Source organism: Emys orbicularis, chromosome 25, assembly GCF_028017835.1.
Source record: "Emys orbicularis isolate rEmyOrb1 chromosome 25, rEmyOrb1.hap1, whole genome shotgun sequence".
NCBI classification, from domain to species: Eukaryota; Metazoa; Chordata; order Testudines; family Emydidae; genus Emys; species Emys orbicularis.
In genome coordinates this window covers 14,652,345-14,793,146 of record NC_088707.1, presented here as the reverse complement: position 1 = coordinate 14,793,146, position 140,802 = coordinate 14,652,345, and the positions used below count along the sequence as shown (strand labels likewise).

The window sequence follows — 140,802 nt, the reverse complement described above, 5'->3', positions numbered from 1 at the left end:
GCGACCCCAGCCTCACGCAGGGGTAGGGGGCAGGGTTTGGGTGAGCAGTGACCCCAGTCTTGTGCAGGGGGTGGGGGAGGAGCAGGCAGGGCTCGGTTGAGCTGGGGTACAAGACCCCTCCTTGCACAGGGGGCAGGTAGGGCTCAGGTGAGTGGCTCCAGCCAGCCCTGCGGGGAGTTGGAGGGGACTCCAGAGAGAAGCTCAGGCCAGCCCCATGCAGGGGGGAAGGGGAGGGCTTGGGCCAGCCCAGTGTGGTGTCCCATTTTCCCTTGGGAAATATGGTCACCCTACTTTGCTGGCAAAAGCACTGAGCAGGCAGCAACCTGGTGATGCCGGCGCCAAGCTTACAAGCCGGCCTGCTGCTCCCTTCAGCAATCAGGTGGGCCAGCCAATCAGGCAGTCCTACCACTACCCAGCTCAGCTCATGAATCTGCCAGGAAGGTGGGCTAGCTAGTCCTCAGGCTCAGCTGAAGGAGTTCACTCCTGACATCCAGAACCTCACCCTTCTAATGGATAGAAACCGTCTTCTAATTTCCAGCATGAATTGGTTCACGACTAGTTTATATCCACTTATTCTTGTGCCAACCGCATCTTTTAGCTTAAATAGCTCTTCATCCTCCCCGGTTGTATTTCTAGAGAGCAATCATATCCTCTTTTGCTAGACTAAGCCAAGCTCCTCCAGTTTTCTCTCATAAAATTCTCCATTCCCCTGATCATCCTAGTAGCTCTTCTCTTATTATAATAATAATAATAATCTACATCTTTTACAGTTAAAATTCATCTTTCTTGAAATCATAGAATATCAGGGTTGGAAGGGACCTCAGAAGGTCATTTAGTCCAACCCCCTGCTCAAAGCAGGACCAATTCCCAAATAAATCATCCCAGACACGGCTTTGTCAAGCCGGGCCTTAAAAACCTCTAAGGAAGGAGATTCCATCACCTCCCTAGGTAACGCATTCCAGTGCTTCACCACCCTCCTAGTGAAATAGTGTTTCCTAATATCCAACCTAGACCTCCCCCACTGCAACTTGAGACCATTGCTCCTTGTTCTGTCATCTGGTACCACTGAGAACAGTCTAGATCCATCCTCTTTGGAACCCCCTTTTAGGTAGTTGAAAGCAGCTATCAAATCCCCCCTCATTCTTCTCTTCTGGAGACTAAACAATCCCAGTTCCCTCAGCCTTTCCTCATAAGTCATGTGCTCCAGCCTCCTAATCATTTTTGTTGCCCTCCGCTGGACTCTTTCCAATTTTTCCACATCCTTCTTGTAGTGTGGGGCCCAAAACTGGTCACAGTACTCCAGATGAGGCCTCACCAATGTCGAATAGAGGGGAATGATCACGTCCCTCGATCTGCTGGCAATGCCCCTACTTATACAGCCCAAAATGCCATTAGCCTTCTTGGCAACAAGGGCACACTGTTGACTCATATCCTACTTCTCGTCCACTGTGACCTTTTCTGCAGAACTGCTGCCTAGCCATTCAGTCCCTAGTCTGTAACAGTGCATGGGATTCTTCCGTCCGAAGTGCAGGACTCTGCACTTGACCTTGTTGAACCTCATCAGGTTTCTTTTGGCCCAATCCTCTAATTTGTCTGGGTCCCTCTGTATCCTATCCCTACCCTCCTGCGGATCTACCACTCCTCCCAGTTTAGTGTCATCTGCAAACTTGCTGAGAGTGCAGTCCACGCCATCCTCCAGATCATTAATGAAGATATTGAAGTGGCCCCAGGACTGACCCTTGGGGCACTCCGCTTGAAACCAGCTGCCAACTAGACATGGAGCCATTGATCACTACCCGTTGACCCCGACCAGACAGCTTTCTATCCACCTTATAGTCCATTCATCCAGCCCATACTTCTTTAACTTGCCGGCAAGAATACTGTGGGAGACCATATCAAAAGCTTTGCTAAAGTCAAGGAATAACACATCCACTGCTTTCCCCTCATCCACAGAGACCGTTATCTCCTCATAGAAGGCAATTAGGTTAGTCAGGCATGACTTACCCTTGGTGAATCCATGCTGACTGTTCCTGATCACTTTCCTCTCCTCTAAGTGCTTCAGAATTGAATCCTTGAGGACCTGCTCCATGATTTTTCCAGGGACTGAGGTGAGACTGACTGGCCTGTAGTTCCCTGGATCCTCCTTCTTCCCTTTTTTAAAGATGGGCACTACATTAGCCTTTTTCCAGTCATCTGGGACCTCCCCCAATTGCCATGAGTTTTCAAAGATAATGGCCTATGGCTCTGCAATCACATCCACCAACTCCTTTAGCACCCTCAGATGCAGTGCATCTGGCCCCATGGACTTGTGCTTGTCCAGTTTTTCTAAATAGTCCCGAACCACTTCCTTCTCCACACAGGGCTGGTCACCTCCTCCCCATGCTGTGCTGCCCAGTGCAGCAGTCTGGGAGCTGACCTTGTTTGTGAAGACAGAGGCAAAAAAAGCATTGAGTACATTAGCTTTTTTCACATCCTCTGTCACTAGGTTGCCTCCCTCATTCAGTAAGGGGCCCACACTTACTTTGACTTTCTTCTTGTTGCTAACATACCTGAAGAAACCCTTCTTGTTACTCTTAACATCTCTTGCTAGCTGCAACTCCAAGTGTGATTTGGCCTTCCTGATTTCACTCCTGCATGCCTGAGCAATATTTTTATACTCCTCCCTGGTCATTTGTCCAATCTTCCACTTGTAAGCTTCTTTTTTGCGTTTAAGATCAGCAAGGATTTCACTGTTAAGCCAAGCTGGTCGCCTGCCATATTTACTATTCTTTCTACACATCGGGATGGTTTGTTCCTGCAACCTCAATAAGGATTCTTTAAAATACAGCCAGCTCTCCTGGACTCCTTTCCCCCTCATGTTATTCTCCCAGGGGATCCTGCCCATCAGTTCCCTGAGGGAGTCAAAGTCTGCTTTTCTGAAGTCAAGGGTCCGTATTCTGCTGCTCTCCTTTCTTCCTTGTGTCAGGATCCTGAACTCGACTATCTCATGGTCACTGCCTCCCAGGTTCCCATCCACTTTTGCTTCCCCTACTAATTCTTCCCTGTTTGTGAGCATCAAATCTTGAAGAGCTCTGCCCCTAGTTGGTTCCTCCAGCACTTGCACCAGGAAATTGTCCCCTACACTTTCCAAAAACTTCCTGGATTGTCTGTGCACCGCTGTATTGCTCTCCCAGCAGATATCAGGGTGATTAAAGTCTCCCATGAGAACCAGGGCCTGCGATCTAGTAACTTGTGCTAGTTGTCAGAAGAAAGCCTCATCCCCCTGGTCTGGTGGTCTATAGCAGACTCCCACCACGACATCACCCTTGTTTCTCATACTTCTAAACTTAATCCAGAGACTTTCAGGTTTTTCTGCGGTTTCATACCGGAGCTCTGAGCAGTCATACAGCTCTCTTACATACAATGCAACTCCCCCACCTTTTCTGCCCTGCCTGTCCTTCCTGAACAGTTTATATCCATCCATGACAGTACTCCAGTCATGTGAGTTATCCCACCAAGTCTCTGTTATTCCAATCACATCATAGTTCCTTGACTGTGCCAGGACTTCCAGTTCTCCCTGCTTATTTCCCAGGCTTCTTGCATTTGTGTATAGGCACTTAAGAGAACTCGCTGATCGTCCCGCTTTCTCAGTATGAGACAGGAGTCCTCCCCTCTTGCGCTCTCCTGCTCGTGCTTCCTCCCAGGATCCCATTTCCCCACTTACCTCAGGGCTTTGGTCTCCTTCCCCCGGTGAACCTGAAATATAGGTGACAAGAATTGTCCATAGTATTCCAAATGATGTTCTACCCGTGCTTTGTACAATGGCCTGAATGTTTCTCTATCTCTACTGTAAATGCCTCGCCTGATACATCCTAGACTGCATTTGCCTTTTTCATATTGCATCACATTTGTGGCTCATAGTCATCCTGTGATCAACCACCACGTTCAGGTCTCTCTCCTTCTCTGTCACTTCTGACTGATGCTTGTAATATACAGAAAGATAGACCCTAGGTGCATGACCTTGAACTTTGTACTACTGAATTTCACTCCATTTCTGTCATTCTAGTCTTCAAGGTCATCCAGATCGTCATGTATAATATTCTGGTCCTCTGTATTGACAATGCCTCCCAACTTTTAATTATCAGCAAATTTCATTAACACTCTCCTACTTTTTGTGCCAACATCATTAAAAAAATATTAAATAAGACTGGTCCCCAAACCAATCTTTGAGGAACTCCACTAATTACCTCCCTCTAGTCCAATAATTCACCTTTCAGCACAACTTGTTGCCTTCTCCTCTTTAGCCAGTTTCTTATCCACCTTACAATTCTTGTACTGATCTCCATCTCCCTAATTTAGCTAATAATTCCCCATATGATACCATGGCAAATGTTTTACTGAAGTCCAAGTATATCAAATCTACTGCACTTCCCTTACCTAAAATATCAGTTAGTCTGGCATGATCCATCTTTCAAAAATCTATATTGCATACATCCCCTTTACCACTTACCCTCCATTAATTTAATTATTCTTTCTTTCACAATTTTTCTAACATCTTGCATACTACGGAGGTCAGACTAACAGGTTTTTAATTGTCCAGATCACTTTTTTCCCTTTCTTAAATATAGGTACAACATTAGCTATTCTCTAGTCATATGGTACTATCCATGAATATATAAATGTATTAAAAATCCTTGCTACTGGACTAGTAATCTCAAATGCCAATTCTTTCAGTATTCTGTACTGGAAATTATCTGGTCCTCCTCCAATTTGAGCTCATTAGTATCTTTAAATTTTTCTTCCACCTGAGACATGGTAATTTCCATTTCTAGACACTCGTTTCCATTAGCCATACTGCCTCCATGCACATGTTCCATTTTATCATCCTTGCTGAAAATCAAGGCAAAGTATTCATTTAGTTTTGGGGCAACATTTTGGAAGGGTGCATGTTTATAGGAGGGTTGGGCATGAAGGATTGTGAATCATGATGAAACATTTAAGGAACTGTGGAGGACGAGAATGTGGCTTGAATAGCTCATTTCCAGATTCTGTTGTGTTTTGTTAAAGATTAGGCTTAGTGTCCTCTTTCCATAGTTCTAACCATGCTCAATCCCAGTGAGCCAGGGGCAGAAAAGAACCAGTAAGGTCTTTTCTGCATGGTGCGAACATCTCTACTACTCTAGCAAGATAATTTGGTGAAGAAACAATCAGAAGTTCCAAGACAGAACCTTATTCAAAGATTTTAACATTCAGAAACTTTTTTTATGGTTGTGGCATTTTTCAACCTTCCTCCCCTCTGTGCTAGTTATAGTTCCACATTCATCCTTGGAGAGTAAAATATCATAGACCTAAGAGGTGGAAGAGTCTTGACTGATCATTAGTCCAAAGAATTGCAACACTATCTCAGCTGAGCATTCCTAGGGCTGGTATAGCAGATCCTGTGGTTCTCAAGCTCTCAGACTGACCAACACAACTGGTGATGCCTGGTGTCACCATTCAGGATCGCCTTGTGTCCTGGCTTGGACTAAGTAGTCATGGAAAGGCCTGCTAACTGCAAAGTATAATATGCTCTGGTAATTATAACACATCACTGTGCAGCTTGCATGTTATGATGGGATTATTTTGTGGCTTTGTGCAGCTCCATTCCTTTATGAAGGAACCTTACTCCAGTTAAAGGCTGAGGAACTCTACCCTAAGGGGATAATGGCCCAGTGACAAGACTGCATGTAGAAGAGGGAAGTCTGGGCACAAGTGTGCGCTTGAGGTGGAGGGAACTGGCTGTGTACCTTTAACCAGAAAAACAGGATCCTGCTACAGCTGAAGTTTCAAGATTGCTCAGAGCATCCTCCGTGGTGGTTTCTGTTCGAAGCTGCTTGCTGCAGGCTGTTAGTCATCCTCCCGCAAGCCACAGCATATCACTTAAAGGCCAGAAGAAGTCTGCTGCCCACAGCCAATCCAAAGGGAGTGAGTGGGTGGCCAGATGCTGCACAAATGCATAGGGAACATCAGGCTACAATTGCTAAACAAACTCCTTTCCCTCAGAACTCCTTACAAGTTATGGTCTCTTGTTTGTGTTTAACTTTTATCTGTCCCAGGGAGAAGACCTGAAATCACATGGGGAAATCTTTATCCATGTAAATCAGAAGCTGAAAAGTAAATCAGCTGACAACAGTTAAGGGTGGGATGACCAGATGTCCTGATTTTATAGGGACAGTCCTGATATTTGGGGTTTTGTCTTATATAGGCTCCTATTACCTCCCTGCCCCCATCCTGATTTTTCACACTTGCTGTCTGGTCACTGGGGGAAATATACAATGTTTAAAGACTCTTGAGCAGCAGCAAAGTGCAGAAGGAGAGAGGAGGTCCTTCTCAGAAGAGAAGAGGCTAAAATAAAAAGGGGAAAGGCTGTCTATCTGATCTTCTGAAAACGTCATTGCTCACTATAGCAGAGTAGTCACACATACCACCTGGGGCCAGTTCTAATTCTTGAAAAGGTTTCATTTTGGTCTGCCTTCTTACAGAATACTTAAAAACTAGATGTGACTCAATGAGACATCACAGAAGCTTTCCTGTACCCCACCCAGTAAAAGACTAATTCAGAGAGAGCCTTTTAAACGTTACTATTTCATATTGCTCAGAGGCTCACTACTTATTCTTGATGAGTATATGACTATCCAACTGAGCACCCAGCCTAGCTGCAGTATCTAGGTGCTACCACACTTGTTGTCCTCTCCTTTTCTGCCTTATTTTATATCATTTTAGGTAAACACTGGCTGATACTTTAGGAAATGCACAAGTTGGTGGAATTTTTACATCAAGCATAGCTCTCCCTTCTCACCTTTTTTTCACGTTTTGCCCACATGCTGCTGCTGTATGAACAGCCAATTGCTGAGTGATGGGATTATGAGAGATAAATGGTCACAAAGGCTTTGCAATTTATGAAGGGAGAGAACTTGGTTCCTGCTGTTCCAATCACCCAAATCCTCATCACCTGAGTTAAAGGAGAATTTCCTTTTATCATCTATAATGGTATTAAGGTTTATGACATTCACACTTGAACAAGTGCTGAGCTGGAGGGGATAGCTCAGTGGTTTGAGCATTGGCCTGCTAAACCCAGGGTTGTGAGCTCAATCCCTGAGGGAGCCATTTAGGGAACTGGGGTAAAAATCTGTCTGGGGATTGGCCCTGCTTTGAGCAGGGGGTTAGACTACATGACCTCCTGAGGCCCCTTCCAATCCTGATATTCTATGATTAAGTGTGGCATTACTTCCAATAGCGGACAGTGGTGCACACAGAGCAAGCTTACACAAAAGGGAATACAGTTGTCTAATGGTATATTTGGCAATGAATTCTGAAACCAATTCTGAATTTCAAAAATCTTATGCAGCTACATCTTGCTATCTTTAAAATGAGACATCTATAGCAAAACTGGAGGAGGAACAGCAAAGCTGTAAAGCAGAAATCCCATGAAGTCAATGACAGTTTGCAGGACTAAGGACCTCACCTTTTGGGCCATAGAATAGTTGGATACTTAATTCAAAAAGCCTTAGGATGAATAATAGTTTATGTACACATTGTAACTTTAACAGCTCCCACAACCACTTTTCCTTTGCACTTATGGGCAAAATTCAGTGATTTAAGCATTGTAGAAAAACTTAATTTAAACACCTTAGATTTTAATTACAAGATTGAGCAATAGCAAGCTGGGAGGAACTGCAGGGAGTTATAAGAATCACAACGATATGTCTCACTGGCTATAAATAAGAGACTGGACCAAATGCTCAGGGCATGCATAGTAGTAAATGGTCAAAGCTTTGGTGTTCCCTGATCTGCAGTGTTCTGTACAAAATGCTAGCACTAAATACAGCCTTTTTTATGCTCCTTTTCACTGACGAAACTTGAGGAAGATACTTCTGCCAAACCCTCAGCGCTGGTAAGCAGCCAACAATCTAGCCTCACAGCCCTGGCCGTCAGCTGCAGCGTGGGAGGACAGCAGTGGAGTTCCTGTCATTCCGAAGTGCCTTGTAGGGGAAAAAGGCTGAGATGAGGGTGTTGTTTTTAAACAAGGCGAAGGGGAAAGGGACATGGATGCGGCTAAGTGGGGCTGGTTTGCAAGCCCCGACCAGCAGCCACAGGGGGCAGGAGCTGGTAGAGGTGTGGCTTAGTCCCTTGGCTGTGGAGTTCTTTAGTCCCTTCAGTGCTTCACTGAGGTGAAAAAGAAATATTCTAGGGAACTCCGCTCGGCTCGCTGAAGCCTCCAGGGACAAGCTGGAGCTCGCTGCCAGGGGAGGCTGTGAAGGCCAATGGATAACTGGGTTCGGGAAAGAGTTCGCCAAGTTCCTGCAGGGCAGGTCCGCTGTTAGCCAGGGCGGGCGGGGACCAAACCCCTGCGCCGGGCGCCCCTTGGCCCTGGAGCACAGGGGCTGGGTCACTGGAGACTTGTCCTGACCAGTGCCTGAGCCCGGCCCCCGCAGACAGCAGATACTAGGCTCGGCGGACCCTGGGGCTGACCCAGCCGGGCCGCTCTGGCGCGGGGAGCTGAGCAGGGCCAGAACGACCAGCGCGGCACACTACGGACCCTCCCTGAGGAAACAAATGGCGGGAAGACCGAGGCTTCCACTAGTCAAAAGCAGCTTAACGGCCTAATGCTCCCGCGCACGCGCAGCTCCACTTCCCTCCCGACTCAGTTCCGCAGCTGGTAAATAAACAGCCGGCGGCCCTCAACCTGCGCACGCGCTATCGGACGATTCCTGCCGCGCCCAGAGGGGGAAGGGAAATGGTTTGCAAGAAGCCCCGCCCACTTCTGGGAAACCACAGGCCCCCTTCCGCCCAATGAAAGCCAAGGAAATCTCTCGACGCGTCAGAGGGCGGGAGCGGTTATCGCTTCCGAACCGGCGGAGTGGGGCTGGAAGGAGTGTGCGCGCCGATTGGTTCGTGGGCTGGAGGGGGCGTGACGAGAAGGCGGGTCAGGGCGGTTGGGCGGGGCCGCATCAAAGAAGGGGCGTTGGCAGCAGGCTATAATCTGCGGCTATTGGGCGGCGGGCCTAGGGGCGTGGCCAGGCAGGTGCCGTGGCAGATACGGCCCCCAGCCCCGAACTTCTCAGGCGCCGTGGAGGGAGCCTGAGGGGCCGCGCCGCGCCGCGCTTGAGGCCCCCGCACGGACCGGAGCGGTAGGTGAGCGCGCTCTCGGGGGCCGCGGAGCGTGCCGGCCGCCTGGCCCGGCCGCCTGGCCCCTCCCCCTGCTACGCGGCCGAGGGGCGCGTCCCCGTTACTCCCCCGGCCGGCCGGCTGGGGGCCCTGTCGCGCCCCCCTCACCACCCAGCGCCGGCGGCCGTGCCCCGCCAGGCGGCCAGGTCCTGCCCAGCGCGGGGCGCTTCCCTCGGGCCGTGCGCCCCGCCCTGGCAGGGCCCCTTCTCGGGGCAGCCCAGCGCTCGCTGCCCACGGGGGCGGGTGCCACCCCCTGGCTGACGTGAGGGGCCCCGGGGCCGCGGAGTTCCCGAGCGGTTCCCCCCGGCCGGGCGGGCGGCACGCTGCCTTCAGGAAGTCCACCCGCTAGCTGTGTCGCGCCCAGGCTTGGCTGGCCGGCTCCTGCAGGGGCGCTGGTTCCCCACGCGGCTTGTGGGGCCGTCGCGGAAGGGGGCTGGGGACCATGCGGGTGGTCGGGCTGTGAAGTGGGGGGCTCGGGATCGGACAACGAGCAATATTCGCTTCTAGTCACTGTAGGGCAAGGGCAAGCGTCCTAGTTCCCACAAGCCAAGGAAACGTAGCTCCCGTCTGTCAGTTCTAGTAATCAGCCTTGCAGCATTATAATATTGAATTCCGTTTTTTAAAATATGTTAAGCAGTAAAACCCCTGTTAAAGTAACTAGCTCTTATAAAAAAAAGTTCCTATACCAGAAATCCGAGCTATTTCTTGTAATAAATTGACTTCCTCAGTTTGAACCTTCTGTCGGGAAGCATCAGCAAAGGCTGTTTGTTTGAACTTGTTAAATTAAACTCTCTTATTTTTTAGTCGGTTACAATTTGACATGATTGGCTTTGCCAGTAATCTCTGATATCCAGAATGTTTTGAGAGTAACAGTGACGTATGGTATTAGTAAAACATCAACTTCATTCATTCAGTGGAGTGCTGAAAGAGTGGCAGATTTCTAATAGCTCTGAAATTTGTGTGTATGTATTATAACGTTAAGTATTTAGTCAAGGTATATATAGCTGACTGTTGTTCTGTTCCTTTGGAATCCACCCAGGTGTTGTCCAACCCAAACATCTTCACATTTATTATCAACTTTATGTGAAATATCTTTAGCAAATTAACAATTGTTTCATGAAACATTCTTGAAAAAAGCATAGTATTGATAAGTGATCTCATTATTGACTAATATGTATTTTCATTCTACAAATACTGGAGCCTTGAATTCAATTGAACCTACTCTTTCTTTTCCATGTGTTCTGGTGAGAGCTTCAGAGTCTGAGACATTTTTAGCTTAGATGGTATTTTTCTACTAGTGAGCAGACTTTCCCTTTTGATTTTTGAAATACCTTGCTTGCTTCCTGCCTGCTCTCTGCTTTTCACAGCAAAGAAGCACTCCTAATAAATTAGGAGATTAAATTGCAGACTTTGCTGTTTTGATTGGGAGTTGCTAGGTGCAGATCTACAAAAGCTATCCTTTACAATGGGGAGGAGAGAATGAGGCAGAGACCTTGAGATCAGCCAATCAAAATAAACTGAACTTCAGATCTTATTCACTTGTATAACTGTCTGTTTACTCACCACTCATTATCTGACCATATCACTTCTCTTTAAAACAACATTTTTTGACAAAAAGTTAAAATACTACTTTGCTGATTAATAAGTCACTGCTGCGGTTGATTTCAGATGCTTCCTGTCTGCTTCATCTTAATATCAGTTAAGCTGGAAACATACATGCGCTACCATGCACGAATTGAAAGTGGCAGCATGAAATTGGTGTCCATAAACACCTTGCAAATTGCTTTTTTAAACCGGATTTCTGAGCCCTCATACAAGTGATATTTCCTCTTTGTCTATGCACAGTGTGAGTCTGCATATGGATGTCTTCAAATCCTAATTTCAAATTAATCTGAGCATCAAAAGTACTATAAGTTTTTATATTAACATTTAACTATCTTAAATCTAATGGTTGTGCAATTATCATAACTGACAGCTCATTCAAAAAAATTGAGCTACTAAGTGATAGCTGTCACAAGAAGCCGAGTCTCTCTGAATAGCATACTGTTACTTTAACCTTTTAGTAGCAACAGCTATGTGGAAGGAGAGGCCAGGTTTTTTTTGTACAAAATTGTTGGGATTCTTCATTTTTGTATTTGGCATCTTGATACCATGGTGATGAGTGCTCTAGAAATACCTAAATGGTTCTCGATCTAAAAGTTGAAATTGTAGATACTATAAATCTTTACAATATTACTGTTTGACTAATAGTATTTTTCTCAGATTGGACAGTGAAACTAAATGAGTCAGTTTGACTTTCTGGGTCTCATTCACCATTATGATGTTGTGTTTGGGTTCACAAGATTAAAGGGGAATATTTAAATGAAGCTTATATGGAAATGCTTCCATTGCTACTAAGTTTAGTAAAACCATTTAAGTGAAAGCTGATTTCCTGTTGATATTACAAAATGTGTCATGTAAGGGTCTGGGGGAGAAGTAGCATGGTTGGTGTAGATGGAACCAAACCATTTTAGTGTGTCTTCTGGCATTGGATTTTACAATATTTATAATATTTGGTGACCGTTTCATCCTGTCTACACAGAAAACATTGAATTATTGTAACATTGCAGTTTTTCGTAGTGTAGATAGGACCTAGATGGGAATGTCCCTTTTAAATACCATCTTATTTTAAGCTGGGGATATAATATTAGCAAATAAGCTTGCTTAAGAAATGGCTTTTTAAAAAATGAGGTCAGGATGTTGTGTTGGACTACTGGATCATGAAGGTTGATGGAGATGTACAAACAACTAAACTTCATTGAAAATAAAACCTTGTCTAGATTGCTTACTAACTTAATACTTGCAGCTTCTATGAGTTATTTACAAAATGCTTTGCAAACATTAACTTCGCTAACTTGAATGGAATGGGTAAACGTGAAGGTATGTCACATTTGGGCAAATAGCTTTTGTGAATCTCATCCCATTTCAATAATATGAAAAGAACGTCATTAGGAGGTAGTTTGGGCCCTAGACATAAGTGTGTGTGTGTGGCGGGGGGGGGGGGGGGGAATTAAAGATAGACATGTTTAAGCTTTTTTTTTTTTTTTTAATTCACTAAAGTTTTAAATCCAAACAAATATTTCCCCGCAGCATGGTATTACATTGCAGCATTGTAGTGGTGCATGACCCTACTATTTCTTATTACTATTCTAGTTCATTAGTCACTCAAGTGTAAAAAGTAAGCAGTATAAATTATACAAACTTACCTTCAATTAAGCCCCCAAAGTTTTCAAAATGTATTAACATGAGGAAAACTGTTTTTATTATGACTTTTTTAGCCTGATGATAATTCATTAAAATACACTGTTTTGCATAGGAGCACTTGCCAATCCATTATGGACCAATTAACCTTCTCTGGTCCTTATAGATATTCTTGTCTGTGGAAGGAAAAGTGTAGTGCAAGAGGTGGGGAACCCTTCTCTAGAAGGATAGCAAGTCACTTAACCCACGCTGCTTTCAGTTATCAAACACCAAGTCTCTGCACAAAGCCTACATTTAACTCCATCAGGTACCCAAGATTTCCAGAAATTATCTTTTTGCTGATACCTTAAAATTGCAGTAAATTGTTGGGGGAATGTTCTCTGTATTCTAAATATTTCTTTAATCCATTCTGGGACAAACTGAAACTTCCCCATGCCGACTCTGCTAGTTAACAAACAACCCCAGAGCTATGTTGCCATAATATGGCTCGAACTGACAAGGAAAAAACCAGAACTATCTTAATTTCAATTCCATTGAAACATGGGCGGTGGAGGAGGTCTATGTATACCATCCAAATTGAGGAAGGAAAAGATGGCAGAAAAACATAATTTATAAGCTTTAAAGAAGGCATAATAAACTTTTAAGAACTGTCAGAGTTGATAATGGACTTTTTATATGATGGAATTGGCATCTTGTAGTTCTATACAAAATTCGCAGCTTCAGAGAGCATTCTATATTCTAAGGTTTTTCTGTTGGGCCTATAACTGCCCACAAGTGCTGTTCTCCTTGTGGCAGCTATGATGTGGGTAAGAGATCATACAGGCTCTTTTTTTTTTTTTTTTTTTTTTTTTTTTACCATCATGTTGTCTAACTTCTCAGACATCTGAGCCTTGGACTACTCTTTGCTTCCTCAGTTCCTGCCTGTGGTGGGAGTGCACTTGTTGGGAATTAGAGGTCCCAAAAAAATCTCAGTCTAGGGGATGGGAACGTAGCATTCCCTGTTGGTGTGATGTGTAAATTCCTGGCTCCATCCTGCAGTTGTGAAGCTTCATTTTTGGTGGCCAGGTATAGGTATATGTTGCTAAGACTTTAATTGCATGTTCTAATAAACCAGAAGCAGCTTATGGGTAACCTGAGTTAAATGCATTGCTCATTAAACTCATGTCCCAGAGGCAGCTATTTATTTCAAACAATGTCAGTCTGAAACAGTTGTTGGACATTATAGCTATACATTTCTTCTAATAGCCTTAGATTTTTTTAAAGTAGCCCTCTTAAATGTATAAATTGACTTAAGGCAGAACTCCCAAATGGCAAAATATAAGTTGCCTGACTGCCCTGACAAAATGCTGACTAGAACCCTTCCAAAATAGCAATTGGCAGGGGAGATTTGATCTTCACAGCAACTGATTAGGAGCAGGTATAATGTGCTATAGACTTTCAGACTTTGAAATGCTCTGATCTGCTTCACCCTTGTCCAGCTATAAATCTAAGCTCTTGTATAACGTTTATTTAAAATCCCAGTAAAAGTGTGTTTGTCTGAAGAGACAAAGTCCCTGCCCCAAAGAGCTTCCAATCGAAGTAGACAATGCTCAGACGAAGAACTGGAGTGGATGAGTGGTGCATCAAAAAAGCAAAGTGATCAAGGCTGGGGTTTTAATGGAGCTGAAGGGATTTGAGCACTCTGTTCCCTTTGAACTTCAGTGGCATTTGGGTGCCTATTTGGGAAAAGAGTCCCTGAAGCCATCAGACCAATGGCTGTACATTTTCAGTAGTGCTGTACGATAATTTTCAATTTGCTGCTCATATGAGGGAAGGTAGGCTATGGCTATGTCTTTGCTGCCAAAAAAAGGTGTGGTTTTTTTTACAGTGAGATAGCTAACATGCATCAGTTATCTCACTGTAAAATCTTAGTGGAGACAAGGTGCAGTTAGTTTTTAACTATGATGGAGCTAAGTGAGGTCAACTGCAGGTAGGTGGTATAGTGTTTGCCTCTCCTAGCTCTGTTGCTACGTGGCTGCCCCCCTCTGGTTGTTTCTTTTTCATGGGCCTGTTTTTTCAGAGCAAGTCTTCATGGTCAGGCAGGGAAGAAATCTGGAAGTGTTTAAATTTAGCTTAATCCTTGAGTTTGTCTTTTTTTTTTTTTTTTTGGCAAGATGAGGTTTGAAACTAAAGAAGCAATTTCATTAATGAAACTGGGAACACCTGGCTTAACTGCAGAATATAGTCCTAATAAATGTTGCATTTCTGTATCATTTTTCTTTCTCACCAGCTAGAGTATGTATTGACAGCCTCATGGGAATGTGATTGCTGCTGCAGTGGTAGGGTGTCAGCCTGATGGACAACCAGCAACACAGCCCCATTATGGGGAGCCCTGGAGCAAACTTCTCTTATGAATAGTGCTATGAAATCTTTAATGTCTGTTCAGAGCCCACAGGACCTTGGCCCAGATCCTCAAAGGTATTTAGGCACCTAACTCCCATTGATTTCAATTAGTTAGGTGCCAAAATACCTTTTCTCTAAAATCTAACTGAAAAAAGCTGTATGCCAAGAGGTGGTAAATGCCTGCAACCAAATCAGTAAGAGTTGTGGATACTTGGCACCTTTCGGGATTAACACCTCCAACTGTGCGTGGAACAGAGTTTACATATGTGGGAAGGGCTGAATCTCCTCTGCTGGGATTGGAACCTGTGGTTCCAGGGAATGTGGTGGTTATAAACATGATGGCCAGTCCTTTTTATTCAGTCTCCCATTTCCAACTCCATATCTGTGAGAATTCCCACAACTTAGTTGTCCTTAGTTGGAAACTGAAATTAGCATTACAGTATAATTTGAGGTAACAGGTAAACTCATCCAAATTTTTGATTTTTACTCCTTCACAGCCCCATTGACGTGAATCACTTAAGTTGACTCTACAGTATGTTTAATAAAGAGCCTTGTTTATACTAGCTACATGGGATTCCTATTGTTAAGACTGGTATTCCTCCTTTTTAATTTACACACAAAATAAGTCTTCCTTGCACTGACTTAAATGTCAGTATATCTGTGTGATTCCCTTCCATTTCAAGGGAACCAGGAGTTGATGTGATGGTTCAGTCTCCCTAAATGTATTTAACAAAACTGAGGTGCAGTTTTTGGGAAAGATACTGATGTTTTAGCATGTGGTTTTTGGGGGGTAGGGTTCAGATATATCCCTGGGTCTTGGGAGGGTGAGGGGAAGGTAAGGAGAGAGTCCAAAGGAAGTTTATTGCAAATTAGGAGAATGTGAATTTGAGCATAGCTCTGAACTTGTCTATTAGGTCACTGGTGGCTTGAGTCAGTCGTTTGGCAGGCTGACTCTCTGCTGCCCCGGGAGATTAGTTCACAGCACTTTGCCTCTTCCCTACAGAAATAATGTCAAGTCTGAGGGGAGTTAGTGTAGTGAGAAGGATTCTGTCACCAGCACATCTTTCTCATAGCAGCTGTTCTGTGTTCAATTAGGCCTGGTCCACACTACCCCCCCACTTCGGACTAAGGTACGCAAATTCAGCTACGTTAATAACGTAGCTGAATTCGAAGTACCTTAGTCCGAACTTACCGCGGGTCCAGACGCTGCAGGCAGGCTCCCCTGTCGATGCCGCGTACTCCTCTCGCCGAGCTGGAGTACCGGTGTCGACGGCGAGCACTTCCGGGATCGATCCGGGATCGATTTATCGCGTCTAGACAAGACGCGATAAATCGATCCCAGAACATCGATTGCCTGCTGTCGGACCGGAGGTAAGTGTAGACGTACCCTTAGCCTCTGAATGAGGTCCCTGTTGACTTATCTTGTATACTTGCCAGGCTGTTAGGGGGCTTATTTGCTAACCACACAAAAGTATGTGCACTTGGGTCCAAACAATTCATTTCTTTCCTAAGGTGGCCCTTTAGGCACTGATCCTGACAGGTGCTAAGCACCCTCAGTGCTCCTTTGAGGATCATACCTGCAGTCACCAGGGGCAAGTTTGGATTAAGTTCTGTTACTCCAGGCAGTGACCAGCAAAAGCAGAGTCTGTTGAGCTCTGTGTGATACTCAGTAAGCTGATGAGCATGCGCTTGGAATAGTCCTGTGTTTCTGCTTTTACTGGGTTTTATTTAAACATCACTTTTCCCTGTCTTACATTTATGGAGGAGGGGTGGGGAGCATGTGACTTATAATATTCATCTGTCTACACTTACTATAGGAATCTGAATTTTCACAAGCTGTTTAATAAAAGAAGCATTTGCTTTAAGATCTGGCTCTTACTGGTGGATGGATTGGAATGAGGAAATGACTCATGACAGGCAAGGAATAGCTAGAACATACTTTCCTCTTTTTAATATACAAAACCCAACAAACTCAAACTCCCTCCCCCTCCAAAACAAACAACCACCCTTAACACAAAAACTGTAAGAAAAAAATTCAAAGATGGTAGGGAGTGCAGGGGAGAGAACAGCCAGGAATATTGACCATTTCAAAGGTACAGGTTGTAAGGGGATGTGCAGAGAATATGGAAGCTGCAGATCCGCCAGATAAATCATTCAGGAAACCGAATGGAGATAAGTGACCATTCCCTCTTTAAAAGGATGGGGCTTTTAAATGGTTATGCTCGATTACGGTTTGTAGTTAGGCCACATGAATATGAGATGAAGGAAAAATCTTCAGTCTTAACCTAGATTAGTCTCCTCTCTTTCTTTTTAGTACCTGAAATAATGTTTATTTAGGTCTGATCTAGTGGTAAGAGCAGGGAACTGGGACCCAGGATGCCAGAGTTCTATTCACAGCTCCCAGGTTCTTCTGTGAGACCTGGGGGAACATATGGTGCCACCAAAATTTAAGCTATCCCTTGCTTCATGTAGATGTTCAAACTTAATTGTTTGAGACTCTTGAGTGAACGAATCTACAGAAGGATAAAATATTATAACAAGGTTTTGTTTTTTTATGCAGTGTCTTTGTGAACCTATGAAATGGCTGTGATGGAAATTGCATGCCAAGGAGCTCCTGACCCCACCATCGGGCACCAAAAGGAGCTTTCTGCTTCTAAAGGGCTGAGTGAAACAGTGAGTGAGAAGCAGAGCAGTGTTTGCAAAGTAGAAGATTCAGAGAAAGTTGCCTTCCACAGTCAATGGAAGATCCTGAAAGATGTGATCACCAAAGGAACAGCAAAAGAAGAGACAGAAGGGGGTTCTGCATCCATTTCCATCATCGCCCAGGCTGAATGTAAGTTGCCCAGTGTGATGCTTTTTGTTGAGGGGAGTAGGTAGTGCAGTGGGGCATTTCACCAGCTTTGCAGCTCTGGAGAGCTGGGTTCGAATCTGTCTTTGTGATTGCAGGCAGGGTGAATTTGGTGATCATTTTCCAGTTCCCATTTAGCCAGATCACCAAACCTTTGACTATTATGGCAGTCTCTGCTGAATAAAGACCAAGTAATGGAATAGCAGGGTTGTTACAGGCCATGACTAGGGGGTATTCTCAGAGCTGCATAAGGTTGCTCCTACAGCAGCACCTACTCACGCTATAGTCCCAAGCCAGGGCCATTGGTCCCTGATTTTATGACCACCAATGAACATTCTATGGCAGTAAATCCTGAATTTCTTGAGAAAATTCCAGAAGATGCAAGGGGAGGGAAGATTCCTAGTGTTTGGGGAGTGTTTGATGTTAGAAAAAATACTGTAGTTCTTCATGATCTGTCATAACCAGGGATCCTAGTGTTCCATGATGAATCCCTCCCTCCCCCCCCCCCCAAGATAAAAAAATCTCCAATTAAAAAACACACACAAATCTGTGTTTGGGTATGTTTGTGTGTGTGTGGTTCAAACGAAATCTGTCCGCAGGAACCCTGATGCCCAGGGCTGTCAGTGTTAATTCCCCATATTCCTGTGTGCATGCTGGTGGCGCAGGGTTCTACTATAGATGGTTTTTTGTTTTTTGTTTTTCCCCACAAAATGTAAAAACTAAAGATTTTCTGTAAAAATGCAAATTCTGTATTTTTCTGTGGTAACCTGATTTCTAAGATCCCTGGTCATGACCAATATGGTGACTTATTTTCCTGGATTACTGTTTGGTTCAGCAAGATGTTACCACCATCTCCTTGTTCAGACACTTTCTGCCATCAGTGGAGACCATTGTCTAGTATTTAAGCTTTATGGTAATCTTGTTTTCTCTCCTACAGGTGAGAACAGCCAGGAGTTCAGCCCCACCTTTTCAGAGAGGCCTTTCATAGCTGATAGTAAACGTTACAGGTGAGAGGCCTTTAAAATAACTCTGGTTTCTCTTGAAATCGTATAAATATTTACTGGTCTCACATCACTCTACTTCAGTGGTGCTCCTTTATATACTGCTACAGTTTATTTAAAGAAACTCTGTTTAGAATTGATTAACTCTTTTTTTCTAAGGAGTGTGGGGAACTTGCAACACTTTTTTTACCCAGGTAACTTTCCCAACCTCTTTACATTTGCATCACATCCTGTCCTGTGACATGCTGCCCCACAAAGCATGTTGAGGGCTATGTATTTAGCTATCTTGCAGTCATCCTTGTTCGTCCCTAGAATCTTGATTCTTTCCCAGTGAACAGTTACACCAAAATCACCCTGAGGTGGGAGCTGAAAGACCCTTTCAGTTTAGGTCCATGGGTTGGAGGAAGAAAGTTCATGGTAAAGGACATTTTTCAGTCTTCTCTGACTGAAGAATGTATCTTCAGCCAGGTTCATGCATCCTTTCTCTGGAAAGCTGTGGTAGGCTGGTGGGGGCAATGATGGTGCAGGTCAGCGTCCTGTTCCCTGGAAACAGCAGCAGGAAGAGCAAGGTGGGAGGAGAAGGACCCACACCTATAAGTCTGGTGTTGCAGGACTCACTAGCAGTGCCAGGAATCCAGAGAGAGGGAAAGAAAAGAGGAAGGGTGGCAGAGAAAGGCAGGAGAGGGAAATTGAAGGGCAGGGAGCAGCAGCCACAGGAAGGGGAAGTGGAACTTTGGGGCCCTTCTGCCTTGGCTGGGATGAGGAGCAGCAGCGGCTTGATGGGGAGCTTGGAAGCAGAGCTCAGTGCTGATGGTGTCAGCGAAAGGAGTTGTTGCTCTGGAGTAAGAGATGGTGGGGCTTGGTTACCTGTGGCCAATCAGGCATAAGCTTCCTCATTTTCAGCAAGTGCCCAGCTTCCTCCTAGCCCCGCAGAACAAGTTCCAGTCTGGATTGCTTTGATATGGGTTTAAGGGCACCACAGACCAGATGAAAGCTTCCAGGGGAGTGGATCAGATTCGCAGGGCTGTATGCTTGACACTTCTGTTTTATACCCACTTCCACTGGTGCAGTAGATGTTTTCCTCTATGCCAGCAACCTTTGGAAAAGTGCAAATTGTGCTGTCACATCATTTAATCCCTTAAGTGTGTAAGAAGTACAAAGAAACATGCACAATGCTTAGTGCTACCATCTCGTCATGAGCTTAGCACTGACAACTCAGCTGCTAAATCAGCTAAATGTGTAGTGATAGAAGAGATTTCTGGGAATGATTGAAAAAGCTGTGAAAAACTCTACGGGTACTGCGTAAAGAGTAATAAGGGCAGATGGCTACACTGCTTGGACCAATATATGATACTTGCCTAAAATTAGAAATTCTTCATGTGAGGAGCAGTCTTACCTCTTCTTCTCCTGCCACTGCTGTTAGATGAAAACAAACAACTTATGATGGCCGGTGACTAATGAATGACTAATAAAGTAAATATTTGTCTTCTGAAAGAGAAATCTCTGGGTGGTGCTGGTTTGCATAGCTATGCTTTCCTAGTAAAACTAGCTTCGTTTTACTGTAGCAGTCATCACAGACTAGAGGTTTTTGGCTTAAATTTTGACTACTCTGTTGTAAAACAATTGGTCCAGATCCTTTCTTTAACTCTACTTACTTTTAAAAAGCAAATTTAAAGGTCTTTGTTCTAAGCACACTTACAGATTTCTTTTAATTGATTAAGCTAGATTGTGAACTTAATAATTAAACATACATGCAATATGCAGCTAGTCTGTGCCAATAAAGCAACTTGGCAATGATTTTTACTGCCAGTGGCTCCAATAGTCTCCCCTCCACGGCCTTGCTAATCTATACCTTCCAAAATACGTTGACAATGTCTTCTAGTGGACCCAGTGCTGTCTACCTTCTTTCCTGACATCTTTTTCCTGTGTAATGCCAAATATGCTGCTGCATTTGTAACTTTCCCTACTGAGAAAGCAGTATTGGTAATGTCCATTCCTGTCTGGTTTGGTTTCATTGGCAGTGATCGGCCAGGGAAGATGTGCTCCTGTTGTTTGTCATATTAAAATGTGTCCTTTGCTTTTCTTGTTGGTAGCCGGTCAGACAGTCTTGATCAAATCCCAAACAATGTGGCCCATGCTACCGAAGGGAAAATGGCACCAGCCTGCTGGAGGGCAAGGCATCGCGGGAAAGGCAGGAAGAAACGTCGCAAGAAAAGATCCAGGGTCAGAATACCAACACTGGCCTCTGCTAAGCAAGGGCCCAGAACTCCAGAACAGGAAAGTTGTACACCAATCCCAGTCCAGGTGAGAGAGACCAGCTCAGCCCCATGGGTTGGGAGGGGAAATCATAGGATTAATATAATTCTTTGAAGGTGAATTTGAATTTTGAGACTGGATTTATTGTTAGAGTTCCTGCCTAACTCTCTTCCTCTTGTGTTCCAGGAGGATGAAACTCACCAAAACACTCTCTTCAGTAACAGCTCCTGTTTTTCAGAACCTTGCAAGGACTCAATTTGTGATCAGATACCATTTGAGAAACCTAGAAAAGTTCTGCTCGTAGGCAAACTCCATTCGCTAAGGAACCTGCACAGACCAGAACTGCACAAGTTGATAAGCCCAGTACAGTGCCTGAACCATGTTTGGAAGCTACACTGTCAGGGTGATTTTGTGCCCCAGCCAGAGACCCTCCATCCCTTCCCTTACAGTCCTCTTTGTGCCATGAAACATAATCCTCGGGAGATTAATCTCCTTGATGATCGGGCCTGTGTGAATGGTGAGCGTCACTTTTCTGGCCTAAGCTTAGAATGCAGCTTACCAAAATGTGTCAGCCAGTCCCTGGAAACTAACTTGGACAAACTTTCTGTGGAAGAATATTTGGTGGATGCTCTTAAGGGGAGCGTGAGTCTCGGTGAGCCGCAGAACTTAGCCAGCCTGGCCAAGACGTGGAGAGGAGGCGGTCTGGATTTGAAGGAGCAGTTTCAAGAGACAGATGACAATGAGGGGGTGCTGCTTACTGAGGTGATACTTTCAGCCTAGTACTTGGGCCGACATGGTGGCAGGCAGTGTGTCCGTCTCTGTTTAATAGGACTGTGAATTTACACATCTAAATGCCTCTTAGTGATGCAGGGAAAAGACTTCAGTAGAGTTAACTCAGAGATGGAGTCATATCTGTAGTGGTGTAAATTCTCCCATAGAGTGTGTGCATGAATTTAAGCAATACTCTAACTCTTGCAATCTGCAATGTCCTTCATAGTTCCATGTGGCTTATAATGCCTCAGTGAGAGCCATCAAGAGCTCAGTATAGTGGGTGTTTATAGTAGGAAGAAGTTTGGCACATAGCCAGTCTTCAAAGATTTCTTTTGATTATTTTTTCAATGGTAAAAGGGCCACATGGGTGAATGGGTCATAAGCTTTTATTTGCCATAGGCAATTTGCAGTTTATTTTGAATCCAGTAGTCAGAGGGTTGATAAGCTGCACCTGCAAGATTTTTCCCTTGCACCTGCACCTGTTTGTTCCACATACCAACAAGCTGGGTGATTACACAGCTAAATACCCATTGCATAGGCAGGGCTTCCTGGGACAATGGAAGCACATGTAAATCGTGCAGCACAAAATATCCACCTGCTTCAACTTCTGGATCTTGTTGCACTAGCTGTTACAGCAGTGTCCAGTGGGTGTATTGCATTGCTCAGCCTGTGGAAAGGACAGCCTTTAAAAGATAGACTAGTTATTTAGAAATCTTTAGGTCTCCAGGGGATGGCTCATTTTCTCGTTGGGACAGAGGGATAGTCATTTTGATCCTAGAGACCCAACCAGTGACCCAAGAAATCTAGAGGGAGGGGAGGGGAGGGGAGGGCTTGTTGAAGGCAATAATTGAAAATCCCATCCCAGAGGTGGTACTGAGTGATTCTGGTGCCCTTAACTCTTCTAGTTTATTTTGAACATCCCAACTCTTTGCTCTCTTTCTTAGACTTGACACAGCAGATTGGCAGCCATGTTCCTGCATGCTTGCTTCATCTTGTCTTTACTTCTAATCCTTAGAAACTAAAGCCGGTGGACTATGAATACCGAGAAGAGGTTCACTGGGCCAAGTGCCAGGACTCTCTGGGTGTTGGCTCTTTTGGGGAAGTGTACAAAATAGAGGACAAACAGACGGGATTTCAGTGTGCTGCCAAAAAGGTAACTTAAGAAAACAGAAAGGAAAGCTTGATATGTCCAATAAAAGAAGGCACCAAGAAAGTAAAAGCTGGGTCTGTTTTCATTCCAACTCCCAAGAACTATAGGTATGAGAGTCAGTGCTATTGAGGCTGTGCATCCAAGGGCAAACTGCAAAGCATTGGTATGGAAACACCAAACAGAACTTTTGTCTGATAAGGTGTGGGAGCCTGTATTTCAGTGATCAGATATAGTCTTCTATCGACCTTCACAGCATTCTGTGAGGTGCACTTGTTACTGTTAGCTGAGAGAAGCTATGTGGACTCTGGGTAATCTTAAAGATCAGAAGTATGTTTTTAGCTGCTGCATGAATCTAACTGTATTCTTAAAATGTGTCCAGAAGCAAAGAGCAAAAGGTTAGGTGCTCCTTCCTATACTGGATGTGTATCCTGGAAAAATGTGTGGCTGCCTATACCCTAAAAGGGGGTTAATTTTAAGGCATTTTCTCGGCATTATCATTTGCATATTCTGTTTAAACAATGCCTGTAAAGTGTAGTGAATTTGTATTCTAGGCTCTGCAAAGGAACTACACTTTTCCAGGATCCTGCGTGGTCCAGCATGTTTTAGATATTGTATAGTAAACAAAGTCAGATGTTTTCATGAAATGTTGCTTGATGCATATAGAACTTGGGAATTTCTTTGAAGATTTGTCTTAGCTATGCCCCCACTTTTGTAGGTAGGTATATTAATACAAGTTGCATTCTCTCATAATCTCACTACATAGTCCTCTAGATATCAGAGTGCATGTACTTTCTGTTGGCTGTTAAAAAATACTTTTACCCCCTATATTACTCTAGTCAAGAGTGTGGGAGGTAATTGACTTTTAGAAAGTTTGGGTTCAGAATCCTTTTGAGTATGTATTTTCACTTTTTAAAAACTGTTTTTCTATACTATAAATAAATAAATCTCAACTTGACTGATTACCTGGTGGAAACAAACAAGCAAAAATATAATTAACCAAGTTGAAAAAATAATACATCTGATCTCTTCTCACGTGTTTCACTTGTGAGCTGTGCAGGAGAGAGAGTTAATACAAACCAGAAAATGTTGCAATACTAAAATTTGCCATGATATCTAGTACATTTAAAAAATAGACACACACAATGACTTCTGGCCACTACACGAGCAAGTTATGCCGATGTCATAACATACAAAATCTCTTCATTTGGGTTAATTATCTACCTGGCAAACACATGCACTCAGATAATTTTGCTACAGGATTATTGTCCTAGTTCAGGGGTGGGCAAACTACAGCCCGCAGGCCAGATCTGGCACCTCAGGGCTTTGGATCCGGCCCACGGCACCGCCACCACCACGTCCCTGCGAGGGGCACAGGGCTCCATGCATTGCCCTTGCCTCCAGGCACTGCCTGGGGAACTGTGGCCAATGGGAGCTTCGGGGGAGGTACCTGGAGGCACGGCAAGGGCAGCACACTCTGAGCCCTCCGCGCCCCCTCCCCAGGGACCACAGCGCTTCCTGGAGCAGCACGGGGCCGGGGACAGGGCAAGCAGGCAGGGAGCCTGCCCTGGCCCCAGTGTGTGCTGCTGCCACCCCGGAGCTGCTTGAGGTAAGCGGGGCCAGAGCCTGAACCCCTCCTGTACCCCGCCCCCCAACTCCCTGCCCTAAGCCCCCTGCCTGCACCTCACACCCCAACTCCCTACCCTGTTCCCCTTTGAACACCCCTCACCCCTCCTGCACACCAACCCCCTGCCCTGAGCCCCCTCGTACACCCCGCACCCCTCTGGCACCTCTGCCCTGAGCCCCTCTCGTACACCCCGCACCCCTCCTCTGCCTCAATCCCTTGCCCGGAGACCCTTCCTGCACACCGTACCCCAATCCCCTGCCCCACATACTATTTCCCCACCCAGGTGTGGCCCTCAGCCCAAAAAGTTTGCCCACCCCTGTCCTAGTTGCTGCAGGGTAAAATTTTCAAAAATGCCTGTCACCTTTGAAAATGGGACTTAAGTGTTTGAAAATGTTACCCACAGGTTTCAGAAGGCAGCTGTATAGATGAAGGAATAGATTTCTGACTGAACGCATTTCTTCATAGTCAAAAATAGGTGAATTTTAACCAGCAATTAAGAAATATGAAGATCCAAGTTATGATACTTTAAAGTCACTAATGTGGAAACAGGGCCGGCTCCAGGCACCAGCAAAGGAAGCAGGTGCTTGGGGCGGCCAATGGAAAGGGCGGCATGTCCGGGTCTTCGGTGGCAATTCGGCGGCGAGTCCCTCTCAGAGTGAAGGACCTGCCGCCAAAGAATGAAGCGGCGCAGTAGAGCTGCCGCTGATCGTGGCTTCCCCCCCTCGCTCCCCCGCTTGGGGCGGCAACAAAGCTGGAGCAGGCCGTGTGTGGAAATGAGGTGCAATGCCTGGCTTGCCTGAAATTAATACCACCTCTGTTTTTACGGGACTTGAGCTACCTACCCATGTCTTATCAAACTTGATTTCGGCATCTGGCTTTTAAATTCTTGAGATTGAACCAAACTAGCTATGGCTGGACCACTGACAACAATGAAACATGATGCATCCTTTTCCCACCAGTGTCCAAATGAGTCATGGTTTCCTTCTTGTCTTCAGCAGTGTCTAGTTTTGTTTTGTTTGGCCTACTGATGTGAATCAACTTTCTACTTAGTTTTTCTTGTGTAGCATAGCTACTGCCTAAAGAGGTGGTGATAAATAGAGCAGATTACTGTACATGGGCATATAAAGAGAACTTGAAATCGAGTCTATTTCAAAAAATTACTTACAAGTTATTCTGGGTGCTACACCTCCCGTGGTTTTTCTTCTCCTTTGTGGCTTTTAAAATCACATTTTCCTAGCATTTATAAAAATGTTTTTTTCCTGTTGTATGAAAGACACACACAAACAGGGACACTGACTACAGTGTGTGCTATCAAATGTACAGAGAAAACTGAAAAGTGAGATTGACAGGAAATTTTCCTCTAGTTTGAGCAATGTGTTGGGCTAGATAAATGTTCAGACTGAAGTGTGTGTGAAGTTACCAGTTTCCCTTTTAAACAAGACACAACTAGAGCTGATTTTATCTTCCTTCCAAAATGTTATTCTCAGCCATAATCTGGAGGCCAAGGGGAGGAGGCATTCTGGGGAGAGGGCACTGAAGCCTGAGCTGTGTCTTCTGGCCATTTTTAAAATGCTATGTAGCTTTGAGTGCTAGGGATTCTTGTAGTGCATTTCTTTCTTTCTTCAAAAGTGTCTGGCTCAAAACACCTAGTACTGTCTCTCTTGTACTCTGTTGCTAAAGTCCAGTTGGCTCTGGCTGTGGAACAGAAAGGTAATCTGTTCTAGTGCACAGAGAGAGTGCGTTTGGCCAGAATTTTGAGTGGTGCTGTTCCACGTGTGGAGGGAAGAGCTGCATTTCCAAAGGAATCCTTTAAGGGGAGGGTGTTGGTACAGACCTAGCTGAGCTGTTGGAATCCAACATCTTGACTCTCCAGTTTTTCTTCTCTGGTTCTCCAGGTGCAAGTCGAACACTTTCGTGCAGAGGAGTTGACGACATGTGCTGGAGTAACAAGTCCCAAAGTTGTCCCTTTGTATGGAGCCGTGAAGGAAGGTCCTTGGGTTACTATCTTCATGGAGCTAATGGAGGGTAAGGAAGATGGAAGCACCCTTGTAACCATCAAACGAAGTGGGCATTGATGTCCTTGTCTTCCCTCCCTCCCCCCCCAGCCACAATTTTAAATGTTTTTATCCCTTTGGTGGTATTCTGGATTTTCTCTAGAGTTAATTTCTTGGGGGAGGGGGGCTGGTGGCCGTGGCAGGTCAACACCACTAGTACATAGAAATGAACATCTATTTTGAGTGATCCTCCCACTTCTGGATTTATATTTCTAAAACTAGAAAGCCAACAAAATTCTTCCAAGCCTATAACTAAAGCAAGCACCTGTCTCCTTTGATGCTAAAGTGTTTGCTACTGAGACCAAAGTTGTGAAATGAATCTCTCTGATCTCATGTAATATACTGGTATGGAGCAGGGAGTATGTATTGAACCTGATACTTCCCCTGCACACAGCTCCTCTTCTCAACCAGGGGCAACAGAAAGCACAGCCTCTTCAGGGATCAGTTGATGACCAGAAGGGACTGGATGGGGTTGGTCCTGTCAGATTGATGATTGGTTGCTGTGAGGTCACTGAGTTATGGGAGACCAAAGTAAGGGACTTGAAAAATGGAGGTTACCTTGGACAGCAAGAACTCTGGGAATAAATAACAGGAACTTTCCCATTCGTGGGAGACAAATGTCACCCCTCTGATCTTATGGCTTTCTCGGGCCCTAGCAGAAAGGGAGGAATGTTGAAGCTTCTGAGGAATACTGGACAGATATAAGACTGAAATGTGTGCACTCTGAATTCTCTCATAGGTGGCTCACTAGGCCAGCTGATTAAACAAAGTGGCTACTTGCCAGAGGATAGAGCCCTCAGTTACCTGGGTCAAGCATTAGAGGGTCTGGAGTATCTTCATGCTCACCACATTCTGCATGGAGATGTCAAAGGTAGGGTTCCATGTAAAACACCCTATTACTCCTCTTCCTCTTAACATCTGACAGAACAGGCTCCTACTAATTCCAGATGGCTGCTGGGTGGCTCAGCGGGTTAGTGCGCTAGCCTTTCAGGCGCTGTACATTCAGTCAGAAGTGGTGAGTATAGTAAGCTCCACTTATTCCTCTCTACCCCTCCATTTGGCATGACTGTGCTTGGGGAGGCCCAACCCTGGAGTAGAGGGGACTCTGCAGATCAGAATTGGCAGACTCATGCATGGCATTATGCCTTGCTGTAGTTGCTGGTATTTGCTTACTTTTGTGAGCATGAGAAGAGTCCTAGGCTTGGGTTCAACAAGGACTCTGGCTCCTGGCTTTGGCTTCTTTTGCATAGGGCTGACCTCAATGAATAGGAAATTGATTTTAAGCCTTTTCACTGGCAGCGGACAACGTGCTCTTATCCAGTGATGGAAGCCGGGCTCTCCTCTGCGACTTCGGCCACTCTGCTCGCCTTCATCCCGATGGCTTGGGGAAGTGCTTGGTGACAGGTAAGGTTCTGCCATGGTTCTGTATTGTCCCTTTTGGGGCCAAGTTGCCTTGTAAGCTATAGCTCTGTATGAAAGTTTTGGGCACCTGTGGGCTGCATTTGGCTCCTGGATCACATTTTGACTACTTCTTAGTGTACACTCAGCAGCTCTGATGGCAATCTCTGAGTTTGACTTGTGTCCCTAGGGTGCTACATGCCTGGCACAGAGACTCACATGGCTCCAGAGGTAGTAATGGGAAAACGCTGTGACTCAAAGGTGGATGTCTGGAGCAGCTGCTGCATGATGCTGCACATGCTCAATGGGTGTCATCCTTGGACCCGGTATTACAACCACCCTCTTTGCTTAAAGGTGAGTGACCAACAGTACGCTATGTCAGAAATCCAGAGTGACAAACAAACTCTCATTATATCTAGCAAGCTGGAGTGAGCTACAGGGATAAAATCTGAAAGGTGCAAATAGGGGACTAGAAGGTGCTGGTGACCTTAATTTGGAAGCAGCTTACTTGTGTTACTTGTGTGCACGAACAACTAGCTTCTTCCTGTTTCTCCTTTGCTCATCACTGAGGTGCACGTTCTTAACTATTTGTGGAATGAATTGTTACCGGGCCTCTGATCCTGATTCCATGCTTTTTAAGCCATGGCATCAAGAGACACAGATAAGTGGTGGACGTGGCCAGCTTAGGGGAGAACTTGTCTCTTTTGGAAGCAGACTGGAATGTTTGTTCATGCAGTTTAACCTCTTTCCCTTGCTGTTTTATGTGATGCAGATAGTCAAAGAGCCACCTCCTTTGAGGGAAATCCCACCTTCCTGTAACCGTTCCACTGTCGAGATCATTAAAGCAGGGCTAGAGAAGGAGCCACTTAAAAGAGCTTCTGCGGCGGAGTTGAAGACTAAGGCTGACATAGCTTTGCAGGAGGGTAAGAATGTCCTGCTTCTAAGGTCATGCTCATTTATTACTAAGTACAACTGGTAAGAAACCAGCTACTTCTGAAACATGCTGCTTGTGATGCAAAGCCTTTCCCACATGCAAGTAATGTACAAAATGACTCACGTTGGTGCTGCCTTGCTGTTCCTCGTGTAAGTGCGAAACACCCTGGGGTTGGACGGGGGCCTGTAGATGACCCTGTTCGTATAAATCACCAGGAAAGCAGCCATGATGAGTTCAAAGTCCAGATAGCACTATTCTGAGCACTGGCATGCTCTCTTGCATCCCTCTTCATTGTTGGAAGCAGATGTTGTGCTCTCTTTGAGGCTGTTAGCATGAGCCAAGGCTGTGGTAGGCAACCCGAGAGCCCCATGTGTCTCCCACTATCCAACGGCAAACAGCTGGTGTTTGGTATATAGCAAATCTGAAAATAGTGTGTTTGTCACATCCCTAAATAAAACCTGTCCATATGCTAATGTTCCTTCTTTGAGACTATCTCATCGATCCCCTGGAGAGTTTGTAATCTGCCAGGAACTGATTTACAGGGAAGTTACAGGCTTCATCTTTTGAAGCCCTTGGGTATTCTACAGCAAGATACAGTGCTGCCTGCTTTAGAAGCATGCTGCATCTCTCTCTAGAACAGTCCTGTATATGCCTTTGTTTTGTAGTGGGAGATGTGAAGAACCCCTGGAGAGAATACAGAGAACCTAGATGCTTATCTTTGGATGAAAAAAACAATCTGCACACCTCCCTGTCCCCAACAGTCAGCCTGATTTCTGAGACTTTGGCTAGCCCTGGGTCAGCTCCTTGCCTATCCCAAAGCTTGCAGCCACCATCTCTGGAGTTGACCGAGAAGACTGGGGTAACCCCTTGGAATCTGTGCAAGGAGTTACCTAGGATCTGTGATCCACTTTCCCTCTCCTCCCTGGCTCCTGTCCCCACCAAGAGCAGCAGCTCCTCGGAACGGGCAACAACTATCTCGGAACAGGAGCTTCAGCAGCTGGAAATAGGTAACATGGAGACTGTCTCTCTACTGTTAACAGAGCTTGGTATGTGCTGCTGCTGTTTTCTGGCTTTCATCATAGTCATTATCTTTGGTGCCCAGAAATGGTTTGGTTTTGTTCACTTTTCCAAGAAAAGGGAAAACTCCATTTGTTACCCCCCCCCCCCCCGAAATTATCAAGATGAGTGGTTCTCAATCACTAACGTGCATCAGAACCAGTGTTGTGGGATTCTGAGATTAATGCTTCTAGGTTCCCTGGCCTTCCTTAATGAAGGGCTGTAGTGCCTTGCCGCTTCTCAGCCCCGTTCGGTTGCAGAGCCTAAACTCTACCGATTATTTGCACATGCCCCAGATAGAAGAGTGTGGGCTCTAACTTTGGCTGCATCAAACCCCATTGTTGTTATGTTGGATGAAGCATAATTGATGGGAGCTGTGGAAAAACGGACTAGTGCAGCCAAGATCTGTCTGGTAAACTGGTGAACTTCCTGGAGAAGTAAATGTGGGAAGTATATCTCCTGTGTCCAGCAGCCAAGTAGCTTGATTTCCAGTGTCTCGGAACGTTCAGCAGGAGCACTGGTCAAGTTTTAGTCCTTTCCATTGCCCAGAATAACACACAGGCCTGGTCCCCACTAACCCCCCACTTCGGACTAAGGTACGCAAATTCAGCTACGTTAATAACGTAGCTGAATTCGAAGTACCTTAGTCCGAATTTACTGCGGGTCCAGACGCGGCAGGGAGGCTCCCCCGTCGATGCCGCGTACTCCTCTCGCCGAGCTGGAGTACCGGCGTCGACGGCGAGCACTTCCGGGATCGATTTATCGCGTCTAAACCAGACGCGATAAATCGATCCCAGAACATCGATTGCCTGCCGCCGGACCCTCCGGTAAGTGTAGACGTACCCTAATATGCTCTCTCCTGATGTAGACAGGCATCTTCTTTCACTTAATGAATGAGCTGGAAAGCTGCAGGAATAGTATCTGAATAATCTGAAGTCCTTAAATATAACAATATCTTTATTAATGATCTGGAGGATGGTGTGGACTGCACTCTCAGCAAGTTTGCAGATGACACTAAACTGGGAGGAGTGGTAGATATGCTGGAAGGTAGGAATAGGATACAGAGGGACCTAGATAAATTAGAGGATTGGGCCAAAAGAAACCTGATGAGGTTCAACAAGGACAAGTGCAGAGTCCTGCAACTTAGGACGGAAGAATCCCATGCACTGTTACAGACTAGGGACCGAATGGCTAGGTAGCAGTTCTGCAGAAAAGGACCTCGGGGTTACAGTGGACGAGAAGCTGGATAGGAGTCAACAGTGTGCCCTTGTTGCCAAGAAGGCTAACGGCATTTTGGGCTGTATAAGTAGGGGCATTGCCAGCAGATCGAGGGACGTGATCATTCCCCTCTATTTGACATTGGTGAGGCCTCATCTGGAGTACTGTGTCCAGTTTTGGGCCCCACACTACAAGAAGGATGTGGAAAAATTGGAAAGAGTCCAGCGGAGGGCAAGAAAAATGATTAGGGGGCTGGAGCACATGATTTATGAGGAGAGGCTGAGGGAACTGGGATTGTTTAGTCTGCAGAAGAGAAGAATGAGGGGGGATTTGATAGCTGCTTTCAACTACCTGAAAAGGGGTTCCAAAGAGGATGGATCTAGACTGTTCTTAGTGGTACCTGGTGACAGAACAAGGAGTAATGGTCTCAAGTTGCAGTTGGGGAGGTTTAGGTTGGATATTAGGAAAAACTTTTTCACTAGGAGGGTGGTGAAGCACTAGAATGGGTTCCCTAGGGAGGTGATGGAATCTCCTTCCTTAGAGGTTTTTAAGGTCAGGCTTGACAAAGTCCTGGCTGGGATGATTTAGTTGGGAATTGGTCCTGCTTTGAGCAGGGGGTTGGACTAGATACCTCCTGAGGTCCCTTCCAACCCTGATATTCTATGATTCTATGAACACAGTCTTGGCAAGTTCCTGTCAGATGCAGTAGGGCAGTATTCCTGCAGAATGCTCCTCTCTAGTAGATAAGGAAATTGTTTGAGATTTGCTTGATACCACAAAGTGGGGATTAGCATTTGTGGGGCCCTGTGCTCAGATCATTAGCCCAGTATTCCTGCAACTTTATGAGCTCTGGATACTCTCCAGGCAAGGGATTACAGGGACTAGGACCTGTCTTAAATTCCAGCTTGGCTACGAGTTCTCTAGACACAAAGCAGGAGGATCCGGGGTGGGTGTCTTGTGATTGGAGTTGGGACTACTGGGTGCCATTCCTGGCTCTTGGCTTGGCAAGTGATGTGTAAGTCACTTCCCTGCTTTGTGCCTAAGTTTCCACCCCCTTTACAGTGGGCACAATAGTACCTACCTCACAGGGAAGTTGAGGGTAATGTGATATTTGTAAAGAGCTTTGTGCTGCTTTAGTACCCTTCATTCAGGGTTTAACGTATTAATTACAGCAAAAGGGAGAGGGGTTGGGGAGGCATGGGATTAGAACAATTGCAAATCTCTCTCCATTTCCTCTCCCTTTTGCTTTTAGAGTTGTTTTTGAACAGTCTGTCGCAGCCATACTCTCTGGAGGAGCAGGAGCAAATGCTCTCGTGTCTCAGCATTGACAGCCCGCTCATGTCTGATGCCAGCGAGAAGGTGAATAAAAAACCACACAGCACCACTGCTGGGATCTGAGAGGCATCTGCCTTCTGATGTAAAACAGGAGGTACAGTGTCACCAGCAGTGGAGACGTGGCAGTACGGCCCCTGGCAGATGTGCTGCCTTTACCATTACCTCTGGGTCGATCTGTGGGTGGCCTAGGGACTGTTCTGTGGAGGGGATTCTCCCTTCTTTGGACACAGGAAGGTGGGTGCTGGTGAAATGTTCTTCCGCGTGCTCGCACTGTGGTTTAATAGTAACAATCCTACGGTGCTGTACTGGCAAATGGCATGGCCCTTGTATATGCAGCATCAGGGAAGTGAGCTGTATGTGCGGTTACTTTTTCAGAACTCTCTGAAGGCCTCTCCGAGCCTGAGGGACACCATGAGCTCTGGGGTTCACTCCTGGAACAGCCAGACCGATGGACAGAGCTTCAGCTGGAACAACCTGCTGTATCGCAGTCGGCACACAGACACCCCCAGCTATTTCAATGGTGAGTCTATTTGGGTCTCCAAATCTTGATGTAAATGGGCTGGACAGAGCTACCCCATATCTTGAGGGGGAGGTGGTTCAGTAGCCACTGTGCGTGAGAGTAGCAGTTTTTTCCAATTTTTTTTCTCCCCATCGGAACAAAGGAACCATCCCTGGGAGGTGGGAGAGGGTCTTGCTAAGCCGGTGACATTTCATCTGGTAAAACGCACATGAGTGTCAAGAGAGGCTGTGCTCACAGCTCCTGGTGAGTTCATGGGGTGTTCTGGCCCTTGAAGAGCAAGGCAGCCAGAGGAAAACTGCTGAATGCGTGGCTTCAAGGGGTGCAGCTGTGTGCCTCCGACGCATTTGCAGTGCCTCTGGGCGCATGAGACACTTAGTGGCAAAAACCTGTATCTCAGGCTCCTACCAGGGCATTGGCCGCTGACTGATCTCCTTTAGAACAACTTGTACGTTGGAACCAGAGACTGTAACTTCACCAAGCCTGCAGTAGAAGTAAATGGCGCTCTCTGTTTCAGGAGTGAAAATCCAGATCCAGTTGCTAAGTGGAGAAAATCTTCATATCCGAGAGTTCCACAGGACCAAGGTGGGAGACATTGCTACTGGGATAAGCAGCCAGGTGAGGAACAAGCAGAATGCTGAGATTCAGATGGTGGCTGTTGGGCCATCGCATGCTGGCCAATAGTGGGCTACTGCTAGAGGGCAGCTAGTGGTGGCTTGGGGTTAATGAGCTAGTCCACTTACACACCCTCTTGACTTAGGTGTAGTACTTTTAGACAATGTTGAGAGAGGGTTGAGTTGTTCAGACTTCTAGGGCTCTTTCTCTGACTGGAAACGTTGCTGGTTTTCTAGGGAAATTAGAATACTGCTTGCATAGAAGAGGCATGTAGTGAATGTCAGCTAGAGAAAATGGCTGCACATCAGTTTATAATGGCCCTGAGGGAATGTTGTCAACTTCCAGTGTAAATACTGGGCTGCCTCAGCTGGAGACTGCAAGGTGTGAGGCAAGGCAGGTACCAATATCACAGGATTGTGAGGCTGTTGATCTTAAAACGCTTTGACCTTCTCAGAATAACGGGGCTGTAGAAGTGTAAAGGATTTGTACTGTTGGACGTGTACCCATTTGGGATAAACCATTCACTTAAGGATCACAAAACAAAGAGGTCCAGCTAAAGAGAGAAGGCTACAGGAGTCCCAACTAACCCAGCCATCCCGGTTAATGAATAGCTAGCAGTAGGCGCTAAACTGTGTGCGGAAATCCAGCTGCAGGATAAATACCAACTATTTGGCTTCTGAAATGGTCTATCACCGGGGGAGAATTAGGACATGATCCCTGCCAAGCATGAACCCCTTTCTCCTTGCACGTTTCATTAATCAGAACGCTGTTAGCCAGCTAGAGTATTTCTGTCATGCACTGAATTAGACTTTGATTGCCAAGTGCCACTCAGCTTCGTTTGCTCTGGTTCACAGATACCAGCCTCTGCTTTCAGCCTTGTTACAAAGGAAGGTCAACCTGTTCGCTATGACATGGAGGTTCCGGACTCGGGGATAGAGCTGCAGTGCACCCTTGCTCCTGACTGCAGTTTCGGTTGGACCTGGAGAGTCAAGCATGGTCAGCTGGAGAATAGACCATGAGGCTCTTGGTCTTGGAGGTCACTTCCTTATGTTGAAGCATGGAATTACAGAAGCCCACAACCAGCTTTGCCTGATAAGCATCAAATGTAGCTATTGCTGTTTCCTACTGAACTAGGATTCAGGGTTCAGCTACTCCCTGCTTTAGTGCATCAACTCCTTGCTGCTTGGTCTGGATTCAGTCTCTAGACAGGCACTGTCCTCATAGGGCGCTCTCTAGAGCGAGGGCTGTGTACATGCTGCGAATGAATGCAGCAGTGAGGAACTTCTGCAGAGAGGAACAGGACTGTACTACTGTGCATCAGCACTTTCCAGGAGAATGCTGGGGAGCGGGCTGGACACACCAATTGCTCAGAACTCCGACATGAAGTCAGTAGATGTTCAACTCGCTAGAGGAAGGAAGCTAGGGATCTTGAGTGTAGTAGTATGGTGGGTGAGGAGGTGGCAAACTTCTTTCTTGGTGGAGGAAAAATTCTGTTTCTGTAAGTTTTGAATAGCATCACTGCCTTAAGATTAGAGCAGTGGAGGAAAATAGAAGCTGTAACTGGCTGGGTTTCAGGGTTATAATCAAATCGTTGTATTCCGTTTCCCTTCTCAGCAACACTCTGTTTTTGAAGGTTGCAGATTCTAATCAGAAAAGGATTAGGGCCGCTCTCCAGAAAGGGCTTTCCGTTCACCTCTGATTTCAACATCCCTTCTGTAGTTCTGGTCCACAGAGACCTTGCATTATCCCACTCTTTCATTATTGTAAACAATATATATCAAGGAAGGGAATACATGGTCTGGAGGCTTGAGAGTTGACTCCTGGGTTCTGTTCCCAGCTTTGCCATTGATGTGCTGTGCCTTGACTAACCTTTTTGAGAGTCAGTTTGTCCATACGATGGATAGAATACAGATGGGAGGAATGGCAGCTAGATTTAACCCCTATGGAGCATATCAAGGTCAATGAATGACAGGTACTATGCAAGTCCTCTGTTAGAGCCATGGCTAAGAGTACTGTAAGGAAGTAAGCATCATTATCCCCATTTTACAGATCAGAAATCTGAGGCAAGAGCAAAGAAGTGACTTGGCCAAAACCACACTCTGAATGTATGGCAGAGCTGGGGCTAGAACCCATGGCTCCTGACTCCAGCCAGTGCTTTGTCCACAGACCATGTTGCAAATTCTAGTGAAACGTGCAAGTAATGCTGGGCTAAAGTACAGTTCTCCTCCGCCTTGATTAGAAGATGCAAGCACAGTAAGCCTCTAATCTCCAATGGTCTCTTGCATGGTTAATGTTTCCGGCTGTGTTACATGATCAAAAATCCTGAATCAGAAAATCAAAGCTCTTGAAAATGTGAATTCCAAGATGAGTGGAACTTTTGTATCACTACACTGCTGCTCAGTGTAGTGATATTTCTATACTTGTTTCATCCCAAAATACTTAACAAACTAGAGAGAGTATATATCTGTTGTAGCTGAAATGCAGCCAGCTCTGGCATCTAGCAGTAACCAGCTAGCAAATAACACATGGCATTCCCACGGAGAGGGGAGACTTGCGTTCCATTACACTTCTTCTCTTAAGAAAAGTGTCATGGGAATTCAACTTTTAATTTTGATGGCGAGCCTCCATGACTTCTGTTTTCAGAAGCCCTAAAGTACATGGAACTGTTTTGCTACCTTGGAGGAGTGAAAGACTGAGTTAGCATTGCCGGGGTTGGAACCTCTTTCCACGGAGCTGAGGAATTCCAAACCCTAATGCTTTGTCAACTGCCGCAAATTCACTGGCAGTGGGGACTCTGGTTCCTGTCTCCTTCTGGGGGGCAGGATTTTCTTTGTCGTCCATAAAGAAAACCGTGGCATTATAATCAGCAGCTGACAGTGTGACATTACTACAGAGGGTCCCTGGTATACGTCTCCCCCTTATCCATTGTTTCGCATATCCATCGCTCATCAATAGGGGAACGTGTTCCAATTCACGTCGGTCCCGATCCGCATATCCGTCGTTTGCAACTTACAGTATTGTAAACAACAGATCTGTGGATTGGGACTGATGTGAATGGAACACGTTCCCCTACAGAGGAGCGACCAATATGGGACAGAAATGAGTAGCCATGGGTGGGCCACGCCCCACCCACTTAAAACCCAGGCCCATCCCACCAGTCCCAGCTCTGCTCCCGCCCCAGTGCTTGCCCCAAGCCCCTGACCTGGGTGGGTGCGGGGGTGCACATTTTTTCCAGGAGCCCCTGGCCAGAGCATCTATTGCACCCTGCCCCCCTCCCCCACAAGGCTGGCTGGAGAAGGGAGAGAGGCGGCCAGATCGCTCCTACCCCTCTGCCCCCCGTCATTGCCCACCCACCAAGTGTCCCCTCCTGCCTATGCCACTGTTGTACCAGTGGGTCCCCAGTATCTGTCATTATGGTATCATCACCCTTTTTAAGAACACAACCCCGACGTAAACCAGGGACCTGCTGTATTGCCTGTCACCCCAAAGGTTGCTCACGCCTGAGGCTCTGTGTTTGTCACTGATGCAATGGCTGGTGCACCTGGCTTGGGAAGCCCCTGGACCAGGCGCACCAGCCGCTGCTGGGGCAGTCTCAGGCCCCCCTGTCCCCCAGCAGCAGGAGTTTGGGTGTGGGGAGGCTCAGGGCTGGGGCACGGGGGGCTCCCCTCAGTCAGCACCTATCTCCACATGCTGCCTCCACCTGCAGGCCAATGGGAGATGTAGAACCCAGGGCTTGGGGTGGAGCAGAGGCAGCACGTGAATCCAGGAGCTGGGTAGGGAGCCCACCCGCAGTGCTCTCCCGAGCCGGGCTTCCCTCCACTCACCCCCATTTTAGTCTATAGGGTATATAGTAAAAGTCATGGACAAATTCACGGCCCGTGACCTTTGTTTACTGCCTATGACCTGTCCATGGCTTTTACTAAAAATATCCAGTCTCAGGGGGTAGCCGTGTTAGTCTGGATCTACAAAAACAACAAGGAGTCTGGTGGCACCTTAAAGTCTAACAGATTCATTTGGGCATAAGCTTTCGTGGGTAAAAACCTCACTTCTTCAGATGCACTAAAAATATCCGTGACTCAAATGTACCCTTACTCATGCCCTCTGGTCCGTCACTTAGCCCTGGTCTACACGGGGGGGAGGGGGGGCCTCGATCTAAGTTACGCAACTTCAGGTATGTGAGTAACGTAGCTGGAGTCGATGTACTTAGATCGACTTACCGCAGTGTCTTCACTGTGGTAAGTCGACAGCTGTTGCTCTCCCGTCGACTCCGCCCGCGCCTCTTGCTCTGGTGGAGTACCGGAGCCGCCAGCAGAGCGCTTGGTGGTCGATTTATCGTGTCTAGTCTAGACGTGATAAATCGACCCCCACTGGATTGATCGCTGCCCGTCTCCAGCGGGTAATGTAGACAAGCCCTTAAAGATTCTCATTCTGGTATCTAAGAGGGGACACTACCTCATTTTGCCAATTTCTCCTTAGTAACTTCCACCTCTTTTTAACCTGTTGGTGTCAAACTCTGCTAAACACTAGAGCAAAATGCAGCAGCCCTCAATGTTTGGAAGGCTAGTGAGCTCTACATTTTACTTTATAGCATTAATGCTGCCCTTTTTATGCTGGGAACTTATCTGAATGATGAGTAAAAGTGTAAACCCTTGTGAATCCAGGTGGGCAGGATGTGTATATCCTGCGCTTTGGCACACCAGCATTAGCCAGTATCTCTGCCTCATGTATCTTGTCCACCTTAAATCCGACGTTGTCCTCTTCATTGTAGCCTCATATCACTTGCACCCAACTTCCATGTAACAGATGCCCATTTGTCAGCTGAGCAGGCCCTCTAATCTCCAGCTGACAGTATGGACTTTCGTTACTGGTACCACAAGCCACTCCCCTTTCCTTACTGTCCTTGAAGTGTGGATCTGCTCTGTAAACTGACTAAGGTGCCTAAGGGCATCATGTTTGTCTCAATGATTCCAGATCAAATTTGCCTCGCAAGTAAGAGATGGCTTTCCAGCTCAGACTCCACTGGCCTTGACAACCTGCTGGTGCAATCTGGTTAAATGTTCTGGTGCTGCTTGAGCCAGGTGAGATTCCAGGTCCCTCCCCTGCGGCTGGATGTCTCTGCAGCGCTAGGAGTACAAGGTGGGGGAAAGCTTTTGTCGCTGGAATCAGCGGATCTGACTGATGCATGCAGTTGCCTGCGTAAGAAGGTGCTGCTTGCTATTACCTGTCACTGACCAGTGAAGAACCACAGTTTAGGGAATAGAGGATGAAGGAAAGGCGAGAGCGGTGGCACATACGCTCCCTCCTGAAAGGGTCTAGGCAAAACTATGCCACTGAAAACAAAACAACAAGAAGCTGTTAGGGTGCTGGGTGGGATGGGTGCTACTTTGAGGGGTGGAAGCTGCCCTGTTTTCCATAGGGTTGAACTGTTTGTTGTACATGGAGACACTTTACAAAACTGAGTTTTTAAAAAAAATAAAAATAAAAAAATATAAATTCAGATGCAGGTTGACCTGTCAATGAAAAGAATAAAGCTCTTTGTGGCATTGTCCGTGGTGGCGTGGCACTGTGTAACTGGATTTGTCTGGTTCCTTTAGCTCTGCTGCTGCAGTGTCAGTGGGTTCCTGCAGCCCATCACATGATTTGGTTACACAAAAGTGGCTTTCAAACAGCTCCACCCCCTTCTGCATCCCACCAGGGATATGCTAATCGGTTTCAGGAAGGGAAGTTCTTGGGAGGGGGAAAGTGGGCCTCTAACTGCAAACCCACCATTTAATTTAGGCCTAAGCTTAAAACTAGCCCAAAGGCCCTAGCACCTGTTGGTTCGTTTCTGCTCTAGCCCTAGCCTAGATTCCAGGTTAGTCACTCAGTCTAGTATTCCTTGGTGAGTGACATCTTCCGCGTGGAGGTGTCTGCTGAGCGGAACCTGGAGGGGAGTGATGTGAGGAGGAGGGAAAACCTAGGCTGGGGATCTTGAAAAATGCTCTGGCAGGGAGGTGGAGTTCAGCTGTGGACTTGGGGAAAGCCCCGTGCTGGAGATGTCTGAAAGTAGGCTGGACAAGACCCTAGTAGCCAGACTGTGGGGACAGGCCTCTGGTGGAGTGGCAAGGTGAGCCTCGGGAGCACTTCTTATTCTGTTACACCTGCAGCAGCCGTCCCAGGCTTGAGAATCTGCATCATTGGGAGCCTCCTCCCTGACCAGAGCCACCCCTTGAAACCCAGGTTATTCGTTCTGCTCTAGGCGCCATGCTCTAGGCTGCTGGGCACCAAAGCAAAGACTCCAACCATCAGACTATGAGGCTTTCTAAAATATACAGGGAGAGCCTGGGCTGTTGGAACATTACCGCCGTATGGGATATCTGCACAGGGAGTGAATGGGGCAGGAGCAGGAATGCTTGCAGGAGCTCCAGATAGAGATTTTTTCCCCCCCTTCCCCTCCACTGTGTTCTCACAAGAATAACTCTCATGGTGCCATAACTCCAGCTGCTGTAGAATGGCCGGTAATGCTGACAGAGCGTCACCACTGCAGTGTGATTAGAGGGGGTGTGTGCAGCGTGTATAGATGTAGCTCAAAGCTAACGCGTGTAACCAGCGCGATGAAGCTGTGTGAATATATGTGCAGGGCCCTGGGCTGGTGGGGCTTGCCCCTGTTGCCAGGGCGTCCTTGCTATTGTTACTCGAGCGAGCGGAGTCAAAACTGACTTGGGGTATGTCTGTACACGCTCCACTCCCACTTCCTGCTTGCAGTGTAGACCTACCCCTTGGTGGTGAAGGTGTGACAGCAGTGCAGAATAGTCTACAGCAGGCTGACGGGTAGCACCACACCAGTTCTGCAATCCCACCTCCTGATTACAGTGCAGACATACCCTTAGAGCACCTCCATGAAGTGTCAGCTGAGAATGTCCCTGCCGGTTTGTATCCCTGAGGGAGTAATGTCAGCCTCCAGCTAGTGGAGGTGTCAAGCTGCCTGAAAGTGAAGTTGCCTCTGTAGGAGTTTATAAATCATTTCAGGGCATAAATTGGCTGTCACAAGGCTGCACTGAAAGCAACTTCCAGGCATTGAAAACTAGGCTCCTAGACTACCTGTCCAACTAAGCAACCTCTGGGCCAATTCTCCTTCAACTGAGTGTGTACATACATTGCACTGCAGGAGTGGCCGGAGCTGGCTGGTATAATAAAGGGGAGCCCAGACGGGGCTCTGACCCCCCAATGGGCCTGTGATGCCCCTGGGACCCAAGATGGACCTAACTGAGGGGGTCCTGTTTTCTGTGCCTGCAAGACCTGTCTTGGACTGTGTTCCTGTCGTCTAAATAAACCTTCTGCTTTACTGACTGGCTGAGAGTCATGGTGAATCACAGGAAGCCGGGGGTGCAGGGCCTTGTGTCCCCCCACACTCCGTGACAAGGAGTTTATATGCACCTGATACTCTTGAGCACTTTGGGTGCATAGACCCTCTCGGGGGGAGCATATATGTGCCCAACACTGCTCAAAGAACAGATGCTGCACAGGTAAGTAACCACTCTGATCAGTGGCTGAGATGAGAGAAAATGGGTTGCTCCTACCAACCTGAGCACCAGACCTTGAGACCACTTCCAGTCAGCGCACACGCTAATTCCTAAACAATCTGGATTGGGTTTGAAATTTAGCTCTGAGCAGTCAGTGACCTGCTGGTTCAGTCCACTGGTTCTGCCTGTTGATTGCTCGCTGATTGTGGTGTCGTGTTCCTTTGTTCAGGCCAGTAGAGGAAGCCTGAAGAGGCTAGAAGGCTATTTCCTAGTACCTGCCTCTGGGCGTGGTGTGTGTTCAGCTGTATGTGAGGCTGGAATTGGTGTGTTGAAAACACAAGTTCTACCCCAGTATTGTTACATGGTTTCTCGTAAGAGCCACATAGCCTGGAAGAAAGGTCCCCTGCTATATAAAAGTGTGGCTGAGCACAGGCCCTAGGGAGCTGATGGTATTTAAGTATAAGGTTAAAGGCACCCAGTGACCTAGAATGCAGCACAGAGATGGTACCTGAAACCAAAAGGGTGCCCATCCCATGTATCTATCCCAGGGGTGGGCAAACTTTTTGGCCCAAGGGCCACATCTGGGTAAGGAAATTGTATGGTGGGCCATGAATGCTCACAAAATTGAGGGTTGGGGTGTGGGAGGGGGTGAGGGCTCTGTGGTGGGTCCAGAAATGAGGAGTTCAGGGTGCAGGAAGGGGCTGAGAGCTGGGGCAGGGGGTTGGGTGCAGGGGGGGAGTGAGGGCTCTGGGGTGGGGCTGGGGATGAGGGTGTGGGGTGCAGGGGTTCGGATGGCAGGAGGGGGATCAGGCCTGGGGCAGGGGGTTGGGGCATGGGAAGGGGGCAGGCTCCAGGCGGCACTTACCTTAAGCAACTCCCAAAAGCAATGGCATATTCCCCCTCTGGAACGTGGAGGCGTGGCCAGGCAGCTCTGCGTGCTACCCTGTCTGTAGGCACCGCCCCTGCAGCTCCCATTGGCCGTCGTTCCCAGCCCATGGGAGCTGCAGGGGTGGCACTTGGGATGGGGGCAGCATGCGGAGCCCCTTGGCTGCCTCTACGTGTAGGAGCCAGAGGGGGACCTGCTGCTGCTGCTTCCAGGAGCCACATGGAGCAGGGCAAGCCCCCGACCAGAATGCCGAAGTGGGGCAAGCCCTGGACCCTGCTCCTCGGCGGGACCTCGAGGGCTGGATTAAAATGTCTGAAGGGCCAGATGTGACCCTCAGGCCGTAGTTTGCCCACCCCTGATCTATCCAGTGGTCCAGTTGTTCCCTGGAAGTTGCTTTTCACTCTGTTGGGCATGTGCCCATGGGTGGAGGCTACAGCCATGCTGGCATTTCCCACTTGCAGTGTAGATTTTGTACAACTCTTTGAACACTTTGATTGAAGCCTAAACCATAGGTTTGGGGTTTTTTTTTTTTTAATGTCCTTTTTATTATAACTCCTCCTGCTAAATGGCTGGGATGGTGGAAGATAAATAGATGGATCAGTTGAGCAGTCACAGCGCTGCCTTCTACTAGCTTCCAATGGAAATATCAAAAGTGGGCCTGGTTCTGCAGTGTAACTGCAGTGCCTGGCCCATGAGCGAGGGGTGGGCAGATCTGCGACAGTGCCTAGGCCACAAACTTCAGCCGAAACCAAGTAATTGTGCGTCGGAAAGAGGTTCCACATCTTCCTCTGAGAGCCCCCACATGGTTATGCTGTTTGAACAATAAGAGCACCTCTCCTGCAGCCACATACAAATTCAGGCTTCTGTTTGTCCTACACGTGGCCATCGGCCCGTAGGCCACAGATGGGGTGGGAGCACCGTTCCTTCTGGGGGTTTGGAGAGGGGGCTCTGCTGCACCAGGAGAAACTGGGACATAGGACTAGAAGGGACCTCCTGGATCACTGCATGTAGATCCCTATTGCAAGCAACTGTCATCTTCAAGGGAGAAGCCTGAGCTTTTGGGCACAGAATGTACCCGCTAAAGGGAAAAGCTAACTGCTGAGGGCTGAGTCCTTTAGATGCATGCAAGCCTTTCCCAAGGATTTCTGTTAATTTTTGATACATAAAGGCAACATAGAAGAGAAACCACCTCTTAAGTCGTGTTAGACTTCTGCCTTTGCCTCAGTGCTCCTGCTTGGCGCTAGGGCCAGCATTTGCAGAATTCCAAGCGTCGAACTCCATGAGCTAAGTAACCAGGTTCAGGACGTACAGAACTTTGGGGGGAGCAAACCCCGTGGTGAATATCCGGTACCCTGGGTTCTGCTGTTGGGATCTGCCTGGCTGCAGTGTTTGTAATGCAGAAGAGCAGGGGTAGGAGCATAGCTGCCCAGCAGTGGAAGGTTATAATCCCACTGAAGATGTGAAATTGGCACGGGCCTATATTTTAGCTGAACGGAAGAGAAGGGAAACAATGGATTAAGGATCAGGACAGGAGCTGCCCTGGGTGTGAGGGCCCTATTGTTTGGGCCACTTACAAATAGACTGGGCCAGCAGGAGCCCTGGGGTTGAATGCTGGCTCTGCTGCTGACCTGAGGCATGGCATGGCTCCCCTCCTTGCTTTTGGTTGTTTGGGGCAAGAATGATCCCTGGAGGGGTGGTGCCCAGCGCTCTCTAAGGTCATAGAGCAGCTGAGGCGGATGAACTGCTGGGTTCTCAAACTGCTCCCAACATGCCCGCAGCTCCCCTCCAGGCTGAAGGTCTCAGCTCCCACTGGTAACTGCAGGAATCACTTCTGGGGGAGTGTCTCCGAGGTAACGCGCGCCGGAGGCCGAGGAGTGCGCTTAGCACCAAGTGAGGGATGCTCTCCCTGAGCTGCCCCAGGCCTTTGCCTGAATCTCCGTGCTCTGGAGTGTAGCTTCCCCCTGCTGCTGTTTCACTCCCTGGAGAGACAATAGCCCAGCTGCGGGGGCAACAGCTGTGTTTGAGTGCACACAGAGCTCTGGGCTGTAAGCTCAAACACTTGTCTCTACCACCAACACAACGCCCCCGACCTCAGCCCCCAGCCCTGCCTGCACCAAGGGACGGTGGCGACGTTTCACACGCCGGCCGAGGGGCCTCACTGGAGCAGCCAGGCACTGGAGCCGTAGTGGGTTTATTAGCAGTTCGGCGCTGGATCAAACCAGGCCTCACAGCCAGGATATAAAAATAATGTCTACAAAGGAGCAGTTCCTGTTTCTTAAAGGCATAGTATAAGTTACACATTCATTTCCCCACCCCCACCCCCCTGCACTGTGATGAGCGGCTGTGAGTGATACAAGCAGCTGGCATTTTGCCTCTTAATTACAGCAGGAAGCAATCACCGCTCTGGCCCTGCTCTAAACGCCTGGCCCAGCAAGATCTGTGGCAGCTGTGAGCCCTGAGTCAGGGCGAGAGAAGGGGGCTAGCACAGTGGTAAATGCACCTTGCAAGCAGGGGGCTGCATCAGTCCAACTGCGAATGGCTCTGAGGCGTGAGACTCGGGGCTGGGGAGCTGCAGACACTGGCCTCGCTGGCGCTGGGTGCACAGCCATGCAGCAGGGCAGGTTACACACTGGAGTAGCACTGCGCCACGTGCCTGCTCTGCAGCCAGGACGGCACCACTGCATTACTGCAGCCCCCTGACAATGGGGCACCCGTGCAGCCAGCTGTGTGCGCTTAGGGCTTTGATAGACGTGCCCAGGCCAACCTTGCAGCCCAGAGCCAGTTGGGCTGATTGTCACTCATCTGCCTGGGAAAGGCTGAGCCATGCAACAGGCTCCAGCCCTGCCCAGGGCATAGCGGGCACTCGGTCTGAGCTGCGGCACCAGCCCAGCCTGGGGGGGGGTGTGTGTGTGTGTGTGCGCGCGCAGATGTTATGGGGAAAGGGTGACACCTTGTGGTGACATGAGGAATAGTGATGCTTTACCCCTGTTGATTGTCGTTTCTGAGCCGCCCTGGTTCCTGGGGATGAGAGAGGGGGCTGCTCCCATGATCCATCCTGAGCCCAGGGCAGAACGGGGCGTTCCCGCCCTCCCTCCTCCGCGCAGCGCAGCATAAAGAGAAAGCCAAGGAAGACATTTAAAAGCCACCCTAAAATACCCTTCCCATGTAAGGTGACCAGCGAGCAAGTGTGACTGTTCGGGACATGGGGGGAGTAGAGGTGCATATGTAGGACAAAGCCCCTTGGAGCAGGACGGCTGGTCAACCTATTCTCACCTGCCAGCCAAGAGGGTTTGTGCTCTCCCTGCATCTCAGCCTAGCGCTGCCCTGTAGGTCCCCCCTGCAGCCAGAGCCTGGGCGCTCTGTCCTCACTACAACACAGAACAGGGCAGGGGGCAAGGAGCAAGGCAGTGTCAAGGCCTATTGGGGGGCTGGGGTCAGGGTCAGCCCTACAGCAGCAGGAGAAGGCCAGGCAGGCCAGGGGAGGGGAGGTCACAGTACAAGATGCAGCCCATGGCCTGTAACCCGAAGTGAAATTGGCAAGCAGGAAGGCAGGGCTAGAACAGACCGTGGGCAGAACCCCCTCAGTGGCTGTGCTCCAGCCCAGCATGTGGTGTTGCTGGAGGGAGAAGAGGGATGGGAATCGCTACTGGGGCCCTAACCCCCCCTCTGGTCTCCCCTGTGGAGCTCAAGCAGCTGCCACACGCGCAACATTCCCCCTCCCCCCACAGCCAATGACTTGGCCGCTGCCTGGCCAGTGGGGGGAGCCCTGTGCCAGACATGCCAGGTGCATGGCTGATTTGGGGGGGGAGGGTTTGCATGGCACCAGCTGGCACTCTGAGCAGTTAAGCGGCTTGAAGCGGCGAGCAGGGATTCTCCCATTGGTGTGAGAGTCCTTGGTTCAGGCCAGTGGCCATGGTGGCCCAGTCCCTGTGGGTCACATCCACCTCTTCTTCCCTGGCGGGGCAGAGCGGCACTGCTGGCTGGCCTCCTCCAGGCGGGGCGGTCACAGCGAGATGTCAGAGGTCACCTGGAGGGTCTGGCCAGTGGGTCGTTTCTTGGCGCTGCACCGGCCGGTGTCGCCGCGCCTGTACGGCTGGTTCCGCAGACCTGTGCCCAGAGAAAACGGAGCCTGGTTGGAGCCGGCCAGCAAGGGGGAACCACGCAGCCCTTTGCACCTGCCCTGAGGGGATGAGAGCAACTCCCCTCACTGGTGCCTTTCACCCCCAGCAGATGCTGGGGCCACAGTCCGCCCTGCCATGCAGCCACTGCTGGCTGTGGGGTGGGGTGGGAGGGGCCTTTCCCATCCAGCCGGCATGGAAGGAAGCAGAACGCCAGGAGCTGGGGACACGGCTTCATATTGCAACGCTTGCCCAGCAGGAGTGGGCCAGCGCCTTGCTGGGCCTCCCCGTTCTGTGTTGGTGCCAAGGGATGCACGCTGCCTCCTGCACCAATTGGTGAGGCACCCGCAGTTTGTCTAGGCCTCTGCCATCCCCACACAGACCAGGCACAACCCTACAGAGCGTGAGGGCAAACCAGATCACTACCCAAAGCAGTGTGGGCAGGGAAGTGACGGACAGACGTATGTGAGCCCCCGGCCTAGCGCCACCCTGACTCGCGTGCTGCGCAGGGGACAGGGGCAGCCGAAAAGCGTCCTCCCGCCTGAAGCGCACCCAGCTCAGAGGGAACAGGCTGAATTCCCAGGAGGTGCGTGCCAGGAATCTGCTCCCCCAGCCCAGCTCCTCCAACGCAGGCCGTAACCCAGGCCCAGGCACCCCTCTAGACCTCAGCTCCCCAGGCAGGGGTTACCTAGAGCTACAGGGGGCTCTCCTCATTGAAGCTGGCCTCGCAAAAGAGCCGGGACGAGCGCTTGCCTGTCCGGGCTGTGAAAGGAACTGTCTTCAGAGCTGAGCAGAGCGATCCGCCGAGAGGCAGCAGAAGAGGGGGAGAGAGAGAGAGAGAGAGAGAGCAGGAGAGAGCAGCAGAAGGAGGTGAGGCCAAGGATGTATGAGAGACAGACCAAGGTGCCCGGGGAGAGCTCAGCCCTGCCCAGCGGCCAGGAGCTCTGTCTCTAGAGCATCGCTGCGTTGAGCCCCCCACGGGGTGGATGACTTGAGCCTGCCCCCTCAGTTCAGCCCAAGCCCAGGGGCTGGCTCCACTGCTGGCACAGTCCAGGGAGATTTGGGGGGCTGGAGATCCAGGGGCGTTACGGAAAGGCAGCAGGGAGCCCCCAGGCAGAGACGCTCAGTCCCGGCCCTGGCAGCTCTTTGCACACACTCATGCACTACCAGCTACCAGTGCATAGCACCAGCCCGCTGCACCAATCCCCAGAGAGGGTGCAGCTCGCCCCAAGCACGGCAGTGCCAGAGCTGGGAACAGACCCTGGGAGTCCTGACAGCTGCTCCAGCTACGGAGCACACTAGTACATCCGAAGTGTCTGCCCCTCCCTGAGCCCCAGGGGACGGGGAGAGCTGCCAGCCAGGCCAGGGAACAGCAGGGGATGGTGCCTTGGGAAGTGAGGCCGGAGCATGGCCCTGTGATTGGCAGCAGGCTGCAGCAATGGTGTGTACCCCATGGCGAGGTGTGGGAACGGGAGCGGGGGGTTAGTGGTCCTGTGACAAGCAGAGCCCAAAGAAAACTCATCACAGAGCAGGTACCCACCTGGCCAGGACGCCGCTCTGCACCAGCTGCCCTGGCTTTGGCCAGTGGCTAAGGTATGGGGCGTTAGTTCCCATGGGCGTCAGTCTGTGGGTTCACCTCCCACACCTGGGAGACCCCGCTGGTCTCTGGGTCTGTGCCCCCTTACCTGAAATAATGTCCTCAATGGCGCCATCTCCTTCCTCGTAAATGAGGGGCTCCTTCACCATCTGCTTCTTCTTCAGCTCAGCGATCATGTCCATCTGCTGGCGCTTGGCCTTGGGGGCAGGAGACTGTGGTAGCAAACGTGGAAAGAGAGAAGTTAGTGCCCTCAGCCACCTGGCCCCTCACAGACAGTCTCCCCTTCTTCGATAGGAGGAGACCCCAAAGCACTTTACAAACCAGATACAAGAATCACTTCACCCGCTACAGAACTGCAGCCACCTCTGGGGTGGAGCATGGCAGCTGTGTACCGGCACATGGCAATGCTACACTCTGGGTTATGAGAGGAAGTGAAGAAGAATCCAATGGCCAGGGGAGGTTTTAGGGAGGCAGAACATGGGAGCTGGCAAGGGGCTGACACCCCACCTCTTGGGAAAGGCACCCCAGGCTCCTGAACAAGCACGTGGGACAGGTGCTTGGTGTCATGGCTGTGGGATGAAGCAGAGCCCAGCTCTGGGGGTTACAACTTGGCTCTACCTTTGGCTCCAGCTTGCTGGGGGAATTGGACTCCACTTCTTTGGCAGCTGCTTCCTCTTTCCTCCACAGCTCGATGTCCTGCTCCACTTTCTTGGGAGGAGAACAGTGTGGGCACTGGTTACACGGGCTGGGGCTCTCCACCCCACCGCCCCGGAAGCAGACCCACCCCGCCTCCTGCCTGCGAGGGATCGCAGCAGATGAGCTTGCAAAGCCTGGCTGGAATTGGCCTTGTAGGCAGGGCCTGGGGCCCGCCTTTGGGCAGACCCTGCTCAAGCCCCACAGGGTTACAGTGGCTCTGTGCCTGTCCCTCATGGATCCCAGATCCAGTCTGCCCAGCCAACGCGCCCGGCATCAGTGGGGCCAACGGGGTCCTTGCTGGCGTAGGCCAGTCCCAGCCAAAGCAGATTCCCAGGGCTGCTGCCATCCTCTTGCCATGGCCCGACCAGAGCGTCGCCCCACGGGCTGCAGGGCAGCGTGGCCTCTCCCCCCGGCTCCTGGGGCCCCTTTACCTTATAGGCCTTGACGAAGCGCACAAATATAGGGAAGAACATGGTGGGGGGGCTGGTCTTGGGGTTCTCCCCGAAGTACTCCACAGCTGACTCATAGGCCTCCTGCCGGCAGGGGGGGACCCGTCAGTGCAGCCACCCCCAGGTAGATTCCCGTGCCGGGGTGCTGGAGGCCCCACTCCCATCTCCCTGCTCCCAGGCTGGCATCAGCTGGCTGGGCCCGAGGAGCTCTGCTGTTTAGGGAGCGCCCTGCTGCACTACGCTGGAACGGCAGCACGTTCGCTGCGCGGCGGCTCCAATGCCTGCTTCCCAACCCCGCCCCCCTCAGCGTCCCCCCGACCCCCCTGCCCAACGGTGCTCCCATTGGAAGCCTGCTCCAGAGGCAGAGCCCTCCCCCTGCACCGCCAGCAGGCCCCGGCCTTCCAGGCCAAGAGCGCCCCCAGACCAGAGCATCAGCCCCCCCGCCCATCCCCCTTGGCAGGCTCGGTCCAGCCCCCCCGGTCTGGGGCGACCCACATACCTGGGCGGTCTTGCTGTCAGTCTGCAGCTTCTCCATCACCTCGGTGTTGGCCTTGAGGAAGTCCTTGAGCACCTGGCTGTCGTCCTGCCGCATGAACTCCTTGCGGGTGAGCTCCATGCCCCGCTGCAGGGCCCTCATGTCCTGCAACACGCTGTCCAGGGACACTGGGCGGGCAGAGAACGGAGCGTCAGGGCTGCAGGGCCGGGGCTGCCCTGAGCTCCCAGGCCTTCCTTTAGGGCCTGGCTCCTCCGACAGGCTTCACGCAGCCCTGCCTGGATCAGGGACTGCGCCCCCCAGCTCCACCTCCCCAGGGCTCGTGCCTGGCCCGCCTGCGGGCACCCTGAGCCCAGCCTTGCCCACTACCTGAGCCCGCCTTGTCCAGGAAGTGCAGCTCGGTGTGGAAGCCCGTCAGCTCCGGGTACTTCTCCATGATCACCCGCCCGATGTAGTGCAGCAGCGTCTGCTTCCGGTCCGTTGACTTCATCTCCAGCAGCTGGGGGACGGCAGAGTCAGGTTGGGGCCATGCCCAGGTGTCCACCCCCAGAACCTGCACCCAGCCGCCAGCCCCCTACCGCCCCCACATGCCCATACCCAGCTGCCCCCTAGTGTCCCCTCATGCCCATACTCAGCCACCGCCCCCTACCCCATACTCAGCCGCCCCCCTCCGCCCCCCCGCCTCATACCCAGCCTCCCCCCTCCGCCCCCCGCCCCATACCCAGCCTCCCCCCTCCGCCCCCCTCCGCCCCATACCCAGCCGCCCCCTTCCGCCCCCTGCCCCATACCCAGCCGCCACCCTCCGCCCCATACCCAGCCGCCACCCTTCGCCCCCTGCCACCCACCAACACCCATACCCAGCCACCACCCCCCAGTGCCCATACCCAGCCAGCACCGCTCGTCTCCTACCAACCTCCTGCTCCCTTCAGTTCCCAGCTGCCACTGTCCACCTCCTGCTAGTGCCCCCAGTGCCCACACCTAGCCAGCAGCACCCCTCCCTGGCATGCTCTCCCCTCACTGTTCATGCTCTGGCAGCGAAAGCAGACTTTGCAGACCCTCTGATCTAGTGCTGGATTTCCTCACCGGGGGCAGACCTGGCTGACAGATGCCAGCTCCCCACTCCCCCAGCATGAGACCCACAGAGCGAGACCTGCTGCTTGACCCCCGCCCCCCTTGTCCGGTCACAGCAGGTGCTGCCTGGGAACTCTCAGGACTCCTATCCGGGCCGAGGGGAGCCCTTCTCCCCACCAACCTACCGCATCGAGGCTCTGCAGCCGGAAGCCGTAGGCTGCTCCGCGCTTGCTGCTGTTCATGTAGTTCCCGAAGGCCAGGACGATCTGCAGAGAGATGGCTGCTAACAATCACCAGGCAGGGGCAGTGCCAGGCAGCCCTGCCAGGCTGGGGCTCCCATGGGCAGCCAGGGCACAGGGCGCCCATCCCTGTTAGCCAGCCAGTGGGGGCACCCCCCTGGAGTGGGGAAGTGGCCTGGGCACGGGGCAGGAAGGCACTGAGACTCATCCCAGATACCCAGCCTGGCAGCTCAGGACACCAGCCAATCGGCTGCAGGATGCCTGGGGGAGTCTTCTCCCAAATAAGACACTGCACCCAGCCCAGCCCCTCCCCCCCGGCCTAGCCTGGACCCTTCCCCCACAGCCAAGCCTGGGCCCTCCTCCTCCAGCCTAGCCTCCCCCCTCCCCCCAGCCCATGCCCCTAAAGAGCAGCCCCCCTGCCCTGCAGGAGAGCGAATCCAATGGTGCCCCTGGGACCCAAGCCCAGCCCAGGCACTGGAGCCCCCCTCCCCCGCTGGGGCTGCTCCGGTCGGCCCCCAAGCCCCTCACCTCCAGGATGTTGCGGAGCTTGGTCGAGGACTTGAGGGACATGGAGGCGGCGATGATGGCGTTGAGTTGCTGCCGACAGAGGGAGAGGCAGGTGAGAGGGGCCAGCAAGGCACAGCCTGGGTCCAAAGCGCCTGCAGAGACTGCTTCCTGCTCAGCACAAACCACCCCTCCCCCGTCAGCACAAGGCCCCCACGCTGGCCCCACCCCACGCAAGAGTCTCCCCAGGCATCCCCACCAAGGAGCCCCCAACAGTACCCAGAGCTGGGCTCCCACCCCAGCCAAGCCCTGCCCCAAACTAGGAACCCCACCCACCCTGAACGCACCGCGACACCGGTCCCAGTGCTTCCAGACAGCCAACACCACTCATCCCAAGGCCCTGGCCCTTGGTCCTCACCTGCAGCCCCTGCCACCCCAGCCCTGGGCTCCTCCGGCTTGGCCACCCCGGCCCTGGGGTCTCCCACCCCATGGCTCAGTTGAGGCAGCACCGTCCGGGCGGGCTGCCCTCCTCGCTACCCCAGCCCTGGAGGCGAGCTGCCCATGCAGATGTCCCCCAGTGCACATGGCAGCTCTGATAGCTAATGAACTAGCTTGAGATGTACCAAGGCAGTTCCCTGGGTCTTCCGACCCGATTGGGCAGATTGGAAGCCAGATTGCTGAAGAGTAAATGCCCGTGATCCCCCAGCCCACCCCTCCCACTACCGTGCCTTTCTTTGGAGGCCTGCGGTGCTTCTCAGCATCCCCAAACCCCTGCTCGCTGATCTCATCGAGTCCTGGAGGAGGCCCAGGCGGGAGCGTTCTGACCTCACTACCCCTGGCCCCCGGCAGAGTCCCCACCCAGGTCACTGCGGGTGCAGGCCAGGCGGCCGCCTGCTCTGGCCCATACCGGCATCAGGAGCTGGGCGGTGTCGCTGAAGTTGCCCAGGAAGGTCATGATGTTCATGCGCTCGGCGAGGCGAGGAATTTGGCTGAATTTGATCATGAAGATGTCCTCGTCCGACAGCTCCTCCAGCGGCCGCTGCTCCTTCTCGTACTTGCGGATCAGCGTTAGCTCATATTCGGTGGGCAGGAAGCGCTGCAGCAGCTCCAGGAAATCCAGGCTCAGGCTCTGCAAGTCGTACCTGGGGGAGGGAGGCAAACAGGCCAGTGCAGCATCGCTAGCAGGGAACAGCCTTCGCCGCTCATCTCCTCGCCCTGCCCGCCCCGTTGGGCCTGCGGCTCTGGATCAACTCTGCCACTCCTGCGAGCTGGTCTTCCCCACGCCCGGCTCGCCCTGAGCTCCCGTCCCCCCATGCCCTGTCACCTGGCCCTTCTGTGCCTCAGTCCAGTCAGCCCTCAGCCCTCCCCTCCCTGCCAGCTCTTCCCTTTTTCCCATTGACCAGAGTGGCTGATTCTCTCCATGCTTCCGTGTCCTTGATGTCTCTGCTCCTCTCCCATCACATGGTCTGCCTTGTCAATCCTCAACCCTGCTTCACCCCCACAATCCACCTGGACTCCCCTGCATCTCCAGCGACCAGCTCCTCTCCAAGCGCCTTGACTGCAGTGTCTGCAAAGGCTGGCTGCAGTTCTCCAATCCCATCACAGGGAATTCACCAGCACAGTTACGAGTGCTACAATTACCCAGTAAGTTTCCCCATGTAGACAAGCCCTTAGACCCGCTCCAGGCCATCTCTCGCCCCTTGTACGCCATCAAATCAGCTCTCACCAAAGTCTAATGGCCTCTTCCCAGCCAAAAGCCAGGGCTCCACTCTACCCTCTTCCTCCTCAACCTCTCGACACCGGCGACAGCTCCCTGCTTCCAATCCCATCCTCCCTCCGCTCTCATCCCATCCAGATTCTCCCATCCCTCTCCAGCTGTCCCTGCAGCGCCCCGTTCGCTGGGCCCCCCGTCCTCTCTGTAGGCATCCCCTGCTCCTTGCCCCTGACCCCTGCTCCTCTCACTAGGCCCTCACCTCCAAGCCAGCCTTAGCCAGTGATGCCCAGACCTGCCTAGCCAGGCCCCCCTTCCCGCAGCCCTACACCTCAGCTCAGCCTCCCAACGTCAGCTCCTGGACGCCCAGCCAGCAACTTCAGCTCAGCTGAGCTTTGGGTCCCTCCCCCCACCCCAGACCATCACCTGGGCGTCTCCTCCCACAGGCCCTGGCTCTAGACCCTGCAGCCAGGCTGTGTCCAAGCCGTGGGCTCCTCACTAGCTCCCCCGTCTCCTGCCTCCGGCCAGCCCCGGGGTACTCACGTCTGGATGGCCTTGCAGATGCTGTCGATGCTGAGGCCGCCCTTGCGGAGCGTGATGGCCAGGTTCTTGGCTCGGTTGGACTCGATCAGCATCACCTTGCTAGGGGCCTTCTGAACAGCCTTCACCTTCAGGGTGCTGATGTCTAAGCTAGGGCCCTGAGCCTTCGTCTTGAACTGCTCCTCAAAGTCGTTCATGTCCAGTTCCTGCGGGGAGGGGAGCGGAGAGGCAGAATGCAGCAGGACGGAGATGGAGAGAGGGAGGGGGAGCGCCAGCACGATGGAGGGAGGGGTGCCGGGGAGAGGGGGGAGCCGGTTCCTCTAGGGCTGGGCCGGCTTCCTACTGGTGAGTCCATGAAACTGTCCCAGCACTAGAGAGCCCCTCTCCAGGGTGCTGAAGAGCCTCCTCCAGCCACCTTTCCCAGCCCGCTGGCAGGCAGGAGGCTCTTCCCTCTGCTGCCCCATCTCACCTCTCTGGGCTGGGAGAGGAGGTTGGGCTGTGCCCGGGCTGGGCGCGCCAGTCTCACGGCACCAGGCTGCCAGTCCGGCCTGCAGGCCGTTCGGGCAGTCTCCACGCAGCTCAGAGCCTGCTCCGCCCCTCAGCCCATCCGCCCGGGGCCAGGCAGCCTCACCTGCAGGACCTTCTCGTCGTTGAGCTCGTTGAAGATGGTCCCGTTGATCTGGGTGGGTTTCAGAGCCACCCAGTTGAAGATGGGCATTCTGAACTTGGTTTGAATCGGCTTCTTGATCTTGACGGCTAGCGGGGAGAGGGAGGGAGAGGAGTGGGCTGGAGAGCGTGCCGTGAGCGCCCACAGAACCAACCTGCGGCGCCAGGACAACCGGGACCTCACAGCTCCTCCAACCCCATCACAAAGCTTGTGGAAGGGTTTTCACACCTCCATGAGAGCACGGCCCAGCTGGCCAGGTGCATTGTGGGCAATCTCCTTTCCCTGGAGAACGGCTTTGCCGCCAGAGGCAAGGCAGCAGATGGACCGATGTTCCGGTCCAGTTGGCAGAAGGCCAGGGACCAGGCTAAGCGGCAAGGGGGTTTCACTGCTAGGTCAGGGGCCCAAGATCATTTTCGGATGAAGGCTGTTTGGGTATGGCTGTGAAGTGATGGGTGAGATCAGTCTCCACATCACACCCAAACCCATCCCCCTGGCTGGCCCAGCGGAGGCTGAGGACTGTCAGGGCCAGGGGACTAACCGTCCCTTTTGTGGTGTAAATGATGTTGGCCAAGCTACGCCTGCTCTGTGGATAACCAGGGGACCCGTCTCCCCAGGGCACCCCCAGCCCACCTGCCCAGCGCTGTGCTTTGGCTCTCACCCTGCACACGCCATCGCGTCCCGGAAACCGGACTCACCTGAACTGGCTGCTGCGGTTGGGCCACTGACCTCCCCAGCTGGCATTCCCAGGGGTGGGGGTGGAGGGGGAGGAGGGGCTGGGCCACCCTCCAGCGAGAGGGGAGGAGGTGGTGGGATTTCGACCCCAGGAAGGGGCGGGGCAGGTGGAGGGGTGTCGCTCCCAGGAAGGGGTGGAGCTGGAGGGGGTGCAGAAGGTTGGGCTTGCTGCTGAGAAGGCAGGTTGGCAGAGCCGGTGTCTTCGGTGTGCGGCAGTGGGGGAGGCGGAGGAATCGTCTGGGCAGCAGCAGGGGGTGGCAGTGGGGAGCAAATGGAAGGAGATGCCAAATCTGCAAAGTAAGAGAAATGGAGTGACTAGGCTCAGCAAGAGGCAGAGGCGTCTGTCCCCAGCCCCTGACCTGCTGGGTGACCTTTGGCAAGTCACTGCCCCCACTCTGTGCCTCAGTTTCCCCATTTGTACCATTGGTGTATCGTGCTGACCCTCCTCTGTAAAGTGCTTTCAGAGCCTCAGCTGGGAGGTGCAGACAGAGTGCTTTGGAACATATCTGAACATATCTGTGCAGCAGCTGGCACGGGGCCCCGATCCCAGGAAGCGGCCCGTGTGCACCATGGGAAGAACACAGGAAGCCGGTGGGCAGCAGGGCCAGCACCAGCATGAGGCTCTTGCTGTGGGGATCCAGCCCTTTGCCTGCGAAGAGCCACCCTGGGGGCTCTGGGGTTTGCAGCCCCAGCCGGGACAGGCCAGAGGGGAGGAGCATAGGGGTGGGACATGGTAACCCAGTGTTCAGAGCCTCACTCCCAATGCAGGAGTCCCAGCCTGGGACCCCCCGACCCCATCCTATTAACCCCTGCAGCCCCCCAGCTATGCTGCCCACTGAAGGTACCTGTGCTGGTAGAGGCGGAGGCTTCTACAGTAACCGTGGGGACTGTTGTGGTTTCCATGACAACAGGGACAATCTCGATGGCAACGGCTCCCTCTGGCCCACGCAGGATCCGGACTAACCCTTTCTCCTCCAGCTCCTCCAGCTTCTGCTCCAAGGCCGAGGGACGGGCATCCGCCAACCTCTGCTGCTGCTGCTGCTGTTGTGGGGGGGAGCTGGCTTGGCTGCTGGATTCGCTGAGCCGCTCCTGGGCAGACACACACAGCACAGCGGGCATCAGTGCCATCCCCCCTCCCCGGCAGAGGGACCCGATCCCTGGGCCTCGTGCAGGAGCCAGCAGGGACGAGCCTGCCTGAGAGATCCAGAGAGGGGCGGGGGGGATCATCCATGAACAGAGAACTGGAACGCCCACCATGCTCCAGAAGCAGCCCCTCCCCATCTCCCTGCCCCCATACCTCCCCCACCCCGCCCGACACCTCTCTCACTACCCTCTGCACCTTCCCACTTGGCCTCACCCCACCCCCAGCCTTGGTGCCCCCCTCCCTTCCCCGCTGGTCTCACCCGGAGTGTCTCTACTTCACGGCGCGTCTGGCTCAGCTGTTTCTCCAGCTCCGCGATCTTGGCCATTGACTCGTTCTCCGCATCCTGGAGCTTCTCTGTCAGCTGCAAGAGGAGCCAGCGTTCAGCCAGTCCCCCACGAGCGGGGCTGTGGGGTGGGCCAGGGCACAGGCTCCCAGCATGTGGCGTGAGGAGGGGAGTTGCAGATGACACAGCCCCGATGCCAGGAGCAGGCGTGTGCAGCAGACCACCTCCCCTCTACCATGGTGGGAGCCCCCTGCCCAAGAGAAAAGTCCCCTTCCAGCTGGCAGGGGCTGGGAGAACTCCTTCCCCGGGGCAGCAAGCCCAGGCCGTGGGGAACCCCTGGGCTAAGCGGCAGTGTCAGCGCGCTCAGTGCCAGGGTCAAAGCTCCTGGGCTGACAGAGCTACAGGCAACATGGAGGCCTCGTTCCCTAGCACCTCCCATTGGCCAAACACTGGAACAGCAGGGACCAAAGCAACCAGCCCTCCTGTTCCAGAGCTGGGCGGTGCTAGGGGCATGGAGGAGCAGCCCTGGAATCCCTCCCGGCTCTCAGGTCACAGAGACACGCTGAGCACATGGCAGCGTTTTCCTGCCCATACGCAGATCAGCTCCTGCAGACGCCCTTAGCAGGAACGGCTCCTCGCTCCCTGCCTGCCCTGGCTGGTGCCCCAGGGCCTCACCTGCCCCACTTGCTCCTGTAGGTCCTCCATGTGCTCCAGCACAGCATTCTTGGTCTCTGTGTCCTCCAGCAGGGCGCCCACATCGAAGATGTTATCCAGGTATGCCTGGATCTGCACCTGCAGCTTGTCACTCTCCGTGTAACGCAGCCTCTGTCACAAGACAGCAAGGGTCCCCGTTCAAAGCCAGGCCCAGCCCAGCCCTTAACCCTACCGGGGAGTTCCATGCGTTCTGAGTCGATCGTTCTCAGCTGAATGTGCATCCGCCCACACCTCCTCTTCCTCCGGAAACACCCTGCTCCTCCTCTGGGGAAGAGGGAGCCAGAGGACCCCAGTCCTCGCCCAGCCCTTCTCCGTCCCAGCATTTCCAGGCTGCTTGGCCGATAGCCCAGGCTGGGATGGCACACGTGGTGCGTGCAGACAAGGCCCATTAAAGGAGATGGCTGTAGACAGAGGATGTCCCTCATTGAGAGGACAGTGGCTAACACCTCCAGTGATGGGGGCATACAGACCAGCCCTCTCTCCCCTCCCTCAGAACTCAGTGGTCAGAGCAGCCTCACCTCCAGATACTCATCCAGCCCCAGGTGAGTGAACTCGTATTGCAGGAAGACGCGGAAGTTCATGTTCTCCACCGAGTGCACCACGATGTTGATAAACTGCATGCAGGCCACCTGCCGGGGAGCCCCAGGGTTAGCACCAGAGCCCCTCCTTCCCCCAGGGCAAGCGGCGGGCGGGGGCAGCGAGATACAAGCAGAGACACTATAACCATCAGTGACAGCGCCAGAAGCAGCCGCCTGGCCGCCCAATCTTGTGACCTTGCCGCTAGAGGGTCTCATGCCCAGCGTGAACACGCATGAGATGGCGTTTCCCATTGCTAGCACACTAACGCGGCCACAGAGTGCTCTACAGAACCAGCAGATGGGGCCCAAGGTCAAGCAAGTCAGCAGCAGAGAAGAGAACCCCGGCGTCCTGCCACCCACTCCAGAACACTGTCTCCCTTAATCAGAGCTGAAGAAATCACTGATTGGTTTTGTTTGGTGGCTAAACCCTAAATAAATAAATAAGTAAATAGCTCATTTTGTTTCAAACCAAAGTGGGGTTTTTTTTTAGTTTTTTTTCTCAGTGAAACAAAAACCACCATAACAATGTCACTAGCGCTGAATGCAACATTCGGAATGCCGACCTGAAACAAATACATCAACCTGGTTTGTTTAGACAGTTGCTAAATCTTTCTTGCTTTCAGGCTTTTTTGTGCCTGAAACTATTCACCGTGTTTGGCCCGAATTCAGTGCCCCGAAAAAGGAATTTTATGGTGAATTTACTATTTGGCAAAAAAGTGTCACCCAGCTGTACCCTGAACACAGCCACGCTTAGTGGGAGGAGAGGAGGCAAGCCCAGAGCCAACACAGCTGCTGGACACAGGGAAAATCAAGCCTCAAAGACCCAGTCAGTGGGGCTCATGGCATTTGGAACGGCCCCCTGCTAGCTCTTCCAGACTTGAAGGGGCTTAGAGTGCAATATATAAACTACTGCCCTCTAGTGGTTTGATGCCCATGCACACTAAAAGCCCTATTACTACTGACACCAAATGGGATTCACCCGTAGTTCAGGTGGCAGAGGCCTGGGAGTGAGATTACAGGTTCTTTCCTCAGCGCCACACACGTGTGGTTTAACAGAGGGCTGATGGCCATGTGTGGAGCCCTGGATCCACCCCAGGGGCAGTGGGACATGGCCACCTACGGTGACAGGCGGAAGGAAGGGGCGCTGCAAACAGCTCTTTCCTGCACTAAGCAGATGGAAAAACCAGCCAAGTCTTCACATCACACGAGCCCCAAACACTCAGGCAGCAGCACGTTATGGATGGTTTGGGGGATGGGGCAGGTGAGGGGGCTGCCTGGCCCCCCCACCCCAAATGCTCACCATGAAGTCAATGTTACTGTCCTCATTTCGGAAATACTCCATCAGCTTCTCAAAGCGATTCTTCTCTCCGCAGACCTGTGGGCAGGAGCAGAGACCACTCAGCATGGGCGGGTTCTGTGCCATGGGCTGCTCCCTGCCCTGCAGAGAAGCCACCCAGACGGTGCCATCCTGCTGCCCTAGAGAGCAGTACGGTGTCTGCCCTGCTGCCAGGCACAGTCCAAAAGGGGAGTGGGAGCGTTGCCATGCCCGGAACGAGTGTACGTGAGAGGGGTGCATGTGCATGATTGAGTGTGCCAGAGCAGACACCCCGCTCCACTGGCCTCGCCCCAGTGTAGCCGGTTTCAGCTCAGAGCGCAGCACACACAGCTCTGAGCTCTCGGCAGCCTGGCTTCTGTTCCAGGGCTTGCGGGACTGAGATTTTCGTGCACTCCTAGAAATGAAGCCAAAGGCAGCTGGGGGAAAAGGGGGGGTAGCTTCCCCAAGGGATCTCCAGCTCCTCCCCCCTGCTACATTACTCCAGGAGGTCAAAGCCTCCCCAAGGTAAGGGACCATGCAGTGCCCAGCACATGGGGCCCTGTCTGTGACCAGGCTGCCAGACGCTGCAGTACAAATCCTCCATGACAACTCGGCCCAGGATGGAACTCCAATAACTGGCATCGATCTGCCACTAGTGCCAGGCCCAGCTGACCAGACGGCTCAATAAAGCCGATGTGTTGCTGCCCCGCGGCAGCGACCCAGAGGGGAGAGGGAGCCGTGCACGTGGACATGGCCAGGGCACACCAGCAGGCAGCCACACGGCGATTCCTGGGATTCCCGCTGCAGAGGGATGGAAACGTTCAGTCCATTTCAGCTACTCCTGGGAAGGGTCAGGCCAATGCAGTGCAGTGGGCAGCCACGAGCCTGGTGGAGGCTGGGCCAGGCCCTGGGGAGACCCAGGATGGGGACATGAGGCGGGGTGGGCTGGGAGCTAGGGCCAGAGAGAACCTCAGGGTGCGTCTGAGTCCAGCAGCCTCCTTGGTTCACCACGGTCCTGCCTAGGCCCCTTCCCCACCAGGAGAGACGCTGCAGCTCAGAACAGGGCCCCGTGAAGGTTGGGGCCTTTGGGTCCAGCTCCAGCGCTAGGTCCTTCGCCTAACGCCAGGGCATGAGGACGTGGGCAGGGTCTGGCCCTCAGAGACATGGCCTTGTGCTGGGCAGGACTTCTCTGGTTAGCGATGCCTGCACCATCCTACCCTTGTGCAGTGCAGGGGCAGTGCCCGGGCCACAGGACACCACAGGATCCGGGCCCAGGCAGTCCAGCCCTGGCCAGAGCCAACTGATGAGGGGAGGGAATTGGGGGGTTGTGAACAATGACCTTCCTCCAGCTGCTCCCTGGCTCTCATTTCTCTACTGTTCCCTGCAGGGATGGGACCCTGCCATGGGGCTGTGAGCCCCCCATGGCCCATCCTGCAGTGCCAGCAGGGGCTCGGAGAACTCAATCAATACATTAATTAATTAATACCAATTCCCCTCGGATGGCACCTTCCAGCCGAAGCTCACTCTATAGGTACTGGAGCCTCACGCCCCCTTTGAGGTGGGTTAGTTTTATTATTCCCATTATACAGATGGGGAAACTGAGGCATGGAGCTGGGAATGGTCTTGCCCTCAGTCATCCAGCATGCTAGCAGCAGAGCCAGGAATAGAACCCAGGCGTCCTGGCTCCAAGCGCAGCCATGGCTGGGATGCAGTGATAGGAGAGAGCACAGGTAGCTGTTGAAAGGGACATGCTAGCGAACTGAAACCCAAGTCACTGAGCCAACGGAGCCCCCCGTGGCACAGCCCCCACTACTGCAGACCGTGCTCCGGCTCCCTGGCCTGTCTCCAGCGTGAGGGATCAGGTCCGCTCCCCTCCATTCATCGCTCAGATGTCAGCCTGGGTTCCCGTCTCCCACTCACCTCCCGCTGGCCTCAGCCCAGCTCCCTGCTGCTGCGCCCGGGAATTCAATCCAGCCTGCAGCCCAGGTCACCCAATCGGCCCCTTTGTTGGAGCCCCTTGTAGGGTTACAGCAGAGCGACAGCTGGGGCATTGCCAGGCACTGCCAGCCCTGCCTGAGCATCATCTCGCTGATGCTCCCAGCCCGGAACAGCCGCCACTCGCCCCAGCAGCCGCAGCGCAGGGCCCTCAGCACATTGGTTCTGTCTCACCGGGGAGAAGGGAGAGCAGCAAAGGGCAACAGCAGGACACGGCCCCGGGGGCTGCCGGGCAGGACAGGGGGGCACTGGCAGCACTATGCAGGGGGCAGAACTATGCTGGGGTCAGCGCTAGGCTGGGGGGCAGAGCTAGGCTGGGGGGCAGGGCTAGGCTGGGGGCCCAGCTAGAAGCGGCCTGGGGCTGCCGGGCAGGACAGGGGGGCACTGGCAGAGCTCATACAGTGTACCCAGGACTCTGGCACAGCCCCTGCCCGTCGCTCTCCACCATTAGCAGCACCACACTCAGGAGCCCTTCCCTCAGTGCGCAGAGCTCTCTGGGCAGGGAGATGAGGAGGGAGCTTTCCCATGTGCTTGGCCTTCCCCCCAAGAGGCCAATCTCCACAGCTGCATGAAGTGCCCCCGTCCCATCCCCTGCTGCATTAGAACCTCCCTGAGTCAGCCCCGTGGGAGGTGCCGGCGGCACCCGGGCACTAGCCACGCCTGCGAGAACTTCCCGGCTGGCAGCGCAGAACCAGCCCTGAGAGCCTGGCAGAGGAGCTGGGCAGGGGGCGCGGGCGGGCCGTTGTGCCGTTTCAAAGGGACGACATCCCCTTCCTTCAGAGCTGCGACGCCACGGGGCGGGGGATTTTACAAACCCCAACAGCAAGAGGGACGGTTTCAGGAGCCCAGACTAGGCAGGCTGTTCCCCCAGGGACGGCAGGCGGGGCGGCTAAGTGTGAGTGGGATGGAAGGATTGTGGGCTGGCTCCAAGGTCGTTTGGGGGAGATTTTCAGAAATATTTAAGGGAGTTAGGAACCTGACTCCCATTGATAGAGAATGGGACTGTGCTCCTAACTCCCCTAGGAACTTCTAAAAGACTTCCCCCTTCCTGGCTGTATGGGGGCAGGGCAAGACTGGCCATGGGCGGAGATACCATGCTGGTGTAACCCACACACCATCCCATCTAATGGCACCGAGCCCACGTAGCGAGAGATGAAGGAGTCTGCTCGACAGCCTTAGCGAAGAGCCGGTTGGCTTTTAGCTCATGCTGTAGTGCCTCGTGCACTAAGCTCCAGAGGTCCCTGGTTCAATCCTGCCCACCGATGACCAGGGTCTGTCGGCATTTCACTGTATCACCAGCTTTCCAGGCAAGGGCCTATGGTCAAAACCAGGGACAGGGAGTAGGAGACCTGAGGTCTATTCCTGGCTCTGCCACTGACTCACCGTGGAGCCTTGGGTGAGTCCTTTCTCTGCTCTGTGCCTCAGTTTCCCCATGTGTAGCGGGGTGGGTAACCATGGCCACCCTCCATAGGGTTTACAAGAGTCAGTACATCAGTGTCTGGAAAACACCGTGAGATCGTTCGCAGAAGGGGCTAGAGAAGGGCGGCGGATTGTTCCTTGCTACCACTAAGGGCCAGTGCAGCGAGGAAGAGATGGGAACCCTTCAGTACGGCGTCCATCCGACACCCCCGCGGGCCAGCTGTCAGCCCTGGGCAGGGAGCCACGGAGGGCAGAGGTCACGTTCTGACCCCATTCCGAACGCCCGCACCTGCAGATAAGCCGCAGCCGGTGCTGGGGGCTCCCAGGAGGCAGCAATGACAGGAGGGTTGGTTCTTGCCCTAGCACTGGCAGCAGAGACATGCCCTGCCTCTGCCCATCCTGGTTACAGCATGAGGTCCTTGCCCCCAGAGACACGCCAGCTCTGCCAGCCAGGGCATGCTGCGGAGGGGAGGGGAGCGTGAGCCAAAGCACACAGAGCTGGTGAGGGGCTGGCTGGTGTGCGGATGCCCGCTGGGCATGGGGGAGGGAGGACAGCCTCCAGGGAGCGGGGCTGTGAAGGAATGTGGGATTGCAGAGAAGAGAGGGTCCCGCTGCTCCAGCACTGCATCGGCGCCAAGGAGAGCCCCTCATGGACCCAGCCCACAAGAGGTGGGGCAGGGGCTCCTCAGAGAGAGATGTGCTCCATGATGCTCCCAGAGACCCCTCCCGGACCCACCCCCATGCTCTGCTCAGCTCTGGCCCAGGGAGGGCCGGCCACGTGCAGCACCCTACGCCTAGGGCACAACGGGGGGGGGGCGGAGACGTAGCTCGGCCCCGCCCACAGCAGCGGCCAGTTTACATATCCGACTGGCCAGAGCCCCAGAGATGGGCCGTGGGGCGCAGCCCTGCGCAGGAGGCAGGGGAGGGAGGTGACTGAGCAGGGCTTCCCCAGCTCCTGACGCACAGACACAGCAAGGCGGCACCGAGGGGACAGAACCAGGCTGCTCAGTCATGGAGCGTCAGTTCCGCTGGCTGCCACCCGCAGCCAGGTTGATGAGTACCTGGCGCGTCTCCTCTCCTCGGCCCCGACCCAGCACAGCCCCAGCACGCAGCTGGGTATCGGGGAGGAAACTGAGGCCCAGGGAAGGGCAGGGATTTATCCGAGCTGCACTGAGAGTTGCTGTCAGAACTGGGACTAGGAGGCAGGAATTCCTGGCTCCCACCCCTCGGCCAGGCCCCACCCCTATTGCCCCCATCCTCCACAGCAGGGGCTCTGAGATCCCCCAGGGCCAGCTGGCTCCTGGGCCCCACCGGCTCTGACCTGGTCGCTGGGGGACCCACCTCTTTGAAGTTGTCGAAGGCAGCGAGGATGATGTCGTGCCCTCCTCGGACCAGGCACACGGCGGCCAGCAGCTCCAGGACGAGGGCTTTGGTCCTACAGGGAGAACACAGGGTCTGACTCCCTCCGGGGGCTGCCCCTTCTCTGTGGCACCAGCCACAAGCTGCTGGTCTTCACTCACAAGCCCCTCCACGGCCTATGCCCCCTCCCTATGGGCTCCCGTTCACGCCGAGAGCCATCAGCCCTCTGCCAGCCTCCATCGCCCACGTGTTAACCTCTCAAACGCCATGTCCCGGGCTGCCCTGCGTGCTGCGGGGAGCTCCCCGAAACATCAGCAAAGCTGCCTCCTTTGCCGTGATTCCACAGCCAGGCCAATGCTGACCAGTTCTGCCTCGCTGCTTCCTTGTGCTCCCCCATCTCTTACTTAGCCTGTCAACTCTCTGGGGCAGGGCTTGGCTTTTTGTTCTGTGTTTGTACAGCGCCTGGCGCAGCAGGGACCCCAAGGAAGAGGGGCGGGGAGCATACCTTGGGTTCTTGTTGTTCAGGCTCAAGGTGATCTCGTTGACACAGGCTGGATGGTTCATCACCAGGCTGAATCCAGACTAGGGAAAGAGGCCGGTGTTAGCAGGTTTGGGGCAGATGCCACGCCTCGCCCTTCCCCCACATGCCCTCTGAAATGCTTATGTGTCTTTAAGGCAGAGACCACCTGGGCAGGACCAGAGGGGCACGGATCGCAGGCCCATCCCGCCCAAGGTGCTGGCAAGCCCCCTGCCAGCTGCTCTGCCACCCCGCCAGTCCCCACAGGACCTGGCACACCAAGCGGAGCCAGGCCAGTTACAAGGACCCCAGTGAGGAGCAGCTGATGCCATGGAGAGAGAGGAGACCTCAGCACTCAGGGGTCTCCATCGTGGACCAGGCCCCCAGGCTCAGAGCCACAGGGACATCAGGAGGGGCTGCAGGGACGACACAACCGGAGGGGAGGGGAGAAGAGGAGGAAGGGGGATGCTGGAGAAAGGGAGGCAGGAAGGTGGCTGTTCAGTCACGTTCATGTTTCAGGCCCCCACGCGGTGGGACTGACCCTCTGGTCAGCACAGCCCGCCCTGGACCCACCGCCCCGGGGTGCTGGGTGGAACCTGCACTCACCTCCACCCCTCAGACTGGGAGGTCGCTGGCCTGGGCTGGAGATGACTCAAACAGCTCACTGCCCAAGGGCCAGGCGAGATGTCCCCAGCACCATCTGAGCTCCCGGGACTGTTTCCTGCTGGGCCCCACAGATTAAATGGAGGAGGCCGCTGGCACTGAGCCTCTGGGGTCCCTCCAACGCCGGGTGGGGTGATTTCCCTGAGACCGTCCCGGAGGGGCAGCACTCGGTAACAGCTGGGGACAGCAAGGCCCCCTGGGGTGGCTCACAGCTAAGCAGGGAGATCACAACGCCAGACACGTCTCTCCCCGCCTGGCTGCTGGGAAGGGCGAGGGGCTCCCTGCCCCAGAGTGGTGGGGCTCTGCTCTGCGGTGCCTGGACAGCCGCACGGAGCAGGACCCAAGCCCCCCTCTCTGCACAGGAGTCTCCCACCCCACAGGGAATTGCCTTTCTGGCGAGCGCGCTGGCTGGGACCAGCACCTGGTCCCCCGCAGGCAGGGCCGCCCGGGGGGAGGAGGGGGGCAAGTGGGGCAATTTGCCCCGGGCTCCGCAGGGGCCCCCATGAGAGTTTTCGGGGGCCCCCACATGAGTTTTCGGCGGGTCTTCAGCAGCATGTCCTTTGGTGCTGCCAAACACACCCGGAGCGAGTGAAGGACCCGCTGCCGAAGACCCGGAGCTTCTTCCGCTTCGGGCCTTCGGCGGCAATTTGGCGGCGGGTCCTTCACTCGCTCCGGGACCCGCCGCCGAAGTGCCCCGAAGCCCCGGAGCGGAAGGACCCCCGCCGCCGAAGCCCCCAGGCCCCCTGAATCCGCTGGGTGGCCCTGCCTGCAGGGCCTTGCCCCCACCTGGTAGTTCATGATGGCGCGCAGGCACATGATGCAGAGGTGGACGTCATCCTTCTGGCTGATGATGCGCGAGTTCCGCAGTGCCTTCCTGCTGTGCGCCGGGTTGAGTCTGGGCCAAAGGAAGAGAGCGGGTGATGCCCGGGAAAGACTCGGCAGGCGGCACAGCTACAGAAAGCACCGGCTGGGGGCCTGGCTGGCTCAGACTGGGAACGGGGTCCCCTCTGATCCGTCCACAGTCTGCAGCCCCAGACACCCCAGCCCATGGGCTGTCTTGGCAGACAGGCCAACGACTGAGTGGGCTGGGCTCTGCCTTGGGGCTGGCCGGGGAGAGCAAAGGGCGTTGGCCCGGCCCAGTCTGCACCCTAGTGCGTTGGTGATCTCGGATGGCTGCGGGAGGCTCACCGGGGCGCATAGGAGTTCATAGGTGGCCTGGGTTTACTCTCCTGATCGCTCCAAGGGGCGCTGGAGGGAACGCTTGGGTGGACTTGTTGAAAGAATGTGTGGATCTGCTGGTTCAAGTGGCAGCACCTGAAGGAGGATTACAGCCTGCAGGACAGGAGGGAGAAACAGTACTTGATGGGGATGCGCCCTCCTTGGAGGCACATGGCGGAATGGAACGGCAGGGGCTTGGCAGCCTCTCCGGGGCACAGGCAGACGGCCAGGAGGCCTGAGTGCCCAGCACGCAGCAGCAGAGCAAGGCCAGGCCGTGCACTCAGCACCACGCTCTTCTTACAGGCCGCTAGAGGGCCCAGGGCCTGGATTTCCTTTACTTTACCACCAGGCCCTGCCCATCACACCTCCAATCTTTGCATGCAGGGAACTTCCGTTGCCTTTCCATGGTCACGTTTCAAATATCCAGTCCCTAAAGAGGGTCCCTGCCTTGTCACTGCACCAACGGCTGCTCCCTCGCATCTCAACCCCTCAGAGCGGATGGCACATGCTGACAGCCCCGCAGCCTGCAAGGGCACAGTCTCCAGGGGCACACGTACGGGCTTTAAGCCAGTAATTCTGGGTTGGCTTCCTGAGCAGTCACTGCAGGTAGCAGCTGGGGGAGCCGGGAACTCAGTAAGTCCCTATTGATTCTTAAGGGGTATTTCTGCTCTGGAAATCAGCTGGCAAAGTGCCCGGGGTGCCATGGCTATCGTCTCTCTGGTTTCCATGCCCAGCGTGCTGTGGTTAGGTGATTTCCTAGCTGCCAGCCTTGCAAACACGCCCGCGGGGGGGGGGGGGGGGGGGAGGGGGGTGGAGGGGGGAGGCCAGGCTCTTTCCTCCTTGCACATCACCACGAGTGGCCACGGCTCCGCAGGCCAAAATAGGCCCTCGGCACCACTTGTGCAGGCCTAGCAATTCTACACATGCACAAAAGGCTCTTCCCCCTGGCTAGACAGGTCCCGCAGTGCTACTGGGGTCAGACTCTGGCTCTCCCCTGCCACCCATGGCTGGGCTGGCCCCACAGGGCCAACAGGATCAGACTCCGGCTTGCTCCCCGTGTGGCTCGGCTGGCCTCACAGGACCAGTGGGGTCAGACTCCGGCTCCCACCCCCACCCCCGTGACAGGGCTGGCCCCACGGGGATAACAGGAGTAACAGTAGGGCTGACTGCACACACAGGGAGCGTGAAGCAGCACCATAGGACGACCTTACACACGACTAGAAACGGAACTGGAAAGCGATGCCAGAGCCTGACCCCAAGCACCAGGAACACGGGGGCAGACGTCAGAGCCAAATCTCCACCATCCCTGAGAGCGAGCCCGGTTACCTACCGTGAGACACGGCCCGAGGGAAGCGTGCAAAAGAAGCCTGTGGTTAGATGGTGGGAGGGGACCGGGCATGCACAGAGCCGCATGAGGTGAGCGGGCTTTGAACTAGAACTGTCTCCCGTCAATCTGGATCAGAACCAGGCCGATTCAGCCTGGGCCTGGGCGGGTCCAGCTCCTCAATGTCCACTTTTAACATTTCACCTTGTTTTCAGATCCACAAGATTTTGACCTATTGTCCTTTTAGGCCTCACAACCCTACCCTGTGCTAGCATCCTGATGGGGAAACTGAGGCACAGGAGGGGACATGGTGAGTCAGGAGCAGAGTCGGGGAGGAGGGATGTTTTAGTGGTCAGGGCACTAGGTTCAATTCCCTGCTCTGCTACAGACCTTCTGTGTGACCTTGGGCAAATCGCTTAGTCTCGCTGTGCCTGAGCTGGGTGAAATGGGGACAATGCACTTCCCGACCACCTGGGGGTGCTGAGGAGAAACACGTTAGAAGAGGCCAATGGTAACAGATAAGTAGTTACGAGAATTTCTCAGGGACAGAACCTGGATTCCTGGCGCTAGGTCCCCTGCGTTAGACAGCTCATGCTTCCTGGGGCAGGGGCCGGGGGTGTAATTCAGGTACAGTTGTTCTCTGGGTCACCAAGCTCCATGTTTATCAGTTTAGAGGGCAGTTATTAGAGACCCCCCCCCGATTATCATTTACACACACTTGGCCTTCTGGCCAACATCAGATCAGTGCAGTTTCTGGTGGTCCTCTAGTGGTTATAGCCGTGACCCTGCTGTGCAAGCATCACTCAGCCGCAGCCAACACTCAGAACTCGAGGAATGGTGCTGGACAGTTATTTCTGGGCAGTGGTGGTTTTCCTTAAATTTATTTTTATTTTAATTGTGAAAAATTTCCACCGGCTCCATTATTCCCTGACCCTCGCAAGCCATTAGCCTCAGTAACATCCAGCAGCATGGAGTGCCCCGAGTTAAATATATGGTATGCAAACAAGGAAAGGTGGTGGGGAGAGGGGCGGGGTCCTCAGCCCAGCAACTCCAGGCTGTCCTGACTCCAGATGGGCAGCGTGTCAGAGCCCGAGCAAGTGAGACAAAGCTGTGTGTGTCAAGAGTCGTCAGAGGCCACAGTGCAATGGTGCCACGGGCGCTCCCACGAGGGGGCTGATGTTCTGTTGGGTGCAGGGATGTAATTCTTCCCCAGTGGGAGCTGGGCGCCTCCCTCCTGGCCCAGGGCAGAATCAGGCCCACGAGCTGCAGCCTGTTTGCTTGGCCAGAAGAACTCACTGGCAATGGCCTCTCCTCCAGTATCTCTGAGCAGGGCAGGAGCTGATGGGCTCCAGCATGGGGTGTCCCAGGCTGGCTGCGTGTGTTACCTGATAGTCAGGTTCCTCGTTTTGGAGGAGCCCTGTGTGGGGGACGAGGAGTTGCTCTTGCTGAGGTCCTCCATGGATCTGTCCGGGGACTTGCCCTTGTCAGAGCCCGGGCTCCCGTTATCTGCGCTCTCCATATTGTACCTGGAGCCACACACGTGAAGACAGACGTGTGAGTCAGCAGAATATAGTGAGGCCTCGTATGAGGCAGCAGGATCCCGGCCAGTGGTGGGGGAAGGGCAGACCCAGCGACAGAGCACAGTGAGAGGAGGTCCCCCCACATAGGTATCTCGCGGCTCCTCGGCAGAGGCCCCCACCACTCGAGCCCAGGGGCGGGATGAGACTGCCCAGCCCTCACTCCTCTGGGACTGCAGAGACTGGCCCACACCAGCTTGCTCCCCAGCCGGCCTCCAGCCCCCTTCAGCCCCACGCTACCACTCAGCCGGCCAGAGCCACACTTAGCCGCAAACGCCTCAGGGCAGGTACTGCTGCCACCACAGCCCTGCATGGCCCCACAAATGTCCCCAGGGACCAGCAATGCCACCACGGATGGTTATGCCTAGAAAGTGCAAACAGACCATGCGGGCACAGGGCTCCGAGCTCAGGGAGTTTAACCATCCGTCCCAGGTGGGTTGTTAATGGAACAGCCCCCGGCCCTGGGCGCCAGGGGCCAGCCCTGAGGCAGCAGGTTGAGGGAGTGGAGACGGACGGACCTTTAGGGAGATCTCTGCAAGCTGCAGAAATTTCAGCACCCAGGACAGGGACAGACAAGGGAATGGGGAGGGGAACCGCGACAAGGGGCGGGGTTTTCTTCGATTTTAAGGCCAGATAAAATCATCTATGTCTGTCCTCCCGCCTAGCACAGGGGTGCCAGCACGTCTGAGCTAGAGCATCTTTCTCAGCCTTTGCCGGTCGGCAACCCCGTCTCTGAAGCCAAAATCTGTGCAGCCCCCCGCAGTGTGTACCATAGAACGGTCTCAGTGCCACCCATGCTCAGCCAACCCTGCATCTCGGTGCTGTCTAGCCCTGCGGCTCTGTGAGCTGGGCATGTCCCCAGAGGCGGGCACGGCACGGCACACTGGACCCTGAAGGGGAGGGGGATGAGACTTTGCTTTCGATGGTACCAAGGTGCCTGGCCACCCCCAATGGCCTGGCAAAATGCCAGGCTTGAGCAGCGCTGTCAGGAGACGGACGGTCTGGATCGAAACGCTCCCAGGGATGGAGAATTTACCCTGTCCCTAGGGAGGCTGTTCCACTGATTAATCACCCTCCCTGTGAGCAACTGGCACCTCCTTTCTAGTCGGAGTTTGTCTGGCTTCAGCTCCCAGCCCTTGGGTCTCACTCTGCCTTGCTGCTCAGTCCCAGACTCCTCTGCTCTCAGAAACCTGCTCCTGGGCAAAAGGAGCCGAGGGAGCCCCACTCCTACAACCCCAGACCCCGCTGGCCTCCCATGGAGAGCTGGGGCCCCAGCCCTGATGTCGCACGGGCCAGGCTCGTGTGGCCCCTCCCCTCCCATGCACAGTCCAGGACAGGCAGCTACAGCTGTCGTGTGCATGGGAAAGTTGCTTCAGGGAAGGGCATGTGGAGATCAAGCTTCTTCTAATGAAACGCGACAGGCTGGAGCCACCAGCACCAGGTGAGCAGCCAGCCCCCCGTGGGCCCCAGTCTGGCACCTGTGGTCTAGGCCAGTGCGCTGCCCCACACTTGGGAGCTGCCCGTGGCGGGGCTCTATTGCGCTAGGGGCTGGCACGCCTTGCTGCCAGAGGGCACAGACTGGGGCACTAGCGGAAGGCCCCATGGCTTAGACGTGGGCCGCCCCAGACTGTGGCTCTTGGCCCTGCCCTCCCGGGAGGCTGCTTCCAGGGACTCATTCCCAACGAGCTGTAAAGAAAGCGAAGGGGCCGCCTGCCCCCGCTCACAAGATGCTAGTGAGGGACGCAGAGGCAGTCTAGCCAAGTGGCCAAAGTTCAGAGCCAGGGCCTGTTAACACAGGAGCAGGGCTCCCGTGAGCATGGCGCTCAGGCAGGGCTCCCACGTTAGGCCTGAAGTCACAGGCCCGACTCGCGTGCTTACAGCTCGGCACTGCGGCGCTGGTCTGACGCGGGGCCGACTCTAGCGGAGGAAACGGCACCCGTCCCAGCGCCCTCCCCTCCCCAGCGGGGGCAAAGGGCTCAGCAGCAACTTACGTGACGGCGCACTGGGCGAAGGCGAGGTATTCCAGCAGCACGTCCAGCCCCTTGTTCTCCTCGTTCAGGAACTCCTGCACCCAGCTGGGGGAGAGGAGGTGCGTTAGCCAGGGAGATCAGGCAGGGACGGCTCAGCTGCACCCCCATCCTCACGCCCATTTCTCTTTTCTTCCCTTTGCTTCCTTTCTAGAGCGTCTCTCCCCCCTCCCCTCCCCTTGGGCCGGAGCGGCCCAGCCCTGTGGCTACCCCTGCTCAGACTGAACCCAGCTGTAACGGGGAGCCCAGGGCCAGCTCACCCAGCACTGCTCTGCACGAGCCAGTGGGCAGTGGCAGGGTGGGCTGGAAGCACGCTGGCTCTGCCCCCCTCACACACTAGCCACAGCCCTGGGATTAAGTAATCTGCTCCCTTCCTAGAGCTGTGGGGAAGGGCAGGGCTGCATCTCCCCCCATCCCAGCTCTCTCCCCACTGGCCAAGGGCCCCCACACTCGGGGCGGACAGCAGAGTTAGGACGCAGCCCTTTGAGGATATGGGTGGTGTCGAGTCAGCCTGGCCCGGTCGGATGCATGGCCAGGCTTCACAGGAGTAGAAAGGTTCACTTTCCATCAGGGCCCTGCTGCATGGCTGCGTCCCCCAGGGGCAGCCAGCAGTCCCTCTTCTTTCTTCCCCCACCGCACGGTTATTCACAGGTTCCCGGCTCCAGGGGGAGCCTTTTACTCTTTTCCTGAGAGCTCAAGTCCCTCCGTCCCGGCCCCGAAAGTCTCAGAGCTCCCCCCCGAGACTGAGCCATAGGTCAGGCATGCCAGCACTGCCACCCCATCTGGCAGGCCAGGGATGGCAGCTCGGAGATGTGCAGGGACTCGCCCAAGGCCAGGCAGGGAGTCGGTGGCAAGGCTGGGAATTGCCTCCAGGTTTCCTAAGTCTCAGAGCCCAATGCCTGAACCCCCAGACCCGCCTTCCTGCTCTCCCAGAAACCCCTCCGCTTGTCTCCTGTTTGGCTGCTGTCACCCCCACCCCATCCACGCTCCTCTGCCCATGCCACGGGTAGAAGGCAGGCACCTGCTCTCAACAGGACCCGCCCAAACTGCCTCCATCGCTCTGAGCCGTGACTGGCTTTGGGCCAGGCCCCAGATGACACGGGACAGCCCCAGTCCCACGATCAGGGAGGGGCACTGCCCATCTGCTTTTGCTCCATGCTCAGACGACAGTATGGACGTTCCAGATCAGTGCTGGGTCCCATTCGCCAGAGCACTACCCAGTGGGTTTGCCCCACAGCACGGAGGTAGATTTAGCATTAGACATACTCCAGGTCACCCTGGCAGCGCAGACTCTGGGCCGGCCAGGCCTCAGTGCCCATTCCCACCCAGCCTGGGTCTGATCCCGAGAGCCCGTCACACTCCAGGTACCTTCAGAGAGGCTTCTGCACAAAGCATGGGGCCACAGAAGAGCCAGTGTGGACACAAGAACAAAGGGATATAAACTGCCCATCAAAAAGGTTAGGTTTGAAATTCGGCAACGCTTTCTAACCATCAGAGTGAAGGTCCCGTCTCCACCCAGACTTGCCCCTGTTCTGGATCATCCATGAGCCAGATGGGGCTGGTAGACAGCCAGGGGCCCACGAAAGCCTCACCACCAAAGTCATGAGATTTTCACAGTGGGATGGTAGCACTGAGGCAAACTCAGTGGGGCCGTCCCTAGTTCCCCACAGTGCTCACCCCCCCCAGACACGGCACGACCATTATGGCATCTGAAAGCCAAGCAGAGGAGAGCAGCAGATGGCGCATGGCAGGAATGCATCACTGACGGGTCTTGAACCAGGGACCTTTGTACTCAAAAACACAGCAGCTCTGCTGCTGGAGTCAAAGCAGACCTCCGGCTAGCATTGGTAGCAGCCCCTCCTCCTCGCAGGCCTGCAGTGATTAGCAGGCAAGAGTGTAACCCCCCTTGTCGGCACAAGCCGCCAAGTACAATGCAGCCCTGCAGCCCCCAAAGCACAAGCCCTATCACTTGCAGGGTGGGAGTGGCCACTAGAGGGAGACAGTCACCTGCACTAACCCTGGACATTAGCACGTGATCCATAGATACTCACCGGATATAGTTGGTCCTCAGCGAGATCTCCAGCTCTCGGAGCACCTGTGTGGACTCCTGCACTCGCCTCTTAAACTGCGTTTCAAAAAGCAAAGGGGCGTTAGACAGATCTGCACCATCACTGGCCAGGTTGCAGCCTCATTTCTCTTTTACCACCTGTGTTAACTCCAGATAACCTCTAGAGCAGTGATTCCCAGCGTTACTGGTCCACGTATCTCCCCTCATGCCAGCATCTCCTTTCTGTGCACACTTATTTTAGACCTTAACAGACTTACAGAGTCAAAGTGCAATAAGTTTCAAATTTGGCTGGTGGAGATCTGCCTGGGGAAACTAGAAGAGAAGGCCTTTTGGCTGGGGGCGCCTGGGGGGAGGGCTACAGGACGGGAGGTTTAGAGGGGGTTGGACATTTTTTGACTAAATGGTTTTTCATCAGAAAATGCCGATCTGTTAAATCCAAAACTTTTCGCAGGAACGTCCCAGTTTCCATGAAACTTTTGTAAGGAAGGGTCCTCAGGCCCAGGATGGAATTTCGAGTCAAAATGAGAGAGACGCAGCCCCAGTCCAGAACCGCCTGACTCAGAACCGGCCCTGGGGCCTGGGGCTGTCACATCCCGCGGAGTGCCCTGACCTCAGGCTACTGGCTATTCTGGGATGGATTGGGGGGGGGGGGTGTCTCTCTGAGGTTTTTCCACACCAAAAACTTCAAAAAGTCGCAGTTTCATCTCGATGCAGAACAGGAAAGTTCTTGAAATCAGGAAAAGTTTTGTGAACTGGGAATCCCGTTTCCTGCCGGCTGTAATGAGGTTAGACTGCGGGGAGGGGCGCTGGTGGGGTGTGAGGGAGTGGGCGTGTAAAAGGGCAGGGAGGGCTCAGAAGGGAGGGATAGGGAGCTGGAAATGAGGGGGCCTCACCTGGCATCAGGCAACTCCAGCTCCGATTCGCCCTCATTCCAGGGCTCCCTTCCCATTTCCTCTGAGCCAGGCAGCTCTGCCAGCCCCTGCCCTCTCTGGACCGCCTTTCCCACGGGTCTCCCTCTGCCCTGGTCCCTGGACTAAACGCCTTCCTCGCAGCCAAGGGATTCCACAGCCTTTCTCCTCAGGGCTGTGCTGTGACTCGGGCAGGCTCCCCAGCCCACCAGTATCCAGCTGCCAGCCCCGCTCCAGGGAGCCTCCTTTGCTCCCCCACTTGTGCCCTTTGGTTCTGGGGCCCCCACTGAGCCTTGGGGGCTGTGCTGTGACTTAGGCAGGCTCCCCAGCCCCCAGTCTCTCTGCTGGGTCCCAGCCTAGGGAACCTCTCTCCTGGGCTGCTGCTCCCCTGTAATTCTGCTCTCCCTCTCCTCCTGGGAGCCAGCCAGCCAGGAGGTAGGCACCTGATGGACACCTAACCCCAACCTCCAGCTAGTCTGCTGCGCCCTACAATACCGGTGTCCTTGCAGGGCTCATGGCATGGAAAGGGGTTGTCTGGTCCAGGCTCCCCTCCCCCTTACAGAGGACAGACTACCCTGCTACCGGGCCCCACTTCCAACAGCTCCTGTGCCCCTGGGGTGCACGTACCCCAGTTCGGGGACCTCAGCTCTCAACTGCGGTACAAAAGCTAAGGGGAAGCAAAGGAGAGGGGAGAATAAAAGGGGGAGGATAATACCGCCATGGCAATCAGCCAATCGGAGGTCACCTTTCTGCTGACTCCGCCCGTATCCAAGTAGCTCTTCAGTTTCTGGATGTACGCAGAGGGGGGGTTCTTGACCTGGAACCGTTCCTGCGAGGAGAGGGGAAAAGGGAGACATTCGGGCCCAGCTTCCGCAGACGATGGAGGAGAACACAGCCCCGAGCACTGATGCAATGTGTGCACACCCGGGCGAGCACCCACAAGTGAGCGGGACGCTGAGGAGACTGCAGGGGTCTGAGATGGGGGGAGGGATAGCTCAGTGGTTTGAGCATTGGCCTGCTAAACCTAGGGTTGTGAGTTCAATCCTTGAGGGGGCCACTTAGGGATCTGGGGCAAAAATCAGTACTTGGTCCTGCTAGTGAAGGCAGGGGGCTGGACTTGATGACCTTTCAAGGTCCCTTCCAGTTCTAGGAGATTTTAATTTATTATTTTAGATGTGCATGAGAAACAGCTGCATAGGGCAGGGAGAGAGACTCGCTCTTTGGAAGCGACCCGCTGCCCAGGTCACGTGCCCCCGGGAACTAGCTGGACGGGGAATTGGAGAAAGGACGTTTGCCAGGATCCAGCAGGATTTCGATGCTGAGTGGGAGTGAGTGAACTGGCCTGGCTCAGAACTCACAGCCAGCCCTCTTCTTTAGGGCACGGAGCTACGCTAGGCCACCATGCCAGGCTCAGACAGACACCGGTCCTCACGCAGTGCCGTGGCTGCACACACCGGGCATGGGGGCGGGGGAGTGCCGCAGGGACCCTCCCCAGCTCGGGAGCTACATTGGTGAAGACAGAATACAGAGGCTGCCTGTGATAGCCCTGCAGTCCCCTGCCCCAGACCACACCAGCCCGGTCTCCTGTCTCGCCACCTTCAACTGTCAGTCCTGCCCAGCCAAGGATGAGCAGCGCCCAGAGCTGGATGCTCTGTAAACCCCACCGGCCACGCCTGTTATAGTACGGCCCACCTTCCTATTCCCCTCCAACCCAGGGTTTCAAAGCTCTTTACACGCACTCGCCCATTAAGCTGCACAAGCCCTGACCATGAGCTAGGTGAATATTATCTCTATTTTACAAAGTAGAGAAATTAAAGGACTTGCCGAAGGACAAGTTTGTGGCAGAGGTGGGATTAGAACCCATATCTCCTGATGTCCAATCCTGTGCATAACCACAGACCAGCTTCCTCATCCCATGATATAGCACCAGGCTGCCTTTCTCCCCCACATGGCCCAGCACTGCGCCTTCCTCCTCCTCCCCCGGGCACAGCGCTGGGCCTGCCTCCCCTCCCCCCCCCCCCCGGGCACAGCGCTGGGCCTGCCTCCCCTCCCCCGCCCCCCCCCGGGCACAGCGCTGGGCCTGCCTCTCCTCCTCCCCCACACACCCATGGCACAGCGCTGGGCCTGCCTCCCCTCCCCCGCCCCCCCGGGCACAGCGCTGGGCCTGCCTCTCCTCCCCCCACACACACACCCAGGGCACAGCGCTGGGCCTGCCTCTCCTCCCCCCCCACCCAGGGCTGGGCCTGCCTCCCCTCTCCCCCCCCCCCCAGGGCACAGCGCTGGGCCTGCCTCCCCTCCTGCCCCCAGGGCACAGCGCTGGGCCTGCCTCCCCTCCCCACCCACACACCCAGGGCACAGCGCTGGGCCTGCCTCCCCCGCACAGCAGAACATTGTGCAAGAGGGATTGTTGCCTGACACCAGCTGGTGAGCAGAGTGCCATCAATCAACCGCTATCTAGTGTCACTGCAGAGACTGGGCACACAGATGTTAACTCTTTTTAAGAAGCGTTGTCCTAGGGCTGGTCTACACTGAAAATTTACATGGGCCTAGCTCAGTCTCTGGGGGCGTGACAAATCCACACTGCTGAGAGAGATCGCTATGGCGACCTAACCCTGGAGCAGACAGCGCTAGGCCCACAGAGGAGTTCTTCCACTTACCTAGCTACCGACCCTCGGGGAGGTGGATTAACTACAGTCAGGCCATGTCAACACCACAAAATTACATCGGCATCCAGCCACTGCAGTTATTAAATTGCTTGTGCGTGCACACTTGGCTCCTTGTGTCAGCGGTGCACGACCTCACCAATAGCGCTTGGACCATCACGGTGGGGCATTGTGGGACGGCTCCTGAAAGCAGGCACCTGTCCGTGTCTGCACTGACACTGTGTCCACCCAAGTACAGCGGCCGTGACTCTCCACCGCTTGGGGAAGTGGCATTACTAAACCGGCGTAGAGAGGCACTTGCGTCGGCAGGACCCACAGTTAAGCGAAGACACTTCCATGGTTAGGTTGACACAAGGCAGCTTACGTCAACCTAACCATGTGGCTAAGCAGCAGTTCTGCAGAAAAGGACCTGGGGATTACAGTGGACGAGAAGCTGGATATGAGTCAGCAGTGTGCCCTTGTTGCCAAGAAGGCTAACGGTATATTGCACTGCATTAGTAGGAGCATTGCCAGCAGATCGAGGGAAGTGATTATTCCCCTCTATTCGGCACTGGTGAGGCCACACTGGAGTATTGCGTCCAGTTTTGGGCCCCCCACTACAGAAGGGATGTGGACAAATTGGAGAGAGTCCAGCGGATGGCAATGAAAATGATCAGGGGGCTGGAGCACATGTCTTATGAGGAGAGGCTGAGGGAACTGGGATTATTTAGTCTGTAGAAGAAAAGAAAGAGGGGAGATTTGATAGCAGCCTTCAACTACCTGAAAGGGGGTTCCAAAGAGGATGGAGCTCGGCTGTTCAAAGTGGTGGCAGATGACAGAACAAGGAGCAATGGTCTTAAGGTGCAGTGGGGGAGGTTGTAGAACTGATGAATGAAATTGTTTTTAATTGTTCATTTTATTAATGTAACTTCATAAGTAAAGTTTTATGAATGAAACAACATTCATTCATAAAACCGGTTACCCCAATAACTGACTAATTGACAATTAAGATGCTTGTTAAGAGCCATAGCTGTTCAGCCAGTTGCCCTTGTAAGTTTTACTGTCAATCCAATTCCTGCTTAAATCACTAAGACTTGCACTCATAGACTTTAAGGTCAGAAGGGACCATTATGATCATCTAGTCTGACCTCCTGCACAACGCAGGCCACAGAATCTCACCCACCCACTCCTGTTTCAGTATTGTAACTTCTGTTCACTGTTTGCCATTCACTACACTTGTCTACTTCTGCTCACTGTTTGCCATTCATTATACTTGTCTACATTGTAGCTTCTGTTCACTCTTTGTCATTCCTTACACTTGTCCATATTGTAACTCAAACTCCATTTTAAAACGCTCACTCCATTTTGTAAAAGCTTGCTGCAACCTTCATTTTTGCAAAACCCTGCTGTAATCTTACTAGTTTAGTTTAGATGTGTGAATGAGGTATGTATGGATGATGGAATCAACTTCCAGCACCAGCCTGTCCTGATGAATTAGAGTTCAAACACCAAGGGCTGAAGATGCAGACAAGAGCCCTAACAAAGTAAGAAGAGTCCACCCTACAAAACAACAACAAAGGTACAATAGAAGGAAGATCAAAGCCAGGTCCCAGGCTGAAAGTCAGGGTCTGCAATTGACGGGTGATCAATCACACCGAACCCAGAGGCAGTGTGACACAGCAAGACCTATAGACTCTGGATTCAAACTAAAGCCTACAAAAAGGATGGGTGAGATGGAAGACTTTGGAGGGTAACGTTCTGCTGCCAACATGGGAGGGCAGACCCAGCCCTTCCTTGTGCCCGGCTTTCCTGGCCAGTTACCACCAGGAGTTACGAACCCAAGCTGCAAAACCAAGCCACTGACTCAAGCTACGTTCAGGACTGGTAACTATACAGCAGCTTTCAGAGTAGCAGCCGTGTTAGTCTGTATCTGCAAAAAGAACAGGAGTACTTGTGGCACCTTAGAGACTAACACATTTATTTGAGCATAAGCTTTCGTGGGCTACAGCCCACTTCTTCGGATGCATAGAATGGAACATATATTGAGGAGATATATATACATACAGAGAGCATGAAAAGGTGGGAGTTGTCTTACCAACTCTGAGAGGCCAATTAAGTAAGAGAAAAAAACTTTTGAAGTGATAATCAAGATAGCCCAGTACAGACAGTTTGATAAGAAGTGTGAGAATACTTACAAGGGGAGATAGATTCAATGTGTGTAATGGCTCAGCCATTCCCAGGCTCTATTCAAGCCTAAATTGATTGTATCTAGTTTGCATATCAATTCAAGCTCAGCAGTTTCTCCTATACAGCAGCTGCAGAACATCTGATGTGTAAATGTGGATGTGTGTGTGTGTGTATAGGTATTAGTTATTGGTCATAAATCAAATTGTGTTATCATAATAAATGTGGCATCTTTGTCTTGCCCCCTGAAATGCTCCTGTGTAGTTTTGTCTGCATAACAAGGTCTAGGTTGGATATTAGGAAACACTATTTCACTAGGAGGGTGGTGAAGCAGTGTAATGGGTTACCTAGGGAGGTGGTGGAATCTCCTTCCTTAGAGGTTTTTAAGGTCAGGCTTGACAAAGCCCTGGCTGGGATGATTTAGTTGGGGATTAAGTATCAGGGGGTAGCCGTGTTAGTCTGTATCTACAAAAACAACAAGGAGTCTGGTGGCATCTTAAAGACTAACAGATTTATTGGGCATAAGCTTTCGTGGGTAAAAACCTCACTTCTTCAGATGCATAGAGTGAAAGTTACAGGGTGGATGTAGTCCACTCCCAATAACAGATGAGGAGGTGTCAATTCCAGGAGAGGAAAAGCTACATCCACCCTGACTGAATTGGCCCTGTCAACACTGGTTCTCCACTTGCGAAGTAACTGCCTGCTCTCCATGTGTCAGTATATAATGCCTGCATCTGTAACTTTCACTCTATGCATCTGAAGAAGTGAGGTTTTTACCCACGAAAGCTTATGCCCAAATAAATCTGTTAGTCTTTAAGGTGCCACCAGACTCCTTGTTGTTTTAGTTGGGGATTGGTCCTGCTTTGAGCAGGGGGTTGGACTAGATACCTCCTGAGCAGGGCCGGCTCCAGGCACCAGCTTGCCAAGCAGGTGCTTGGGGCGGCCACTCCGGAGAGGGGCGGCACGTCCAGCTGTTCGGCGGCAATTCGGCGGATGGTCCCTCACTCCCGCTCGGAGCGAAGGACCTCCCGCCGAATTGCTGCCGCAGATTGCGATCATGGCTTTTTTTTTTTTTTTTTTTTTTTGCGCCGCTTGGGGCGGCAAAAACCCTGGAGCCGGCCCTGCTCCTGAGGTCCCTTCCAACCCTGATATTCTATGATTCTATGTAGACCGGGCCTGACGGGAGAGCCCCTCCCGTTACTGTCTACACGGCAGTGCTGCAGCTGTACTACTCTGAGTGTGGACGCACCCTTCGTAACAGAGACGTATGTTTCTCTAATGATGATCCATCTATGGGGCTTGAACTGGGACCACTGGATTTAAAAGCATGAGCCACACTGCGCTGGCCTGGGTTAGGCATCGAGATCCCCTTTCATCCAAGTGCCTCAGGACTTCTCCTTCCCGGTATATCGATGGGATAACTGAGGCAAAGGGAAGGGAAGTGACTGTAGCAGAGCAGAACAGTCCTGGGGACAGAGGCTGGCACATGGAGGTTTGATAACGGGCTCTTCAGTCCAGCAGAGGAAGGTGTCACACGATCCAATGGCTGGAAGTTGAAGCCAGACAAATTTAGGCTGGAAATAAGGTGTAAATGTTTAACAGCCAGGGTAACTAATCATTGGAACAACTTTGCAAGGTGGATTCTCCAATCCTGACCATTGTTAAATCAAGTTGTGAGGTTTTTCTAACAGACCTGCCCTGAGGATCACTGTGGGGCGGGTGTCTGCCTGTGCAATCCAGGGGATCAGACTGGATGGTCCCTTCTGGCCTTGGGATTAGGAATGCACGAGCCCACTCCGAGATGCTGGACTCCTGGCAGCCTCGCAGAGCTCCACCGATGGGCGGGAGATGCCTGTGCCCAGCCAGAGCCAGGATCAGGGCCCTGAGGCTCTGGCCGTGGAACAAGCCAAGAAGAGCCTGCTCTGCGCAGTATCCCAGCCGGCACGCGATGACTCCTGCCCTGCACCACCTCCTCAGGGAGCGCACGGCCCAGCCAGCTCCCGTCAGACTCAGGCCCCGGACCACAGGCAGGCTAGAGGGGTGATGACAGCCCTGGGACCCCTGAGCAGAGCTCTGGGCTAGGGCCAGGGATGACTGTGCTGGGTGAGCCCCTAGGTGAGCAGCCCATGGCCCCCATTTATCCAGAGCGCACGGACAGCGCGAGTAGCAGGGCACTGAGCCCCGAGCCTGCAGGGCCTGCCCGAAGGTGGACAAGGAGGTCAGTCTCCATGGCCCACCCAACCTATTGCCTCTCCGCTGGGCCTGCCATCAGCCACGATCAGGGCCGGTGGGAAAGCTGCTTTGTCATTCCTTCCATGTCCCCCAGGAGCAGGAGCCAAATTAACTGCCCATCAGGAGATAGCAGTCAGCATGGATTCACCAAGGGCAAGTCATGCCTGACTAACCTAATTGCCTTCTATGAGGAGATAACTGGCTCTGTGGATGAGGGGAAAGCAGTGGATGTGTTATTCCTTGAGTTTAGCAAAGCTTTTGATACGGTCTCCCACAGTATTCTTGCCAGCAAGTTAAAGAAGTATGGGCTGGATGAATGGACTATAAGGTGGATAGAAAGCTGGCTAGATCGTCGGGCTCAACGGGTAGTGATCAATGGCTCCATGTCTAGTTGGCAGCCGGTTTCAAGCGGAGTGCCCCAAGGGTCGGTCCTGGGGCCGGTTTTGTTCAATATCTTCATTAATGATCTGGAGGATGGCGTGGATTGCACTCTCAGCAAGTTTGCAGATGACACTAAACTGGGAGGAATGGTAGATATGCTGGAAGGTAGGAATAGGATACAGAGGGACCTAGATAAATTAGAGGATTGGGCCAAAAGAAACCTGATGAGGTTCAACAAGGACAAGTGCAGAGTCCTGCACTTAGGACGGAAGAATCCCATGCACTGTTACAGACTAGAGACCGAATGGCTAGGAAGCAGTTCTGCAGAAAAGGACCTAGGGGTTACAGTGGACGAGAAGCTGGATATGAGTCGACAGTGTGCCCTTGTTGCCAAGAAGGCGAACGGCATTTTGGGCTGTATAAGTAGGGGCATTGCCAGCAGATCAAGGGACGTGATCGTTCCCCTCTATTCGACATTGGTGAGGCCTCATCTGGAGTACTGTGTCCAGTTTTGGGCCCCACACTACAAGAAGGATGTGGAAAAATTGGAAAGAGTCCAGCGGAGGGCAACAAAAATGATTAGGGGTCTGGAGCGCATGACTTATGAGGAGAGGCTGAGGGAACTGGGATTGTTTAATCTGCAGAAGAGAAGAATGAGGGGGGATTTGATAGCTGCTTTCAACTACCTGAAAGGGGGTTCCAAAGGGGATGGATCTAGACTGTTCTCAGTGGTACCAGATGACAGAACAAGGAGTAATGGTCTCAAGTTGCAGTGGGGGAGGTTTAGATTGGATATTAGGAAAAACTTTTTCACTAGGAGGGTGGTGAAGCACTGGAATGGGTTACCTAGGGAGGTGGTGGAATCTCCTTCCTTAGAGGTTTTTAAGGTCAGGCTTAACAAAGCCCTGGCCAGGGTGATTTAGTTGGGAATTGGTCCTGCTTTGAGCAGGGGGTTGGACTAGATACCTCCTGAGGTCCCTTCCAACCCTGATATTCTATGATTCTATGAAACAAGGCAGCCCTGGGACAGCAATGCCCAGCGGCCACTGCCAACCTGAGTCAGCCTGCGGCCTTGCTGCTCGAAAGCTCAGCATCCCCTGCCCGCATCCCCCTGCCCCCGAGCCTCCACCCCCAAACCTGAGGGTTTCACTCAACACGGACCCCCAAAAGCAAAATCTGGAGTCACCAGAACCCCTGAACTAACAAGCAAGTGCAGAGGCTGACTGGTTAAAATATCCAGCCACTAGCAAAAACTACCAGCCCCTCCCCCTTCCCCAGGGAAGCAGCTGCTCCAGTGAGATGCATCAAATGCCTCAGAAAACCCTGTAATTGATCTTTCACTGGTTTCTAATAATATTCAGCACTTACACGGCGTTTGCAGCCTCAGAGCGCTTGGCAGGCATTAAGGGCCCGATCCGGCAGGCCTTGGAAGGACTGGGCCCCGGTGCCCCCCCACCCCTCTCTGAGCTGGATAAGAACTAGCGCACACACATGCCCAGTCCCTGCTCCCTCTCAGCACCAACGCAGAGCAAGAGGATCGACCCCTGGCTTTCTTTGCAGATCACCAGGAAAAGGCGACTTGAGCCTGGCTGGGTGGAGGCCCAGCTAACGGCCTCTGGCAGAAAGCCCATCCCTGAAGTGAAGTGAATCTTTCTGCTGCTAAGGAACTGACTGACTGTGGGTGCAGAGAGGACAGAAGGGGAGAGAAATGACTCATCGAGGAAATGCTGGGATTAGCCTCCTTGGCTTCAGAGGATTCAGCCCCTCAGATTCCTCTGCAGGCACCTCCAATGACTGCAAAGTGCTGGCAGGGGAGCCAGCCCTCGGCCGTCCCAGTTGGGAGCAGAGGCTGCCGGGCCACTCGGAACATCTGTGGGCTGAAGCAATGAGCGTGACTTCTCCCCGCTCTGGCCCCGCTGTCGTGAGTCATGCTGCGAAGCGTCAGACTGAAAGCCTGTGATCAGGTACCAACCTGAGCAATACAGGAAGGGGCCAGGGGGAAGTGTCTGGGTGTGAGTTTCCTGCCGTGAGTGTTGTGTAGCAGTGGGTAATGGAGGGCGCTGAATCTCTTGCAGCAGGTGCTAGGGTGGCCGTGGGGGGTGGCGCGTGGGTGCCCGCAGCTCCTGGAGACTTCCCTGGATTGGGCACCTCAGTCTCACCTGGTCACAGATCAGCTCCCACTTCTTCTCGCTGTCGTACTGGCTAAGCAGCTTCATCTTGTCGGGCGGCAAGTTCATGGAATCCTGCAGGGGAGACAGAGGGGATGAGACAGGAGTGGGCACCAGAGCGGCCATGACCGCGAGGGAAGCAGAGCCCCTGTGTGGGGAGGGCTGAGCCCTATCCATCTGTCTGTTTAGGCCCAACCTGGACGATGCAGGGTCCCTTGCATCCCAGGTATCTGGGTGATGTCACCCCATCTTCCTCCAGTGCCCTGGACCCTCCACCCTCCTACCAGCACTGCATCCCCGCCACCCCACCCCACCCCACCCTTCCACCTCCAAGGACGGATTCCCTGAGCTCCAGCTCCATGTCAGGACATGGTTGGGTTGCTCCATCACCAACCAGAGCTGCCAGGACTGGTCAGGTCTCAGAGAGGCAGATTCCCAGCTCGGCACGAGCCTGGCACAGACACAGACAGTCTGTCCTGGACAGGTGGAGACCTCCAACATCTACTCTAGTGTCTGGCTGCAGAACGAGAAGCTTCAGCCTATAGTGTCCTGAGGACTTCCCCCTCCAGTGCTCCTCACCACCAACCCAAGATTTGCACTGTGCACGGCGCCGGGGGGGCAGAACCCCAGGAACTCGCTCAGTGCTGCGGTGATGCCTGTGCAGCACACAAGGATCAATAAAGCCAAGTCGAGTTTCAGTGCAATGATTTAAGCTCCCCATCACCAGTCTCCACAAGCCCAGACTCCCTCTGACAGCCAGTTTTAACCCGGGGCCTCCAGATGCTTTACAATCAGCTACTCAAGCCTCACAGCTTGGCCCTGCCTGGTGGGTCAGTATCGTTATCTCCCATTTTATGACCGGGGAAACTGAGGCACGGATGGGGGATGTGATTTGCCCAAGTCCACACAGGGAGCGACTGAGTGGGGTGTAGAACCCAGGAGTCCCGGCTCTCAGCCCCCAGCTGCAGCTGTTGGACATTGCCCCTTGCCATCTTAAAGGCTGCATTGAGTGCGGTTACCGCTCTCCCTCCGAGAGACCACGTGGGAGCCACGTGCAGCCACGTGATGGGTCTCAGCCCATGAAATCAGTGTCTGTTTAGAGGCATGAGCTCAGCGGCAGGATGTTGCGCGCTGCGGTGTTCCCAGCACTGATGTTGCTCAACCCAGCTCCTTCCTGCTTCCCCATCCCACGGCAGTCGGTTTGGGCCCGATCTGGAGAGATGGGGAGCCAGCGAGGCCCCTAGGCTGCTCGGCCTGTCCCGGGATCGGGCCCCTCGTGTGGTAATTGGGCACAAACGGTTGGCTTCTCCAGAGGCTGCCCTTGCGTCGCGTGTGCAGGAACAGGGTGTGACATCACTTCCCCTTTCCAAATAGGTAGCACGGGGGACTTCACTTCTCCTTATGCTCGGCTGTGCTGGGGGAGGGCTCGGGCCTGACCAAGTTACATGATTCGCAGCTCGCTCACTGAGCGTTGGTGCCAGGACCCAGCGAGGAAGCCACCAGGCCAAAGTCCTTCTCCCTTCCAGCACATGGCCCCATTGAGCCTACAGCTCCCAGCATGCCATGCTCCACCCTGGCGTCCAAGATGGAGCTCGAGCACACAGACCTGCCTGCCCTGGGATTTCTGGAGCTCCCCGGGCAGCCTGCCAGGACTCAGGGGCGGCAATGGGGCTGCAGCCATGAAAGAAGCCCCAAGGGGCACTAAACGGGGATGGGGGCCACAGATCCTGCTCAAGAGATGAAGCCCAGCAGTTCCCCACAGACATTTAATGCACAGCATGGGTTATTTTCCTGGTTCTAAAGAAAATCGTCACTTTCCCCCCCAAAAAAGCAAGGAGCCGGGAGCTAAGGCCCCAGGGAGGGGCAGCTGTCAGCTGGGAGGAAAAGCTCCATTGCCCATGGAAGGCAGGAACAATGGCACATGGTGCTCATGGGATGCACCTCCATCATGTGATGAGCTGGCAGGTGTTTATGTAAACCAGTGCCCTCTATTGGATGGACTGAGAACTGCTCCACTGAGGGTCATAGACCCTACACTGCTAACAGGGATTCTCCTTTAGCCCAAAGGCTCAAGGCTTGTGCTTTGCAAGCAGGAGGATCTGAGTTCTAGCCCCACCGCTGCCATGACTCTGAGTGATGACAGTGACAGCTGTGAAGTGCCTGTAGATTCCTCACAGTGCTAAAAGTGGAGGGCAGCCAACACTCATGGCATTTCACACAAATTAGCTTGAGCCATCAGGCTGCCAAGCCTGGGCAACATGGGCAGAACATCCTAGGAGCACAGATAATGAGAAACAAGAGAGGAAACACGCTCCCAGAGGGATTTGGGCTTAAAACCCAAACTGCTCAGGAAGAAAGCGAAAGAGCCTCGGCTCGCTATAGAGGAGTGCGTCCAGGAGGAGACCTGCCAAGCCAGATGCACTCCTGGAGCGGAAATCGCACCACCCGCTAACTGCACTTCAGTGCCCTTTGTGGTGCATTCGGGATGAATGAGGCTGTCAGAGGCGGTGTGTGCGATTGAGAGGAGACGAGATTCTGCCGAGGACACGGAGCCACCTCGGGAGAGGGCTCAGGGATTCTCCAGCAGTGGGGAAACCCACGGCAGAAAGGCACCCCAGGGCCTGGGGAGCGCCTTGCTCCAGGCACAGCTGGGTTTAGCCAGGTCCCACTGGATCCAGCTCACTCCCATCTGTGCTGGCTCCTTCGGTCCCTTTGCTTTGGAAACACTAGGGTGAGCATCTGGCGGGGCCCTCCTCCCTCCCTCACGCAGCCATGCAGAGCCGAGCTGGGCTGAGCAGGGAGGCTAAAATTAGGCTTGGAGGCTAGAAATAGAAATAGCCTCACTGAGACAATCAACAGCCCCGGCGCTCACTGCCTGGGCATCCGAGCAGGATCGTGCTCCGATTGAGAGCAGCCGGCGGAGAGCCCAAGCTGCACCTGCGCTGGGCGCTCTCCAAGGAATGGGCCCATTCCCACGGCGCCCACCGCCAGAGGTGCTGTGGGTTATGCTGCACGGTGCCACCCGGTGCCCAGGAAGCAGTGGGCACAAGGGCAAGTGCAGCATGTCAGATGGTCTGTTAACTAACAGCACAGAGCTCTCCGGGTAGGCAGGGCTGCCTTCGGCTTCCCCGGGCATCACACACAACCGCCCTCACCTACCCGCAGCGTTTAATGGCCCAGTCGCTCATGGACAACGTGGCGTTTCCCAGCGTGGACCTGCCCTGGCAGGACAATCTTGGGGCTAAAGCACAGGGCTGGGAGCCAGAACTCCTGTTTCCAACAAGTCACTTCCTCTCCCCCTCTGTAAAGCAGAGATACCCTGATGGGAGAGATTTACACATCATAGCCCAGGTTGGGAGAGCCTGGCGTGGGAGGGGCTGGCAAGGGGTGGGGCTTTCGCTCCAGCAGAGAGGCAGCAATGTCACCCGCCAATCGTAGCACCTCTTTCGTTAACATCCTTGACCAAGGAGAGATGCTGCGTGCCACCATCCAGCGGTGGCTAATGCAGCTGGGCAGACCCCTGCCATTTCACCAGGACCAGGGAAGGCAAGTCAATAGGACTTTAAACCAATGTGAGGGCCCCACGGACACGGGGCAGCTCTGAACCTGGGCACTTGGCTCCTGTCCCAAGAGAGCCATTTTCCTAATTGTCCTAATGCCTTTTAGGGTAGGTTCCTGCCCTGGCTTAGTGCCCAGCCCCTCCTCCCCCACTCTGCTGGGGCTAGGATCTCTAACTCCCAACCATTCAGGGAGCCCCCCCTCTGGCCTCCTCTCCCATTTCCAGTACATCTGGGGGCTCCATTAAGGCTCACAGGTGGGCGTTCTCCCAGCCCGAACACTAGCACACAGAACGTAGAACTGCCATCCCTCGTAGGGATGTGCTAGAAATACTCCAGGGCTTTGAATTGCTGTGGGCAGCTCACACACTGTGCTTCATATAGGTTCCAAAGCGCAACGGTTAATAAACCGGAGCCTGCCCACCCACTTGGCTCGCCCTAGGGAAAGCAACCGTCTGTGCGCCCACAGCTCCCCGCTCCTCACTGGCCTCTGGCCCAGACTCGGCTGCCTGGGATACGGAGGGACTTAAAGCCCTCAGCAAACAAGATGCTGCACTGGCATCGCCGCAAGGTGCCTTGTCATCACCTCAGGAGCCTCCTCATCACGGTGGGGGGAGGGAGAGCTCAGGGGTTTGAGCATTGGCCTGCTAAACCCAGGGTTGTGAGTTCAATCCTTGAGGGGGAAATTTAGGGATCTGGGGCAAAAATCTGTCTGGGGATTGGTCCTGCTTTGAGCAGGGGGTTGGACTAGATACCTCCTGAGGTCCTGGATTCCTCCCTGGTCTGGAGTTTCCCTCCTGCAGGGAGCTGTCAGCACATCTGCCTGCTCTCGGATGGGCTGAGGGCCCCCAGCTGTGCACCCCACCCATACCAGCACACCATTATGATCCTCCCGTGGGAACAGAGGGCAGCACTCGGGCACAGCACCATGCTCTGGGTGTCCCTGGCATGTGGAGGGACAACAGGGCCAGGGGAGCTGAGAATGAAGCAAAGCTTCCTCAGGCAGTGAACAGACTGAATCCTCCATGCCTGCCAGCCGCCTCATCAGATCTCAACCAGCTGTGTGGGCTCCGCCCCAGTCAGTACTCGGAAGGTGTCCCCCAGGTGGGGCTGGTGCTGCTGGATGAGACATAGCGCCAAGGCTCTGACCATTGGTGATCATTAAAAATCTCACCGCACCCTGCAAGAGGAGGGTCAAGTTAACCCTGGTGTCCAGGCCAAGTTCCAGTCTGGTTGATTACTTCCTGCCTCCCCTAGCTCTTCCCAGCAATGTCAGTTTCATAAGGAATCCTTCTTCACTTCCTGTCCTAAACTAACATTGTGCGCTATTAAGCAGCTGCCCTTCCACCCCAGAGGTGGCTGCATTTCAGTGCTGGGTGAAGCAATTCCTCCCTACAGCTGGCACAGTGGGTTGGGATAAAAGGAGCTCTATAAATGTAGGGCCGTATTATTACTACAAACAAGGAGCTGCAATAGAGGCAATTGCCTCCATAGGAGTTTTTAAACTCCCAGTGAATGGACTGCCAATTAACACATTTGCACGTGCTGTCTGGACAGTCGATAGCTCCGGGACACAAGCCTTTGTGGCTTGCCCCAGCCTAGGGGGCCAGACTCCCAGGTCTCCCTTGAGTCTTTGTGCCACGTGGTCCCTACTGTTACCAGTGAACCTTATCTCAGCTGCAATACAAATATAAGAGCGTAAGAGTTGCCACATGGGGTCAGACCAATGGTCCATCTAGCCCAGTATCCTGTCCCTGACAGTGACCAGTGCCAGAGCTTCAAAGGGGACTGTACAGAACAGGGCAATTCTGGCGTGATCCACCCGTCTTCCACGCCCAGCTTCTGGCAGCTGGAGGTCTAGGGACACCCAGAGCAGGGGGTTGTGTCCCTGACCATCCTGGCTAATACCCATCGATGGACCGATCCTCCATGAACTTGTCTAATTCTTTTTTAAACCCAGTTATACTTTTGGCCTTTACAACATCCCCTGGCAATGAGTTCCACAGGTTAGTTGTATGTTGTGTGGGAAAGTACTTCTTGTTGCCAGATAGCCACTGCAATTCCCAGCTATACTGATTCCACAAATGGGCCATTGTGCACCACTTTTCCTGGTTAGAGGGACATTGGTGACTCAGCAGGGAGATGCTGGTGTAATGGCTTGAGCAGAGGAGTGAGAGCCAGCAGCTTCTACTGCGTCTCTTTCCCATACGTGCGCTCAATACAGTTTGCAGCCAGGACTGGACTAAGTCATGGGGCTTATGGGCCCATGGCTAGGCCCCCAGGATCTCAGCTGTCATTTGAAAACATTACATTTCCAGCCTTTGCAGATGTAAAGAAAAAGCTTGAAAAATGTGACCTGAATGTGACTGCCTGAGTCTGCAGAGAGCCTGAAACAACATCTCCAAAAAGCATAGACTTCCCCAATGATCTTAACTCTGAACCCTGCTGCCACTCCTGAGACAGGCAGGGCCATTGGGTGGTGGTGGGGTGGCAGGGGCCCTGCAGTGGGCTGTGCCACCAAAGCCCCAGATCCCACGACCAGGAGCTCTGCCCCAAATCCAGGCTCCAGTGCCCGAGGAGCTCTGTGCTGATCCAATTGGCACGCAGTCATCTGAGGTCCCGCAGAGCACCTGGGGACACCGACCTAAGCCAGCTGGCTCCTTCCCGGCTGTGTTCCCTCAGCTGCCGCGTGGGCTGCAGATAATGACAGGCAATTCAGCTCCGGTCAGGAGGGAGGGGCCATTTGTGATCAGAGCTGGGTTCCAATCTCAGCTCAGGCCTCCCCGGCAGCCATACCCCAACACACGCACCTCACTGTGTCAGGCAGGGAGCTGCCATCTTACTTCTCTCTGCCCTGTGCCAGACACCCAGGGCCTCGTATAAATAAGCTTTCCGGTTAAGGATCAGAATACTCTGCACTGCTCTAGCACTCTCATCCACTGATCTCTGGTCACGAGCATCATTAGCCCATTTTACAGATGGGGAAACCAAGGCCCAGAGAGAGGCCATGACTTGCCCCAGGTCACACGGTGAGTGGTGGAGCTGGGAACCCAGGAGTCCTGATGCTCATTGCAGGGCCCTGCCCATCAGAGCACGCTGCCTACCATAGCAGCAGCAGGGCGCTGTGTGTCCTACAGAGAGTGGTTTGGACACGTTTTGAAACCTCAGGAATCGGGGCACCACTGGGGGTGGCTGAAGACTTGGGCTGGCGCGTTTAGCTGAGCTGGACCAGAGGACCCTCTCCAATCGGGTTATGCCAGCGCCTTTAGCCCAGGGGGGTCCTGCCTGGCCAAGGGCAAAAGTCACTGTCCCAGCCCAGAGAAACTGTCCCAGAGGGAAGGCAGGGCAGGGCGGGAGCCGGAAGGGCAGCCTTGGACATGCTGGCATTTGTGTGCCAGCAGCACCCAGAGGCCCCATCGAGATCAGGGCCCCATGGTGCCAGGCGTGGAACAGACACATGGGTACAGCTATGCAGCCAGCAAGAGCCTGCAACAGCGGGCCTCTGAGCCCAGGCCGAGACTGGCTCTGGCTGATGGGCTATGAACAGCTGTGCAGACAGGGCCTGGAAGCTGTGACTCTCAAGCCCCACGCCCCACCCCCCAGGCTTCGGAGCCCGAGCCGCACCATCCACACAGCAATTTCCAGGGTGGCAGCACGAGCCCAGGTGTGTCGAGCCAGGCTCGGGGGCTGCTGTGCAAAGGCACCCAGAGAGACAGGCTCTGCCCCAAGCAGCTCACAGCCTGAACTAGGGTGACCAGAGGTCCCGATTTTATAGGGACAGTCCTGATTTTTGGGTCTTTTTCTTATATAGGCTCCTATTACCCCCCAGCCCCGTCCCGATTTTTCACACTTGCTGTCTGGTCACCCTAGCCTGAACAGACAAGGGCTGAGAGGGGAAACTGAGGTGCAGAGGGGGAAGGGAGTCAGCCACCGTCACCCAGCAGGTCAGGACGGAGCTGGGAGCCGAACCCAAGTCTCTGAGTCCCAAGGCGGTGCCAGAGGCACTAGACTGCACTGTCTCTCCCACGCTGGCGGCGGGATGGGGGTGAGGCTCCAGGGTTGTCACCCAGGCCCCTCGTGCAGGTAGATTGAGGGATGATGCAGAGACAAAGCAGCAGCCCATGGGGGTGGGGGGAAGGGCTGCAGCCAGGGGCTGCCTTGGCCCAGTCAAGCCAGCTGGCAAGTGTGCTAATCCCACCTGACCGCTCAGTGATGAGAACAGATGAGAGGGAGTGAAACGAAGTAGAACATGAGCCCGGGACACCCCCCAGGGGCAGCCAGAGACAGGCACACACCCAGGGGCACCAAGAGACGGGCACACATCCACAGCACACATCCAGGAACACCCAGAGATGGGCACACACCCAGGCACAAACCCAGGGGCACCCAGAGACAGGCACACGCCCAGGGCATACCCAGAGACCCCATCACACGGAAGCCGCCCATGGGCGGACACATAGCAGGCACTCGGGGCGCAGACACGGCCACAGCTCAACACCAGCCCTTCCCCAGAGGCAGCCGCACTGCCTGAGGAGCATCGCACAGCCCAGGCTTTTCTCCACAATGACACGGGCTGTTTCCTGTCACCACCTCCCTCCCGCCAGCCCAGCCTGGCCTGGCAGCAGCATCCGCAGCCTGTCTGGGAGCAGCTGGGCGGTTGGCTGTGGCTCGTGGGGGATCCCCCTCCCTCCCGATTCCCAGTGCCCCCAAGGCCAGCCAGGCAGCGAGGGGCAGGAAGCAACCACCCTGCTGCACCCCTGGCTACCACCACGGGTGGTGTCAGTGGGTTGTGGCACAAGAAGCAGAGCGAGAAAATGCTGGGCCCCTCCCTGTGGTTTCCTGCCGAGAGACACGTGCGCTCCTGGTGTCTTGGGGGGTGGGGGAGCTCCCAGGGCAGGGGCCTCAGCCTGCGTTGGGGTGGGGGCAGGGGGTAGCATGCAGGAGCACCCTAGGGTGCCAGGAGCTGGTCGTGGGCGGGAGTCGTGGGGAGTGGAGGGGACTGTGTCCAGAGTCTATCTCATGCTGATGGAGAGGCCAGCGACAGGAGCAGCCCCAGTGCAGACTCCTCACGGGGGAGTCCCCAGATCCCCCCACTCTGGGGATGCTTATGGGACTGATGGGTTCCCACCCTCAGCCCCCCATGCTGCCCTTTGGAGACACTGGAGTCTGAGGGTCCTATTGGGCTCCAGCCGCCATCACGCCACCGCGCTACGCGAAGGGGCCTCCCTGGCCCTGACCCATGCCCCCCCACTGGGCAGGCTCAACAAGCCCCACACGATTCGGCACCTGCTCCTGTCCCCCCCCCACACACACACACACACACGCAGACTCTCCCCTGGGTTGTTTACAAACTGGGCCCAGTAACATGCCCATTAGCTCCTCCACCCTCCTGATTCTGCCTGTGCCACTGGGACTGGTCAGTATCCAGCCGTATGGCCCCTGTGCATAGGGACTGCACAGCCAAACTCGGGCAGCCCCGCTCCAGGGGCCTCCTTCCCCAGAGGTGCCTGTACTGCATGATGTAGCCGGCTCTGCACCCACCCTCCACCTGCTGCTGCCATGGCCAAGCCGGACACCAGGCAGCACAGCCGCTGCCTGCATTATTGATGGCCCAAGGTTCAGCTTTTCCTCAAGGGACGGGAGTGGATTGTTCAGCGGATGCAACCGCCTGGGCTCCAGGCCCCTCGCAGAGCAGGAGGGATGAAGACGAGCCTCTGGCCACCAATCGGGGGAGGGGGGGCTCTCCGCTCCCCCCCCGAGGGGCCAACCCTCCTAATACGGTGCCAAGGAGGCACCTGGCAGGGACCATGCTGCTGCCATGGTGCCAGGTGGAGTATTAGAGGGGGGAAAAGGACTCGCCCCCACTCCCAACCAGGGCTGGGCTGAGGCACTTGTTACCCACATGGGGGCTGCCCAGCGAGGGGGGAAAGCACCTAGCTAACTATCAGAGCTGAAGTGTTCAGCTGACGGAGGCTGGTAACTGGGTTCCATAAACCCTCCCAGCCGGCCCAGTGCCCGCGGCACTACGCCGCCTTCCACCCGCTATCTCAGAGCCCAGATCCACCTTCTCGGGACGCTGCGGCCAGTCGCGCCAGGCTGTTGGCATGCAGCCAGCTCTGCCCTGGGCACTGATGAAAGACCCCCACTTATTTCAGGGGTGACCGGATTGGAGTCCTGGCTCCAGAGGCAGAAACCCAAGTGCTGCGTATCAGCCCCACAGGTGCTGTGCCACAGGAACCGGGGGCATAAGGCCGAGGGCAGTAAAGGGTTATGGCCTCGAAATGCAGATGCCCCTGGCCTGGGTCTGCTTGGCCCCGGGCGGGGATTATGGTTCGAGCTGCCGAGAGGGGACGGAAGCAGAGCTGGACCCGTGGCATCTGGAGCAGACTCAGCTGAGCACTAGGCATGTCCTGTGTGGCTGGCTGCCTTCATCCCCTTCCCCCGGGGCTGGGGCAGTGGGAGCTGAGGGCTGGGCCTGCCTGACAAACTGACGGCTTCAGTACATTGACCCCCAGCCAAACGACCCAGCCCCACTCTGGAGACTCTGCGCCCAGCACAGCAGGGACCAGCAAGGAGACAGGCCTAACTGGCTAATCACTGGGGGTTATTCATCCACCTAGGCTAATCACTGCTGGCTTCTGCCATCTGTGCCGTATTAACCCTCCCTGACCTGATGCCCCACCCAGGGCACGACGGCTTATTTCTGGAGCCAGAAGTTAACGGTGCCTCTGGGGGGAACGGTTGTCGAAGCACTTCCAGGTATACAATGCCTTTCCCTGCAAACTGAGCACATCCCCTAGCACTGAAATGCAGCCACTGCTGAGGGCCGAGCACGGCAGCTGTTTAACATCCCAGCGTGGGGCAGGATGGCTTCGCGGGAGCACTGGGAGGATGTGCCGTGGTACAGCTCGGAACAGCACCCATTGCTCAGAGCCGAGTGACTGCGAATTCCACCACGGATCAGTCGGGGGCTGGGGCAGGTGCAGGTAGAAGTGATGGGGGATGAAGTTAAAAGGGACAGTTTAGGCTGAGCCCCGAGTGCATGGCTCTGTATAGACCCAGAGGTCTCCTGGGCTGGACCCTGCATCAGGAGCCAGGGTCACCGCTGCCAAGGGGGAGTGGCAGGTGCGTCCAGGGAACATCACCCAGGATATCCGGGGATTGGAGCCTCACGCTGGGAGGCAGAGGGAGCTGGGGCCTGGGGGAGAGATCCTGCAGGGGAAGCCCCAGGAATCGCCCCGCGGGGGAAGAGAGCTGAGGGTTATGTCTGGTGGAGCCGCCATTGCTCGGGACATTTAAAACTAGCACATTACAAGAGGGAACACGCCTGCTTTGCGGGGGGGAGAGGGGGTGGCCCCATGTGCCAATAGGCTTCTCCAGGTCGAGCTTTTAGAATAGCATCACTCCACCCCAGCATGTGGGGCAGACCCACAAAACTCAGGGGCTGGTCCTGAGGTGACCCTGCTGATCAGTGCAGGGGTTGACACGTGCCATGGGAGGGGGCTCTGCCCTGGGAAGTGAGGGGCAGGGCAGCCCTGCAGAGTCCATCTCCCTAGGTTCAGGGGAAGGAGCGGTTCACCTGGAGCCAGTCAGAGCACAAGCAGGAAAGACGCGTCTCACAGTGAGCGAGAGATGCACGAACCGCACCCAGATCTGGTGCAGAAATAAGCACCACCCAGCTTGTGGCTGAAAGGCAGGAGCGGCGTGTTGCCCCTCACCATCAGCAGCTCTCACATCCCTGCCCATGATCAGCCCTCACACCCACCCGGGTGGAGGGAGCTTGTCCCCATGGCACAGAGGGGAGACCCAGGCCCAGAGAGGGGCAGTGACCGGCCCACGGTCACACAGGGGACTGGCAGAGAGGAACAGAACCCAGGATTCCTGGCCCCCAGGGTCAGTGGAGTACAGCTGGAGCAATGGCTCCCACTGCTCCCTGAAGTAGGCTGAAGGCACCAGGTTTGTCCCTGCTCCAGTTGTCTCTCGAACCCCTCCAGGATCAGGCAGGAACCCGGCCTGTTCACCCTGTGACGTTGTGCAGTCTACATGGTTTTATAAAAACATGATCATAAGTGAATATAATGTAACTGGGATAGTTTTATAAAAAATTTGATAATAAGTGACTATAATGCAAATGGGATATGCTTTGTGCAAAAGGTCTCTTGTAAGGTATCATTACAAAGCTCATAAGCTACTGAGTGTGATCATCCTATTTGTAGAAATGTACCACTCTTGTATCTAAAACTAGAAATATAAAATGTAACTCTGAGGGCCTATTGTAATTATGTAAAGTGTGGGCCATTAATGATGGTTTGGAATCTTGATGACTCCCATTGTCTGCAGATGGCTGTTTACCTGTGAGTCTCCCTGTATATGTGTGTGCTGGCAAGTGAGTAATGAAGTCTTGCAGTGACATGTGATCATGTCACCTGAACTGGAATCCATCTTTAACCTGGTGCTTTTCCAGTGAGGGGACAAAGGGTTCCCGCCTTATGCAAAAGATATATAAAGGGGTGGAAGAGAACTGAGAGAGAGAGAGGAGCCATCATGGAGAATCCCCTAGCTAACACCTAAGCTGGAACAAAAGCTGTACCAGGGGAAAGAATTGTGCCCAGGCCTGGAAGGTGTCCAGTCTGAGAAAAACTTACTGAAGCATCTCTGAGGGTGAGATTATCTGTATTTAGTTTGATTAGGCATAGATTTGCGCATTTTATTTTATTTTGCTTGTGACTTACTTTGTTCTGTCTGTTACTACTTTGAACCACTTAAATCCTACTGTCTGTATTTAATAAAATCACTTTTTATTTAGTAATTTACTCAGAGTATGTATTAATACCTGGGGGAGCAAACAACTGTGCATATCTCTCTATCAGTGTTATAGAGGGCGAACAATTTATGAGTTTACTCTGCATAAGCTTTATGCAGGGTAAAACGGATTTATCTGGGTTTAGACCCCATTGGGAGTTGGGCATCTGAGTGCTAAAGACAAGCACACTCCTGTGAGCTGGTTTTCAGGTAAACTTGCAGCTTTGGGACAAGTGATTCAGACCCTGAGTCTTTGTTAGAGCAGACTGGAGTGTCTGGCTCAGCAAGACAGGGTGCTGGAATCCTGAGCTGGCAGGGAAAACAGAAGCAGGGGTAGTCTTGGCACATCGGGTGGCAGCTCCCAAGGGGGTTTCTGTGATCCAACCCGTCACAGTGGCGTAGTCGGCAGGATCTGTGCACAGCTGATTGCTTTGAGATACTGGTAGTGATTTTAAGTAAGTTTTAAGTGTGGTGGCTGGAGAACAGACAAAGTGGTTACTGGTTTGTTATTTTCTGTTTGCTTATTTCGGGAAAGGGAATTAGGGACAGAAAAGGAAGCAAAATAAGTAAGAATGAAGATCAAAAGAAGCTAAAACTACAAGTTTACCTGAAAACCAGCTCACAGGAGTGTGCTTGTCTTTAGCACTCAGATGCCCAACTCCCAATGGGGTCTAAACCCAGATAAATCCGTTTTACCCTGCATAAAGCTTATGCAGAGTAAACTCATAAATTGTTCGCCCTCTATAACACTGATAGAGAGATATGCACAGTTGTTTGCTCCCCCAGGTATTAATACATACTCTGAGTAAATTACTAAATAAAAAGTGATTTTATTAAATACAGACAGTAGGATTTAAGTGGTTCAAAGTAGTAACAGACAGAACAAAGTAAGTCACAAGCAAAATAAAATAAAATGCGCAAATCTATGCCTAATCAAACTAAATACAGATAATCTCACCCTCAGAGATGCTTCAGTAAGTTTTTCTCAGACTGGACACCTTCCAGGCCTGGGCACAATTCTTTCCCCTGGTACAGCTTTTGTTCCAGCTTAGGTGTTAGCTAGGGGATTCTCCATGATGGCTCCTCTCTCTCTCTCAGTTCTCTTCCACCCCTTTATATATCTTTTGCATAAGGCGGGAACCCTTTGTCCCCTCACTGGAAAAGCACCAGGTTAAAGATGGATTCCAGTTCAGGTGACATGATCACATGTCACTGCAAGACTTCATTACTCACTTGCCAGCACACACATATACAGGGAGACTCACAGGTAAACAGCCATCTGCAGACAATGGGAGTCATCAAGATTCCAAACCATCATTAATGGCCCACACTTTACATAATTACAATAGGCCCTCAGAGTTACATTTTATATTTCTAGTTTTAGATACAAGAGTGGTACATTTCTACAAATAGGATGATCACACTCAGTAGCTTATGAGCTTTGTAATGATACCTTACAAGAGACCTTTTGCACAAAGCATATCCCATTTGCATTATAGTCACTTATTATCAAATTTTTTATAAAACTATCCCAGTTACATTATATTCACTTATGATCATGTTTTTATAAAACCATGTAGACTGCACAACGTCACACCCTCCTCCTGAACTTACTGCCAGAGACTTGGACACTGACCATGGCGGAGGCAGTATACCTAAAATTCGTTTTTGGGCTCCCCTACTGGGCAGACACTCCTGTGTCCCCCAAAAGGGAAAGAGACCCTGACCCAGCTGTAGGCTCACAGCTACCAGCTATGAGGGACCTTTCGCTGGCCAGCAAAATCCCCCCCCTTTCACTCAGGTTGGGTTTGCTTCCAGCTAGAGTCCTTGGGGTTTGTTCCCACCGCAGCAGTCACCAGGACCCCAACTTCCAGCTCCAGGATACATGTCTCTGTGCACCTCTTTCACTTCATTACAGCCAGGTCATACTTCTGGGTCTTACTTGCTTTGTCTCTTAAGTCCAGGCTGGTGGGCAGCCTTTTCTTTTTCCAGGTCAGCCTTTTTCCAGGCAAATTGTACATCAATTTCCATTTGTTTTCCCTTGAGACCATCACTTGATGAGCTGGGATACCACAGAGAACACCCTCCTGCCAGAACAGGCACCCCTCCCCTCCTGTCTTGCTAGGTTAGACACTCCAGTCAGCTTCAGCACAGACAGAGGTTGGGCCACACCCATCTGCAGTTCACTGAAACTGAGATGTACTCAGCTCAGGGGCTTCTTAGTTAACAGAGACATTCCCAGCGCCCATTGTTCAGTCTTTCTGGGCAATTTGCAACTTGTGTAGTTTTAGCTTCTTTTGATCTTCATTCTTACTTATTTTGCTTCCTTTTCTGTCCCTAATTCCCTTTCCCGAAATAAGCAAACAGAAAATAACAAACCAGTAACCACTTTGTCTGTTCTCCAGCCACCACACTTAAAACTTACTTAAAATCACTACCAGTATCTCAAAGCAATCAGCTGTGCACATATCCTGCCGACTACGCCACTGTGACGGGTTGGATCACAGAAACCCCCTTGGGAGCTGCCACCCGATGTGCCAAGACTACCCCTGCTTCTGTTTTCCCTGCCAGCTCAGGATTCCAGCACCCTGTCTTGCTGAGCCAGACACTCCAGTCTGCTCTAACAAAGACTCAGGGTCTGAATCACTTGTCCCAAAGCTGCAAGTTTACCTGAAAACCAGCTCACAGGAGTGTGCTTGTCTTTAGCACTCAGATGCCCAACTCCCAATGGGGTCTAAACCCAGATAAATCCGTTTTACCCTGCATAAAGCTTATGCAGAGTAAACTCATAAATTGTTCGCCCTCTATAACACTGATAGAGAGATATGCACAGTTGTTTGCTCCCCCAGGTATTAATACATACTCTGAGTAAATTACTAAATAAAAAGTGATTTTATTAAATACAGACAGTAGGATTTAAGTGGTTCAAAGTAGTAACAGACAGAACAAAGTAAGTCACAAGCAAAATAAAATAAAATGCGCAAATCTATGCCTAATCAAACTAAATACAGATAATCTCACCCTCAGAGATGCTTCAGTAAGTTTTTCTCAGACTGGACACCTTCCAGGCCTGGGCACAATTCTTTCCCCTGGTACAGCTTTTGTTCCAGCTTAGGTGTTAGCTAGGGGATTCTCCATGATGGCTCCTCTCTCTCTCTCAGTTCTCTTCCACCCCTTTATATATCTTTTGCATAAGGCGGGAACCCTTTGTCCCCTCACTGGAAAAGCACCAGGTTAAAGATGGATTCCAGTTCAGGTGACATGATCACATGTCACTGCAAGACTTCATTACTCACTTGCCAGCACACACATATACAGGGAGACTCACAGGTAAACAGCCATCTGCAGACAATGGGAGTCATCAAGATTCCAAACCATCATTAATGGCCCACACTTTACATAATTACAATAGGCCCTCAGAGTTACATTTTATATTTCTAGTTTTAGATACAAGAGTGGTACATTTCTACAAATAGGATGATCACACTCAGTAGCTTATGAGCTTTGTAATGATACCTTACAAGAGACCTTTTGCACAAAGCATATCCCATTTGCATTATAGTCACTTATTATCAAATTTTTTATAAAACTATCCCAGTTACATTATATTCACTTATGATCATGTTTTTATAAAACCATGTAGACTGCACAACGTCACACACCCCACCCTGCTGGGCCCCTGCTCTCGGGGATCTTGCCCCAAGCCCACCCAACAGATGCACTTGCAATGGCCCCACGGAGACAGGCCACTGGGGAGCGACTGCTGCACTGCCCAGCATGGCGGCTGCCATGGTGGAGACACAGACCCCTGGGGCCCACCTGGGCCTTTACCAGAGACTCAGAACACACGGCAGGTACAAGAGTCAGATCTTCCCTCCCCTGCAAGCTGCGGTGGCACCACGGCCTAGTGGGTAGGGCCCTGGATTGGGCATCAGGAGACCTGGGTTCTATTCCAGACTCGGACACTGAGCTGCTGGGTGACCTTGGGCAAGTCCCTGCCCTCGCTGGGCCTGCGTCAGCAGTGCCCAGCACAACGGGCCCGGATCTCACTGGGGCCTCTAGTGCTACTGTAATAGAAACAGCCCCCTGCAGCCCTGCCAGGGGCGGGGCGGGATACCCCGACCTGCCCAGGAGAATGGGGGAGGCAGAAACAGACTCCAATTCCCTACCCAAACTTGGAATTTGTTCAGCACATTTTCCCCCAAGAAAGAATAAAGTGCATCCACCCTCCCACCCCACAGGGCCGGCTCCAGGCACCAGCTTAACAAGCAGGTGCTTGGGGCGGCCAAGGGAGAGGGGCCGCACCTGCGGCAATTTGGGGGCGGCAGGTCCCTCACTCCCTCTAGGAGCGAAGGACCTGCCGCCGCCGATCGCGGCTTTTTTTTTGGCTTGGGGCGGCAGAAATGCTGGAGCCGGCGCTGCCACCCCAACTGTCCGAGCCACTCCCGAGGCCCACATGCTCTCCCGGCGCTCAGCTGGGTCGGGGGCCCGCAGCACCCCACAGGGCTGGGCCGCAAGGAAAGCCAGGCCTTAGCTGAGCAGTCTCTGTGCCCCAAACCCACTGACCCCGTCTGAGGAGCAGGGCCAGTCGCCTGGCAGCAGTGCTGTCAGCTCAGGGTTGATACCAGCCTCACCCAGCAGCAGAGCCCTGCCTGCCTCCCGCCCGGGGTCTCTGCTGGTGCTTAACCTGGCCTCAGGACCAGATCCTCACTGCAGCGCCAGGTGGCTCCAACTCAGTGAGTTGTTCAGATCAGTTCGTTCCAGAGCTGCCCCCACTTCGTGGTAACGTCATGCAGGGCCGGGCAGCCCCTGTCCCAGGCCGGGCTGACCAGCGTAGGCTTCCAAAAGCCAAGGCCACTGACTCTGCTCCTTGGATCAGGTCTCCATCCCCTACAAGGTGAGACTCCGGGGGCTGGAAGCGAGCAGGTCTCCAGGCTTGGAGCATTCCCCCCTCCCACACGCAGCATCAGCTATGGGGTCTCCTGGGATCCTGATGCCAGAACAGAACCCGTCACTCACGCTCCATCTGCTGACAAGCAAGGAGTTGCTACGGCACTTGAGGCTGCTTAGCATATTGCCGTGACAGAGCAGCCGCCTGCTGCTCCCAGCTCTATTTTAAGAGCAAGTAGCAGCTTCACTCTGCACATGGAGTAAATTTGGTTGCTCAGCCACCCTCGAGTCCCAGCCTCTCAAACACCCTCCCCCTCACCCGCCACATCCCCAGCGGCTCCAGGTCCTCGCTCTCGGTCGCTGCGTCACAGGCCATGGAGAGCCCGCCCAGGCAGCCGGCAGAGAGCGCATGCGGCCCACGGGTCAGGGCGTGGCAGCGCCCGGCTCTACGGGACGGGGAGTCGTGCAGACGAGGCAGGGACAGCGACAGCTCCAGGCAGATTCACGGCCAGTCCGGGTGCTGGGGAGTATGGCCAGGGAAGGGCTGCCAAGCAGCAGGAGCTCTTTCCACCCCAATCCACTCCAGTGCAGGATTGTAAAAAGGGGCAGGTCGTTTGAACCTGGCTTGGTCGGAGGGGGAGTCTGCAGAGCTCAGCCCAGCATGGGTCAAACTGCTCAGCTGCAGAGGAGCCTTATAAAAGAATGGCAGGAAAGGGCCACTGCCTGGGCCGGAGAAGAGAATCATTGCGCGTGATGCCAGAAGGGATCGTTACGCTCATTGAGTCTGACCTCCTGCATAACACAGGCCAGAGAGCCTCACCCTGGGATTCCTGCACCCAGCCCAGAACGTCGGGTTGAGCCAGAGCGGGTCTGTGAGAAAGACACACCCAATGATGTAACGGCTCCAGGCCACAGAATCCTCCGTCTGTTGTTCTAATGGTTATTTACTGCCAATATTAACAAATTTTGCCTCATTTCTAATCTGATTTTCTCTAGTTTCAGCTCCCCGTCACTGGATCTCGTTATGCTTTTGTCTGCTAGATTAAAGAGCCCTCTGCTATCAGAATTCTTCTCCACACCTAGGGACTTGTAGACCATGATTATGTCACCTCTTAACCGTAACTAAATACACTGACCTTCTTCGGTTTCTCTCCCTAAAGCCAGGCTGTAGGTCTCTTCTCAGCAATTTGTCAACATCCCTTTTGAAGGGCGGATACCAGCCCTGGACACAGCAGCCAGCAAGTCTCGCCAATGCCATACACCACGGCATCTCCACGGATTGCATTCACTCCCTTGGGCCTGGTCTGCACCTGGAAGGGCTTGCTGTGTTCCTAGTGGACACACAGCTCATGCTGATCCTTGAAAGAATAAGCCACCTGGGAGAAGGACTTTTTGCCCTGTCTTGTGAGTGTGATCTACATTCTTTGTTCCTAGGGGTCTGACCTTCCACCTACCTGTGCACGTGAGGCCATCCTACCCAGTTAGCCTGATCACTCTGTATAAGTGACCTGTCCCCATCATTGTTACCACTCCCTCAGCGTGTCTCAGCTGCAGACTTTACCAGCAATGGTTATAGTTTGTTCCAGATCATCAGTACAGATAGTGAATAGCAATGGGCCAAGCACAGATCCCTGTGGGCGCCCACTGGAAACACCCCTGCTGGATGACGAGTCCCCATTAACAACTCCTTTTTGAGATCGATCAGTTGGCCAGCTTTTAATCCGTTCAACATGTGCTGCACCGATTTTGAACAGTGCTCGTTTTTTAGTTAGCCTGCGGCCAGAGTCTTCAAGAGAGCTCCTCCGGGCCGGATTTCCCAAAGTGCTCAGCTCCCATTTTACGCACAGAGCACAGTGGCCTCGGAGCGCTGTGGAGAATCTGGTCCCAGCTGTGGGTGCTGAGCACTTGGAAACCTGGCCCTGGACTCTTGAGAACTTGAGCCCAGCTGGTCCACTGGCTGGACCAGTGTGGTGGGCGTAGGAGGCCAGGCGAGATGGACCAATGATACGATCCAGCGGGGGCCAGGGCTGCTCCAGCATGGCAGGCAGTGGGAGAGCAGACGCGATACAAGAGTGGTCTTGCTCCAGTGCAGCAGGAGACTGGCCTAGATGGATGTGCTCTGATCCACTGAAGCAAACCCGCTGTTCACGGACACTGCCCAGGCCTGGTGCAGACGGACACTGCCCAGGCCAGTGAGCTCACAGAGCTGGTTGTTGCTTTCCCTGTTAATGGGTTTGGAATTCCCTGGGGCCTTAGACAAGCCCGAGTCTCTTCCCTACCTCATGACCCACCCGAATTCTGCTGGTCGCTTTTAGATCGGAGAAGGAGAAAGAAAAAAAATCTGCCTGGGTGAAGAAAGGGAGTTTGTCCAACCTGCATCTGGGGTTTCACCCTTCCTGCCCCGGAACTGCAGATCTCACAGTTATTATCCCCAGCTGGCGACACCCCCACCCGCTCCCATCTTCTGAGCCCCCCCAGCCTGTGCACAAGCCCCACAGCCGAATTCTGAATGGAGCTGTTGTGAGGGAGGGGTCATGTGGCCTCACCAGCCCAGCTGAAAATTCATTCAGCAATTTTGGATGGGCCTGCCTGCAGCCCCTGCTCACAATCACCTCCCTCCAGCTTTGGCCTCAATTCCCAGCTCCATCTTCTATTCCTGACCCTCTCCCCACCTCTCTCGGGGCCACTGGAAAAGCACCTGGGCTTGCAGGCTCGTGGGCACTGGGGAATTCTAGCAAACTGCCACTGGAAAAGCTGCACCAGTGGGAACCCCTCCCAAATCGGGACCGAGGTCACGTCCATGCGGAGAAGCTGATGCGTAACGCTGCAGCAGAGTAACTCTGTGTGACGCTCTTCTCCAAAAGAAAAGAGATTTTATTCCAGTTAGACCGACTTTATTCCGTTCACACGGGGGAGTTCTAGGAACAACTATTCTGCTAGAGCGATTCCAGTAGAACTCCCCATGTAGAAAAGGCTTTAATAATCAAGGATAAAAAGCACTGACTAGAGCCAGGAATCTTGACCTACAATCCCCCTTCAATTCCAGCCCTGGGCTCTCCCCGTCCCACAGCTCTGCCAGTGCCCCTCAATTCCAACCCACAGCCCCCTGCTATCCCCATCCCCAGCTCTGCCAAAGTACCTCCTTCCTGACTTACAGTCTCATCCTCTGCTACCCCGGTCCTCAGCCTGCCCCTCAGCCCTCTCCTGCAGGACCCCTGTAATTGCCAGGCCTGGCTTCTCCTGAGCACAGGTTTCCATTCACGCTGCATTGTGTGACTGTGACCTCATCCCTTGCTGTGGTTCTGTGACGTGTCTGTTCTGTGGGGATAGGTGGTTGCTCATCCCCTGCCCTGGAGGGCCAGAGCTTTGCTTTTTGGCTGGTCCCTACCGTTTGACCTGTCCAGCTTGGGTAGCCCTCTGAGAAATGAGAACTCCTGCTGCACCGCTCACAAGGTGACTGCCAAGGGGCAGCCCCCAGGAAGGGACTTAACACCACAGAGGATGCACAGAGAGCTGCCCAGGATAGACAGGGATGGCAGAGCTTTGTCCTAAGTGATGTCCGATGGCATGAGAAGGATTCAGAAACTCGCCCGCTGGTAACCTCAGTCCGGTTGCAGTCCAGGTCTCTGGGGGTGGAAGGCTAATGCATTAGGCTGAAACAGCCACAGGCTTGACCCACACTGCAAAATCTCTCTCTGTCCAACCAAAGACCTGTCGGGTTCTAGTCCATGGGAACTTGCAGGGGGCTGCAGGGCCATCCCAGCTGCATCCAAAGCACAGCCCAGACAAGCCCCAACATTTTTGCCTTGCTGATGCAGCTACAGCTGTCAGGAGCTGCCGGAGAGCCATGGGATGGTATGCACATGAATTGCATCCACAGTGCAACGTAGGGGGACCAGACAGCAAATGTGAAAAATCGGGACGGGGGTGGGGGGAGGGTAATAGGAGCCTATATAAGAAAAAGACCCAAAAATCAGGACTGTCCCTATAAAATCGGGACATCTGGTCACCCTAATGCAACGCACATACCAGCAACCACTCTCGTGAATAAACTTTGATCTAACCAGCATGCAGACCCCTGCAATGCTGAGGGTTATGTTTTACCCCCCCAACTCGCCGTTACAGAGACGCGTTTAGAGAGGGCTGTGAAAGTTCACAAGCAGATTTAGAAGGATTGGGACCTAGATAAATGCCAGGCCCCAATTCCTGCACGCCTAGCAAAAACCACCCCCATGCTCAGAGCTGAGTGCTAGTCACTGGCATGGGGGAGTCCACGGGAAGGAGGAAGAGAGATTGGGACATCAGCAATGTTTCACAAGAGACAGAGTTCCCATGTTCCTTGCAGAGCTAGGCTTAGGGTCCTGGCGGGGCGGATGGGACTAAGACATGCTGTTCTAATAATGCTACTTTGCTCTTCTCGTCACCTGTCAGCCCAGGATCTTAAACCGCTTCACATGCATTCAGTCAGCCCCACAATGTCCCCACCTTCCATATGGGGAAACAGAGGCAGACTTGCCCATGGCCGCCCAGCCAGGGAGTAACAGAACCCAGAAATCCTGACTCCTGCTGTAACCAGCAGACCATGCTCAGCCTTCAGCGCCAGGAGTGACACATCCTGGGAGCACACTGTAGATGTAAATCATCTTATCCTCATAAAGCCCCTGCCTCACCCCCAAGCGGTATATAACCTAGAAACACAGAAATTCAACCTCCGCTGCAATGGAAGGCAAATTTTGAACAAAGAACCCAGGCCAAACCCCTCCCTCCCCACACACACAACTGCATAGAACCCATGTATCTATAGCAGATACAGGGTCGGTGGACACTGCTGATGTTAGAACCTGTGTTCCAGGCAAGGCAGGGGTTCAGGCCTGGTGCTGATCACTAAGCCACCCCCTTCTGCAATTGGGGTAAGAGACAGCAAAGTCTTGAAAAGAACGTATCAGCCTTGCCCTGAGCTTTCCCAGCCAGCAGCAGAGTGAAACCAACATGATCCTTGTCAGTTTAAGGGCTGCTCAGTGCTGAACAGCAATAGTGAAAACTGACCAGAGTCTTGTCAATTGCACTGGGCTCAATCCTAAGAACATCCCATGGGGCACTGCCTGGGTGGCACCAGGGTCTCGTGTGTAATCTTTGCTGTGTGTCTGTAACAGCCGAGAACTTTGTATTTTTACAGCAAAAGCTGCAGGAACTGAGAGCCGAGCCCCCTTCTCTTGCCAGGGGCAGCAAGGAAGTGGCTCTTTCCAGGCTTACAGAGAGCAGTAAACTCGAGCTGCCCACATTTTACTGGTCCCACTGAACTGCGTGGCTAACCCCTCCCCCAGCCGCTGGGAGGTGCACAGACATGGCTTCTTTAAAAGGCAGATCAAAACAAGACCCCACCAGGGGCCTTCCTAGGCTGTAGTTCAAGCAGGAGTTCTAGGCTCCAAGATTCCCTGGCTGAACCGCGCCGGGGGTCAGACGAGAGGATTATAATGGTCCCATCTGGCCCTAAAATCCATGACACTGTGAAGAGGCTATTAAGGGAAATACAGAGCAAAGAGGAAAGCTCCCATTGTACGTAGGCTCTGGTTAACTGACAGGAAACGAAGGGTCATGCTGAACAGCTGCTCCGCAGAGTAAGGGAAGCGACCAGGAGCTCAGGACTGGACTATCCAATTCACTGTGTATTTGGAGGGCACCGAGATTGATACAAAGTCATTTGGGCTAGTGGGGCAAGTCTTCGTTCAGAGCTCAAAGCATTGTACAAAAATTGCTGAATGAAGTCGCACAGCCCTGCTGGGAGGAAGCTTATCCCCATGCTACATGCTACAGATAGGGAAACTGAGGCTCAGGAAGGGAAAAGGACTTGCCCAGGGCCATGCAGCAAGCCAGTGGCAGAGGCAGGAATAGAGCCCAGTTTACCTCATTCCCAGCCCTGTGATCTCACCACAAGACCCTGCATCCTTTAAAAAAAAAAAAAAAACACGATGGAGGAGATTGTGAGAAATGCCAAGTGGACGTGAACGTACTGAAGGACTTGGCGGAATGACAGGAGGTGAAAGGACCAGTTTAGGGGAATGTTTAAAGGACCTGTCACCAGAGTGTCTGCAATAGGTGCTGTGCAGGGATTACATAGTATAAGCGCCACCGCTCTAACATGTTTATAACATGGCTTAGTTCCAGCAACTGTACAGGCAAGACCAAGAGTCTGAGGAGCTTGGAAAAAAGGCGACTAAGGGGGGACATGACAGAGGGCTATAAAATCATGAGTGATATAGGAAAGTAAATAAGGAAGTGTTATTTACTCCTCCTCATAATACAAGAGCAAGGGGCCACCAAATGAAATTAATACGTAGCAGGTTTAAAACAAACACAAGAAAGTATTTTTTCATGCAATGCACTGTCAACCCATGGAACTCCTTGCCAGAGGGTGTTGTGAAGGCCAATACTATAACGAGGTTCAAAAGGGAGCTAGATAGATTCATGGAGGATAGGTTCATCAGTGGCTATTAGCCAGGATGGGCAGGAATGGTGTCCCTAGCCTCTGTTTGCAAGAAGCTGGGATTGGGCGACAGGGGATGGATCACTTGATGATAACCTGTCTGCTCATTCCCTTTGGGGCACCTGGCATTGGCCACTGTCGATAGACAGGATATTGGGCTAGATGGACCTTTGGTCTAACCCTGTCTGGCTGTTCTTATGAAATCCCATTTCCAAAAGGGACTTAGGCACTCAGGAGCTTAGCCTCCCTTATGCACTTCTGAAAACGTTACCCCAAATCTTGTTATAACTTGATCAAGCGCAACATGCAGTGGCAAACTGATGGACGCTGATCTTGGGAGAGCCCCTGAGAGCTGAGTTAGGACTAGTCCCAGGAGTGAGGCAGTGACGGAAGCAGGAGCAGCAGGTAAAAACAAACAAATAGGCTCCCCGAATGGGATAAAAGGGGGAAAATGCAATTCACAATATTGTGTAATTACGGCCTCTTAACTTAAACCAGGAGTGGATCCCAATCTGCAGCTCTGTGCCCAGTATTCATCACCTCCCACTGAGCTGAGCAGAGGCTGAAAAAGGCCTAGAAGGAGAGCAAAGCTGGTGACAAGGATGGAAGTGTGTGTGGGGGGGAAGTTCTCTAAAACAAGGAATTTCAAAATCAAATATTGTTTAGCATGGAAACCAGTAGCATTAGAGAGGGTTTGACTGAGGTGTTGGAGATTTCAAAGAGCTCTAGTGACTGTGAAAGCCGGATTGTTCCCTTCGGTTTGTGCTTGTCCCATAACTAGATTGGGGGGGGGGGGGTGAAGCCACTCAATTGAACAACAAATTGAAGCAGCATATAAACAACTTGCAGAATTCCTTGCTGCAGGAGGGCAGAGAGTCAAATCCGAGACTAGATTTAAAACAAGGATGGACCCCAAATACCAAAGACGCATGGCCATGCAACTGAAGGACACAAACTGATGGCTGCAGAGGTCAGGAAGGAACGGTTCACCTCCTCTGGTGTGCAGCACTGCACAGGGGGCTGAGTGCATTACACCCACACACACTCACTGGACTATCAGGAATTGGCTGCTGCCAAAGGCAGGATCGCCGATTCGCTGGACCAATTATGCAACCTGGCAAACGACAGTTTCCAAAACATCTAAATTCTAGGCTGTGCCAGGAGCGGTCCAAGCACTAAATCTCTGGGTTAGAATTTAACCCCTTCTCCCCAGGTCTGTCTCCCAACAATCCCAAAGGTCAAGGCACTGAATCAAATTACAAATCAAAAGGTGAGGGAAATGACGTGTCAGAACCTCACTGCTCTTGCCCGGGGGTTCCCCTGGCCAACGCCCGTCCATTTTAAATTGACATTGTGAACCACCCAGTCTCTCTTTTTTGAAAGCAGAGAGAGATCTGCTTCCGTTTGCAAGGCTCAGGCCCAGCTAGCCAGGCAGCCGAGATAACGGTCATGTTGCAAGAACACAGTAGTGAAAAGTTACGGTGCAGACATAGCTCAGGGCGGGCACGTGGCTGGGTGGGCGTGCAGTGGGGTCCCCTCAGAGATGCCTTGATGTCAGCTGGGTTTTCTCTTACTCTCACACACCCGCCCACATTACAACTTCTCCAGGAGGCCAGATATTTCCTCCCCAAGGGCGAGAGGCCAAGAAGCATCACCCACCAGCTTCGGAGAGGGAGCGGAAGGTCTTGGTGACCTCTCTGGACACAGGACCATCACGCTTGGATAGAAATGGGGGCCAGGCCGGCCACTCCCGTGTGCTGGCCTCACCGCCCCAGTGACTTGGACACCATGGGGCCGCCGCCTTGAGCCCCTCCCTGCTCCAATGGGCAATTCCAGAAAGTTGTCTTACAGGCCAGCCAGAGGGGGAAAGTTACAGGGTCCCCCTGGGTACACTGCAGCCTCAGACAGCCTCTGGCAGTTAAACAATAGATGCTGTCACTGTACATTGCTCCCCGCAGAGACCCACTGGGGGCGGGCGGTCCTGGGGGCGCAGGGACTTACCAGCACATGGGTGAATCTTTCCTCCAGCTCCCCAGCGCTGGGCATGGGCTGCTTCGGGGGCGCGGGCTGCTTGGCTGGCACAGTTGTCGCCGGTGGCTGGGTCTTAGTCTCCTTGGCCGGAGCCTGGTCCACGCTGCCGGCCGCGTTGCCCATCCTGCTGCTCCTGCCCAGCCCAGAAAGCTGCTTCCAGGCTCCCAAATCCAGATTGGAAAAGAGGAAGGGGCCAGAAAGGAGGAAACTTTCCTCCCAAAGTGCGAGGGGCAGGCGAGAGCGGGGCCAGCTCAGAGCCCCCCGCCTGCACCCAAGGGGGGAGCCGTCCCAGGAACTCTCCGCACCCCCCGCAATCAGCACCGGGTGCGAGGCGCGGCTGCTGCCCTGCGGGGCTCCATCTCCACGCGGCTCGGAGGGGCGAGCCGGCGTCCCATCGGCCCGGGCAGCCCCTGGCTCGGCTCGGCGCGGCGCGTCCCTCGGCGATTGCAGCAGGCGCGGGCTGGGGCTGGGGGAGGAAGTCAGGGTACAGCTGCAGCGGCTGCGGTTCCGCGGTGCGCGCTGTGCAGGAAGCGAAGCTGCAGCCGGGGCTGGTGTTTTTATATCTCGGCTATTTGTAACTTCGGGTGCAGCCCCCCCGCCCCCAATGGCCCCTCTCCGCCGGGCAGGGCGGAGTCCGCACCGCACGGCCCAAGGGGACTAGGGAGAGCGGGGCGGCGGCGGAGCGCCCGGCTCTGCCCGGCCCCCGAAGGCAGGGGCCATGGCCGGGGAGAGGCAGGGCCCAGGCACCTGCTGGAAAGGAGGAGAGCAGCAGAGGACCGGCAGGGAGGGGGCTTCAGGGTCCCAAAGCCCACAGCTTCCAGCCAAGGATGAGTTCGCGGAACCGAGGAGCGAAGGCAAATTGGGATTCAGCGGCTCGCCTCGAGTCCCGGCTGCCTCCTGGAGCGGGGGGGAACTGGGTCAAACGGCTGCTTATTCGGCGAGGAGCGGGGCCTGGTTCTGCACTTTCAGCAGCTCCCGGGAGCACCCAACAGCCCCTTGTTCAGTGAGCGGAGACCAAACAATCTCATGCCACCCCCGAGCAGCCCCCCGTTGATGGGGCTGGAGTAGGGTGCTCCCCTGGGCTTAGGGCCCTCGGCCTGGGGCTCTGCTGTGGGCAGGAGGCGCTAATGCAAGGGGCTAATTCCAGGGGCGCCAGTTGATCACAAACAGCAAGAAGTAGCTGGGAATTGCAGCCTAGGTCCGAGAGCGAGGCCCCTGCTTCTGCTCCCGGCCTAGGGTGCCCTGGGACCGTCACTCATTTTCACCTTCGCTTCCCACTGGCAAACTTTCCTTCGCAGCCGGAATGTCTCCAGGAAAAGGGGGGAAGAAAATGACCAGTCAGTGAGGCAGGTCTCTGGCACGAGAGACATTTCCACGTTGGGTAGCCAGGCTCCAGGGGCACTGGCTCTCAGTGACCCCACAGACAGCATGTCAAATGTAGCCTCCAGAAAGTGAAGCACGCACAGTTAGTGTCCACCTGCTGACCCTGTGGCTTAAGTGATTTGCCTGGGATCACCTGCCTTAACCAAACCATTATCCTGTCTCTGCCTGCAGGCCCCGCCTTGTTCTCCACCCACCTTCAACTTCTCCAGCTGCAAAGAGCTGTGACCAGTGCGCTTTCCTGGACAAACCTTCTTGAATTACATGTCTGTATCATTGTAGGCTGGGGATTGTAGGTCATTTCATGGGGGAGGGGGACCGCAGCCCTCTAGAAACTAAGATGCGTGTGTAAGGTGGGGGGGGGGGGGGTAGGGGTAGGCCCAGTCACTCAGGAGAGGTGTCACACCCTGGAGAGACTCTCGCATCTACTGGGTCAGACTGGATTCTCCAGAGACCAGGGCCGGCGTTAGGGGGTAACAAGCAGGGCAACTGACCGGGGCCCCTTGCCATGGGGAGCTCCACGAAGCTGTTACACCATATCTACAGAGTCACTGGGGTAAATGTAATGTGAGTATGACAGTCATTTCATCTCTAAAAGAGGAAATAAATCACACTAAAGCAGAGGTTTCCAAACATCCAGGGGGCGAGCGGTGACACCAGGCAGCTCAGGCTTTAGCGGGATGGGGGCCCACTCCTTAGCTTCCGCCCCTGGACTTCAGTGAGTCTAATGCTGGCCCCCGACCAGCCGACAAAGAAAGGACTTTGGGATAACTGGGCGTGTTCCCGATCCAGCAAACAGACAGGACCTTCTGTGCTGGGGGCCCCCAATCCTTCCTTGGACAGGCTGGAAGGACTTTGGCCTACGAGGCCCCACAAGACTGATGGGGTGCTTGTTCTGAGCTGGGGCTGTTATGAACTTGTAACCCCAGAAAACCCCCTTGCTGGGGTCTGAAGGACTGACTCCTGCCAGAGCCTGTGGGTGGGGTGATCCTGGTGAGCTTATTAGCATGTGTGCAGGTTCTTTTATTGTTTTTAATCTGTTTTCTCTGTAATCTCTTACCTTAAGAATAAATGGGCTTGCTTAGAAAGGGCTGGGTGGTAGTTTAACTGGGGCAACTCCACCATTTACTGTCGCTGAGAAGAAAGGAAAAGCAGCCAGCTTGGGCAGCCCAGCCATGTCGGCAGGGAGTTAGGCAGTCTGGAAATACCCCAGTCGGGAGGGAGAGACGCGGGTCTTTGCCCAAGAGAGCTGGTGGCTGAGGATTTTACAGTGGGTGCCATGGCTGGCCCATGAGGGGGAATATGGGTGCATTGCCCTGAACTGTAAAAAGAGTCTCATTCACTCCTCCCCGAGTACTGTCACTCCAGTGCCCTGAACGAGGGAGGATCCTGTGCAAAACATAGAAAGATTGCAGCACAGGGTCAGCTTCAGGACGGCTGGTCCAGTGGTTATGGTGCTAACCTGGGGCTCAGGAGATGGGCAGTCCGGGCCCTGCTCTGCCTGGGGAAACTTGAGCAAGTCCTTGTCTCTCTGTTCCTCAACTGTAAGGTGGTGCTGCTTGGGAAGTACCATCTCCCTGGGGTGCTGAAAGGATGAATGTGTTGGACTGGGAGGGGGCCAGAGAGGTACCTAAGGGCTAGGGTAAGGGGCACCCTAAGTCCTGGCATTTCCTGACTTTTGAGCGCTTGACGTTGCCATTTAAAGAACATTCTTTTAGTTAAATATTTTTGTATTTAATCCTGTAGGTTTTCTTTTAAAAAAGACAAATGTAAAAGCAAATGGGGTTACATGCAACTCCCGCATCATACAGCAGCAGGGTTTGAACCCGAACCTTCAGCACTGCCCAAGCTACCAACAGGAAATAGCTGGTACCTTGGGGATGGGTTGCTGGGGCCATTGGCTAGCTTTGGGGGTAACCGAGCATCGCTTTTTCTCTCTCCTTCCCTCCCTCAACTTGGGGGAGCTCCTGCTCCATGTGGTGCCCCCGGAGGGGAATGGGACATTGAAGTCAAGGGGCCCCCTGGCTCAGGTATCTGAGAGGCTGGCTGCTCCCGTGTCGTGCGTGCTGGCTCAGGAGGGCCCAGCCTTTAGAAAGTTCATGTGCACTTGTCATTTGGGCTGCTGCCAACACTGTGCTGAAAATGCAAGTGCTGGAAGGGGGGTGATGTATCAGCAAACCCAGAGCAGAATTTTAGGGGAGAAAGAAAAGGCACTTTTCAGACCCCCAGGCTTTTTCCCTCTTTGATTGCAAAGGTTGGCTGCAAACCGCACAGCGATGAGAGCGTCGCAGGCGAAGATTGCAGGAATCTCTTATCGTGGAAATGTCAGGCTCCCAGCTCCCATATAATTACAGACGTACTTGGAGGCACCAGCAGAGATCGGGTTCCCATTGTGCCGGGCGCGATACAAACACACAGAGACAGTCCCTGCCCCAAAGAGCTTACAGTCCAAACAGACCAGACAAAGAGTGGGAAGGGAAGTGACTTGCCCAAGGTCACCCAGCACAGTTAGGTCTCCTGTAGCCCAGTCTCGTGCCCGACACTCCAGGGCAGGAGCTAGCTAATGGAGCAATTCCTTTCGCTCCAGTGCTACAGGCCTGTGCTTTCAAGCTGAAGGTCCAGCTAGGTCTTTTCTGGCTGATGGAGCATGGGGGGCGGGGGGCACAATACTCCATCCAGGCTAGCTGCTTTGCCCCAGAGGCGGCGTGGCCTGCTGGGCAGTACAGTCTCCCTGGGGGGGCCGGCTAGGGCAGCTTCAGGTTTGAGCCCACAGGCTGCTGAGCAGAGGTCAGGGGATGTGTGAGCGAAGGGAAGTTCCCTCCAGCCGAGCCCAGAGGGCGAGAAGCCAGGAAGACCATTTCTTGCAGCCTCTCAGGGCTCATGGGCCGATCCAGCTTTCCATCTCATGCGGCTTCTCCGCGCACGGCCCGTCTACCATGCCGTGCGGCCGGAGATGGTTTCTGAACCTGGCCGCGATCCCAAGTGGAGGAGCAGTGACTGTTTTATTTCATCCCCCCCCACCCCCGCCATTCACAGGCTATTAGCCGCCTTCCCTTGACTGTCATTTCCAGGCAGTGCAGTGCAGCCTGGTGCCTGGGAGCACCAGAACCTCTGCAGGAGGGGAGCAGGGAAATGGAGCCTCAGACGCAGGGAGGGAGTGTCTGTCTGCTAGTGCTTCGAGCAGGGGCCTGGGTTCTATTCCTGGCTTCCCCGCCATTGTGCTGTGAGACTGAGCAAGTCAGTTCACCTGGGTGCGCAGAGGTGTCTCCATTGGTAAGTGCAGGCTGATGGCGACTCCCCCTGCCCCAGGGAGGGTTAATGGGTGTTTGCAAAGAGTTCCGCGAACCCAATCGGAAAGTCACTTCTAGAAACACAAGTTATTCTAGCGGCAGGCTGCAAATGTGCGTGGCGTGGCAGCCAGGGGATGGGAACAGGCTAACCCGGCCTCTAGCAGGGGTCACGACCCCAAGAGGAGCACAAACAGGTATCAGGGGCTTGCAACCTATGTTCCTTGTAAGCTGCGCGGCCGTGCAGGCAGGGGGGGAGAGGCGCCCCTCCCCCAGCCCAGCCCCCGCCCCCCCAGCTTCCGGGGAGAGAAGCACCTCCCCCCAGCCCAGCCCAGCCCAGCCCAGGCCCACCGGAGCTGCCACAGCTGGGGAGAGGCGCCTCTCACCTGGCCCCAAGCTGCTGTAGCTAGAGAGGGATGGGGGCGAGTCCTCTCTCCCCACTGCAGCCCCGGGGCAGCCTGCAATCCGAACCCCTCATCCCCAGCCCCACTCCAGAGCCCACCCCCCCCCGCACCCCAACCCTCTGTCCCAGCCCTGAGCCCCCTCCTGCACACCAAACCCCTCATCCCTGGCCCCACCCCAGAGCCCACCCCCCCGCACCCCAACCCTCTGCCCCAGCCCTGAGCCCCCTCCTGCACACCAAACCCCTCATCCCTGGCCCCACCCCAGAGCCCACCCCCCCGCACCCCAACCCTCTGCCCCAGCCCTGAGCCCCCTCCTGCACACCAAACCCCTCATCCCTGGCCCCACCCCAGAGCCCACCCCCCCGCACCCCAACCCTCTGCCCCAGCCCTGAGCCCCCTCCTGCACACCAAACCCCTCATCCCTGGCCCCACCCCAGAGCCCACCCCCCCCGCGCCCCAGCCCTGAGCCCTCTCCCACACTCCGGACCCACACACCACATGATTTTTGTTATGTGCACTGGTACAAAGGTGATATGTCACACCGGGTCTTGTCACACATCACCTCCACACTGGTGCACATAACAAAATTCATTCTGCACACGGGTGGGAAAAATTAGAGGGACACTGGTTGTAACTACGCTTCCCCTCCTCCACTGCGGAATGGTTCCAGGGTGGGGATGGAAATCTCCTCCAGGCTGGCAGGCACAGTGCCCCTAACGCCTCATCCCTGCCCTGCCGGTCTCTAGCTCTTCAAGAGGAAGCTGTTTCCTCAGTAGCTCTCAAAGTTGGTGGGTACCATAGCCCCATGTCTTGGAGGAGGAAGCTGAGACCCAGCAAGGGGTGGTGACTTACCCAAGGTCACCCAGCAGACCAGGGCCAGGACTAGAACCCAGGTCTCTGGAGTCCCACACCCAGCCTTGTGCACTGTCCACTAGCCCACAGTTCAGGTCCTATGGGGCCTTCGAGCCTGGCACTCAAGTAATTTTACTCCCATCGAATTAATGAAGACACAAGCAATTACTGTCAGTGATGGGGCTGCAGCACTGGCGCCCCCTGAAGGAGCTGCGCAGCACAAAAGCAGGGTACACGTGTAATGAACGTGGAAGGACTCTGGGCAATCAACCCCCAGGGGCCAGGGCTGGCAAGTCAAAAGCAGCCGTTGATTTTGGGAGTCTTGGTTTTTGGCTGCCCAGCTTGAGACCCCATGAGCTGGTTCAGCCCAGAACTCAAGGAGAAGGCTTAGGCCTCCGGCCTAGCATTTCTGGGGGCCAGTTTGTCACACCAGGGGAGCTAAGACTTGATATTGCTACAGTAAGAGAATCAGCAGGACTGTAAGCTCCTTGGGGAAGGGACCATCTTTTGGCTCTGTGTTTGTGCAGCGTTTGGCCCCAGGGCATCTGGGGCCACAACTAGAGCCAGGCACCAAGAGAGAGAGACTCATTAATCATCATCATAACTCAAAACCCCCTTTAACAAACAAACAACCTCCTTTATCCATCATCAAAAAGCCCAAAGGGGCACAAGGCCAGTGTGGTTCAACCCCTTTGCAGGTCACTAGCTCGGCATGGTGCTTGGCCCCGCCCCAGCGTTCGCAGGAGCTGCCCTCCTGCCGCTCAGGATTCAGGCCAAGGGTCATTTTTAAAGCCCTCGCTGGATTCCCCTCCCCTCTCTGCCCTACACTGCGTCGTTCCACCCCCAATCACACGTTTTCCTAGGGCACCATTCCCCTGGGCGCCCCTGGAGCAGGAGATCTAGGGATTCAGCTGGTGGCTGATGCAGTGATGCAGGAAACTCTTGTGCATGGGACCAAGGAGAATTCAGGACCGGCAAGGGGCTCTAGTGAGGACTTTGGGGTGTCCAGCGAGAGCCCCATTCCCACTGGCACCAAACACCACAAGCCTGGTTCTGGTACCATTCTCACCAGTGCAACGTGGGTGTCTCATGCTACCAGCTCAGCCTGGAGAGTGCTTGCACTGGTGCAGAGGGTGGCACAGAGTGCAGGGCAATGGTGAGGCAGGCCCCAGATTTGGGTGGGGGAATCGCTAACTTCCCTGTGTTATTTTCAGCGGACGAGGGCGCTGCTTTCTCCACCATAAAGGCAGGATTTCCTCTGCGGAGGCAGGAGTACGAGGGGGACCTCTTTTGGGCTCGCACGGTGCCAGACTAAGGGCAATGCACCAGGAGGCCAAGTGCCAGGCCTAGTTTGCATCTAATGGGGCACATTGCAGCCGCTCAGAGGCTCATTTCCATGCTTAGTGAAGGCAACGTAACAGGGGTGGCCAAACTGCAGCTCTTTTACAGGTAAAGTGCAGCTTGCGGAGTCCCCCGCCCATTTTCCACCTACCAGATTGGGGTGGTGGGAGCTCATGGCTTCAGCCCTGCGGGAGGGTGGTGGGGTCAGGGGCTTCTACCCTGTGGGGAGGAGGAGTCTCTGGGCTTCAGCCCTGCGGGAGGCACCTGCTGGGGCTTAGGGCTTCAGCAGGACAAGGGCTGAAGGATGACCAGACAGCAAGTGTGAAAAATCGGGACGGGGGTGGGGGGTAATAGGAGCCTATATAAGAAAAAGGCCCAAATATCGGGACTGTCCCTATAAAATTGGGACATTTGGTCACCTTAGCTGAAGCCCTGAGCCCCAGCAGCCGTGCCCCCCAGGGCTGAAGCCCCAAGCCCTGGCCCTCGAACTTCTGAAGACTGTCGTATGCAGCTCAGTCAGGGTCAGTAAGTTTGGCCCCCCTGCAATATCAAGCTTTGGAAGGGACAGAAACCCTCCTGCTCCAGGGCTCCAGCTGACCACAAGGGGGCAGGGTCAGGAAGCGACTTTCCTGGGGGCAGGCTCTCCCATAACTGCTGGAGGTGGGGTTCTTGCCCGTTCCTCTGAAGCAGCTGGTGCTGGCAGCTCTCAGAGAGGACCCCTGCTCAGCCCCAGCCTGGCAGTGCCTATGTAAAGTGCTTGGACAAGCAGGGTCAGAGTCTGAGCTCGCTTACCCGGGTGTTCATCTGGAGTCTCCCCACTGAGTGACTCTGTACTGACAGCTGTGAAACTGAGCTCAGCGCCTGGCGCTATTCGCCCTGCGGCGGGAGAGAAAAGCCACACTTCCCTCTGCCCCCAAACTCCTTCCACGCATCGCCCCCTTCCTTCCCACCCTGCACACACTGGTCCGGGCAGAGCCAGGGTGACCCCGGTGCTGGGACAGTGCAGGCCAGAGCCCTGGTGAGAGGACAGTGCGCTGAGGTCTTGCTGCCCCCTGCTGGGCCCGTGGATAGTGAACATCTAAGCAAGCCCCGAAGACCAGCTCCAGCCAGCTCTGGTTGTAATACAAGGGGCTGGTCCCTGCTCAGCCGGTCTGGGCTGGCTGGAAGAGCTGAACAGTGGTGGCAGAGCCTTTCCAGAGGGCGTCATCCCCCTTAGCAGAGGTGGGCAGGGAAACTCTGGGAACAAGCCTGGGCCTGCCTTGCTTTGGGCACTGCAGCGTGTGTGGCTCTGAAGGGGGCATCCGGGGAGTCACAACACACCAGCTCCAAGGACACGACCACACACGTCATTCACGCAGAGTTACAGGTGCCCAGTGCATGCCCGCCCCAGACCGTCAAGTTCAGCAAAACTCAAACCTCCAAACCAGGAACTCGAGTGAAGCTAAACCTTAGTTCTGCCCCCCGGAGCTGACGATTGTGAAATGAGGCAATGTGCAAGGGCCATGCCCGGGTGGGGGGTGCCCCTCTCCCTGACCCTGTGCATGTGATCAACGGAAAGAGGGGTGCATGTGCCTCAGGAGAGCCAGCGTGCCCCTGTTCAGAGCTGCGCTGTGTGGGGCGTGCCAGCAGGAGGGCACAGGGATTTTCTTGCCATGGGGCTTGTCAGCAGCGTGGTGGGAGAGACGTGAGGTCTGGGGGTTTAACGGAGGGCAAGTGGCAGTACAGTGGGAGTGGCTGTTGTGTGCAGGAGGGCGAAGGGGTAGCAGCTGTGGTGTTCCTTCCACGCAGTAGGGTTTGCATGGGGGGCTGTAGGTAGCTCCTGTTCAGTACAAAGGCAGCAGGAGCATGTGTGGGTCACATTAGAGCAGCTCTCAAAGCAGGCGGGGGGCTTGGGATATCAGGGGGTCAGAGGCAGGAGCAAACTGGAGATTGGAACCACAAGTCAGACCCCAGGAGGCAGCCAGGTCAGGCGACCCAGAGATCAGAGCAGGAGCAGGGTGGATCCCAGTTGCAAGGACAACTTCCTGGTGCTGTGCTGGGTTTATAGAGAACCAGTCAGCCCCCCCCCCCAGCAGCCTGCCAGTCAGGTTCCAGGAGTGGAGTGCTCTGGTAGGGTTCAGCTGCTGCCCTAGTGGCTGTTAGCAGGTTGGAGCTGACTGGTACTAGGGTGACCAGATAGCAAATGTGAAAAATCAGGACAGGAGGTGGGGGGTAATAGGAGCCTATATAAGAAAAAGACCCAAAAATCGTGACTGTCCCTATAAAATCGGGACATCTGGTTACCCTAACTGGTACTTACGTGCCCTGTGGCCTAGGATTCAAGACCTGTGGTTCCTGGCAGGAGCAGCAAAAGCTTCTTAAAGGGGGGTGCTACCCAAAATCAAACTGTGGCCCTACACCACCCCTTCTCCCCTGCCTTTGTACTGCCTTGAGCCCTGCCAGCATGCCCTTACGGCCGGTAAAACGTGGTGGGGCCATGGCCTCCCCCTCCTCATCTGGCTCCTGGCATGTGGCTGCCTGGTTTGGCCAGAGACTTCACTGAATTTTGGGTTAGCCTAAATCTGATCATTGCAAAAATTGTCCACTAAACCTCCAAGCGTCCCAAGGAAGCAAGGGAAGTTCCCACTGAGCTGAAGAGGTGGTGAGTATTTTCTTCCCCAGCTTGCAGGGAGGGTAGGATGACAGGGGTCAGTAACCTGGGACAAGTCTGCTAACTTCTTCCTTGTCATTGAATGTGCTGGTCTTGTTCTTCTCCCTTCTAGTAAAGACACCGAGGATGGAGGTAGCAGAGAATGGCTTTGCTGTGAGAATGGCTTTGACTCGTTTTCCTTTGCTCCTTCCCGTCTTTACCATGTCAGACGGGTGGAATGGCCCCAGAGCAGAACCTCAGATCCGAACACCTTGCACTTTGGCACAGCTGAATCAGTGTTCAAAGTGCCCGGGCCCGCTCTGTTTGAGAGCAGGCCAGCTTCTGTCCTGCTGGACACGTCAATCTGCCTGGTATTTCTCCTGCCCATGTTTGTATGTGGAAAGTTTGGAAGTAAGAAACAGGCAGAGCCCTTCGGCTTCAGGTTTTGCTGATTTTTTATTTTTTATTGAAAATTTCCCAGGTTTTACAAAAGCTATTATTGGGGGGGGGGGGAGAATTTTCACCCAACTTGGGGCCCCCTCAAGTACATGAAAATACTGCCTGTTGAGGAAATCCAATGCATTCCATTAGCTGGAGGTGTGTATGTTAATAAGTTAGTCTGTGTAACTGTGAGGTGGGCCGCTGAAGTAAGGCGGGGAGTGGAAGATGCACATGTACATCAATATTCGAGGCCTCAAATAAGGGGTGTGGAGCTCCCAGGACCCGGCTCCCTCTCCAGAAGGAGAGCTGGTGGCCCAGGAACCCAGGCAGATCTGGTTACCAAACTGCCATCTCTCCTTCCAGAGGCGGGAGCTGGGTCTGGACGCCAGGGGGGGTCTCCCTGGAAGGGGAGAGGGTGGCTCAGGAACCTGAGCAGACCGGGAAGGAGAGGTGGCAGCCCAGGTAACTGAGCCGCCAGGTCTCCTTCCGGAGCGGGGCCAGAAGCAGAAGAGGTGGAGGAGGCAGTGTGAGGAGATGGCGCCCTCGCTTTCTCCATCTCTTCCGCTTCTGAGCCCACTCCAGGAGGAGAGATGGCGGCTCAATGAACTGAGCCCTCCAGGTTCCTGAGCCGCTTGCTCCCTCAGTGGGAGGGAGCCTTGCCTGGGTGTTAGCACCCTAACACCACCAGCCCATCAGCCACCCAGGCACCCTCCTCTGGGCTAGGCCAGCCCGGGCTTCACCTTGCAGGTTAAGAAGAAACGCACCCCAGTCCCTTTGAATCATTGCCCTGTGACATCCAGCCCCCGACACTGGCTACTCTCAGAAATCCCAGCTCCTCAGCTCCCAAAGGAGCACTGGGCCCCAGTTTACCAGCTTTACCTTAAACTCCTCCCTCCCCCGCTCCTGGGTCACGCACAGCACTTCTAAGAAAACAAAAGGTGGTGTATTTATTTAAGAAGGAATGGAGAGTTAACCAGAAACAAGAGGGTGTGGTGGAAACAAATGGTTATGATACAAAGCAAAATGCAAACCTGAGCTACTCTCATGAATACTTCCCTTTCCTAGCTAAAAAAGTAGTTCCTTCCCCCGCCCAAAGTTCAGTCTGGAGCAGAGCAGGCTGGCGTCACAGGAACCAGGATCCAAGTTTTCATAAGAACATCCCTGTCCCTCCAGATGGCTCCTCAGTGAATGGATCCAGAGGGCCTCTCCCCACCCTGTTATACAGAAACAGGTTTTTGTCTCTGTTCGTAGGCAGGGTGATCCCCTGTCTGTTGTACTGCTCCTTTTTTATCTCCAAGTGGTGTCAATTGTTTGCTGTTGTCGCTGATGGATTTCCATTGAAAGCGTTGGGATGGAAGAAGACTAGACAATTGAGCCTTGCATTACATCACCGGCTAACTAAGGAGGGGTGACCACTCCCTCCTGCATGAAAGGGCCATTGCCAGGACTTATTATCCCCTGGGGACTAACTTTTACTCCAAATCCATAAAGCACTTTCCGTATAGTGACATTATTCCTCAGATATTACCCGTACACACAGCTCACAGTGCTCATGACTAAGGTTAAGATTTTATCACCGTTATTTTTAGTAAAAGTCACAGACGGGTCACAGGCAATGGACAATAAACAAAAATTAATGGAAGCCCACGACCCGTCTGTGACTTTTACTAAAAATAATAGGGGGGGGGGAGAGCTGACGGGGGATGACTGAAGCCTGAGCCCTGTGGGGGGGGAAATGGGGGAGTATGAGAGTCTGAGCCTCACTGCAGGAGGAGGGGGGCTCCAGCACCCACCGCCATGTCAGCTGATGGCTCCAGCTGACGGCACTCACCACTGCCCCAGCAGCTCAGTGATCTGGGGCCCCGCCCCTGCCACCCACAGAAGCACAGCGCTCCAGGGTGCCTGCCGCCCATGGCAGCTCGGAGCTCCGAGGCCCTCGCTGGCTGACAGCTCCGTCCCGCTGTCCCATGCATGGGGCTGAAGCTGAAGGGACAACGTCACAGAGGTCTCTGAAAGTCACAGAATCTGTGCCTTCCATGGCCTCTGTGACAAAATCTTATCCTTAGTCGTGAATCTTGACATGTTACTAACTTTCTATCTCATAGACTTTAAGGCCAGAAGGGACCATCATGATCATCTAGTCCGACCTCCTTCACATCACAGGCCACAGAATCTCACCCACCCACTCCTGTAATAGACCCCTGGCCTCTGGCTGAGTTACTGAAGTCCTCAAATCATGGTTTAAATATTTCATGTTACATAGAATCCACCATTTACACTCGTTTAAAGCTACAAGTGCCTCATGCTGCAGAGGAAGGTGAAACCCCCCTAGGGTCTCTGCCAATCTGACCTGCAGGGAAATTCCTTCCCGACCCCACATATGGTGATCAGTTAGACCCTGAGCATGTGGGCAAGACCCAGCAGCCAGACACCTGGGAAAGAATTCTCTGTAGTAACTCAGAGCCCTCCCCATCTAGTGTCCCATCACTGGCTGGTGGAGATATTTGCTACTGGCAGTCGCCAATGGGCCACAGGCTATTGTCGGCAGTCTCATCATCCCATCCCCTCCATAAACCTATCAAGCTCAGTCTTGAAGACAGTTAGGTTTTTTGCCCCCACTGCTCCCCTTGGGAGGCTGCTCCAGAACTTCACTCCTCTGATGGGTAGAAACCTTCACCTAGTTTCAAACCTAAGCTTCCTGATGACCAGTTTATAGCCATTTGTTCTTGTGGCCCTTAACTTAACTCCTCTCCCTTCCTGGTATTTGTCCCTCTGATGTATTTATAGAGAGCGATCAGATCTCCCCTCAGCCTTCGTCTGGTTAGGCTAACCAAGCCAAGCGCTTTGAGTCTCCTCTCATAAGGTAGGTTTTCCATTCCTCGGATCATCCTAGTAGCTCTTCTCTGCACCTGTTCCAGGTTGAATTTATCTTTCTTAAACATGTGAGACCAGAACTGCACCTAATACTCCAGCTGAGGTCTCACCATTGCCTTGTATAAAGGTACTAACACTTCCATCTGTCTACTGGGAATACCTCACCTGATGCATCCTAGGACTGCATTAGTCTTTTTCACAGCGGCATCACACTGACGGCTCATAGTCATCCTGCGATCAGTCAGTGCACCCAGGTCTTTCTCCTCCACTGTTGCTTCCAACTGATACGTCCCCAGTTTATAGCAAAAATTCTTCTTGTTAGTCCCTAAATGCAGGACCTTGCACTTTGCACAATTAAATATCATCCCATTTCTATTACTTCAGTTTTCATCCAAATCTTCTTGTATGACATTCTGGTCTGCCTCCATATTGGCCCGTACCCCTCAACTTTGTGTCATCTGTAAATTTTATTAGCACTCTCCCGCTTTTTGTGCCAAGGTCAGTAATAAAAATATTAAATAAGGTTGGTCCCAAGACTGATTCCTGAGGAACTCCACTAGTAACCTCCCTCCAGCCTGACAGTTCACCTGTCAGTATGACCCGTTGTAGTCTCCCCTTTAATCCGTTCCTTATCCACCTTTCAATTCTCATATTAATCCCCATCGTCTCCAATTTAATTAATAATTACCCCTGTGGAACTGTATCAAATGCCTTATTGAAATGAAGGTAGATTAGATCTACTGCATTTCCTTTGTCTAAAAAATCAGTTATCGTCTCAAAGAAGTAGAGCTGGTTGGTCTGGCACGATCTACCGTTTGTAAAACCATGTTGTATTTTATCCCAATTACCGTTTACCTCTATGGCCTTAACAACTTTCTCTTTTAAAATTTGTTCCAAGACCTTGCGTACAATTCAGGTCAAACTAACAAACTTGTAATCTCCTGGATCACTTTTTTTTCTTTCCCTTTCTTAAAAATAGGAACTATGTTAGCAATTCTCCAGTCATAGGGTACGACCCCCAAGTTTACAGATTCATTAAAAATCCCTTGCTGTTGAGCTTGCAATTTCATGTGCCAGGTCCGTTAATATTTTTGGGTGGAGATTATCTGGGCCCCCCAAAGTGAGTCTCATGAAGCTGTTTGAGGTAGACTTCCACCTCCCATGTGGTAATTTCTACTGCCATGTCCTCATTTCCATTAGCCACTTGCCTACTAATCCTCAGCTCCTCATTCCCCTCATTAAAAACTGAGGCAAAGTATTTGTGGAGGTGTTGGGCCAGGTCTAGATTATCTTTAATCTCCACCCCATCCTTGGGGCTTAGCCGCCCCACGTTTTCTTTCCTTGATTTCTTTTTATTTATATGGCTAAAGAACATTTTACTGTTGGTTTTAATTCCCTTTGCAAGGCCCAGCTCTGCTTGGCTTTTGGCAGTTCTCACTTTCCCCTGCACTTTCTGACACCTAAGAGGGAGCTTTCCTTGCTGATCCCTCCCATCTTCTGTTGAGATCTTACGCGAGGCCCCTCAGGGATAAATACCCTGCAAGCTGAATGTGTTGTAGTGAGTTGGGCAAGTCTGAGATGAGTTAGTTGTTTGCAAAGAACAGGGGAGCGTCTGCCAAGGAGCCTGTGTCACAGCCGCCACCTTTCTAGCTGGAGCAGGGAGCCAGGACAGAAGCACTTGTACTTTTTTCTATTTGTTACTCTTTTTTTTTCTGTTCTCCCATCCCCCAATATTAACCCCGAGATTTACCCAGCAAACGGGGACGTTAATTTTTGCATCAATTTTCACCCTTTAAAAAAAATTGTAATAAACACTGAGACATTCCTGAGAAATGTTAAACAAAAGAAAAACCAAAACCAACGGGTCACGTGAACAGCCCGTGAAGCCCTGGAGGTGTAAAGTTAATAGATCCCAAGGCCAGAAGGAACCACTGTGAACATCCAGACCTGCCACGAACTAGCCCCTAGAGCAGCGCTGGTAGCAAACCATCCCGTCTGGATTTTAAAATTGTCAGTGACGGCAAATCCGCCACAACCCTTGGGAAACTGCCCCAGTGGTTAATGACGGTTAAAAATGTACATCTTATTTCCAGTCTGAATTTCTCAAGCTTCAACTTATAGCCCCTGGATCGTGTGATACTTTTTCTCCTAGACTGAAGAGCCCATTATTAAATCTCTGTTCCCCATGCAGGTACTTACAGACCGGGATCAAGTTACCCCCAAACCTTCTCTTCCTCAAACTGAACTGGAAATCCGAGGGGCTGCCGTGTGGGTCAGCGGCAGGGCGTGTGTGGTTAATGAATCCCATAGAACTGCCTGTAGCTCTCTGCGTCACACACCGCCAGGCTGCTTGGGTGCAAGGGCTGTTTGAAAGGAGCCCTGGCCCAGAAGTATTGTTCTTGCTGTTTCTGAGTGTTATCGCTGGTGCAGGCCTTGCTCGCTGGTTATGATCTCGTGGGCAGCAGGCGGGCACTCCCCTTCCCCCGCTATTAATGGTGTGACAGGCGGGGTGCTGGGAACAAGCTGGACTTGACGTGTTGGTCCTAGTCACATGATGTGGGCCAGGGTGACAAGGGGGCCAATAATTGCTGATTCCAGCGGCACTGCCGGCTCCTATAAGCATGTGACACACGGAGCGTGTCCCCGCCTTAGGGTAACGGGAGCATTTTCTGCACTGAGCACTGACCAGGCTGTTGCATGCTGAGACAAGCATCAGAGAGGGGCAGAGGGCAGGGGCCTGGCTCAGAGCTGAAGGGGAAATCAGGCAAAAGGGCGTGGAGCCAACGGGCCTGGATTTCCACAGAGCTGGCCCCTCACTGCGATGAGGAGTGGGGGGGGGGGGACGGACTGTCCTTTAAACAGCAGCTCAGCCTGTGAGATCCAGCCAGGGAGAGATCTGCCCCCCCCCGAGACAGAGCTGGGGGAGACGCGTCCCCTGAGGCGCACCCCAAAGGGTGTGAGGAGGCTGAGAAAGGGCCAGGAGGGGGTGCTCTACTCTTCAAAGGGAAGGAGACCCTTGTGGGACAGACAGCGAGAGGGGGAAATGGACCCTCCCCCCCAGAGCTGGCAATAAGGGACCGGGGGGGGGGAGGAGGGCAAGCATTCCCTAAGGGCACCGTCTGCCTCTCAGCACAGGAGGCTGAGGGAGGGGGGCGCCTCCCACTGAGACCCCCAGCCAGAGCCGTGCGCTGTGAGAGGGGACAATGATCCCGCAGCACCTCCCTGCCGCCAGGGCTGTTTCAGCTGGGGGTTCGGGGTCAGGCCTAGCAGCTCCTCGAGGCAGGGGCTCTGTACAGCACTGCAGTCCTGGGCACTACTACCGCACAAACCACCATCCGTCCTCTCGCACTGGGCCGGAGCCCGCGGTCTGCCCTGCTCCAGTCCCTAGGGCGTCGGCTAGGCGAACCCTTCGCTCTCGCACTGGCTGGAGGGCCCGCGGTGTAATTCTGGAGTGCTGTGGGCACTTTAGCTCCCACTTCTGAAAAAGGCCATTAATCCTGCAAGAACCCAGCTACCTCTGGGCTCTGTCAGACAGGGGGCGCCGTGGCTGGAGTCTCTACTGACGGGCAGGTGTCTGCTGAACAGCAGGTAAGAGAGAAAACAAAGCAGCAACCTCTGGAGACTTCAGCACCAAGCTGAACTCCGAACACGTGGCTGGAACCCGCGGGCAGGGAAACAGGCCTAAGTGATCGCTGGTACCCTACGGGCCAAAAGGCGTGTTCGTTCCGTCAGGCCCTCGGCCAGCTGGAGGGGTGGGCATGGAGGCTGGAGCCGTTCTAACCAAAACACTTGATACTTGAGTGACCCCACACGCTACATACGCTGGCTGAAGCCAGTATATTGGGATTTAATGAGATTTACAGCTGAGTTTGTTACCACCATTGGGGGGCGGGAGCAACCTGCCCCTTGGTTTGTACTTTGCCCCATGTTCGGTGGGGCAGCGGGACCAGCCTTGCCCCTGGCTCAGAGAGGTTGCAGAGTTAAGGGAAATCCACCCTCCCGCCCTGTGCTGCCCTGTAGCTGGGCCACGAGGGCCCAGCCTGGCAGAGGGGAGGTGGAAGCAGAGAGGCTGGTCTAGGCACTTCGGGCTCAATCCTCACAGGCCAGACTCCCTGCACTGGGAAATGGATTGACTGGGGATTTGCCTGTTTGGGGCCTGCAGGATTGGGCCCTTCTTGCCCACTCTGTGGCTGCCTGCCACGTCCCGGCACAGTGGGAAGCAGAGCGCAGCAAGGTTCACTCCCGGAGCCCAGCGATGGAGTTAAAAATAACGACGGATGAGGGAAAGAGCCGGACTGGAAGCAGAGCGCCTCCTGCAGGCCATGCCACCAATGCCGGGCAGAGAGCCCATGGCCTGCGGCTCTCACGGCTGGTCAGTTCCAGGGCCCTCCTCTGCATTTGGCGTCTGCGTGTTGCTGCCTCTCTGTACCATCAGCCTGGCACTGCATTCCGCCTCCCCTACGGCACTGGTGGCCCTGCATACGTAGTGCCCCGTGTCCTCCACCGAGAGCCTCGCAATGGTGAGGGAGCAGCTTCCATTCTCCTCCTCGTCTATGGGGAGCCGAGGCCGTTCCTGGATAGGGGCATCGTTCCAGAGCCACGTCACCTCTGGGTGGGGAAAACCTGCCAGGGAAGAAGGCCACAGTGATGGGTCAAAGGTCCACCGGGCCACCCAGAATTTTGGGATGTTTATCTGACCCTACTGGGTCTCCCAAGTTGCGTGTCACATCACAGCTTCTCAGGTCCCTAACCACCCTGCAACCAGTGCTGCACTGCTGTGTCCTCTACCAGGGGACAGACACATTCAGCAACACAGCGCCTAGCACCATGCCAGGCGTTAATCCAGTACAAGATAACCACCTAGTGCATCAACGCCCCCTTGCCTAGAGTACCAAGGTATCCCAAGAAAGTCTCATCCAAGCACCGACGCTGCTTAGCTTGTGAGAGTTCAAAGCACACAGCTGTCAGGCTACAGATTGTATTGACAGATGTGCAGCCCCCATTCATGCACAAGGCTTCCCCTGTTGCACAAGAGCAATTTAGGCCCTGCAGAGCCTGCCCCTGAGGGCAAGCACCCTGCCAGGGGACAAGGTCATTCCAAGGACTTCAGTCATTGAGGGGGTGCGCAGCCTTGCAGGCTTTCATAGGAAGTTACCTTCAATGTGACACTGGAGGCAGGTACGGCTGCCTTCCACTGCCACTTGGTCCTTCAGCGGCTCCAAGCTAGGCCCCGGCTCGATCTGCTGAGGCAGGAAGGTGCAGATCTGATCCTCTTCCTGGCTGTGGCCCAGCTCTGGGGACCGGGGATGGTGGGGGCGGGAAGCGACATGTTAGTATGTGAAGGTTCATATGCAGAGCAGGCGGCTGCAGCAAAATCTGAAATCTATTGATTATAAAACTAGAATGATACAAAATGAACATGGTCCACATGGATCAAAGAGTTCAAAGACTGACAAACTGACAGGTCTCAAGGGCAGAAGGGACCACAGGCGCCAACTTTTTTCTGCGCCGGTGGGTGCTCGCGCCCCCAGCCCCGCCCCGACTCCACCCTTGCCCCAACTCCACCCCTCCCTGCCCCTATTGGACCCCTCCCCAAATCCCCGCCCTGGCCCCACCTCCTCCCCCAAGTGCGCCGCGTTCCCCCACCTCCCCCCTCCCTCCCAGGCTTGCCGCGCAAAACAGCTGTTTCGCGGCGCAAGCGCTGGGAGGGAGGGGGGAGAAGCAGGACACGGCGGCGTGCTCAGGGGAGGAGGCGGAGGTGAGCTGGGGGGGGGGCAGGGAGCTGCTGGTAGGTGCAAAGCACCCACCAATTTTTCCCCGTGGGTGCTCCAGCCCCAGAGCACCCACGGAGTCAGCACCTATGGAAGGGACCATGGTGATCAGCACAACCCGATGGTGGCCTGTGTTATACAGGAGGTCAGACTAGCTGAATTAATTCCTCTTTGAATTTCTGAAGGCGGCACACGAGCTGATTTTCAGTGGCACTCACACTGCCCAGGTCCTGGCCACTGGTCCGGGGGGCTCTGCATTTTAATTTAATTTTAAATGAAGCTTCTTAAACATTTTAAAAACCTTATTTACTTTACATACAACAATAGTTTAGTTATATATTATAGACTTATAGAAAGAGACCTTCTAAAAACATTAAAATGTATTACTGGCACGCGAAACCTTAAATTAGAATGAATAAATGAAGACTCGGCACACCAGTTCTGAAAGGTTGCTGACCCCTGAACTAGAGCAAATCAACAAAACATCCAGTCTTGTTTAAAAATCTCCATCGATGGAGAATCCACCACGACCCTGGGCAAGTTGTTCCAATGGTTAATTACCCTCACAGTTAATAATGTACATCTTCTTCCAGTCTGAATTTGGCCAGTTTCAACTTCCAGCCATTGGCTCTTGTCATAGCTTTGTCTGCTAGACTGAAGAACCCGTTACCAAATATTTGTTCCCCATGTAGGTACTTATAGGCTGTGATCAAGTCACCCCTGAACTGTCTCTTTGTTAAAATAGGTCGAGCTCCTTGAGTCTATCACTACAAGGCAAGTTTTCAAATTCCTTAATCATTCTCATGGCTCTTCTCTGAACCGTCTCCAGTTTTATCAACATCCTTCTTGAACTGTTGACACCAGAACTGGACACGGTATCGGCTCGACAAGCCAGTCAATTGATCAGTCAGATAATGTCAATTAACTGCCTATTATTTGACCATGGCCAAATATTGTCAAATATTACAGCAAGAATGCCCTGATGTAGGTGATGGCCTATCTTTTTTCATTGCATCATGGTGCTATCTGTTGGCAAGCCTACTTCAATGTCTTGACCACCCACTTCAATACATGCTAATGCCACCTTTTTGGGAAAAAGTTGAACTAATTGAAAGTTGAGCATCTTGACTGGTTGGAATCTTCTAGAGCAGACATTCTATGTGTATCTTTATTTGTATACCAGGCCATCAGTGTACATGGTGGTTTACAAAGCACATTAAATATGGAAAAAGACATGGTCCCTGCCTCGAAGAGTCTACAGTCTAACCTGACTAGACAAACCTGTTGAACTTAACTCCCAAGGGAGTGGGGGAGGGGGTCACAGTCACTAGCCCTCCTCCCCCAACAGAAAGAGAACAGATGCACAGCCATTAAGTAGCTTGAAGAGTCTTTTATAGTTGTTCTGGGTGTTTTATTTCTGTTTAATTTCATTCCTCTTTTGTAACTACAGCTGATAATTATTTTCATTTTTAAAGCTTCATTTCATCGTTTCACATTTTTCTGAGTGAAAAATCTTGGTTTTTGTAATAGGTACAAGTATCTAAGGGCAAGTCTACACGACCGCACTACACTGGTGCACCTGTGCCACTCCTGCTGAAGACGCGCTCTCCCGTCGGCAAACTCCACCTCCGTGAGAGGCTACATGGAAGCTACATGGGCGGGAGAGCATCTCCCGCCAACGTGGACACCGCATTAAGTCGATGTAACGGGGGGGGTCGTTTTCACACATCAAGATCCATAGTGTAGACCAGCCCCAACTCTCACCTATTGGAGACCATCAATTCTTACTCTGTTTTGTTACTGTTCTAATAATTAGTGCTTTAAAATATTTTACCATTTTTGACACTATTGACCAATTGTCAAACATCCAACCCTAACAGTCTTCCAGCAGCAGTTGCACTAAATGCAGTTGAACAGGACATAGTCACAAGGATTAGTTCTTGGCCCTACACTATTTAATATTTGTATCAATGTCCTAGAAGATAAAATCCTCACTGATAAAGTTTGCAGGTCACACAAAGATTGGAGGAATGGTAAATGCGGAAGAGGTCACTGAGAGAGAGATCAACAACATGCATTTCAATATAGCTAGATGTGAATCTCTCAGAAAAAAAGAACACAGGCCATACTTACAGGACAGGGGACTGGATCCTGGGAAGCAGGGACTCTGAGAAAGACTCAGAGGTCATAGTGAATAATCAGCTGAACATGGGCTCCCAGTGCAACACTGTGGCCGAAAGGGCTAATGCGATCCTGGGAAACATGAACAAACTTATATTACCTCTGTATTTGGCACTGGCGTGATGCCATTGGTGTGTCCAGCTCTGGTGTCCCCAGTTCCAGAAGGATGTTGGTAAATTGGAGAGGGTTCAGAGAAGAACCATGAGAATGAATAAAGGATTAGAAAACCTGCCTTGCTGTGAGAGACTGGAGGAGCCCCATCTAGGACACAAGGGAGATTCGCACACCTGAGACATTCTTTTTAGGAACTGTCCCAGACTTAGGTGTCACTAGAGGAAGTTTTGGAACCAACGGATAAATTAGACAGTAATAAGTCACCAGGCCCAGATGGTGTCACCCAACGGTTCTGAAGGAACTCAAAGATGAAACTGCAAAACTAGTAACTCTGGTATGTGTCCTATTGCTTAAATCAGCCTCTGCACCAGATGACTGGAGGATAGCTAATGTGATGCCAATTTTTAACAAAGGCTCCAGAGGTGATCCTGGCAGTTACAGGCCGGTAAGCCTGACTTCAGTACCAGGAAAATTGGTTGAAATTATACTAAAGAACAGAATTATCAGACAGGTGATGGACACGATATGTTGGGGAAGAGTCAATGTGGCTTTTGTAAAGGGAAATCATGCCTCACCAATCTCTTTGAGGGGGTCAACAAGCACGTGGACAAGGGTGATCCAGTGGATATAGTGTACTTGGACTTTCAGAAAGCCTTTGACAAAGTCTCTCATCCAAGACTTAAGCAGTCATGGGATGAGAAGGAAGATCTTCTCATGGATCAGTAATGGTTAAAAGATAGAAAACAAAGGGTAGGAATAAATTTCACAGTGGAGACAGATAAATAGCAGGGTCCCCCACAACGTTCCCTCTAATTTTTTACATCCATGTGCGGAATTAATTTTGTTATGTGCACCAATATGGAGGTGATGTGTGGTGGGGGTGGGGCCAAGGGGTTCGGAGTGTGAGAGGGGGCTCAGGGCTGGGGCAGAGGGTTGGGGTGCAGGGGGTGAGGGCTCTGGCTGGGGATGAGGGCTCTGTGGTGGCACCAGGGATGAGGGGTTTGGGGTGCAGGCTGCCCCAGGGCTGTGGTGGGGAGAGAGGACTCCCCCCAGCTCTCTCTTGCTGGGGCCAAGGGAGAGGTGCCTCTTCAGCCCAGGCCCTGTGGCTGCGGGCCTGTGCAGGCCTTGATAGCCTGTTGCATGGCCGTGTGGCCACGCAGCTTACAGGGATCTTAGGTCCCTCGAGGATCTGTACTGGGACCTAGTCATAAATGATCTGGAAAAGGGGGTGAGGTGGCAAAGTTTGCAGATGATATAAAACTACTCAAAAAAGCTAAGTCCAAAGCAGATTGCGAAGAGTTACAAAGGGATCTCACAAAACTGGGTGATTGGGCAAGAAAATGGGAGATGAAATTCAGTGTTGATAAATGCAAAGTAATGCACATTGGAAAACATTATCCCAACTCTACATATAAAATGATGGGGTCTAAATTGCTGTTACCACTCAAAGAGAGCTTGGAGTCTTTATGGATAGTTCTCTGAAAACATCTGCTCAATGTACAGCAGCAGTCAAAAAAGCGAACAGACTGTTAGACTTACCAGTCTGTAATTGCCAGTATCACCTCTAGAGCCCTTTTTAAATATTGGCGTTACATTAGCTATCTTCCAGTCATTGGGTACAGAAGCTGATTTAAAGGATAGGTTACAAACCATAGTTAATAGTTCCACAATTTCATGTTTGAGTTCTTTCAGAACTCTTGGGTGAATGCCATCTGGCCACGGTGACTTGTTACTGTAAAGTTTATCAATTAATTCCAAAACCTCCTTTAATGACACTTCAATCTGTGACAATTCCTCAGATTTGTCACCTACAAAAGCCGGCTCAGCCGTGAAGACTGAAGCAAAGAATTCATTTAGTTTCTCCGCAATGACTTTATCGTCTTTAAGTGCTCCTTTTGTATCTCGATCATCCAGGGGCCCCACTGGTTGTTTAGCAGACTTCCTGCTTCTGATGTACTTAAACATTTTGTTATTACCTTTTGAGTTTTTGGCTAGGAAGTATTTCTCCACACAACGGACAGTCAACCTGGGGAACTCATTGGCAGGGGATTTTGTAAAGGCCAAAAGTATAACTGGGTTCAAAAAAGAATGAGATAAGTTCATGGAGGACAGGCCTATCAATGACTATTAGCCAAGACGGCCAGGGATGCAGCCCCATGCTCTGGGTGTCCCTAGGCCTCTGACTGCCAGATACTGGGACTGGAGGACAGGGGATGGATCACTCAGTGAATTGCCCTGTTCTGTTAATTCCCTCTGAAGCATCTAGCACTGATCACTGTCAGAGGCAGGATACTGGGCTAGATGGACCATTGGTCTGACCCAGTGTGGCCGTTCTTACAGGGCTTTGGAGCGGAGCCCGGAGCTGGAGCACAGACCAGTAGATTTTTGCCCGGAGCTGGAGCGGAGCCGGAGTGGAGCAATTCAAAAATTTGATTGCTCCAAATCCCTGTGTTCTTATGTTCTTATTTACCTTATCAAAGAGAAGGTTAAGAGGTGACTTGATGATAGAGGGCAGGTACCTCTCTGGGGAGGAGATTTCTAATAGGAGAGAGTTCTTCAATCTAGCAGACAAGTGCTAACAAGATCCAATGGCTGGAAGATGAAGCTAGCCACATGCGCAGCAGAAATAAGGCGCGCATTGCTAACAGTGAGGGTAATTAACCCCTGGAACAACCTTACCAAGGGCTGTTCTGGATTCTCCAGCACTGCAAGTTTTTAATTAAGACCAGATACCTTTTCTAAAAGATCTGCAATGGCAGCTAATGGACTCTAAGCGGGAATCAGTCCAAGGAAGTCCTATGCTGTGTCACGCAGGGGGCTGACTAGATGATCACAGGGATCCCTTCTGGTCTTAAAATTAAACAAAAAATCCTATGAATCCATGAAAACTCAGGCAAGATGGCAGTGAAGTCAATGGGTCAAGGAAAAATCAGTTTGAACAACTAGCCAGCCCCACAACATCCCCTTCCCTTGAGGGCATCTGCCTCAGCTTGCCAAAATGGATCTCAGCCCTGGAGTTCTTCCAGACTGTTCATCAAACTAGATACCTAACGAGCGACAGATAACCCAACAGCTGCTAAAATGTCTTCTCCCAGCTCTAGCTAGTAACAGACTGAGGGATGTGGGGTTGGCACCACTGGTTCATGTACTGAGGCTGGATTGCTGTGGTGCTCTGTGCCAGGAGGAAATGCAGCCGTGCAAGACCTCCAGCTGGGTCTGCAGACACCAGCTCACCAGTTAAGTGGCATACGTTTAACATAAAGCCCATCACTCCAGGACTCATTGTCAACAGCCTGATCCTCCAAGCCTGCAGTAGATGGGCTTGGACTGCTCCAGAGACGACCTCTCTCCGTGATGGGGCTCCACCAGGACTGTGACGTTCCCCAGGCACAACGGGATTGTTAACACAGTGCTTTTCAGCTGCCACCATCCTTCCGCAAGAAATCAGGGACCACAAACCGCCCAGCTGCAGGTCTGTATTTCATCCAGAGCAGGGGTCGGCAACCTTTCAGAAGTAGTGTGCCAAGTCTTCACTACTCACTTTAACTTAAGGTTTTGCGTGCCGGTTTTTAGAAGGTCTCTCTCTCTAAGTCTATATTATATAACTAAACTACTGTTGTATGTAAAGTAAACAAGGTTTTCAAAATGTTTAAGAAGCTTCATTTAAAATTAAATTAAAACGCTGATCTTACGCCACCAGCCCACTCAGCCCACTGCCAGCCTGGGGTTCCATTCACCTAGTTCGGCAGTGGGCTGAGCGGGGCCTGTGGGACCCCAGCTGGCAAGGGCCCAGCAGCCGGGACCCCAGACCGGGGGTGCAGGTGGGAATGTGCGTGGGGGTGGTGGTGCAGGAGCTCCCGTTTGGTGCTCAGGGTGGGGGTGGGGATGTGGGGGGGGGGGGTGCAAGAGTCAGGGCATGGGGTGTGGGGGGGGGGTGCAGGAGTCAGAACAGGGGCTGGAGGCTGCTGGTTGCGTGGAGGCAGGAGCCGTGGCTGGGTGAGCTGGTAGATGTGACAGGGAGGGCAGGGCTAAGAGTCAAAGGGCCCCGGGGCGTGGACAAGGAGCCTGTGCTGGTTGTGTGTGTGTGTGTGTGGGGGGGGCGTGTTTAACACATTCTGACAGGCTGGGCCATTACCTCCCTTCTCTTGGGCACTGGGGGTGGTCACCGCATCATCCAGCTGGTGGGCCAGCCGGGACATTCTCCGCAGGGCCACCACGGCGTTGCCTGTTTTCTAGAGAGGAAAGAAGCAGAGAAGGTTCCAATCCCAGCCGGCTGGGAACGAGCCATCACTCCCCTACCCCCACAGACCCGAGCACAGGCTGGCCCGCACCAGCGCTGAAGGGCAGGAGACCTCTCTGCCCCCAGGGGACAGCGGCCTGGGCAGCCCCGGCTCCATGGCAGGGGGGGAGCTCTCTCCTGAAGCCCCTTTCCCAACCGGGTCATCGCATGGCCCCCACAGAGCGCGGGCCACACCCTGTCCAGCTGGCAGAGGGCAGCCCCAGCAGAGCCGGCACCAAAACGCACCTGCCACTTCTGGCGGGCCATGAATCGCCTCATCCTCTCCTTGGACAGAACCTTCGTCTCGCTCTGCTCAGTCTTCTGCAGCCAGGGGTGCGCGAGGGCCTGGTCGCTGGGCAGCCGGCAGCTGGGGGCGACAGCATGGGGGGGGTTAGTGCAGCTCCGTCGCTCAGGAGAGCCGGCACTGACTCGCCGCCCTTTGGAGATGGGCAGTGATCTCCGCAGTGGGCTCCAGGCTCTGTGGCCTGGGAGGAGGTCAAGCCAGTGACAGCTCCACCCTCATGGGCCCCACTGGCTGGGCTCCAGGCATGGGAAGCAGGACGCTCTGGTCTTGGTGTGAGCTGGGGGGGCTGAAGGGCAAGGGGGTGGCAACACCTGCAGCTTTGTCTCTTTGGCTCCTGCTCCCACAGGCGCGCTGCCCTCCCCAGAGGCCCTACGTGCCTTCTGGGATTTCCGTTTATCCCAGTGTTGCCGACTCTTGATGTTCTGCAGTGACGGATTCCAGGGGGGGCCAGAGCCCATCTGGAGATGCCAGGAGACGCTCCAGCCTCTCACAAAGCTCAGCCCTACCAGAAGCCAGCAGAGTCTGTCCCCTCCACTTGCTGCCCCACAAGGAGGGTGGGGAGGGGAGCAAAGAGCCCAGCAGCCCAGTGCGACCCCACACCCCTGGGAGCAATGGGGACAGGACGGTGCCTCTGCTGCTCACTCTTGCCCCCAGCACCTGCCTGGATAGTGACAGAGCAGGGTGAGGAGCTCCTGGAGCTGCCCCCCAGGTCCTGGAAAGGGGGTGAAGAACAGTAGGAGGAGTAGAGGTGAGGCTGGAGGGGGGGGGAGAATGAATAATTAAAAATTGAAGTGAATTATTTTTAGCTATTGGGACAATTATGAGATTTTATTAAAAACTAAATAATTGATTGCAATTGCTGGATAATGCATACCGGTATGCAGGTGTTATCGAAATTATACAAAGAGAAGAAGGGTTTAAAATTATTTTTGAAATACTTTGATTGTGACTGAATTGATTATTTTAAAAACTAATAACATTTGGGGGTTATAAATATAGTCACTGGACTGAGCTACAGAAAACTCAGAGGCGGTTGGGGTTGTAAAGATATTCTTCATGGAGAGATCTGGGCCACGCACATAAACCTTGACTGAAAAATACTGGGAGACGGCGATACAGATAGAGAACGCTTTGTGTTTCTCAGGTGTTCGCAACATCCTTTCTGGGGAGTCCTCCTCTCTCAGTTATCACAGCCTAAGTCTCACCAATGTTCACTCTAAGTCCAGCCTGCTCAAAACTGTGTTGCACTGTTCAAAGTTGGTTTGCAGGGCCTCCCAATCTTCTGCCCATATCTCTAAGTCATCAGCAAATTCCAAGGCTCCCTTCATATAGTCTCACTTATCACATTCAAGACAATGGCAAACAAAGCAGGGCTCAGCGCTGACCCCGGTGCAGGCCAGCATTTTCTGGAAATCTCTACTGTAGTCCCATTCGGTTTTGGCTACAATAGTCACTCCATTGCATGTAGCCTGGACAAGACAAACACATCCTTCCAGCACACTTCTCTGACACTAACTAAACCAAACTAATTCTCTCGGGACATGATCGTACACCTTCTCCAAGCCCACAAAGACCATCTCTTTTCTCTGAACTTCTCCTTGAGGATTCGTAGACCATATAGAGCATCAATTGTACTCCTTCCCAGCGTAAATCCACACTGACCTTTCCAAATTTCAACTGCTCCACAGAGATGCTTTTCGATATTCTTCTCCCATATTTTCATAGCATATGACATCAGCTTCACTGGGCGATAATTAGCACACAGTATAATATCTCCTGTAGGTTTAAAACTGGGCACCACGGGGATTTTATGCCATTCATCTGGCATTTTCTCTTTCTTAAGAATATAATTGAATAGACTTGTAAAATACGCTATGCCTTCCCTTCCCCATGACTTCAGCGCATCCACCCGGACTTCATCTGGCCCAGGTGCGCTCTCATTTTTCCAAGTGCCTCTACAATCTCTTCCTCCTGCTTGCAATCTATCACACCCCGGTTTGGCTCACATGTTCTTAGTTCCTTCAGTTCTCCTCGCTCATCACTCTTTCAAAACAGTCACTCCAGACTTCAGCAACTGATTCACCATTCGTTTGCAACGCACCCTGCTCATTTCTAGGAGCACATTCGTTCACGCTCCCCTTTGATTTCTCTCTTGCCTTAGCGAGTTAGTAGATGGTCTTTTCTCCCTCATGTCCTCCTGGTCAGTTACCCAGCTTGTCATAAGCTGTAGCCATTAACAGAAGCATTACAAGGATATTGAAATAAGTCTCCTGTCACTTAGGGCTAACCCAAATAAAACAAAGACTTAACCATCTTGCATCAGCTTCGTTCTAATTCTCCTTGAATATATCTGAGCCCTCCAGAATACAGCACGTCTCCATCTGAGCATGCACGCGCACACACACACGCACACGCACACACAAAGGCGTAGAGGGGAGTTAAAGTCAAGACGGACTAAAACCCATGGCTCGATTATGTTTTTTAAATCATGATTGGTGGGGCCAATCTCAGGATTTTTAAGGTTCTGACTCATGGTCTTTGATGTCTGGAGGTTGCCAATACTGTTATCATTCACACATTCACACAACCTGAGGAATTCTTTGCCAGCGGATGTTGTGAAGGCCAAGACCATAACAGGGTTCAAAAAAGAACTAGATAAGCTCATGGAGGATAGGTCCATCAATGGCTATTAGCCAGGATGGGCAGGGATGGTGTCCCTAGCCTCTGTTTGCCAGAAGCTGGGAATGGGCGACAGGGGATGGATCACTTGATGATTCCCTGTTCTGTTCATTCCCTCTGGGGCACCTGGCCCCGGTCGGAAGACAGGATACTGGGCTGGATGGACCTTTGGTCTGACCCAGTCTGGCTGCTCTTATGTTCTTATCCAGTGTCACCCATTCTCCCAGGCATTGGCAAACGCCCCTACTCGCTATCCGGGCTCCCATCCCCACCCAGGCCTTCCCATGCCCTCCCCCAGGGAGGCCTGTCTCCCCATGGAGAGTGTCCCTCCCAACCACCTGCTCAGGGCTGGGGGAAGGAGGTGTGTGTGTTGGGAAGGGCCAACCTCTCAGTCCCCAGCCGCAGTTCCGCACCCGGTGCCGCTCCCCCCATCCCCTTGGAGTGCTCTTTCTCCCCCAGCCCCTGAACACTCTGGGTAGTACCGCTTCTCCCTCCCCCCAACATCAGCTGCTCTACCGGCTGTCTTTCTGCAGTAGCTGGCTGATGAAGTCCTTGGCCTCCTGGGAGATCTCTGAGAAGGTCTCCTCATCAAACTCCCACTGGGCAGCCGTGATGTTGTGCAGCGTCTCCATGTCACTGTTCCCCTGGAAGGGGGAGTCCCCACTCAGCCTGGGGAGCAAGAGAAGAGGCTGTTACTCGCTCAGCCGGGACCTCTGCCCCAAAGGCTGTTAACGGGGAGCAACGTACAGGATGTAGCAGATCACGCCGATGCTCCACATGTCCGTGGTGAATCCCACCGGCTCAAAGGCAATCACTTCCGGGGCCATGAACTCTGGGGTGCCGTGCATCACCTTCACGGAACTCTTTGGATCTGAAGGGGCAAGAGAGGAGCAGTCCAGCATCCCCATCCCTGCAGACCGTGCTTCCCCCAGCAACAGCAAGGGGGCAGCACAGCCTCCCCGTGTCCATGTCTCTGGCATCCCCATTGCAATGCGCTGCAGCAGCAATTACCCACGTGCAGGGGAGCAGCATGGAGAGGCCATACCTGATATTGGAGTCCTGTGCAGGGTGCTGCACAGCGGGAGACAGGCCCTGCCCCAAGAGCTGACAAAGGGCAGAAGGGGAAACAGGACCAGCCCGACACCAGAGTCGGGCGCATTGACTCTGACCGTGCCCAGGGAGCTGGGGACTGCAGCCTACGCCCAAGGGACTGTCCCTCGTCTGAGCCCAGCAGGAGCTGGTTTGGCGCTCTCCAGTGCCAAGGTGCACGAGCAGAGACCAGTTCTTTGCATCCCCGGTGGCATGTAACTGAAATGGAGCTGGAGCTGAATTTGCAATAGAGGTGGGGAATCTACTTGGCACGTTGACAGCACCTTGCTTCTGTGAGTCTCCAGTGCTCTGCAGACATTCAGGACAAAGCCCCCAACTCCCCTGCAAGGGCAATGTCACCACCCTCACGTTACAGACAGGGAGACGAAGCACAGAGGGGCTGGGAATAGACCCCGGGTCCCCCGAGCGCCAGCCCACTGCTCTGCCCAGTGTCTTCGCTCTACGAAAGTGGGCAGGAAACATTGCAGGAAAGTCCCTGTAGCTCCAAACGCCCCAGCACCAGCCTCCTTGGGGGTTTCAGCTTCCACCCAGAGCCAGGGAGGTGCACTGCAAAGCCACAGTCACAGAAGCAAGCCCAGGCTCAACGCAGATTGGGCGAGCCCTCGCCATAGCTGGGGGGCCAATTTGCCAGGACGCCGGGCACTGGCAGCTCCCACTGACTTCAGCTGCCCCCAGAGCCAGGCCCCAGGGGTGTCAAGGGGGATGCCCAATGTGGCAGGTTTGGTTGCAGTTTTGGGCAAAGGGTCAGGCTGGTTATTTCCTGGGACCCCCCTGCCCACCCCTGTTCCTGACACACAGGGAAGTCTCCGCTTTGCTGAATAGGGACGGACTCAGGAACATAAGGTTAAGCACGTGCAGCAGCACTTTGCTGAATCAGGGCCTCTCCCCCGTGGAGGCGGCGTTAGCTCCAGGACAGCGAGAGGGGAGATCCCAGGACAGGGCTGCACAGCCGGGCCCCTCTCGCTCACCCAGTCTCCGTGCCAGGCCGAAGTCGATGATTTTGACGCAGTGGCTGCTTGTGCTGACGCAGACGATGTTCTCGGGTTTGAGGTCCAGGTGGACGATGCTCTGGCGATGGACGTACTGGATCCCCTCCAGGATCTGCCTCATGTACTGAATGCTGGTGGGCTCCGTGTGCTCGAAGTCATCATCCACAATCCTCTCAAAGAGCTCCCCGCCCGCGACGCTGCCAGGAGCAGAGGGGCAGCCTGTCCTAGGAATTCGCTCCGAGGGCCGGCTCTATCTTGCACCCACAGCAGTGCCGGCCCAGACCCCGCTACCCAGGCACTAAACTCAACTAACAGGTACACGGAGAAGCCCCTTGGACACAGTGTCCTGGGGGCAGGGAGGAAAGACACCCAACCAAGTCAAATCCGGAAACCTGTGTGAACAGCCCTTCCCGACCCCGATCCCTCTCTTCCCGCTAGGGGCTGGAGGCTGCAGCCCTGGGCACTGGCCCATCTGGAAATCCCACGCCTTGCTATCCCTTCTGGACGGCGAAGGTCTCAAGCAGGAAGAGGCCAGGGGTTCTGCTAGAGCCTGGATTCGCACCACCCACTCCTAATGCCAGAAAGCGGGGCGGGGGGCTCAGCAGACACTGCCCACTTCTAGGCTCAGCCTCCCATTCAACTCCGATCGATCGTCTGCGAGTCGCCCCCGGGCACACACACCCCAGAACACGCGGAGCCCAGGGCAGCAGGGCCGGAGCCTGCGCAGGTGGGACGTCTGCTATCCCCTTCGAGGTGCAGCCAGGAACACCTGTGCACAGAGCAGTGCCCTTCGCCCCCTCCATGCACCTGGCAGCGAGCGAGTCGGCTGAGGCTGCTCTACTCAGACCCCTGCTCCCACCCCCTGTACCTGCCCAGCACGCCCCACTCACTATTCCA

General features: G+C 53.5%; 3 protein-coding genes across 3 annotated transcripts in view; 1 reads left to right on the top strand and 2 right to left on the bottom strand.

The window, feature by feature from the left end:
- The first annotated feature begins 9,114 nt into the window (after positions 1–9,114).
- On the top strand, positions 9,115–34,604 carry MAP3K14 (mitogen-activated protein kinase kinase kinase 14). Its single transcript, XM_065422450.1, has 16 exons — positions 9,115–9,149; positions 17,369–17,641; positions 18,594–18,663; positions 20,751–20,961; positions 21,100–21,675; positions 22,700–22,837; positions 26,354–26,483; positions 27,252–27,383; positions 27,812–27,916; positions 28,101–28,264; positions 28,683–28,833; positions 29,510–29,851; positions 32,371–32,477; positions 32,829–32,973; positions 33,488–33,588; positions 34,440–34,604. Exons 2-16 carry the CDS (start codon positions 17,389–17,391, stop codon positions 34,602–34,604), a joined length of 2,790 nt encoding a protein of 929 aa, XP_065278522.1. The 5' UTR covers positions 9,115–9,149; positions 17,369–17,388.
- An 11,038-nt stretch (positions 34,605–45,642) lies between these two features.
- On the bottom strand, positions 45,643–109,393 carry FMNL1 (formin like 1). The gene is made up of 26 exons (XM_065422449.1): positions 109,241–109,393; positions 83,498–83,581; positions 74,615–74,728; positions 72,975–73,048; positions 70,888–70,971; positions 68,705–68,845; positions 65,564–65,672; positions 64,103–64,179; positions 63,580–63,673; positions 58,810–58,884; positions 57,450–57,560; positions 56,893–57,042; positions 56,194–56,295; positions 55,636–55,879; positions 54,760–55,080; positions 54,023–54,177; positions 53,395–53,597; positions 52,048–52,282; positions 51,165–51,233; positions 50,583–50,663; positions 49,696–49,825; positions 49,333–49,496; positions 48,816–48,917; positions 48,307–48,396; positions 47,777–47,900; positions 45,643–46,080 (listed from the first exon to the last, which is right to left on the bottom strand). The coding sequence occupies exons 1-26, from the start codon at positions 109,391–109,393 to the stop codon at positions 45,977–45,979; spliced, it is 3,390 nt and encodes a 1,129-aa protein (XP_065278521.1). The 3' UTR covers positions 45,643–45,976.
- A 17,448-nt stretch (positions 109,394–126,841) lies between these two features.
- Positions 126,842–140,802, bottom strand: part of LOC135894702 (myosin light chain kinase, smooth muscle-like) — an 18,985-nt gene continuing 5,024 nt past the window's right edge. Inside the window, exons 3-10 of the mRNA XM_065422840.1 lie at positions 140,796–140,802; positions 139,885–140,102; positions 138,554–138,677; positions 138,323–138,475; positions 135,070–135,190; positions 134,680–134,776; positions 127,634–127,771; positions 126,842–127,101 (exon numbers count right to left, since the gene is read on the bottom strand). The exon at positions 140,796–140,802 is cut by the window's right edge and continues 197 nt beyond it. Coding sequence (XP_065278912.1) covers positions 126,842–127,101; positions 127,634–127,771; positions 134,680–134,776; positions 135,070–135,190; positions 138,323–138,475; positions 138,554–138,677; positions 139,885–140,102; positions 140,796–140,802 — 1,118 coding nt within the window. The remainder of the gene's footprint in view (positions 127,102–127,633; positions 127,772–134,679; positions 134,777–135,069; positions 135,191–138,322; positions 138,476–138,553; positions 138,678–139,884; positions 140,103–140,795) is intronic.

Bases quoted from the DNA above. Each gene is read 5' to 3' on its own strand.
- MAP3K14 (XM_065422450.1), top strand. From the start codon at position 17,389: ATGGCTGTGATGGAAATTGCATGCCAAGGAGCTCCTGACCCCACCATC. The intron at 22,838-26,353 runs GTAACTTAAGAA...CTGGTTCTCCAG, and splicing joins TTCAGTGTGCTGCCAAAAAG to GTGCAAGTCGAACACTTTCG. The intron at 32,974-33,487 runs GTGAGTCTATTT...TCTCTGTTTCAG, and splicing joins CACCCCCAGCTATTTCAATG to GAGTGAAAATCCAGATCCAG.
- FMNL1 (XM_065422449.1), bottom strand. From the start codon at position 109,393: ATGGGCAACGCGGCCGGCAGCGTGGACCAGGCTCCGGCCAAGGAGACT. The intron at 48,397-48,815 runs GTAAAGGGGCCC...TCTCCTCCCAAG, and splicing joins GCTTCGTCAAGGCCTATAAG to AAAGTGGAGCAGGACATCGA. The intron at 46,081-47,776 runs GTAAGGGGGCAC...CTCTGGGCACAG, and splicing joins CATTGAGGACATTATTTCAG to GTCTGCGGAACCAGCCGTAC.